The following is a 108,770-nucleotide window of genomic DNA, read 5'->3' on the forward strand; positions in this document are numbered from 1 at the left end:
CAAAAGCTCTTCGAATTTTTCTCTATTTTGTCTCCACTGTTGTTTTACTTCCCACTGGCATGTGGATCACGATTGTAAACAACCAAAATAAAGACAACAAATTAAAGCTCAGTGCCAACTAGCTTGGACCGCTAGTTTGCAAACATGGCTAACGGGTTAGTAAGCGCACTCAGACATTTGTAGCATCGAGTCCTGACTAATAACTGTTGGTGAATTGTAAATGTCTACGTTGTGGATCAGTTTACACTCAGAGGAGTGACAGAGGTTAAATAGAACTGGATGTTGACACTGCGCTAATAAGCAACAATAGCTTCTGCCTTACTGAACTCTTTGTCTCTCTGCCCCCCTCAAAGGTTGACACTGTAATGATGCTTTGTTTGATGGAGCAAAACTCACAGGTCAAAGTTGACCAAAGTTGAATTTAAAAAATCACCGCAAAATTCTGCTACGGTTAATCCTGGTTTGGTCAGCCGTTAAATTTCTAACCCATGCATGAAAGTCGGTTTACGTACTCTTTATTTCAACCCTTTTCTTCCTCTCAGGCTGGGAGTACGCCTTCGACAAGATCAACACTCTGAACCAGAACACCCCCTACGACTACGACTCGGTCATGCAGTACCACAGGTTAGAAATTCCACTTACATCTTTCAGAGTTTCTTTATGTATGTTTGAGTCTTTTTGGCTCCTCCCCTTGATTGTAGAAATGAACCTGATAAATGTATAAAAGAGCGGCAGAGTAAACTGTTATTACAGCAGCAGAATGAGCAAACAGCCAAATCAAAGCCAACTTGGACGTGCCACAAGCTGCAGTTCCTCGAGTGGCCACTAGAGGCTGGCTCCAAAAGCGAGTCAACCCCTATTAGGCCCCATATTAAAATGCTCAACTTTACAGCAGAATTAAACATGTTTACAGGCTGGTACAAAAACAGGTTTGGTTTCTTAAGAAAATTACTGTTGACGGGTTTGATTTATATATAAACTGTTAAAGTTATGCATGATTAGCGGTGTGATTTGCTTCGACTGCTAGTACCTCGAGCTGTCTGCTAGGTGTCACCTTAGCTAATTCAGCCACTGAACTAACCTCTCCGCCGTGTCTGTGTTTTGGACATAAATCTGTCTTGCAGCGACAGACTCTCCAAAAAGTCTGTGCTCATGTTCTTTAGGTGAGGGAGATTCTAGTATAACATAATTAATGTCTGTGACGTCACTCACCATCCCTGTTTACATAGATTTATTTGTGGCACATTAAAAATTATACTGTAGGAAATACGATGGTTAAGTAGCTCATTTACTAGCTAATGAATAAGCCACATGGCATTAGGTTTCTCCGTACTCTAACACACCTGGTTCGAATGTTTTGCTCATTATCAATCACCTGAGAAGCTTCAGATGGTTGATAACGAGCAGATCATTCAAATCAAGTGTGTTGGAGGACGGAGAAACCTAAAACATGCAGGAAGGTAGCGCTCCAGGAGCAGGGTTGGCCACCCCTGGCATAGCTTTCATAACGCTTGTGTGCTTGGTATATTTCCAGGTACGCCTTCTCTGGCAACAATAAGCCCACGATGGAGCCGATCCCCAATGCCAATGTTGAATTCGGCACGGCCACCCAGATGAGCCAGAATGACATCGCCCGACTGAACAGGCTGTACAAATGTTAAACTGTGAGTGTCTGACTCCACGTATGCACACTGCTATCTGCTTGTTGATGTCCTCAACATCCCTGACGACACCTGAAACAAGAACAACCTCCCAACGAGCCACCGACTCACCGAGATTTGATGAAGATTTGACGACTGTACATTTTCTATATCTTAATCCTGATACAGGCGCCCCTACCTACTTTGTTTAGCTTATATTTGATGCTCTGTTGTGTTACTCTATTTTTGTACTGTAATTTTGGAGGCGCCAGAATTAATCAATCTTATCTTCGTTTTGTTGCTTTCAGTGTTTCCTGTTAAATTGTAGTATATGGTTTGGTATAGCACACAGGAGAATATATGCCTTTAATATGTTCCTGTTTCTTTTTACCAACAGGTGATGAAAACAAAGCGGACACCATGGAGCCACGTGAGCCCTGAAGCCTGTTTGACATTCAGATGTTTACTCGCTCTGTAATAAAGGCAAACATATTGTTTTGACAACAAACGTTCAAACGTGCTCATTGAAGCCTCTTTTTTTAAGCACTTGTAGACAGTTTAAAGGTTATGTGATGATTTCATGTAAAAGATGCAGATTTTCTTTTCTATAAATAAGAAATCAGATTACCTCCAATTTCTTCCGGTAAAACTAAATTTCACGCGTGCTTACGTAAGTTAGCGCCAAACAATTTCAACCAATCAATCTGCAACATTTAGCCGCAGAGCACCAAGAACGCTCGGTCAGTTAGCTAGCTACTGCGCTGTGGAGAACGTCTGTCTACGCCCACTTCTCAACGATCAAATCAAATCCCTCTAATGACATGTCCACTGTCCAAGTGGCCGACTGTAACTACCACTGTAGGTGGGCAGACGATCTGGCAAAGAGTGGAAGAAAGGCCGGGGTTTTGAAGCTGCAGGCTTGATTGTAGAAGAAGCGGGTGTGCGGCAAGGAGGAGGAGGTGGAGAGGCTTGACCAGGTAACAAGGAGGCAGGACTGGAGAGTGATGAGCCACGCCTGCCACACAGACAAACACAGACAAACACAGACAGGAACAAGCAGACACGAAGGGAACGGGTTAACACAGAGGAAGCTGAGGTAACAGTTCACTATGTCTCCTTTTAAGGAGAGAACAATAACACCAAAACAAATTCCTTATATTGCCTACTTGGCAATAAGATTCTGATTTTCTGATGCATCTCACTTTGTTAAATACCTTATGTCTCAGGTAGGAGGGATTACTGTGCAAGGAGTGAGGGCGAGGAAAGTAAATATTGATACACAAACTGTAAAATAAAAAGTGTTTCTGTGTATGGAAGAACTGCTGCCCTCCCAAACCTACTTCCCTTTTTCTCCACTAGGGGGCAGCACTTCCCCTGTGCTTAAATACAATGCAGATTTAAGGTGCTTTTCGACAACAGGAACTTTCCCCAGGAACTAGGAACCTTTTGAGGAACAAAATTTAGTTCCAGGGTAGTTGACTTACCCCCTGAAAAGACCCTGTAGTGATGATACGATTGATTATCCAGAACCAGTTATTGAAAGCCAGTTTGACATTTTAACATGAATATTAACAGCAAAATAGTAGAACAATAAACACCAGAAAGACAGGTTGATAATAATAATGCAGTGGACATCAATAGTGCAAGACAACCACAGTTTGTATGAAACCAGTCTGTCAGACATGTACCGGCTAATTACGGTCCTAGATCCTTAGAGCGTAATGAATATATTTAGGCATCAAGACGCTTAAACTACTTCCTGCTCTACTGGTCTTCTGAATGCTGCGAGTACTCGACCAATCAGAGAGGGTTAGAGCTTCAAGGCCCGCCCCTAAAGCCTCTGTACTACGGAACTTTTTCAGGTGTAAAATAAAGTTTCCAGGATGTCTGTGTCGGTTCTCAGTCATTCATGGTCATTTCAAGCTTAATCCAAAAGGCAACTTCAAGAACTAAGTCCAGTTGCCTTTTGGATTAAGCTTAGAAAGTTCCTTGGACTTTGTTTAGAGCCGGTCCCTGTGGTGGAAATGCACTCAGTACCTCCAAAAGTCCCTGGTCCCTGAGGAAAGTTCCTGCAGTGGAAACACAGCAGAAAGCTCGATCTGTAAATCGCTTTGTATGAATCGGCTGGTTGCAGTGCTAACAGGCATTAATGATGATGGTCTGGTTTCCTTGTCTGACACATTATTGTTTAATTAAGACTTTCACAACCATTAAAAACTCCAAACAGTCTTAAAGTATCAGCTAAGTACCTGGTAAACTGAAACATGCTATTGCACATATCTGATCATAAGTGGATCAGATTCTGTCACTTGAGGGACACGCTCAGACTTTTTTCTTCATTAGTTATTCCTCACACACCGCCGCCTCACACAGGAACCACACACAGTCACATGAGGTATGAAACAAGCCTCACATAGATGTCCACAATCCCACCGTTCCCTTTACTTCCCATTGAGCCATTCCCAGCATCAGAGCGGCACCGCTCACTGCCAGACAGCCCGGTGAGGCTGAAGCGAGTCTGGCAGCTTGACAAGAAAGTGTGGAGCGGCTCTGTTGCCCCCTCCCGCACGCAGCAGGACATGAGAAGTCAGTCTGTGCTGCTGCATAAGGAAGTAGTGTTCACTAAAAACCAGTAACCACCTCTCCCTCCTCCTCCTCATCCTCTCTCACCACCTCTCCAGCATCCAAAAACCCTTAAATTATGTAATACATCTACAAAAATATATCTGTGTTCACCGATTCAATGGGCACACTATCAGCGATGCCCGTCTCGGATTTTGAAAGCCTGCTGACAAACACGTCTTTGTCTTCATATAGCCTACAAGGAGACAGAAAACGAGAGGAAACAGAGGTGAAAGGTGTGTTTAAAGTGTAACATTAGACTCATAAGATTGTCTGCAGTCAAATTAGTACAGACACCCATAAAAAGAGTTTGTTAAATAAGTGCACTGTGACCAATTTAGCTCCATACGCAAAAATATGGTTAAAAAAACAGGAACGTTTCCTTCATGAAGTTTCCATGCGAGGAGAGAGAGTCACTAATGATGGATAACGAGGTGAACGGGTTCACTAAGTGTCTCTCTGCGTTACTCTCTCCTGTTTTCTCTCATCCTCTGCGTTCTTCTCACTTTCTCATGGAGCTGAACAGAGATACAAAATGAGAGATGTTCCTTCTTCGGTTCAGCTACAAGGCAGAAAGCTAACATAAGCTAGCAAAATTCAAAGTCAGTAACATAGCGTACGGTTGACGTTAACTACATATAATTTCGCAGTTTTGAAAAACAAGAGCTAGCTAGCTAACCAGCCATGTCACTATCCCAAAATCAACAACAACATCTTCGTGCTCTCTTTCTCCCACAGATTTCCCGAAGATAAAAAAGGTTATCGATATTGTCAGTGGTCAAGCTTTTAACGAGGCGTAACTGTTTCCATTTAACACCTGAGGGTTTGACTAACACCTAAAAAATAATGACCAGCTCATAAGGTTCCTTTGTAAGGGAAAAGTTGTTCACTGCTTCAGGAAATAGAACAGATCTTAGATACGAAATGGGAAAAATCTCTTGAAGAACTCTTCTGTTGAGCTATGAGGTGAAAAGCTAACAGTATGCTAGCAATAACGTAGCTTACGGTTGACTTAAAGTAAATATAATTTTGCAGTTTTATCAAAAACCAGACTAGCTAGCTCTCGTGCTCTTTTTGCCACAGATTTCCCCCCAAAAAAGCGTAGAGATATGGTCAGGAACAGTCAATGGTGAAGAACATGCGTTCTGAAGGTTTTTAACGTGACTGTAACTGTTAGTCTTTAACACCTGAGGCTTTGATTAACACCTTATTACCATGTCGCAAGGTTCCTTTGTAATGGAAAAGTTGTTCACTGCTTCAGGAAATAGAACAGATCTTGGATAAGACTTAGGAGTTATTTTTAGCTATTAGCCAGAAAGCTAACGGTACTGTATGCTAGCAACTTTAAAGTCCCTAACATTAACAACAAGACGAGCTAGCCAACCAGTCATGTCATTAACTGTGTCTCAATCCACGGGGCTGCAGACTTTGAATTCTGTATTTGAAGGTCGGTTGCGTCACAGAAGCATGTCGAAGGCTGTCAAAGGCTCCTTCAGACGCGGCCGACAAATGTGTCCTCCGTTTCCCGGGCTGCAAAGGATCCATCGGGTGCATCCTTGCCTTTTACGCAGCCGAGGAATACACTTTCAAATGTAAAAGTTCTTGGTTTCAGCTCAAACAAATAGCTAGCCTTACAAATGTTTAAGTAAACGTAAAATGGCCCTTACTCGACGTTAGTTATGCTAGCTTGTTAGCCAGCTAGCTTTTGGTGACGCAAGGGTAGACCAGACCATCTTATTTCAGCTTTAACGGTCTACGCAGGCTATGAACGGAGCATCCTCCGTGGACCGCCTCCTTTGAAGGCTGCAGCCCGTAGATTGGGACACAGCTACTGTCTTCAAATCAACATAAAGATTTTAATTTAAAAAAAATTAAAGATGAATACTGAAGGCCACAGCCTGAATAACACACATGCAGCTGAATGGCCCACTGGCACCGGCTGTCTCCTCTCTGCTGCTCTTTATACTCTCTCCTGAGTGCTGCATAGGACCCAGGTGAGCTTAATCACCTGCAGTGAAGGGAGATAAAACACAACACAAAACTACAGCATGTAACAACTATATTCCTCTGCATTACGTCCGGCTATAGTGTTGAATGTATTATACCATTGAGAGTGGAGTCATGCCTGTTGTGTTTTCTGTACCTCAGCATGATGCCTTTATGCTTATGTTCTTGTCAATGTTGCAGAATGTAAATGTTATGGGGGTTAGATGGGTGAATGGGGGGTGAGCTTATGTATGATGCAAATAAAAAAACAGCAATGGAACATGCTGCTGATGAGGAAACTTGCTGCAAAGATCAAAAACGAAACGTCAAATATACACAAACCCAGGCAAGGCTTTGCATCCTGCTCACTGGGAAAACATTCTGCAAAGTTATTCATGTTATTGCAGTTGAGATTGTGACTACGGCATCCTGAAAAACCCACCTGAAGTTTCCTTTAACTACATGAAACATCAGCAGGTCTTTAAGACAATCGCAGAGGTCTGCGCACACACTGTCGGTGCGGCTCCTACATCCACTAACATCCACATTTATATAGTGGGTGAGCCCCCCCACGCCCATAAAGAAGCCATTCACTTCTATGGAGAGGCTGTAAAGAGAAAAATGCAGCCCTCCCACCTGATAGACTGCAAGAGGCTGTGTCAACACACACACACACACACACCCACACACACACACACACACACACACACACACACACACACACACACACACACACACACTGCTGCCTTTCCTTAATGGATAGCAGGAGGAGATGCCCAGCCAGGACTTGTTGAAAGAAGGCCTTATTAGAGGGGAACACACACACACACACGCACGCACACACACACACACACACACACACACACACACACACACACACACACACACACACACACACAGTATGACAAACAGCCTTCATATACGTGAAGAAATCAGGTGTTTTTACATATTAATTTGGTCCTCCCTTTGGTCCTACAACAGCAGCATAATAAGAACATTCTTATTTTAATAACACGCTGATACAGAATAGTTGGCGCCCTCTGCTGGTCAAAGACAGTTTGACAGATTGTGAGATTAAGAGGCCTGTTTGAGTGACAACAAGGTTACAACATGATGAAGTGTTCAGCATCAGCAGGTCTGTGTGTGTGTGTGTGTGTGTGTCTTATATTCAGCCACAGAGGCGTAGAAGTCGAGCAGTTTCATGTCTGTGTATTCTTAAGAGGTGGGTAAATGTACACTACAGTGTATTCTTGCATGGAACAGTGCTCGGACAGTACATTTACCACCTGCAGCCACAGCATGCCAAACTGAGAGCGTCTATTTCAGGCACATTTAAAAATACAGGAAGGAGTTACGTGAGGTGTCATCATTTTCAGGCGTCTACAGCATGTTGTTGTTTCTCTCAGCAGCTGCTGGAGCCGAGGATGGCGCTCATACGGGACCTTTTTAAACGAATAAACTGAGGCTTTATACATTTTCTTGTCTCTCTTTTATCCATCTATCCTTACGACCCCACATTAACGTATCAATCGATTTGTGTGTCTGTCTCACAGCCTGTCTCTCTCTCTGTGCTGATTTACAGCCTGCAGAACTCACAAAATCAGGCCAGACAAGTTTTGGTCTGTGAGCTGTGGAGAAGTTTTATGTCACAAACTCTGATGTACAGACCACTGACGTTTATGAAGTTATATATTCTAATATGGAATATTTGCAATTGCAAATTAGGTGGTTGTGTACAATGTGTGCATTTGTGTGTGTTCATACTCGAGCACGTACTGGCTGTGTGCAGTACACGGGTATACTTATTCATACCAGTAGTTTTTAAATGTGGAGGTATAAATATGATCTTAAAGTCTTCTTTTTTTTCTCCTCCATATTTTTTGGTGCTGCCAAACTGCCTCTAAAAATAACGTGCATATCATAAAAGTAGTTATACACAGTGGTGCTGTTAGCTTAGGGCTAACACATCTTAATGTAGCATGTTAGTGTGCTAACGTTTACAAAGCACACTAGGATAATGGGAATGTCTAGTGTGATGGATAGATGGATGGATTGATAGTTAGATACTTTATTAATCCAGAGGGAAAGTTAGGATATATTGTGTGTATTGGGTTATAGATCACTGTATTGGACAAATGTACGGAAGCCCTAAGCGGACATGCATCCATACATTTTATTTACTCCAGTTGTTTGTTTTTTTCGAGACCTTGACTTATTTATCTCGAGATAACAACAAAGTCCACTTAGGGCTTCCGTACAAATTAAACCTTTGATGCAAGAAGAAAAGTCAACAGTTCACTAAAGTTATCATCCTGTAGGGTACATGAATGTCTGCACCAAATGTTGCATCGATTCATCCACTATTGTTGAACTCTTTTACTTGAATAGACAAAAATGAACCTCATGGTGGCACTTGGGTGGGCAATCATAAGGATTTATCGTTGGCCATCGGCTATGACTTTCTGCACCTAATGTAAAAAAATCATATTTTTATGTAGTAATAAATGTCTGTAAAGTCGAAATATATTGTTTACTTCTCTAAATACATATTGTAATACTGTTTTTCTATTTGCATTAACTGATACACTTTATATTTTCACTTAAATTTGAGTTGTTTTTTGCATTTCTCTAATTTGTACCGTATTTTTGGAGCTATCTGGCTCTATAATTGCCTTCAGGAGTAATAAAGTTCTATCTTATCTTATCTTATTGGTATGACCCAAATTTCCTGCAGGGGTCTTCACAATAAAACCACAACATCCATCATCTACACCGCTTATCCTGTTCAGGGTCGCGGGGGGACTGGAGCCTATCCCCGCTGGGTGAAAGGCGGGGTACACCCTGTACTGAAGCATAGAAACAGACAACCTTTCGCACTCACACTCACACCTACGGGCAATTTAGAGTCACCAATTAACCTTACAAGCATGTCTTTGGACTGTGGGAGGAAGCCAGAGAAGAAGGAGAAAACCCACACATGCACGGGGAGAACACAGAAAGGCCAACTTTGCCTGAACCGGGGTTAGAACCAGTGACATTCTAGCTGTGAGGCAACAGCGCTAACCACTGCACCACCTTGCAGCCCAAAACCACAACATACAATTTGCAAAACTACAGACACAACAAAGATTACAATAATATCTGTATAATTAGGATATACAAAAGTCTCTTAGTATGTCAAAGAAAGAAAGACAGAGGGAGCCTTTTCTCATTCTTAGACAGGAGTGAAAGAACGAAACTAACGGGTGAAAAAATAAATACAAACTTACAATCCTTCATATAGTTAATCATATTTATCAGTCAGAATAAAAATGGTGGACTGACCAGCTTACAGTCACACCAACATTGCCATCCCTTGAAGCGTGCAGCTTGATTAAAAAGCCATAATTTTTATAATTCTAATGTTATCCTGCCTGTTCCAACTGTCAATATATTAATTTAAATTTCAGTGAACAAGCACAGAGAAAATAGTTGTTTTAAGAGTGATTGCTTCTAGCTTATTTGTTGTTTATTTGAGCTCATGCAGGAAGTAGAGTTAACATGGAGGTTCTGTTTTACTCTGCATTTATCAGTAACACTGGGTCTTTCCTCTCTCAGTCCACCAGTTACTTTAGTATAGATTGGTCCTAATAAAATAGTTTTGATTTGTAATGAAGTCGGTTAACTGTACGGAAATCAAGCTTTGATGTATTAAAGTACTTTTGCCATGTTGCTTTAGCTTAGCTTGTTACATTTCTCTAAGGAGTAGGTAGCTTCAATGAAGAGAAACTTTATTTAACATAGATAACTGGTAATATCCTCCCTAACACTGCCAATAATGTGACCTTAGAGAGAAGCAAACTAAGTCAATGACATGAGTGTGTGTGTGTGAACAGAACGTGCAACATCCCGTCAACCAAAACTGACGCCTCAGCATTTTTTCTGAGTTTGAAATGTGTCACCCTCAAGAAAAAGCCTCAGTCGACGCGTCTGCCTGTGTCAGCAATATTCCAGTTTGTTTCCAGCGTGCGGCCGCTCATATTTGGACCATTTGAGACGGAGAAAAAGTGAAAACACAGGCGTCTCTGTGCTGACCTCCCTCGTCCACTCTGAGAGGTCTTTCAGGTGGACTGATGCTTCTGGTTGTTAGTCAGGTCTGCACTCACAGGGACTGTAAATGAGCTGAGATCGGTCACTACAAGAGGCACACAGAAACACTCAAACACAGGAGGAAAGATTTGGGCTGAACATAACTCTTAATTAAAGGTTAACCTTTAAAATTACTTTTTTATATATCAAAAGAGACATTTATGGTCAACCTAGCATGCTATATTGCATAAACAACAATATCACAATCCTTTTCTATGTTTGTAGTTTATCCCAGCAAAATATGGTCAGACACTTTAACTTATGAGTTTAAGATTTATTTAAAATAATAAAACAAAAGAACGAGCTGGTTACAAAACACACAAGACTATAAAAATATGTTAATTCTCATTTAAACTGCCAGTTAGCTGGAGTTAAATAGCAAGTTAATTAAGTTAAAAACGTTTAAAACTCGAACAATATCTAAATATAACTATAACTAACGTTATGCCTCTTCGGGGATTGCAAAGGCATTAAATATTTCACTCCTTGACCGTTAACGTATCCGTTTTTCCTCGCTCACTGACCGTACATTTACGATCGACCGGAAGTATCTTTCTTACAAGAGTTCGTTTCAAAATAAGAGCGTATTTCATCTAAAACAGGAAATAAGAAGACACAGGCTTTAAGGACGTTAAAAAGGCAAAATAAAAGCATCCCAGATAACGGTTTTATTTGGCAATCTCTTCTCTAGAGTTAAAACATAAACTTGATTACTTACAATGTAATGTAGCATCGATTTTAGGATTAAGCTCAACAACACATCCATGCGCACAGTTTCTTTACCACCCAGAACTACCTGTCTGTATGTAGAGAATCATTAGTAAGCTCAACACATAAAGCCTTACTTAACACTTTTAACAACGTCAGGCAAACGTAAGAAACTATAACATGCTGGAGGATTCATTTCTTTAAGCTCTTAAATAGTTTCAGCTTCTTGTTCCGACTCTGCTGGAGTGACAGGATTCATTTGTCACACTTAATCACATATTTCTAAAAAGACCTACAACTGAGTAGCCTATTAAGATATCCATCTAAAGCCAGAGTTAACATTCAGTAACATTTGCTCACACAGATGCAAAGTTTAAAGGCGGGATGTAAAATTCTGGAGGAAGTTTGTTGAATGGACCCCTCGCTTCAGCGCTCCATCAGAGCCTCTGTAAGCGAGGGTTTATCCCCTTCAGATCATGAACTTCTCAAAAACAAAGGTGTAAAAAGCTCCATCTGCTTTTTGGTTTAAAGATGAGGGGAATGTTTATTGTTACTCAAAAAAGCACCAATTGTAAAGTTGGAAACTCTTCATCCTCACCAGCTCGTGTTGAAGTAGCTCAACAGCTCTTCAGTGAAGCTGCTGCCAACCTTAGAAACCTGTGTATGTTCAGGCCTTAAAGCCAGAAATGTGCAGTAAAAAGCTCCAACATAAACCTGTGAATTAAGGTGGCGTGGTATTAAATGATCCATCTGTGCTGCTCTCTCAGATATGTTAACGTGTAGCAGCAGATTGACATGACTGATGGAGGGTAAACCTGATGTTACTTTTCATCTCTCACTGCAGCTGCTTAATAAACATCGAGTCTGCAAATAAGCACCAAATTAGAGCAAATCGTCCGTTAATACGTTTCTCCTTTGAAGATTCAGACGGAGAGTATGCGTCAGTGCGTGCAGCGAGCACACAGCCAGTATTTACACCTCTGAATAGAGTTTGGTGGGAGACGAACGGGAGACACGCCTTTCCTCAACCTCAGGCCAACATTAGCGTGTTTAACTTTTAACTGAATAGACACACATGTGCCAGTGTATGTGCAAACACGTGCTCACACAAGCACTCACACAAACATAACTCGTGCTTTAACGGCGACTCTGCAAACACATCTACATTACACTCCTCCAGATTCTTTGCTTTACATTTTCAGGCATTATTTGCTGTTTTTTGCGCCTGAGTTCTTGGACACAGTTTTGTAAATCCCAGATTTCAAAGGGATGAAGAAGAACATTAAAGATGGAAATGTGCCTGAGCTCTGTACTCTTAAAACGTATAAATCCTGCTCTCAATACAGAGAATGAAACAGCTTCACAAGGACCAAGAATCAATCAATCAAACACAAGTTACCAAGTAAAACAATTAATGTAATATACTTTGTCTTGCGGAACATGTTGTACCATCAGCAAAGAAAATATTGGGTTCTGATTGGCCGGCAGGTGGCTGCACGGTGGGAAGTGCTCAAAGCTAGAAGGTTCCCGGTCTGGACGTAGCGGGTCTTTCTGTGTGGAGTTTGCATGTTCTCCCCGTGCATGCATGGGTTCCCTCCGAGTACTCCGGCTTCCTCCCTCCGTCCAAAGACATGCTCGTTAGGTCCATTGGTGACTCTAAATTGCCCGTAGGTGTGAATATGAGTGAAAGGTTGTCTGTCTCTATGGTGTGACCCCGCCTCTCGCCCAATGATACCTGGGGTCGGCTCCAGTCCCCCATGACCCTGAACAGAAATAGCAATATAGATAATGGATGGGGGCTGCACGGGTGGTGCAGTTGTTAGCACTGTTGCCTCACAGCTAGAAGGTTACTGTGGAGTTTGCATGTTCTCCCCGTGCATGCGTGGGTTCTCTCTGGGGTCTCCGGCTGCTTCCCACAGTCCAAGACATGCTCGTAAGGTTCACTGGTGACTCTAAACTGCCCGTAGGTGTGAGTGTGAGTGCGAAAGGTTGTCTGTCTCTATGTGTCAGCCCTGTGATTGACTGGCGACCAGTCCGAGGCGTACCCCGCCTTTCGCCCAGTGACAGCTGGGATAGGCCCCCCCGCGACCCTGAACAGGGTAAGCGGTATAGATAACGGATGGATGGATGACTGGCAGGTGTTTTTTCTAGTCTTGCGACCACTCAAGGCGCTTTTACACTACATGTCATATTCACACATCCACTGACGGCAGAGGCTGCTCACAGTCACACATAAATGGCAATGCCACCAGTAGCAAGCTAGGGTTCAGTGTCTTGCCCAAGGAGACTGGCCCAAGGAGACTGGACACGTAGACTGAATCGCCAACCTTCGATTGAAAGACGACCGACTCCACCACTGAGCCACAGATGCCCCCATATAAACACAAACATTGTTTGAGACAAAGTTTAACCGTTCTTATTGATCTCAGTGCATTAAATGTGAGACAAGAGAGGGAAACACGACCACAGAGGAGAGCCGTTTATTGAATGTGATGGAAGAACCAACCAACATGACAGATTCAGAGCATCAAGACGTTTCCTATCCAACTGATTTTAGCAAAATAACGTGCATTATGTTCAGCATTTTTTATTTAATTTAATGTTAGAAGGATTTAATCATTAGAGTCAAAATATGAGTGAAGTTCGGTAAGCTTTGCACAGAAACAGGTGAGAGAAACATCCTTCAGAGGGAGCCTGTACTTTACACATTTGACTTCAATAAAGAAGTTTTACTTCTACATCATTTGTGAGCTCTCTTGATGTCAAATATAACCACTTAAATATACTTATACAGATGAATAGATATTTACAATACTTATTATTGAGCTGTACTTGTGTGTCGTCTTTGTTTTTTCCTATAATATCATACACATATATCTCTAACGTACACATCTACACACACATACCTATAGAAGAAATGTTGTGTGTTAAGCAGCATAAGTTCACTCGCTAAGAGTGAGATCGTGTGTGTTAGCCGGGAGCAGCAGGTATCTTTGTTCAGCTAAGATTTATTCTGATTCTGCTTCAGTTTTTTTCTCGGCTGTTTGTATGACCTCACCAACTGGCAGGAGAGGACCACATCTCCCCCTCTCTCTCTCTCTCTCTCCCTCTCTCTCTCCCTCTGTCTTTCCAACGTCTAAATGTGTGCTGGAGTTTGAATAAAGCTTCTTTCTGCTCTCCTACGCAGGCAGGAGCGAGAGGCCCCCGGAGTCGCAGCCACTGGGAGCTTTTGGAGCATCAACGGTACGTTTACGACTCACTTGCGGAGCTTATGAGAAGGAATACTGTGAGAAAGGTTTCAGGGGGAACTTTGAGTCGTCTTCATCCTCTGGTATTTGTTTGAGGTAAAAGCAAAGGTAACTGTTTTAACTCAACATCGGGGAGTTTTGCTCCTTGGAGAGAACTTAAATGTAGTGAGAGCCTTGGTGGTAACTTCAGGTCAGTTTTTGTGCCCCTGGAGTTTGTAGGTTTTGCTGTGTAGACTTTAGACGTGTAAATGAGTTGTTTGTTGGTTTTTTTTGCTGCACTGGATTATTTTGTGTTGCAAATGTGTGAAGTGGCTAAAAATGGGTTAAAAAAAAGCAGGAAAGGGAATCAAGAATATGAAAATTCAGCATATTTACTGATTATTTTGCATCTGAAAGGAGAGAATGAATGAACTTTGTTAGTGCTCGTGTGGCACTCACGTACTTCTCTCTGTTCCTGAATGATTTGTGGTTTACACCTTGAGCATCTTTATTTTTAAATCAGTTTTAAAGGTTAATCAGGTAAAATTGTTCAGTAAAGATGAAAGACTGGAGGAAAATATTAAATTATGTTTTTCCTAATCATCCTACGACTCCTTAGATTTCTACGCAACAACAAGCTAATAATAAAAAAAGCACAGTAAACTGGATCAGCTAAAGATCTCTGTCGCTGAGCAGCACAGGTAGATTGATAAATCACTGTACTTTACTCTTTGTGTATTTCTGCCGACTGTTTTTATATTTTCATAACTATTAATTCTAGTTTTATTTTATTTTTTAATCTTTATTCTAGTTGTATCCTATCTTAGTGGTCTCTACGCAGCTCAGGGAGATGCTTCCCTGTTTCGTTGTCTTGCACTATGACGATAAAGACTTGAGAACATATTGAGGGATTCTGACGTCTCGGTTGGTGCACACAAAATGTATATATTTATATTAAGGTGCATAAAGCAAATTAAAACTTGCATCAGTCTTTAAAAGTTTCATTTGGAGACACGAGAAGGATTTTATTTTCTCTGTTAAAGAACGAGACTTATGACAATTTAGCAAACATGCAGGAGTGACTTCCTGTGACGACATCAGGCTGTGACAGCAAACGTTATGAACTTTAATTTTCAGGAAATTTGTAGGAAATCAAAAATCAACACACAAAGAGCGCCGTCAAAGCAAACGACAGCCAAACTTCATGTGTGTAATGTTTAACGTATTAACTCGTGTGCTGCTTTGATCACAGGCTGCTGAGTATGAAGAGATGAACGAACACACTCATAAGAAACTGTGAATGTGAATGTTTCCACGACACTGTACAAGGATCTGTGTGTGCGTGTGTGTGTGTGTGTGTGTGTGTGTCCTCAAACACAGGCCTTACAGTATGCGCTAATACTGACACATGCACACACACTCCTGAGCGTTTTGAGACGTGATCCCTGAGTGTTAGTCTCTGTGTGTGTGTGTGTGTGTGTGTGTGTGTGTGTGTGTGTGTGTGTGTGTGTGTACTGTATCAATGTCAACTCTGTTCTTCAGCTGAGGGTCTCTTGATTTGGAGGAGTGTGTGTGGAGGTGGTGAGGGAGGTGGGGGCTCCGCTGGATGCCGCCCCGTGTTTACCTTGGCAGGGCTGCACCCCTCCCCAAAGTCCCTGCCCCTGTGCGTCCGTTGTTGGAACAGACCGAGGCCTTATTGCCCTCTACCTCAGCTGGGAGCGGAACATACCACCGCGGCCGAGCAGGGGAGCGGCAGCCGCCCCTCCGACTGAATGGGCACACTGTGGAGAGAGGGGGTCTGGCGTGGCTCGCTCACCAGTGCTAGTGAAGTGGCCACAGTTTAAATGATGCATTTAAAGAGAGATGATCTGCTCTGTGACCGGGGGTAGTAAGGAATAAGGGCTCAAGGCGCTGGTTGTGTGTTTTGCTGGTGTTCTCTGTGTTAATGCTTTGTGAGGCTGTTAGTTCAGTTTATTTGTTTCACACAGGAATATAAAAATACAAAGCACATGCAGAAAATAGTTGTGTGGCTGCAGTAGGAAGCTGTGACCACACAAAAGACATTTGAAAGCATAAAAATGTAGGTATAACTGTGAGAAAGTCGGGGTGAGCCGATGTGTGAACGCAGCAGGTAACAGTCAGGAACTTTCAGCGTGAGCGAGTGGGCGGGGTGAAGATCTTTATATCATATGACCGGTATAAAACCAGAAGAGTGACACACAACAGGATGATTAAAAACATCTGCAGTCGAAGAAGAAGGATCGTTTACAAGACGACAGCAAAGATGAAGAGATTCAAAGTAGGATGTAGTTCTTTCTCATACGTCACCCCGGCCACTGGTGTCCAGAAAAAGCTATTTGCTGCACACAGACAAAAGAGCCTTTGTTTACATGTTCCACTGAAGAGATTCACAGTGAACGATACAGCTCAAACACAGCTGGAGATAATTATCACTAGAGGATACTACTTACGCATGTACAGGAAAGGATCAGCGAAGGGATGACGCGTGCAGTTTTGTCCACAGGGGGCGCCAAACTCGACACAGTTCCTCACAGTTGCTTTAAGTTTGAGAGCAAACCAGAAACATCAGAAAAAGCAGGAAAGGTCAAAAACGTCAGTGGGTAAAGATACCTCATCGCAGAGCTTTAACAGATCTTCATTGACTGAAAATAAAAGAGTAACAGTGTGTGATTATTCCAGGGTGGATTCAGCCGTCCGTCTACAGCTGCTGGTATTTTGTGTTTCCGCCCGAACTGGGCCAACATTCACTCTCACACAGATCTTAGACAGCAGGGCAAATATTAGTCCTACTGTACTGTATGTCCTGGATCTGTGGAACTCTGAGAATGCTAGCAGCCCACACACACACACACACACACACACACACACACACACACACAAAGTTGTCCTGCCTTCTACCACTGTGTTACATACAGCCTGAGTGTGTTTCTAATGCAGAGACACACGCTCTGAGTCTGTGAGCTTCAGGTTTATTATTGGCTGTAAATGTCTCTGTGTGGCTGCTGGGAGTGATCCGTGTGCTTTCGGTAGCCCGTCCTGGGGCTTGTGAACGCAGCACAATGAGGGTTCAGTTGGTACTTGCAACCGTTTTTGAATGTTTGTTTTTGCTGCACGTCACAGCCTCGGAAAGTTGAGAGCAAACAAGCAATGTGGTAATGAGAGTCTGACAGATGAGGGTCTGTGATAGTGACGCTGATGTTGTTGAAATGAAGTTGCCAGTTGCTGATATTAGATTATATTTATGGTCTTTTCCCAGGAGAGGAAAAACCCCTAAAATGAGTCATTTATTGACTGAAGGAGCAAAGTAATTAACCCATTAGTCCACGTGAGCCGATGTGTGAATGCAGCAGGTAATGGTCCGTTCACTGAGAGCGAGTGGGAGGGTTGTACTCTTTACTGCTCGCCTCAGTTACTTGTATGTTTCCACTCTTACATCTGTGTTACGCAAAAGTTCTTAGGCAGTAGTGATATTGACCAAGAAACAGTCACCATTCCTGAAGACTCCTCCTCCTCCTGACCGCTCTACAGGCACACTCGCCAACCTAAACCAAACACACTATTTCCAGTTACTAAATGTGACGGACACACAGACAATATCCCGTTGTGTGCTACTTGTGCAAAAGGGCAAGTCCAGAAAATGTCAGGACTCGACTGTCTGGAAATTGTCCGGAGTTAATGAAAGGGGATTAAGATCCAAGCTGCTGGTGCTAACGTCAGCATCAGGTAGCATCGATAATGCTAACACACTAAGATGTTCCTTAATTACGTGTAACATGTTAGCATTCTAAAGTAAACACAAAGTACAGCTGATGCTAATGTCATAATTTCTGCAGGAATTTGAACATAAACTAAGATGCGCAACAAAAAAGACTTGGATAACCAGAGTTGTGGCAACCCAAAAGTTTATTCAAATGTGCTACTAGTATACTTCTTTTAAACTAAAAATAAGAGAGTATGCTTTTAGTCTATTTTTTATGAACTTATTAGAGATGTACTTAAAAGTATACTTTAGCATATACTGACAAGTATACAGAAAAGTCTAAGTATGTATTTATATTGAGTAAAGTCAGCTTCGGGATGGAATACCTTCCCTTTCAAAAAAGAAGTGTACTTCAAGATAATTTTATTAAGTTAACTTAAATAAAGTGAAAGTATATTTCCCAAGTATATGTTATGTCATAAGTATACTAACATCAATGTACTAGTAGAGTAATTGTAAGTGTACTACTTCAATACTTCTATGGACTAAATTAGCCCACTTTTAAGTATATATAAGTGTGAGAGTAATACACTTTGAGTACACAAGAACTTTTATTTTGTACTGCAACTATACTGTGGACTATACTTTAAGTGAACTTATAGATACTAGTTACATACTTCTAATCCACTTTTTAGTTTATGAAAGTGTACTTTGAAGTATACAGCAAGTAAACTTATATATATACTCTTAGTTTACTAGTTGTGTACTACTAAGTCGACTTTTTAGTTTAAAAAAAAGTGGGCCAAATTAGTCCCAAGAAGTACTGAAGTAGTACACTTACAAGTATACAACTAGTACATTGATGTTAGTATACTTACAACATAAAGCATACTTAATATACTTGAACTTTACTGAAGTTTAAATTAACTTGAAGTATACTTCATTTTTGTGAGGAATTCTGCCTAAGGGGAACTTTTATTTATTTCCATTGCAAACTGCTCTTACTACTCTCAATCTATTCTTTGGCCTTTATTGATAGGACAGTAAAGATTGACAGGAAGAGAGAGTGGGGATGACTTGCACCAAAGAGCCGGGGGTCTGAGACGAGCCTGAGCCTGTGAGGCGAGGACGTTGCCTCTGTATATGGGGCGCCTGCTCTATCACTTGAGCTAAACCGACACCGCTGTTCTCTATTTTTTCATCACATTTCAGTCAAAACCACAAAGGTCAACTTCATGGTAGCAATAGATGAAAGGTCAGGGCATCTCCAAAGTCATTAGAATCCACCATTCGACACTATGGAGATTGGTAACAGATTATTGGTAACAGAAGATATTTCACTTAAACAACCTTGTCAAACAACTTGTCAAGCTCATGGTTGCAATGGAGGAAAAGTACCTGATGACCAAAATGAATTTGCTTCATCTCTTGCCCCATAAATGTCTAATTAAATTGGCAGACAAACCCACTTTTCCATCCCTAGAGACATGCTAAATAAGTGTCTCACATTCATATAAACTTAATTAAAAGCACAAAAAATGTACAATAAGCAGTTTGGGATTTTAGCTTGGCAAAGCAGACACATCTTACACACACAGTATACTGTACATGCACAGTATTGAAACTACAAAGAGGCACGTTGAACGGACAGTGAGTAAGGTGGAAAAAATGCCTCATTGTAATATTATTTTATGCATGAGCTTTCAACAAATGGAAAAGCCTTTGAGATAAATGAATCACACTCCTACGTCTCAGCCTGAACTTATTTCAGGACTAAAGACATTTCCTGTTCCCACAGACAGAGGGGCTTTCATTACTCACCGGGCATGTTTGGTATTTCTAAACGATACTGGAGACTTTTGACGTTCTGTTTCCATTTTAGCTAATGAGGCTGACGTAACAACGAAACACACTGAATACTTTGAATCACACGGAATATGACTGTATGTGTACAGGAGTTAGGAAAAACACAGTGGCACTGAAGAGTAGAGGAAAAGATAATAAACCTTCTTACTCATTCTAACACTTACTTACTGTTCATTCTGTGAGCAATTCTGGTGAAGAGAGGCCAGAAATTCAGGCTATGTCTGCAACATACACACTTTATATTGATATATAGGACTATTCTGATTTCATCAAACTTCTTTATAAGTGTTGTGAGGCTTCAAAAGGCCAATAATCACTATAAATATCACTATTTCAATATCAATACAATATATCACTATTATGTAATAAATAATGGCTTTAAACTAAGCTTGTCCTTTCTCTCATTAATTATCTTCTTCCAACAAATTTAACACCACTGTTTGGTATTTTGGCATGTTTCAGGTAACGATGACCGCCCTGCTTCTGCTTTGTGTGTCCTTGCCCCTCATCTCAGCAACAGTATTGCTTGAAGACCATGACGGTAAGTTTGGTTTTATCAAATAGTTTCTCATCTTTATCAACAATGTTGGAAAATCCAATACCTATCTGTAGGCCCCTTGGAAACCTAACAATAAGGCCACGTTTTTTTGTCTAACCTGGAGAGATTGTTTCCTTTCCTGCCTCATTTCCAAAAATGTCTTTCCAAATCATCGCCAAAGATAAAGCATTCCCCCCAAATAGTGACAAGCAGCATAAAAACATGGTAGTCCCATGTTGGCTTCTGGAAAAATTGATGCACCAATTGTAGTGCAAGTTGTTCATGTATGGTAGGGAGGATTGGCAGATCAATCCCTGGCTCCTCCTGTCAAATTGTCAAAGTGTCCTTAAGTGTCCCATTATTCACTCACCACAGGCTATGCCTCAGCACTTTGGGGTTCAGTATCTAGCTACATGCTAAAGTGGATTGGGCCTGGATCGGACCACCAAACCTTCTGTTTGTAAGGCGATCCACTCTGCCGCTCAACCCCAGCTGTGTAAGCAGAGCACTTACAAAGATTGATAAGCTCTACAGAAGTTCCATTTACTATTTTACATTTTCTACAAGGACTGTGCCAAAGCCCATAGCTCACATAGATGTAAGAAATTTTGATGGAGCATATTTCTCTTCTATGTTGTGCCTTCTTGTACCTGTTTTATCTTCTTTGTTGTACCCTAGTTTACTCTCCCCCCAAAAATGCTTAAAATTAACCTTAACCTATCTTACTCTAGACTTGGATGGCACATTGCGTGTCAGCATTCCAAAGGAGATGCCTCTCCGTCCTCTGCTCGGCAGCCAGGTAGTGGTACCATGCTACTTCCAGGACAACACGGTGAATGACCCCGGAGCCCCAACAATCGCCCCGCTCTCCCACCGTATCAAATGGTCGTACGTCACCAAGGAGAAAGTCACCACCATCCTGGTGGCATCAGAGGGAAAAGTCCAGGTGGAGACTGAGTATTTGGACAGAGTGACGATGATCAACTACCCGCTGGTGCCCACTGATGCCACCCTGGAAATAACAGAGCTCAGGTCCAAAGATTCAGGCACCTACCGCTGCGAGGTGATGCACGGCATTGAGGACAACTACGACACTGTGGACATCCAGGTTCAGGGTATGCTTCTAAAACATTAATTTAATTCAATTACTGTCAAACACAGGGGTAGAAACTTCCATAAATGTTTGTTGAATTATACAACAACATAGCCCTTCAATTCTGTCTCAAAGGTTCTTTCACACTAAAGTTTAGCAGGATGATCATTTACACATCCAGCTGAAGTGTTGCCAAAAAACTTTGTTCTATATTTTCCTGCTCTTGGAGACACATGAGCGACCAAGTATGAATCAAAAGAGATAACACAGTTCTTCTGTCTTTCTATTACTTTCTGTATCTCACAGGTATTGTCTTCCATTACCGAGCCATCTCCACCCGCTACACCCTGACCTTTGAGAAAGCTAAGGCAGCCTGCATCCAGAACAGTGCCACCATTGCCACCCCAGCCCAGCTCCAGGCTGCTTACGATGATGGATACCACCAGTGTGATGCTGGATGGCTCTCTGATCAGACTGTTAGGTAGCAATCACTCATCCATCCAATATTACCTAACTACTCATAGTGATCAAAGTCAATATGGACAGGTACAGGTACATCTACAGGCAAACTTAGAGTTTCAAATTCAGCAAACCGGCGTGTATTTAGACGGTTGGAATACATCAGAGCAAAACCACAGAAAGTACAAGACAACAAGCAGATTCAAATCAAACATCTTATTTGTTGTTGATTGACAGGTCACAACAACCAAGCTATAATGCTGAAGTAGTCAAGCTAGTCAGGACATGTTTTAATGGACCACATTTTACTTGTTATTGGATATTCCTTAAAGAAAGAGACAGGCTCAAACCTTACTTATTTTACACCATTGCAGGAAGATGGCACAATTCTTGTCAGTTGAAAAGTAAATAGTTAGACGGAGCCGATCGTCTCCCAAACACTTTGGCCCATCTACTCACTTTCTTGGCCCATCCAGTCGCGTCAGGGGGCTGTCCACCAATGAGTGTGGTTTCTGCCTGTTGTGAGTCAAGTGTCATTAGATAACTTCATAACATGATTTGGCACTATAGATTGGTCAATGCTGTCCCATTCAGAGGGACTTTACGTTGGTAACATAATGGAACAGTCCAGTATGCGCTAATATAAAACATACAAATGCCTTTAATATCCATTTAATGTCCATCTTCTGACTGACATCTCTCTTGACCTTTCAAGGTACCCAATCCAGGAGCCTCGTGAGCGCTGCTATGGAGACAAGGAGACCTTCCCTGGCGTGAGAACCTATGGCGTGAGAGATGCCAACGAGACTTACGATGTCTACTGTTTTGCTGAGAAGATGTCAGGTACACTCATCTTACAAGGGTAGCAACAAAAGCTACCTGATCAACATGAAACTTGTACAACCGTACACTGTGATGTTCGTTGTTTTTGACACCTCTCCTCTCTCCTCCCAGGCAGAGTCTTCTACTCCATGTCTGTAGAGAAGTTTACCTTCTATGAGGCAGGCGATCAGTGTGCCAAACTTGGTGCCCGTCTGGCTTCCACTGGAGAACTCTACCTCGCCTGGCAGGCTGGAATGGATGTGTGTAACGCTGGCTGGCTAGGAGACAGGAGTGTTCGTTACCCCATCAACATCGCCAGGCCTCAGTGTGGAGGGGGGCTCCTTGGAGTGAGAACCATCTACCTGTTCCCCAACCAGACAGGATACCCCTACCCAGATTCCCGCTATGATGCCATCTGCTTCCAAGGTAAATTGTTCATGGAGACTTCAGTAGCAATCAACTCCAAGAAAGGAGGTGGTTGTGGGTGGTCATCTTCGTCAGGATTCCTGGAATTTAAATCCTTGCTAATTGCCATCAACATTAATCTAGAGTTATTTAACAAGGCTTTAAAACTGTCAATTTCATCAAGCGATTGTGCAATTTTTGTCTCCTCAGCTGGTGAGTATGAAGGTTCTGTGCCTGTGAAGACCACCCCTTTCCCAGACATTATTCCCATGACACCCGCCTCTGGAGTATACCCAGGTCTCATCCCCACTTCTGGTGTTAAAGAGATCAAAAGTGGTGAAGTTGGCACCCTGTCACCTCTGCCTGTCCCACCAAGCGTGACAGACACATACACCAAAGTGACTCCTGTTGTACTTGAGCCTGGACTTGGTCTGACAGACATATATGCTGCCATGGGTCCCACAGGTACGTTGGTTATGAACTTGATCAATAAGAAAACTCAAATGGAAAACTCTGGAGCTTGAAGAGACAAAAACTTTATGACTAACTAATGTCCTAATGTTTTTCGGATCTTCCCTCCCTCTTATTTCCCAGGAGTGGTGTTCCACTACCGACCCATCACCGGTCGCTACACACTGACCTTTCTGGAGGCTGCCAGAGCCTGCCAGAGTATTGGGGCAGCCATTGCCAGCCCTCAGCAGCTGCACGCAGCCTTTGAGAAAGGCCTGCATCAATGTGATGCTGGTTGGCTCCGTGACCAGACAGTCAGGTGAGCTGGAGGCATGGGTAGAATTAGATAAACCAATATAGCAATATCAATTATATAATATATGTCCCACAATGTGCACTTAGTAGATGTTCTTATATGATTCCTTTTAAAGACTTTCAGTATGATCATTAATTCTTCCAACAGCAACTTTGCAGTCCTAACAGACCATTGCAATATATTTTAGCAACATCCCTTTTCATTCCCAGATATCCCATCGTGTCACCCAGAGACAACTGTGCTGGTAATCTGCCCCACCTCCCAGGAGTCAGATCCTATGGCCTGAGGCCAGCTAGCGAACGTTATGATGTATTTTGTTACGTGGAACGCCTGCAAGGTGAGGATCCCACGATTATTGAATTACTCAAATTTACATTTAAAGTCAATTTTAATATCTCTCTACCTATCTACGGAAATCTTCTGAATTTTGTCAAATACTCTCCTCCTAGGTGAGGTCTTCTTTACCAGTGACTACGACAGCTTCTCCTATGAGGAGGCTGTGCAGCATTGTCAGAAACTCAATACCACCCTGGCCAACACTGGGCAGCTCTATGCTGCCTGGAACCAAGGACTTGATAAGTGCCGTCCAGGCTGGTTGATGGACCGCAGTGTACGCTACCCCATCACAACTCCCAGGTCCCACTGTGGAGGTGGTCAAGTTGGGGTCCACATTATCTACGCCTACCCGAACCAGACAGGATTTCCTGATGAACACTCACGCTACGACGCTTATTGTTTTAAAGGTAGGAAAAGGTTAAACGTGTTACATTTGAATTTTAATGGAAAACAATCAATGTACCTAAATATCAAAGGGCCATCATTTGGCAGTCCTTGTAAGAAAGTGATACAAATCAAAGATATACTGTAGCTATACTAAGTTTGATGATAAGCTCTGATAAGAAATGGTTGGAGTAGCTAACTAGCCAAATGTAGTGAATGAGAGGTTGAAATAGTCAACTCAAAGAAATTGATGAATGTTGAATGTGAAAAGTTTAGCTATAGCCTAAGTCATTACAGATTTAAAATAGCAAGCTAAAATTAACAGATAAAGGTTCGAAACATTAGCCAAAAATAATGAATGGTTGTGATCTCTAGCGTAGTACCATTTTTTTTTACCGTACATTTGCTGTCAGATGCTTTTTTTATTTTCAAAGTTAAACGATTCCTTTTAAAAAATGTGTCCGTCTTAAATAATCTGTCTCATTTTGTTTTTTTCAGCTGAAAGTTCTGTTGTACATGTCGACACAGAAACCAGAGTGAATGTGACCACAGTGACGGTGGACGTTATTGACAAGACAACAGTCACAATTGATCTCTTGGCTCCCACAGGTAACAGCGATGCATGAACTCTGTTCTCCTAAATCCTTTATCATTGCTTGGTCTTATATCGCCTCAATTTTGTTTCTTTTGTTTGCTTTTAGTTGAAACAACTGTGCACTACAATGAAACTGTACCTGGTGAAAATATAACTGAAATAGAGGAGTTTATCAACGAGACGACCATCACAATTCACCAAGCTGTCCCTACTGGTAAGACAGCTGGAAGTGTTTTCTACTTTAACGTTTGATGGATTACAGTCATTGAAATGTATTCTGTTATATCATTTCAAAAAAGCTAAACCCAACCTTTCACTTTGCTGAGCAGGATATAATTGCACATCTAATTCTTTCTTCCACCAGCGAAAACAATTTTACCTCCAATCCATGTTGATGTGTCGGGCTCTGGTTCAGCGGACGGTTCAGCGGATGGTTCAGCCAGCGGGGAGATCTCAATAGAGTCCAGTACCTCCAGTGCCAGTGGAGACGCCTCTGGATCAGGAGAGCAAGTCATTTTCAGCGGACGCACTGACATCTTCTCTGGAGATCAGTCTGCTTCTGGAGGGCCACAGGAGGCAGAAGGGGAAGGCTCTGTCATCTTTACATCTGGAGAACAGGGTAGTGCATCTGGATCTGGGGAGTCGCTGGACAGGCAACACTCTGGCTTCAGTGAATCCGGATCCAGTTATACCAGTGGAAGTGGGGACATCAGTAGTAGCAGTGGAGAAACAATGATAATCATGGTGGATGGGAAGACGGTGGATGTTACCAGACCTCACCAAAAATCCATTGAGCAGGAGTTGGGCCAGGGAGGCATTGATTCCAGTGGAGACTTAGAATCAAGCATGTCAGGATCAGTAGATATGTCCGGGACTGGCTCTGGTGGATTTTCTGGCATCTCATTTATAGACCACAGTGCTGTTGACCTGACCGTCCAACCATCTGGTGAACAGGAGGTGTCTGGATATCGCCCCTTCCACAGTGGCTTTCCAAGTGGTTTTCCATCTGGTGTCTCGAGCAGCGGCTCTGCCTCTGGGGACTCTTTCCAGCTGCGGGGTGATGTGATCTACCTAACAGACATTGATATGATGGAAGTGACCGTTCCACCACAGGTGAGCCACCCTCAGGAGGTTAGTGGAGAGGGAAGCGGGTCAGGGATCCATCATGAAATTAGCGGCACTTTGGACCAAAGATTGCATCTGTCAGGAAGTGGAGACCAGGTGACCTACACTGAATACATTCCCAGTGTTGGCCAATCAGGACACAGCCAGGAGAGTCAGGAAGAGCGTGCTGGACCTACAGATTATGTTGTGACCCCCGACTCAGCCTACACCAGCCCAACCACAGCACCGTCGGTGTCATTAGCAACCCCTGCTGTTGTTGAGCAACCTGAAGTAGTGGATGGTACGTCGTTTAGGTGTTTGTATATATTGTACTGTATTAAAAGGTCAAAAAGCTCCCATGTTTGCATGCACAGAAGTATCCACCAAAGCATTTCCAAAAATCTACTTTTGATATGGTAACACTGAACCACATAATTCCTCAGAACGATCAGTGACGTTTCTTTCTCTCTGCTGTAAGCCACTGCAGACCCCTGCGATCCAAACCCTTGCAGATCAGGATCCTGCACTGTGCAGGGAGAACTCGCTGTGTGTCAGTGTCCTGCTGGTTTCACTGGTGAAGACTGCTCCACACGTGAGTCAACCATAACAAACTCGACATTGCACACAGGAGAAGCAAGATGATGTTCAAATATGTTGGGTGTATGTTTGTTTGTTTAGGTGTTCAGGGCTGTGCCGATGGCTGGATGGAGTTTATGGGCAGCTGTTACCTCCACTTTGCAGAGAGAGACACCTGGTCTGAGGCCGAGCAACGCTGTCAGGAGCTTAACTCCCACCTGGTCAGCATTGGCTCTCAGGAGGAGCAGCAGTTTGTCAACTGTAAGTAGCTGTGTGTGTGTGGCAGTGTGCTTCTAAAGTTTATAAGGCTGTAAATGCTTTTTAATGCCAATAAATGTTTTAATAGCCTATAAATGCTAAAATACTCATCAGGTTTTGATTAATTAACAGTTGACAGGTTCATTGATGGGAAGCCAGTGAGGGATCAGACCCGGCAAGAACAGCAAGGGGGTTGGGGGTGTAATAGTGGCCTGGATACTTGGGCATTAGCCTTAATGTAATGTGGACTGCAGTGAAAGGGAACTTGCCTGTACTGCAGTCCACATCTGAAGAGATGACAATTAAATATGAAGGAGGGGAAAATGTAAGTTGTTTTAAAGCTAAAATATCTTCTATTTACAATGCAGCCAATGGTCAAGACTACCAGTGGATTGGACTTAACGACAAAGATGTGCAGAATGAGTTCCGCTGGACAGACGGCAGTCCTCTGGTGAGTTTAGTTTGGACACATTTGAATTCCTGTAATTGTCTTTTTACCTCAATAAATAGGCCAAACACCACTTACAATCCATGCTGATAGGACTTTAACCCATGTTCCAATAGATGGTCACACACAACACCTATTTAGATCTTCTTGTGCTGGCTAACGTTAAATTTGAGAATAAATTGTAACATTTTTGTGCTTACAAAATGGCTAAGCTCCAGAGTACATAGTGGAACTTTAGAATCATCACCCAATGAGCCTGGGGTCTCTGAGGTCTGTCTACTTCTTCTTTTATGTCTTCATTGATCATCTTTTTAACATCCTTAGACATTTGAGAACTGGAGGCCCAACCAGCCTGATAACTACTTCAACTCTGGGGAGGATTGTGTGGTGATGATCTGGCATGAAGGTGGACAGTGGAATGACGTGCCCTGCAACTACCACCTTCCCTTCACCTGCAAGACTGGTCCTGGTAGGCTTATGGGGTTGGAATACGTGCCTGAGCAAGAAATGATTTTGGGAATCCTTTCCTTCCTGGGAAATTTGCATGAGATGTGGAACATACAGTAAATTTGTTCGGAGTTTGATTGACCGTCGTTGAAGATAGTCTTGTCAGAACAGAGGTAGCCCTGTGTAGATCAATGGGTTAACCAAAACTCTGCCAATATTTATAGGACATATTCAAGACACCTTGGATTAAACCTTGAAACAAAACTAAGAATCTTGAGTGGGGTCACGACTACCAACCAATATTTGACATTTAAACATTTAAACAGTTCATCTTTGGTTTTAATTGTTGTCTATCTTCTTTTTCAGTCATGTGCAGAGCACCCCCTGAGGTGGAACATGGCCGTCCGATGGGCAGCACCAGAGAGCGATACCCCGTCGACTCTATAGTCCGCTACCAGTGTGATGCAGGCTACACACAGCGCCACCTGCCTGTCATACGCTGTATGCCAGACGGACAGTGGGAGGAGCCACAAGTAGAGTGTACAGAAGGTGAGTTTGAAGGGAACGATGAAATGTGGATTTCATATTGTGAAAATGTTTTTTTTCTTGAGATAATAATTTTACTAAAACACCCTAAGCCAGAATCTAGGGATGCACAATCTTGGATTTTCTTGATTTTAAATGCCTACACTTTAAAATACATTTTGGCTAATTTCTTATGTCGATACAAGTTTAAGCACTTTTTTTGTTACTCAGAGAAAATACACAGATTATTGACCATATTTACACAGCGGCCATCACCATGCTCTGGTTGGAATAGCTCAAATGCATTTCAAATGTTGTACCGAGCAAAAGTCAGTGAAAAGTGAAAATCCTGAGGAAAATTTGGCCATATTTCAAGTTAAAACCAAACATTTGCTAATCCATTAGCTCAGGTCAGACAATAGCTAATGATAGTATTTACCCACGTACAAGAAAAAAATACTGTTACGCAGAAAGTTAATGTTTTACAGTGTACAATAGAATAGGCACAGATTAGCTTATGGTAAGGTTAGCCAAATGACGGTAATGTTAGCTAGGAACTGATTGAATGCTAACAGCAGCTGAATTAGCTTTCAGTAACTCATGAGTTATTAAAACAACATATCTTTAAACATTAACATTCAACCAATTCATAGCTTACATTATCTTTAGCGAGCTATTAGCATCATTAGCTAGGAATTTGTGCCTTACACTATCACTAACACTATCAAACAGTGATGTTAGCTAGGAAGCAGTTGAAAAGTAATATTAGCTGTTGTCACATAGTAGCTAATGGGTTATCAATAAGTTGTTTTAACCAAAAAATATGGCCCAATGTCCCTCTGGATTTTCACCATCCATTGTCTTTTCACTTGGTCGTTGATAGAGACGTGGTGAAATACTAACAATTGTCAGATACTCTTAATGCGGCTCTAACACACTTCTGATTAAGAACATGACAGCTTTTGAACTGGATCTTTTAGCAGTCAATTCAGGCTACTTTATAAGTCCTTTGGCAACATGATGTCATCAGTATTCTTACCTTTTCTCCCTCAGCCGGCGCCAACAGTAACAGGCTACACAAAAGATCCCTGAGGAGGAGAAGTAAAGGTGTCAGCAGCCAACAGGAACAGAGGAAACTGCTCTGAGCGGGAATGAAAGGACACACAGCAGAGAGCCACAAAGGACCCCTCGTGTTAAGAGGCATGGACACCAATGCAAATGCCCGACCAAAAAGATAACATTCCCTGCCATGTATATACACACACTAAAGCACATTTAGACAGTGGTAGTGTAAATGACTGACATTTTGGATCTTTGAGTGTCACTCTCGACTTCTGAAGGCAGTTATGTATTTATACGTCTAATTTATAGCTGTGACACAGTATTTGGAATATTTTTCAATGCACAAGATGAAATTTACTGCAATGAGTTGCCAGCACTGCAACATAAAAGGTGAGGTAGATAAAATTGCAAAAAAAGGGGTAGGGGGGGTGGGGGAGTACAAGAGGCTCTAGAGTGACACCCAAAATCCAAAACAGCCCAATAAAAGTGTTTTCAAATGCAGCTGGATTCTCTGAAGTAAAACACATTGTTACAAAGACCTTTGCTTTTATTTTAGGGGTTTTTTCTAGATCAGTTTCTTAGTGTTTTTTTAAATCTCTTTTATTTGTTGTTAGACTCTAAGGACGACAGTTGTGTACTTCAGGCTGGTGAAACAAACACATTTTCTTACATTAGAGGCAGTGATTCGCAAGCGTTTTGGTTGTGACCAATGACTGTATATAAAGATGGACGATGGGTCTCTACCTCCTCTTGTTGTACAAAAATGTAGCCAAAAGACCCAGAGTGTGTGCAGTATTGGCCGGTGGAGCCGCAGTATCGACGTCCCGCCCTTTCCTCTACCCGACACACACCTTTACCTTGTGACCTTGGCGTGTTGGAGCCCTCAGGTGGGCTCAGTCTGCAGCAGAACAGCTTCTTGTGTCGGTCTGAAGCAGATATTCACGCTTATGGAAAGTTCAATGACTGTAGTGTTAGTGTTAGTTACGTCTCCTCTCGCCGTTCCTCCTCTACTCTGCTACTCGGGAACAGAACGCTGCAGGAGCCCCATTTGTCAACAGAGCTGTCAATCATGAGGTCACACCCCCTTTTTATAGCATCAATAACTAATTAAAAATAAACTTGTCAGAAAAATAAACACTTGGACATAAATCAGCATGATAAGAACTAACTATAATGACAGAAACCATGTTTGAGAAAAATGTATTTGACGTGTATTTTGATTTTATAGTTTGACTCATGTCCCATCTGTTAACATGGAGGAGGCGGGCTTTATGAGCTATACTGCAGCCAGTCAGCAGGGGGCGATAGAGAGGGTTTGGCTCCACTTTGAGGGAGCTGTCATGCCGTCCATCTTTATATACAGTCTGTGGTTGTGACCCCCATAAAATACAACAGTGAGTGCATGTCTCCCCTCATACCCACAGTATGGAAAAGGTTTTATTTTAGTTATTAAATTAAAGATTAAAAATCTGAGGGGAAAAGATACAAATAGTCTTCACCACAGACTCAGACATAATGAAGTGATTGTGCTCTTCCATTTGATGATGAATCATTGCAACACACCTGGATCTAAATAGTCAGCACTCATGCACTTTTGGGAGCCTTCAGTCACTTCTGTGCTAACCATTTGAATCCAGCGCACCTTATAAAACACACAAAAAAGGACGGTGCGAAACTCCCCCTCATTGTTTTATCTCCTGCAAATGATGCACACCCAGCTTTGCAGGCTGGGGTTAATATTTGTGACTTCTTAAGAGCAATCAGTGACCTCCGTCAGCACCGTCTGATGTGAGAATCATACTTCATAAGACTAGATTTGCTGAATGGATTAGTTTCTCACTGTAAATATTCTCTCTGAACAGCAGGACCTGTCAATAACTTACACAAATAAATTCATCAACCTGTTTATTTGTTAGTTTAAATAACTGGTGCAGTTATGAGTTATTTATCAAGTGGGTGTGATTTAAGAAGACAAAGTGATTTTTCTGGCTGTTTTTCATGTGACAGGGTCTTATAAAGAGAAATGTACTTCTTAAAACTTGAGAAATTATGTAATTGTAGGGAAAAGAAGCTGTGACAGCAGTAGAAATTTATATAAATGATGAGAAAGAGGACGGAGGAGGTGGAAGAGGAGGTTGTAAAATGTCGACCATGACCTTTTTTAAGGTCAAGATTTGCTTCAACTCAGAGCAGATACTCGTGTCCATATCTGACTTACACAGAGCTGTTCACAAACTCTGATACAGGCGAAACGGTGCTCTAACGGACGCACACACACTTTTAACACACTGCAGAGAATGAAAGAAGCTGATGTTAAAGTGGCTCAAAGATTTGCGCAAGTAAAAACAAGTCCGTTTGGGCGCTCTTATTGTGACGGATCTTTAAGACGTCAGGATACAACATGAAAACATTTGAGTGGTAACGTGAAGAAGGATTAAAATTCAGTCTGTATCAGTGTTTGTGACTTCTTGATTCTTCGACAAACTGGCTTAACTTTTGACAAACAAAATCACGTGTAACATCGCACACAGACTCTTGTGTTGTGACTTTGTTTGGATCCTGAAACCTGATGTGAACATACAGTATTCTGTACTGTGCTGTGCCAAATAAAACTTGGAATCATCCGCCTCTGTTAACTTGTTCTTTCCGTGTGTGGAGTCATTGACGTTTTAAGAAACTGTTCTGGCACTTTTTGAGTCGGTTTTTGGAAACATCGTCTTTACCTGGAGCTGTTAGAGTTTGAGGTAAACTCTGCGAGCCGGACGAACAGACCCGGCATTTAGTTTGTTTTTACCTTCCTGTGGAACCCAACCGTGAACAAACACACAGTAAATAGCTCCTTCATCAGCCTGTACAGCGACCGCCTTCATCCCTACAGATCTCCTGTGTGTGTGTGAGCAGCTCTGTATGTATATAAGAACATGTGCAGGTGTAAATAGGACGTGTTGGCCGTGTCATCACTGGGACTTCTGTTCGGACCCGGAAGCAGGAGCTCGGGCGTCGAACTACACGCTCGTCTAAAAGTGCATCGAGCTCAGACAGAGTGACGCTGTTTACCTACAGAGGCTGTTTGTGACGGATCAGTGACCCAACTCACCTCTCCGCCCAGGTATTACTGTTTGAACTGTGGTGGTTAAAGGGATAGTTCAGATTTTCTGAAGTGGGGTTGTATGAGGTGCTTAGTAAGTTTATTACTTGACGGTCAGACCGGTCTCTGTTGGAGAAGCTGGCTGGAGTATCGACACAGAAGCTAAGCTATGTACTGCTTGAAAAGGCTTGAAAAGACTCCCACCTCAAAATAAATACATCAGTTTAAGTGGACACGTTATTATGAAGACGTCAGACGGGGACGTTTCTTTGACACTATGTTTTCTCGAGCACACAAGATCAGCTGTTTGTTGAAAAGCCTGCACCATCTTTGACTTTCAGTTTAAGCCACAACATTGTTTGACTCAAACAAAGATCGTCCCGGTCACCGTTTAGATTTCACCGTGTTCATCTGAGCATAAATGGCCTCAGGCAGATGTGGTTAGCTAAACCCCCATGACATAATCCAACTAGACACATGTTGAAGAGCACTTGGACACTGAACCTTATCTATACCGCTTATCCTGTGAGGGGGCTGGAGCCTATCCCAGCTGTCATTGGGCGAGAGGCAGGGTTACACCTGGGCTGATCACCTGTCAATCACAGGGCAGACAACCAGTCACGCTCACACCTACGGACAATTTTAGAGTCACCAATGAACCTAATGTAGACAATGTAAACATGCAGACTCCACAAAAGAAAGAAACGCCCAGTACGTCTGAACCGGGATTACAACTAGGAAGCGACAGAGCTAACCACTGCACCGATCTGCACTGAGATCTTAATAAGCTAAGTAAAAAGATAAAACAACTTACCGACGACAGGAGTTTCCCCCTGTTATTCCTCTGTGTACGCTTCATTCAAGTATGCTCTTGTCTCCATCATGAATGACATCTGGTTCCTGTCTTAATTTTATGTTTGCTGACCCGAACAGCTGATCTGACAAAGTGCGCTGAATGCGTAGGGAGACAGAACCGTGGAAAAACAGTGCCAAAGGAAAAGGGCTGTTTGACAGCAAGGAGAAGCTGAGAGCACACAAGTGATATCCATTTTGTCAGTGGTTACAGACCCTCCACATCTCCCGACACACTGCTGAACTGTTTCTAATGATCTGCAGGATTTACAGAAAATTATAGGTTTAAATTCTAGCTCTCCCAAATGACACATTAACCTATAAACACGGATTTATAGTAGTTTTTTAATCAATTTGTAGAAAATGGTACAAATGCAAAGACATATAAAGAAAACAAAAAAGGTAAATGTTTGTAGTGAAACATGTTTCTTCTTTTCCACAAAGGATGTAAACAAGTTTAAATATCACAGCGATACACACTCATGACTTCTGTTTTCTCCCTCACAGAGCTCTGCCCTCAATCACCCAGAGAAGTGACAAAGAGTTTAATAATACTTTATAAAGTGGGATAAACAAACATTTCAGTAGACGGACAAAGACTTCAGGACATTTCACAGTATCGGAAAGACAGTGAGTGAGTGAACGATCAGGGACCAGCTGGAAAGATTTGACAGGACATGATAAGAAACAATGTGCCGTTTAACAAGGCACTAAAGTTTGCCGTTGTTGTTTGAAGCTTGAAGCTTGAAGTTTGACTGCTCTGGAGGGCGCTGCTAAAAAGACAACGTAGATGAAGGACTGAGGTACGGATGGAGAGCAATTTAATTGAATATGAAGATGTTTTTTCCGAGTCTGAACACCTTCCTAGAGTTTGCAATGAATCATCTGTGAATCAAGTGAATTAAAGTCGGTGTCTGAATAAAAACAGGAAGAGGAAGGTGTTTTCCACTTCTGCAGGCTGCTGTTGTGTTTGGGATGATGATCTTCGACTGTATAAAAGAAGCGGACGTCAACTATTTGTTGGTGGACAATTTTTAGTACCGTCGCCATCTTGATTATTTGCCATCAGAAGTGACCATATTTGGACAAGAGGGTGGAGCTAGGAAGAACATGCATTGCTGAGCCTGTAACCTGATTGAGAGGTAGCCACACCCTGCAGCATACCCTGCTTTATCTTCTATTCTCCTCTAAACGGGGACATCATTTACAAAATGAACATCATGCTATATTGAAGAAGACTTGAAACCAGTGACTGAGACCATAAACTCATTAATGTTTACTGAAGAGAGAAGTAGATCTCTGAAAGTGGAGTCGCCCCCTGCTGGTCATTGGAAAGAATGCAGGCGCAATCCACTTCTGTATTCTTTTCTAGAAAGCAACGTCCACTTTGTTTACACAGTATATGGACATGAAACACTATGAGGCCAATTGTCAGTCTCTCCAGGATTTCGTGGGCTTTTTCTGTGATTGTTGCGCCTAAAATTCCTGATTTTTAAAAAAGTTGTGATGTTTTTTCAAGCTTTCTTTGTGTGCAACACACGACGCATCCACTATGAGCTCCTAAAGCTCCAATAAAGCATCACTTCCAGTCAATTTCCATGTCAGGATGCCAAATAAAATGTGTAAAAATTGAATGAAACTAAAGGAAATGCTAACCATAACCCCAAAGAAGAATGTACACATTATTTATCACATTTAAGCTGTTCTACTTGTTATTTTAGATGCTACGCTTGTATAAAAACCACCGATAAGAGACGGTGATCACTATCTCACTGCACAAACAGTCTTTGAGCTCAACACTGACTCACATTTGTAACAGAGCTTCTGGTTGTTGGAAAGTTAAAGGCAGCAGGAAGTGGCACAGTGAACGGCGAACAGTTTTCAACATGGATTAATAATCACAAGAAGAATTATGGATTCACTGTATAGAGTCTTATTAAAGAGGCCAGATCAGGTAGCTCATGGAAGAGAGACGAAAAGGATGCAGGGATTGGCGTAACATTTAGTGAATCGCAGCTTCACAACTTTCTGGAGGGACTTAATACCATGTGCCCCCCCGTCCAGATGCTTTCATGTACTTTTATTCCAGGACCCTTAGGTCTCATTAAGAGTAACCTTTATACAACAGCAGAAATTAATGACAATGGTACGCTTTATGGTCTGTTCCTTTTTTAACATCCCTTTGTTCAAATTCAGGTCCACGAACTTGACCTGAACCATCCGACACCCTTAGGATGAACTGGAATACCAACTGTGACCCAGGCCTGAACATTTATAAACATGCTGACTGATGCTGCTGCAACTGAATGAGAGAAAATAACATCTGACGCATTCTAAAAAGCCTTTCCAGAGGAGTCGTTATATCAGCATATTTTGCTCATGGGTTTAAAAAGAGATTCTGAAATATAACACATGGTTGGATGATAATGCGTTCAAATACTTCTAGAGCGTCGCGAAGTGGCTGTACAAAATCTACCAGTTGTTGTCAGTCAACAGTCTTATGACGGTGGAGAGCGACGAACCAGAACAAGCTCAAAATAGCTCAGAAATGAACTAACTGGCTAACTGCTAAATAGCTTCCAGGCTAATGCTAAAGCTAACCTCTCAAGCAGAGCTTTGAACCAGTGAGCTGCTGAAATGGTTTGTGTTTCATCTACCGGTAACAGTAGACGGCAAATTTCAGGTACAGAGGAGGAAACCCAAAACTACGCACCCCTGGTTCTGGTGGGCCACAGTTAGCCCGGGCCTTTGTGATGGGATAACGCACACTCCCATCGGCCAACCAGCCGGCGTCACAGCGGTCCAATCCCATCAGCCTCCAGGCGGTGTACAGCTGACCCACTGTGGCAATCTGACTTCCATCGCTGACACAAGCCCCGACTGCTTCTGAGAAGTTGAGCTTGGTCTGGTTTTTTAAGAAGTACACGGTTCCTGATGGAGGAGAGAATAAAAGAGGCTTGAAAAAGGTCGACTGCATGAAAAATATCAACATTCATAGTCTCATTAAGCAGACACATAAGTCTGGGTGAAAATAAATGTTGAAAACTATTTGAAAACATGGTTTAACACAGCCAATTCTCTTGCTTGGACCACTCTTTAAGACTGTGTGGGCGTGGCAGGGACAGGGTGTTATGCAGCCCTAAACACTTTGTTACTGAATGGTGAGTTCCTTTGATAACCATACCATAATAAGCAGTTAGCATACACATTAAATGTTAGCTTAGCAGCCCCTGTGTGCTCTCAAAGCTATGACTGCATTGCTAAATGGTAGCTCAGTAGCATTAGCGAGTGCTACATTACCAATAAACTAAATTCCCTCCGATGGCATTTCACACAGGCCATTAAAAATAGATTTAACTAAACTCCTGCAGCCAAAAATAGACCATAGAGGTTCACACTCAACTCTGGCAGCCATCGATAATCACTCACAAACAATGCTAACGCTAGCTGGGTATAATCAGCTGATTCGCTGCCATGTGAGTGCGTTTTGTAGTAAATATCCAAGCTGTAGGGCATCCAGTTTAATATCAGAAAGGATTTTCAGACATTTCAATGAAAATGTTCGAATTTAGATTTAAACTAACGTAAATTTCAGTGTACAAGACGCACTTTTAATACTTTTTTTTTCATCTAAAAGATGGCTGCGTCCTGTATACTGGTGCAACCAATATACCAGTATAAAATGCAGAGAGGTTTGCGTTATCCGGTTGTTAAGTGGTGACGTCACATGTCCGCATTAAACTGTTTCCGGGTCCGAGCCGCTACAACGTCTCGTCAAGCGAGCTAACGCTTCGTCACGGACACGTACCATCATGATCGCCATTGCAGTCGCCACCCTCACAACAATTGTAGTTACTGTAGGCTGCCAGCTACTGCTAGCTACAGCACCGGGAGCTAGCAGGGTTGCAAACTCGACGTGGTGAAAACAGGTGGTAGGCTGTAATTTGTGTGTGTTTTGAATGAAATAGTGTTGAAATAACTTGTATACACATTTTGATAATAAATAGCTGTAGAAAACCTTTTCCTCTCTGGGATACCCCCCAAAAACAGCCTGCATCTTATATTCCGGATTTTGTAGTTTGTAATTCTTTGTACGTACATAAGACCCTAAATAACAAAGTTAGAAAGCTATCATGGATTTGGGTTTCCAGTGGATTTTAGGTTTAAAACACACAAACACAAACTGACCTTTGACAGAAGCAGAGAAGCAGAAAGCATCATATTGGTGGACGAGGCGATGTCGTTGTCCGTAGCTGCGAAGACCAGGTGCTAAGTCAACGCCCCCACAGCCGTCACGTGGGACAGTGATTGGATACTGCACTGTGCCGTCAGCCAACCAGCCGGCGTTACACCAGTCTAGCCCCTCCTCCCACGCTGTGAAGAGCTGCTCAAACGTAGCCAGGGTGGCGTCCTGATCCCGGCATGCTTGCTGGGCCCCGAAGAAGTTAAAATGGTAACGTCCTTTCTGAGAGTAGTAGGGGAACACCACACCTGCACAGAGACAGTGTGTATTATAGCAGTTTGTTTTTATGTTTGTATAGTTATACAGTAAATATACTTATAGTAATACTTAATTGTTTACTACTCAGGGAACTGTGTGGATTATTCCAGCTATGTATTTATCTACTTCATCTGATTTATACTTTATATACTTGAGGGAGAAGGTGTTTAGTTAGGAGCCATCTTGAATTGCCCGATGAGTTGGGCGTCACAGATTCCCATTTAATTCCACTGAACATTTGACCCTTATCATTACACTGGACACACTCTTCCTCACCCCGCAGCTCCAGCTCCACCGTCACACTCTCATCCTCCAGGCCGTCGATCACCTCACACCTGTATCTGCCCGTGTCGTTCAGTTGCAGCTCATTGATCACCAGAGACATGTCACCTGGCGCGGAGCGTCGCAGGCGCACGCGGCCCTTAAAGCTGCCATAACTGCGGTGACGGTTTCCCATAGCAACCATGACCTCAGTTTCCTTGGCAGAGGCTAAAGGGGAAACAGGTTCACTGATGGTGTTGGCGGGCAACCAGGACCATTTGACCCGGGTCCTGCGTGGTGTGGCCAGCTCAGGCTCGTAGTGGTAGTGACAGGGAAGGGTGACACTGCTCCCCCTGGTGGCCGACACTGCATGCTCCGGGGATTCCACGTGGAGACGAACGCCGTCAAAATAGACTAGAAAAGACAAAAGCACCAGAACGATACATGTCAAGCAGAGAAATCCTAACTTTGTTCTTTGCAGTTTGTATTCGTGGTTTACTTACAATTACACAACATCAGAGAGGGAGTGTTGTTATACAGAATATCAGCACGGCTGGGATTCAGCCAAAGATAATCACAGCTGTGCTGAAATGTGCTTTTACAACAATTCTACACAGGTAAGACCCTAGGGGGGCTTGAGCCCGTGCCCTTGTGCCCCCAGAGTCGAAAAGTGCACTTAATTAAAAAAAAATATATATATACTTTTTTGAATTCTATCAAATATATAGACGGAAATGTAAAGTAGTACACATATCACTCCAGTTAATGATATCACTCAGTTAGGCACTGTTTTAATTAATAAACAACACTTTTTTTGCTTGAGCCCCTGCGCCAAAAAATGTGCACGGCCCTGATTCTACAAGCTGCATATGGTAATAGACACTCAATATACAGACACATACACTAAACAGACATACTAAACTTAAAAACAGGTAACACAGACACTTAGACACTAAAAAGGAGGACCTACTCTCTCCGTTGCCATTGCCGTTGCTGATGTCCTGGTAGTGAAATCCATTGTTGTAGACGGGGAACCTGCTCTGACCGCCGGGCAGCAGCAGGTACAGGAAGGCGGCCAGCAGGGGGCGCAGTAGACTCAGCATGATGCTGTCCTCTGCGGGAACAAGGGTCAGAATAAATACTGAGCTCTTTATGGTATTCAACTGTCATAAATACCAGCAGGAGGGGAGGGGGCGAGGCGAAATCACAGACTGGAAACTCCATTGTGTGTAAAGAAGGCATGGTTAAATAAAGGCTCGAAATTATTTGACACACTTGCTAAAAATAATAAGAATTCAAAAACATATCCACATAAATCCAGTACAGCTCGATTATGAAGCGATTATAATTAATTTTGCCAATAAAACCTTTAAATTTTATTTAAAAAAATGTTTTGAATCTGCATGGGAGGAAAGGGTTAGTTTTTAACGCAGTTTAGTTATTAGTTTTTATCTTTTTTTCAATCTGCTTACAGTTCTACACACCCCTTCACTTTCGATTAAAATAATTATTCAGTGGCAATATCTATAAAAACCTTTGAAATGCCTGGCTGTAAAATCTACAGTACATCAATGTGAAACAGAGGAAACTTTTCCCACACCTCAATCATCCGAAAAACGTCGACAATCAGCGATTAATATCTTTTCTTAGTAGTTTCCTCTTTCACCACTATCATTTAAACCCTAAATCTCTCAGTGATTTTAAATAATTATCGCGTTTATTTAACGTCTTTCTAACGCGGCTGTGCTATCGTATAGAGTATATTTAAATTAAAGTATCGCCAAAGCTTTCTGTTTATAACATCGCAATAAAATTCAACCACAGCCTGGTTGAAACGTAAAATAATCATGAAACAAGCTAGTTTTGGTCCAAATCAGCTTTATGAGCGTCTAATTTCAGCAAAGGGGGTGAAAAAAGTCTTAAGTCGTTAAAAAGTCACTCACAGAGAAGCAGTTGTCCGCCCGGCGTGTCTTCAGCTCATCCCCTCTTCATCCTCTGCTGCCTCTCCTCTGACCGGACGGTCCCGAAGCTCAGAGGTGCGCGCGCGGTGACGTCACGAGCTCCCTTCGATGTGAACCGAGTGCAGAAGAAGACCTCATCATCATGCAAATATATAATAGACTATAAAGTGTTGGAACGTAATAAAGAACCTTTTGGGGTAGTTACACTTTACCTGAGTATTTTTACCTGTGCTCCACTACATTTAAGTAGCTACATGCCTGACTGTTCTGGCATCTTGCGCACAGATGCAGCCTGAACTCTTTGCGTCATTGTTTAAAAAATAATGGGGGTCAGGTCAGACTGGTTGACCCCTTGTCTGACCTCGTCTCATCCCATTAAAACTGATGTTCTTTTTCGTCAACCTTTAGGCTAATATGGAGAGAAACAGCAAGACAACAGCAGCCACATTTGTGTAGTACATTGTTTAAGCAATCAAAAGATTAAGCATTGTTTTACATAAACAATAACACCCTGGTTATTTTAAGAAGTAAGTCCATTTAACAGCTGGGGGAAATCCTCATTAACAGTTAACAATGCAGGTGTGTTTTACTGCCTTCTCTCTGGGTGAGGCAACACAGAGTGAACTGACTCTGACCCTGATTTTCAAAATATCTGTCAGAAAAACACATTGTAAGCTCTGGATAAAACTACAACATACAGTATTTTATTAATCGGAACAAAATAAAAACAGTTAAAAAAATCCATAAAGTCTGTTTAAGTTAGTAAAATGTTTTGCTGGTGAAGTAATTTGGCAAACTTGACAATTAAAATATCCACTCACAGTATTTTTCTAGCAAGAATGTTAGCATGAAGCAAGCTAAGTTAGCCAACTTGCTGTAGCTAGGCTGCATGTATCTGGCATGATTGCTTCATAACATAATTTGCTTATGGCAAGATAGCCAGTTTACCAGCCAGATAAGCCCTGGGTATCTGGATGAATTGGCTGACGTTATCCACGCAAGAGAGAACAATCAAGAGAGAAAGACAGGCTTCTCTAAAGAACTTTATGTTGGACTTGCTTCTTAACGTTAGCTAGTAAACTATTAACGCTAGCTAGCCTATTTACCTGGCAGATTAGTCCTGGGAGTCTGGATGAATTGGCTTATGTTATCCACTCAAGAAAGACATTATTTTGCTACCTGAGCTATTTATTGGTGATGTAAAACAAGTTAACTTGAGCTAAAAAAGACAAATGAAGGTACCTTCATGAACTGAATGCCGTACGTTTCCCCCTTACGTCTGTCATGTTATGGCTGGATTGGCTTGTCTAAAGAAAACTTTTGTTTTTTGTTGCACTCTGTGTTATGGTGGACAGATCTGACATTGGTTGCTTTGTAACGTTAGCTAATAAAGTAATTTGCCAACAACAAGCTACCCAATTTACTAGCAACATTAACTCTGGGAGTCTGGAAGTTTCCACTCAAGACAGTATTTAGCTAACTTAGCTAGCTTGCCATTCAAAGCAAGCTAACTTTAGCTAACAAAAACAAAGGAAGAAACCTTCATGAACTGAATGCCCATGCAATGTTGAGCCTAGCTTTTCCCAGACATCTCACATTGTAATTTGGTTAGACAGGCTTCACAAGAGGAAGCATTTTATGTTTTCTGTTGGACTGAGAGCGTTTTGGTGGATGCTGGTTGTTGTTTAAATGTTAGCAGACTCTATTTTAAGCTATAATAAGCTAGTTCTGCAGACTGCTGGCTCTAATCACCACATTCTTTTGATTCTCCAGGAAAAACGTCTCTTTTACATAGAGATCAGTACATGTAGGCTGTTATTATCAACTAAGAAAGATGGGGAAGGTCACATTTTTGAAGTAAGGCGACAATTGGTTTTCACATCTATATAACAAAGACATTAAAAGCATACATGTAAATTGCTTTACAATAAGTGTGAAAGCTGTTCAGTCATTTTTCTTCTTTCAACCAAGCATCTTCAAAAGCTGCCAGTTCCTGTCTTCCTGGTATTCTGAGGCTGACAGCATTTTTCATACCCCTCTTTGGACATGGTCTCCGGTACCACAGTAAATATTGTTACATGAACTCATATTTCAGTCATTAGCTGAAATTATAGCAGCCATTGTGGAAAACAAGAGCAATTCCAGTTTTCCACTGGGGCCTGAGAGAATGTGCTGCTCCTGCACCAGCCCGTGTATCTGTCTGAAGTCTAGCTATCATGGTGCAGATGGCAGCTGCCCTCCTGACACTGGCACAACGTGAATCCTAAATCTGACATCCCCCAGAAGACACAAAGCACTTAAGTTCCCCAAACTCAGAGGCTCTCTGAGTCCTGCACGCAATACTTTCCTCTGTGGTTGACCCTTTGCAGCCACTGAAGTTTTTCGTGTAACTTGACTGACACCCAGCCGACATAACAAAAACCCAAGACTTCCACATTTTCAGCAGAATGAGGATGTGCTGGTTGGTTTGGGGATGTTGAAGGAAAAGCTGCCCTAAAAGACCTTGGAAGAAAAAATGCAGGATGTTCAGGCTTCCAATTTTAATCAGTGATGTAAACAATCAGAGCAGGGTGTATTCTGAGTGTACTATTTGTTTGTATTTAGCATTCCCACATTTTTGCAATTAAGCTCTCCATTGTTGAAACAGGAAAAGTACTGCATTAAAATAGAAATCAAATGTCTCCCTCCCAACTGGAAAGTGGCTCTCTGGTAAAGGAATAACAGTTAAATATATTACAAGATATGGAAACCCTTGGTGGATTATATGGAAAACCTCCTATTGAACCAGACTGACTGTGTCACTTTTTAGTCTAACTGTATTGAGTGTATTCAATGTTTTGTTTTGTTCCTGTATTTTGTCGTCTTTGCAGATTTAAATGTCCAATTCTAATTTCTTCTTGTTGTTTTTTTCGTCTGTGACCTAGTTGACGTATTATCATTTATTGTCGTCTTATGTATTGTACTTTTCATTTACAGTTACTGTTATTTATTATGTTTAAACTTAAAAATTTAAAAAGAAAAGTTCTGTTATAGCTCTGTGAGTTGGTGCTAATGACTGTATAAAGATGTATGACGCGTCTCCACCTCCTCTTATTGTACAAAAATGATGCTAAAACCTCCCTGGTGCGGGCGTTGGCATCTTGCACATTTGTATCCAGAGTGTGTGCAGTAGAGATCGACTGGTGGAGCAGCGGTATTGACGTCCCGCCCATCAGTCTGCAGCAGAACAGCTTCTTGTGTCGGTCTGAAGCAGATATTCACGCTTATGAATTTTACGCTGTAGTGTTAGTGTTAGTTACGTCTCCTCTCACCGTGCCTCCTCTACTCTGCTACTTGAGAACAGAACGCTGCAGGAGCCCCATTTGTCAACAGAGCTGTCAATCATGAGGCCACACCCCCTTTTTATAGCATCAAATAACGAATTAAAAGTAAACTGACGTAAATCAGCATGATAAGAACTAACTATAATGACAGAAACCATGTTTGAGAAAAATTTATTTGCCGTATATTTTGATTTTATAGTTTGACTCATGTCCCATCTGTTAACATGGAGGAGGCGGGCTTTATGACCTATACTGCAGCCAGTCAGCAGGGGGCGATAGAGAGGGTTTGGCTTCACTTTTGGGGAGCTGTCATTTCAGCCATCTTTTTATAGTCAACCTCAAAGACATTTTAACTTTTAACAGTTTAACTGCATGTGGCCTTCCTAATGCAACAGTCATGGCAAAACCCAAGCTCCAGACCATCATCCACATCTCAACGGTTCATGCCAGTTCACCCTCAGTATCACTTCTGTTGTTCTCCTCCTCCTCCCTTCTTTTCTTTTCTTTCATCCACAAACCCACAACTACAGTCTGCTTGTCCAACAATGTGAGCTATGAAGATGCAACTCCTCCTCCTACTACTACAAGTATCAATTTTTAGAGTTCCTACTATTAACTTACTGTGTGTGAGAATTCAGACGATGATTCATGTTAAGAGTCAGATGATTGGACATGACATTTGTGACATCAAGAGGTTACGTTTACTCATTTAAACCATCTGTGGTTAAGGTTTGGCTTAAAGATTTTGAATATTTTCATCTCCTCTCATCCTCATTGACAGTAAATAACAGCTTTGTTTCAGTAAGCCCTCCACATTCTCCACAACTCTCACTCCTTCCCTTCATGTCCTGTGACCATCTAAAATATGTGCGTTCAGTGTCTTTGAAGGGTTCAAAACAGCCTTTGCTTCCTTGCCTGGGATTTCCTTTTTAACCACATCGCCATTCCTCTAGGGATGTTAGTGTTGGAGGATCGGTTAACAACTTTGAACCAGACTAAAATATTCCAACAACTATGAAGTGCTAAGATATTGTGTACAGTACTTTATGTTCCCAAGAGGATAAATCGCAGTGACTTTGGGGATCTGTTTAACCCTGACTTTTAACATGTCTATTCTATTTAACGGAAATAAAATTAAATAATCATTCTTGGTTTCAAGAGGATGAATTAAAAACCGTTTTGATATATTTAATTGGGTTTAGCATTCAATTGATCAACAATTTCTGGTTTTGTTTATGGCTGTTGTGTTACCTTTTTGATTAAAAGATCAAAATATATTTCTTAAAGGTAGCTCCGTGGAAATTACCACTAATTCTGTTCCCCTGCTGTCTGCAATTATTGATTGATTTGATCCGTTTTCTACCTCTCAAAATGCTTAAATGATTATCTTGACTAATTAAACATTTGTTGAATCAGTCTGACATGAATTCACCTTTAAGGACATGCTGTGGCCTCGACTAAATTTTAGGTTAAATCAAGTCAGGTGTTGGCCTAATAACATACTTTCTCATATAGCATAAATCATAACAAAATTTGTCTCATGACACTTTACATGAGGAGCAGGTCTAGACTGTACTGCTGTTATATTCATTTAAGTGACCCATCTGTAATTTTTCTTAGCGAACTTTATAAATCAGGACCCGAGTTCCTTCCATTAATCTGGCTACTCTCATGCAAGACACATATTGTGAGCGTGCTAGCGTGCTGGCTAACATTTAACTCACTTCAAAGTTAATAAAAAATTTGTGCTAGTTTATCAATAATGTATTTAAGATTCTTTTGGTAGTATTTATTTAAAAGCGTCTCTCAAGACACAAATGAATACACCAATATTTATCGATTTAAATAAGAAAGGGTGGTTATAACATTTAAAGAGGCAGCAAGATTATCCATCAACAGCCCCTAAAACCTCCCGTCAGTGTGTGTTACCGGCTGCAGCCCCCGCTCTCAGCCACTGTGACAGCCGCTTCCCCTCCCTCTGTGTCTCTAAGCCATTATCTGTCTGTGTTTAAAGAGACCAGACCGGTGCTCTTCCCAAAGCCCCCAGATGAAAGGTTTTGGCCTGGGGCCCCAAATACCAGCAGCCCCTGTGAACTGCTGGGTGGCTGCAGCGTTGGAGGGGTGTAATTTCTGCAAGAGAGCGGCATTCAGGCGACCAGAGCTCGGACCTGGATCCCAGAGACACGACATGAAAGACGAAGTGATGACTGTGTGTGTTTATGTTTGTGCGGTTTGACTGAAGAGCCGAGCGGTTGATTGGGTCATTGTGTGCAGTCACACGCTCTCATTATCCTCGTAGAGATGATGGTGGGTCACAAAAGGTGTGTGAAGTGGATGACCTTTTCCAACTTCATTAAAAATAAGAGTAAAATAAGCTCTAAAAACAAACAAAAACTACTATTTCCCATATTTTTTTACTAATGAAAGCTGCTTCTTTAGCACCAACTAAACATACTACATAATAAATAAGGGCTACAGTTATCATCAGCAGCATGTTAAGGCCCCTCATCACCTCTCAAACCAACAGTTTCAGACACTTTATAGCAGAAATAACAGAGGATTTCCCCTCTTCTACATGACGTCCCTTGAGAGGTTTTCCTGTGTTGATGCATACCCGATCTGAAATAGCAGTTGTTTTCCAAGAGTGGATCCTTCCTGTATGAACCCGCTGCAGTGCCTCCAGTTTCCTGCCTCCTTTGGCTCGACACCTCCGTCCGTCCCCAGCCAGATGTCATACCAGGAAACCAAACGGGGAGAACACGCGGCTCAGAGCTGACGGAGGGGCAGTCAGTCGGATTAAATTATACACAGGCAGTTTACATAAGAAATGGATTTGATTGGATAACTGTCACAGCTTATTGATTGATGAAATCTGGCATTTCTTACCTTATTTATAGGCATAATTTCCATTTATGGGTCTTTCAGCACAATTTTCCTTGTCCATAATCTTTATTTCTCATACAGAATCTTCATGAATTAAAAAATCTTGGATGTCATGTTTTTTGTAAAACTGGAAAAGATGAGGGAGGAACTGAGGGGTAACTCAAAGAGGTCAGTTCGGGAGGTGGAGGGCGGTTGAAACCATTTTAAAAATCAATGGGAAGTATTGGAATACCATTCTTCCTATAGTCTGTTGAACCAACCATTTATATAACAAATGTCAAGAACAGGGCTACAGTATGTAAATATACGGTGAATGTATGATAGACCTGCACTCACTTTCACTGAAAAAATCACAAGCGGCGCCCAGTTAGTGACGCGTGTTCCATCAGCCAGCAGTGGTTGCTCTGCCAGAGAGGGTAGGCGGAGCTAAGTGGCTGCTTTTCCGCTCTCTGCAAGTGTTGCGAGTAAACAGTAATCTACTATGGCTGAACAAACAAAGAAAAGATGACTACAGATACAACTTCAACAAGAAGTGAAAATCCAAAGAAAAAGGAACAAACTCGACGCTCAGATGAAGCAAACAGTCTGAAAAGGAAAGCGACCGATTGTGACAACCAGTAGAGAATAAACGTTTACGGTCTTATTTTAGGAATACAGTTTAAAATCTATGATGTTTATTCTGCAAATTGCTCCCAAATCCTAACAAAATGTTGCTACACACAGGAAGACCTCAGAATTTCTAAAGGCAATAATGACATAATGAGGCTTGAACTGGCACACAATGGGAGTCCAAACATTAAATGCAAAATACAACCTGGGGAAGAAAAGATGGAGGTTTGGAGGGGACACAGAGGAGAAAGCTGTCATTAGTCCCTCAACACTTTGACTGCCAGTGACTCCTGAGGGAAAACAGCTGGTGTGCCGGGGAGGTAACAACATGAGATCATCCGACAACTGTTGTCTTACATGATAATTACCCCGTCTTTACTAATGGAAAACAAAAAGTGACGTAATCTAGTCGTACAGCAGCCTTCTTTCCTCACATACAGCCGCTGTGCTGGAACACAAACGCACAGAAAGAGGTTCATTCATTATCTAAGCTGCACAGTGTCACAGTTTTTCCTTATGATTGTGTGGTTCAAACCTTACAGAGGCATTTCCCCACATCAGTGTGACCTTCACTGTAATGAGACGGGGAAGGGGACATGCCGTCCTCGGGTGAAGGTACTTCAGGAAGATTGTATAAAGAGAGATTAGGCCCCCCTGGGTGTTTGAATGCTAAATAGGCAAAACGACCCTCAGTGCTTCTGGTCTTTTGATCTTCCACCTTTTTAAATGGAAAACAGCTCCAATTAATTCAGCCAAGTGATTATTAATATAACCTAAATATTCCATGCAGGGTTATACATGAAGCACAAAGCATTTGTGTTTTTAAAGCCAGTTAGAGTCTGTTAAAAATGTCTGTTTTAAGTCTTTATTTATTCTTCATTTAAAGATACAAAGGCCAAACATAAAGGAATCCTCTTAGAAACACAACACTGGAAAACAAAATCAAATCCAGTCAAAAGTCTATGAGGTCAACAGTCAATATAGCAACAAATTAACTCATATAATACAATAAAAACCTTTTTTTAAACAATGATAGAAAACCTGAACAGTGGGGAAACAAGGTTTCTACATTACTGTGAATGTTGATGAACATCAAGGAAAAATGAAACTACATCACCAATAAATTTAAATCGGTCCAAGTGAAACTGAGAAACACTATTCAATAAAACGCATGCAGACGTGGAAAACAAGGTAACTGCTCGTGGGATCGTCTGCAACAATAATAAATATTGTACAGTGTTTGACACCGACATCCATCCTCGACCTCTCAGTGGCACCGCGATCCCCTCATGCATTTTTTAAAGGGTCTTGAATTAATATTCATTGTTATCAAAACTAACACAGTATAATATTGCACAAGCCCATAATACATAATTCATGGGGGTGGAAAGGTTTAGAATACTGTGATGGGGGAGGCAGAGCAGAGATGATATGACGGTTTGTGTCCACTGGAAGCGTAAAATTCAGATTTAATGTGGTTTCTCTCTTACAGTCTTATCAGTGGGGCCTCAGCTTTGAACTGGAGGCATTATGTTGGACTTTAAATAGATGTTCTGCAGGAAACATAACATCTACTGATACAGACAGGTCTCAGTACAGAGGTGCTGTATTTACGTGTGTCTCTTATTAACACCAAACAACCAAAACATTTTGTTCAGACTGCCAGAGCTCAGCTGAATCCAACAAAGAAACCAAGCGAGTATATTTTCCTTCTTCTCACTTTTATGTTGTTCTTCAACTCACAATACATTTTTTTACCTTTTTAATTTAATTTCAAATATCAAAACACAAACATCAAAGTGCCATAAAAAACTGTGTGAACACAACTAGAAGCGCAGCGGAGTGAGTCAGTAGCATTTTCTGTACAGTAGAGCAGATCTGCTTTGACCTGAGACGACAACATCCATCCTAAACTTTAACCTTGTGGCCTCTACAGATCTGTTAGTCTCTTAGGTTACGATGCGGATAAACTACAAACACAATCCTTGGACTATTTTTGATATAATACTATTGTTGTAGTCCAAGGATTTGATTTAAAGTGGAAGTAGCCCAATCTGAATCATAGCCGGCACATTCCACTTCAAACAGTCTGTTAGAGACGAAACTAATTAACTATAAACTCACTATGAACATGACTTTTTTCAATAAACCAAGTCATGGCATATTATATGCATCTATTGTAGCAGCCAATAACATACAAATACTGCAGAACTGTCGTGTGGGAAGCAAAAATGCAATTAAGCGACTAAAAATGAATGAATAACGTAGGTTTTTTTTGGCTGAACATGTCGCATGCAGCGTCTGTAAATCTCATTTAAAGGCTTTTATTCCTTTTTTCAAAAGCAATAAAGCCTCTTTTCTTTCAGCGATGATCTCACACTCTTTGTCTTGTGTTAATAACATCCTGTCTGTCACTGAGGGTGTCTCCCCCCGCATTGAGATCACATCTGTTTGGCTGGAGTGTGGCGGTTCGTTGACAGATCATTTCACACAATAAAAGAGATTTAATGTATTTGATGAATGTTTTGTTCGGTGTGTTGGTGGACCATTTTACTATTTTTTTTTTTTTAATGAACCCACAGACATAAAAATCTGAGGCACTTTGGCACATGCTGACTTCACTGATTCAGCCTTTAAATGAGCCTCACACACACATAGAAAAGGCTTAATGGGGATATTTGCTCTTCTGTTATTGGCTGCAACATATATATGTTTAACTAGGTTTACACATTGGATGTTAAGCATCTAAAGCAGGTCAAACAAATGTACTGCAGAGAACTTGAACGGATGATTTTGCTGCAAGAAAAACTAGGAATACTGAAGCGCACACACTGAGATTTTGAGTCCCTTATTTTGCCAAAAAGTGGAACAAATGTTCTTGTAAACTACCTTGTTTTTACTTTTCCCACTAAAGAGCAAGAAGCAGGTTTCTTATCAGATTTAAAGGCTACTTTCCAATATATATAACAGACATATGAATGCACAGATTCATTTTTTGGATATGGAAAATAATCAACTTTAAGTGTCAATATATTCCCTTAAGACAATATATATTCTGTGTCTAGAGGGGAGGTGTTCAATGATGGGACGTGTGCAAGCTGTTAAGTGGAGCTTATATACATCACCAGCCGTGGGTCTTGAAGGTTAAATGATTCAGGTAGATCTAGGATCGGAGTCCAGGCAGCACCAGCTGAGCAGCAGCAGTCCTATTTCCCCTGACCTCTGACACTGGGAGGGAGGAGTCACCACCTTTGATGTGGTCGCTAGGTGGGATAAACATCTGACCCCAGCTCAACTCAGGTAAAAAGAGGATGTACAGTCCTTTCTTGATCACAGATTTGGTTCAGGTGGAGGAGACGAGTGATCCACTCAGGAAACAAACAAAAAGGAGACACTGTGAGCTGAATTTAATCAGGGTCCTGGTAACAGTGGTTAAAGGTAACATCCTCCACCTCCAAGCAGCCGGAGTAAGGGTGGTGTCGTGCTACTCTGGTGTTTGCTGCCCCCTAGGGCTGAGAGCAAGGCAGTGCAGGTGTGGCTCAGGAGGGAAAAGGGAGGGAGGGAAGGCGGGAAGAGGAGGAGGTAGAGAAAGAAGGACAAGGAGGAAGAGGAGGAGCGGGAGAGGCAGGTTCAGGGTGGTGCTACTCGTCGCAGCCTAGGAGCTCAATCCGCAGGGTGATGCGCTCGTGCCACTCCCAGGGCAGGATGCGGACGTATCGGCCGTAGAATGGCGGCTCGAAGATGTTCTTTTTGTGGACGTTGTTGTCGCTGTTTCCCGGGAAAATCTGAGTGGAGAACAGCAGACGATCAATACAACGCTGATAAAAGAGCCCCGACAACCCAGATAACAAAAGACTACTTCTAACGTACCAACGGAAACATTTTGGTTTCTTTCAGTTAAAATCATTTCTCTTTCGGAGGCCTGCTTGTTAACATTTCCTCCATCATTTTGTCGTCCATTTTGTTTTCAATCAGATTTTCTCCAACATGTTTTCATGATTAAAGCACACTTGAATGGCTCAGAATCAAAAGCTTTTCCAGCTAAATTCAGACAATTATAAATGTTTCTTTGACTCAGGCAGGGGTAACTGTCCTCCTCCCACGTCCTCCATTTAATGATTTAATTTGGCTGTGTCTTGGGGAAAAATTGGCAGGTGAGTCGATGATTGGATGCATTATGATTTAGTGCACACAGAACACTAATTGAACCCAGTTCCATGATAATCTCTTCCACATGTGTAGACCAGTACGCTACAGGGATTACTCCTTTTTTAGAGAGTCCTTTTAAAGCACAAAAGTAAATATCCCTGTAGGCTTCACTTCATTTAGTTTGTTTAATTTTGTCATTATTTTCATAAAGTTTACATTCTATTTAATCTTATACTGTGTCTTTATTACAACATAGATTAATTCCGTTTTATATTTAACCTATATTTGTGCTCATGTTTCCGGGCACAGCTGGACTGACCCTGTCTGTCTTTGTGGTCTCGTCCTTCACGATGGTCCAGGACTTCCCGTCATCACTGTGAGCCACTTTGAAGGCTGTGACAAAATGGATGGAGCCAAAGTCTTTGGCCCCCTGAGTGATGATTCCTGTGATCTTCTTGGGAGACTCCAGGTCCACCTGAAGTGACAAAAACAGCTTCACTGTACAAACATAGCAATGGGAAAACTCTACAATGTGCAGCTCTGTCATGTCCTTCTGTCCCACCTGCAGCCACTCAGATCGGTTGTTGGAGGCGGCGGTCCAGGCGTTGGTCTTGCCCTGTTTGTCCAGCCGGGCGTAGTGAGGGTGCCATGTGAAGGCCTCGATGCCCCAGGTGCGGAAGGTGCTGGAGGCCGTGATCTGGCGGTTCGACACCAACCGGGACTTCATGCCCATCGGCTCTGAACAACCTGCAGTGTTTGAATACACTGTAGAGGTGAGATCAGGCGGGGAGAAGGAGGAAGAGACAGAAGAGGAATGGAGAGAGAGAAAGTATGATAGACAGGGGGACTGACAGGAAGCGGCCCAGGCCAGCCAGTGATGTGAAGCAGCAAACAGACACCAAGACATGATGAGGAGGAGGGCGAGAGCAGCAGGTGCAGTGGACACAGATAGGTGAAACTATAAATGAGCCGCTTCAGGCTTTGCTGCGCTCACATGGTGGAATCCAATTGTGCCTTCAACTTTCTGTTTTTACCATCTGTGGTTCATGATGATTACAAACAGTATGAAGTCATCGTTATCCTCCACAAGTTTGCAGCATCCTCTCTCTTCCTGTATAATATTTAATTGATCAGGAAGTCAATATTAAAGTAGAAACAAACTTTCCTACTGAGTCCGTAACAAACTTTTTTAATGCGTGTGGCTGAGTGAAGCAGTTGGCCATGCAGGGCAGACGAACAAAGGGTAAAAATCCCCAAACTTCAGCTTCACAGTTGCAGTCCAGCATCATGTAGCTCCTTATGCAACATCCGTTTTTCATAACAGCATTTTACACGTCAGTTCATTCACCCGATGAAGTGGAATCGAATGAAACACGGGCCGATAAGCTTTAGGAAACAAACCGTGTTCACGGTGATTATAACGAGTATCTTGCCTCAAAGCCAATGTTCTTTTAGCATTGAAAGTTTGTTTCTCTGTGTTTAAAAACAGGCCAAAACGCATTAATGCAGGCTGTGATCTATTGCAACACAAGACAGGTGACCCAAAAACAAACATGCACAAACTGGGAGGCACAGCTGATGGTAGAAGAACAGATAGTGATCTGATAGACAAGATGACCATCAACAGAAAGGAACATCCGACAGTGAAATGAGGCCAGTGAAGAACCAGGCTGGCTTTACATAAAAGAGACAAAATGAGCAGAAACTGATTGCAACACAGATGACTGGAAATAATTACGTCCTACATTTGCCTGCTGGGGTGACAATTTGTAGATGACGAGTATGATGAGTAAGTGTTCTCTGCAGTCTCAAAATCTCTGAATCATTACCACTAATGTGCAGCGTGCTTGCCAGTATGACCAAAGTAAATTATAATCATGTGGTTTTCATAAATGTGCATGTGTTCAAAGTTGCTACATAGTACAGTCGTCTGAGTAACCTCCTTTGAAACGTGATCAGACACTGAGTGACGGGCTGAAAACAATTAGTGAGAAAAGAAAGTCATTTCATGTTGGTTCAAAAAAGAGACTTTGGTTGAAAAATACTCCCACCTGGAGTTTGAAGGTGAACTAAACTAAATGTGATGTGTGTGATATGTGAGCAGCTTGTTCAGTCACTAAAACATCCTGTGTGTGTATATGTTTACCATTGAGCTCGCAGCCCACGAGCTCCATGCGCAGCGTGCAGGCCTTACGACACACCACAGGGATGATGCGGATGTACTGAGCGATGATGGGAGGGTCGAACAGGTTGGTCTTGGTGCTGTCGTTGTCCACGTTTCCAACAAACACCTGCAGAGACAGGAAGAGTAAGCATTCTGTCAAGTATTCTTTTGAGTTGTTATAGCAATTTACTGCATCTAAAATAGGATGTATAGCACACTTCTGTAAGTAAAGTGTGAAAATAACACAAAGAGTACTGCTGTCTCTGTTTCACTGATGGTGCAGAAAGTCTCAAAGTAAAGTAGTAAAATGCTACCATTCTCATTTTGTGTGTACTTTATGATTTGTGATTTTAGAAACATTGACATGTGTGGTGTGTTTTGATGTTGATGCATCTTGACTGGCATATCCTTTAAAATGGCCAAGGGGAATCAAAAACTTAACGGACATAAGTAATATAGTTGATTGGTCAGTGTTGTGTGTCCTTACACGGTCCTTCATCTCTCCCTCTGTTCTGTACAGAGTGTACGTCCTTCCATCCAGGCTGGAGGCCACCTTGAAGGCCTTGATGAACTCGGCTGTTCCGATGCGACTGGCACCCTGCGTCACGATACCCGTGAAGCGCATCTTTCTTTGCATGTTGATCTGAAATTGTGAAAGGAGAGCGACACAAAATAAAGCCAGGCGACGTAGGGAAGTTTGCAAAACAACAAAAAAATACACGTTGTTCGTACCCGTCTTTAGTTTATCAATATAGCACGTTATAGTCATGTTTAACATATCATTTCTATCAGTTTACGACAGCAAAAGTATTTTTAGCCTGGTTCATACAAAATGTAACTTCTCGATTAAGAATACATCCAACCATTTCCTGTCTATACACTATATATGTGCATTATCTGTCTACATATTCATCTACATGTCTTTGGAGTATCATATCCCTCATCTCACCTGTATCCATGGGTTCCGGTCATGTGCAGCAGGGCTCCAGGCATTAACCAGTCCCTTGTTGTTGAGGCGGGAGAGCTCAGGTCCCCAGCGCTGCAGGCCCAGCATGCTGTAACGGACTGATGAGGCTGAGATCTGGGACTCCGCGATGCCCCCTCCCTCCATGCCAAGCAGAGAAATACAGCCTGTAGAGAAGAGAAACGGGGGACTGATGTTATCATAAGATTTCCCAATGTGGGTTTAATGAAAAGTTGGCGCACAATAAGCCTGGAAAAAACCTAAATAAGAATTAATTGCGCTATGTACTCGCATTTCTAGCTTGGTTACATCATTATTTTAACCACAACATGAAACTGTGGTAACTCTGGATGTAGAGGAGAATGGTGGGCACGCGATGGGAGGGACAGATACTCAAGAAAGAGAAAAGTCTGGGCCTCTGGGCAAATACTAGGAGAGGTATTCTGAGAGTCTGGTACAAATTCAGCTGTGACTCATGTGTGCTATACTTAAACCTAGCTGCTAATGTAGGAAGTGATTAGGGATGTAGAGCTTTGAATCAAATTAACTGAATGAAGTATTGCTTCTCCTTCGGCAGGCTCTCTGTATGCTGCATATTGATCATCGTAAACTGCAGCAGCTTGGCCAACTTCCCAATCCTTTCATCTTTAATGTCCTTCTTTGATTGTATTTCTTTCTGCACATATATTTTTATAGCACCAGCAACAGTTCAGCATTACATTTGGATTCAGTGGGCAAAGAATGTGAACTTTTTTTATAATAACAAGGTAAAGAGAGCAATTAAGGTGACAGTAATTTCTGACATCACTTTCATTCATTAGTGAAGTCCAGGTAAACGCAGCAGGTGATTGTCCGGGCCATCCCTTCATACATACAAGTATCTAGGAACAGTGTTAGACTCTCAACTGAAGTTTGGTGAAAACACAGAGTCAATTGTAAAACGTGGACAACAAAGACTTAATCTGATGTGGAAGCTGAGCTCTTTTGGTGTCTCTGAGAACATTTTATGCAGCTTTTATCATTTTTTATTGAAAGTCTTTAACCTTCAAGAACAGTCTGCGATACATTGTTAAAGTTTGCTGTAAGATTGCTGGAGTCCAGCTAAATGACTTGAGCTCCCTCTGGAAGAAACATTTGGTCCAGAAAGCCAAAAGCACCAGAAGTCAATCGGACCACATACTCTCTCCTGAAGTCTCTTTAATGCCCTCAGGGCGGCGCTGTTTTGCCCCTCCTAGGAGAACAAACAGCTACTCCAACTCTTTTATTCCTTCTGCGATCAGGCTGCTAAATGCTGACAGCAGTAATTGGGGTTTTGAATGTTCCCATAAACTTGTGCTGTGTTTTAAACTGTTCTTATGACCTGCGGGACCTGTGAGTCTGCAGCCATGCTCTGGTTCACAATCCTTGACCTGCTGTCACTGACATGTTGCTGTTTATGTTGCTTATTTCTGAATGATGCTGAATGATGCTGAGATGTGTCTGTTTTGTTCTTGTTTTCTATGTGACTCAGTAGGCTGTAAAACTGAATTGCCCTCTGGGATAAATAAAGTCTCAAACTTAAACTCCCCAAAATGAGATGAATTTCCAGAAGTTGGGACGAGTCTCACACAGACAATCTCTCGCCGTGTGGGACGTGTGAGAGCGAAGTCTGAAAAATGTCAGCACCTGCATTTCTGTAAATTGTCCGGAGTTCATGTGTGATACAAGCTCCAGAGTGTTGACAGGTCACACTTACGCAGCTGGCAGTGTTTGCCCACATAAGGGGACGGGCAGTGGCATTTGAAATCTCCCTCCAGGTCCCTGCAGGTGCCCCCGTTCTCGCACGGCTGGGCAGCACAGTCATTCACATCTACGGAGAGAAAAAACACAGTCACATCAGTGTGGTCAAACACATGAAGCAACTCACTGGTCAACTGTTATCAGCCGGTCAGACAGCAGATCACATGTAGTTAGAAATGTGAGTGACGATCACATGTCATGCTTAACGGACAGGCTTGGATATTCCTTCAGCTGCTTCACTCTGAGGTTAGTGGAAGCCATGCCAAAGACATCTGGAGCTGGAGAGGAGAGGATGATAGAGAGAGGAGCCTAGATTATAATATCTGGCATCAAAGAACCAGCTGTACCAGGAGCTCATGCGGTCAGGATGTGGTGTATATAATGGATTATATGCGTTAGGCTAAATGAGTGTGACCATAAGCTTTACAAAAGTCCCAAACCTCACGATCTACGCTACTTTAAAAGAACTGTGGAGTATCACTTAAGGCCATTTCAGGTCAACGTATGTTTAACTGCCTTGTAATTCTCCACTCTACCTCTTGACGGCGCCCCCGCAAACACTATCCTACAAGCTGAAAGTCTGTTGGATGAGTCAGGGAGAGGAAAACGAATCAGCAACATTAAATGGGAATAAACTCAAACTGCTTTTCATCTCTCACCCACAAGAGCTGTCAGTGTGACTAAACAGGCTTTGCACACGCTCTGTAATGACCACATACACAAGGAAGAGGGAACAAATCTGGCTGGTTGTATAGATGACTGCAAACCAAAAGGAGGATTTCAGCGAGTCCCTGAAGCTTTAATCTTCAGTGGTTGTTATTATGGAAGAAAATGCACGCAAACAACCCGGGCACACTAATGTTAAGTTTCTATCCGACAGGCGCACACATGGCAGCATCTCCCTACCCACATGCTCGCTCCATAAATAGCTCTGTGTCCAAACATTCATTTTCACACGGTCACAGGAGGGATACAGTCATTTTGAAATGTGCATCCACAAACTCTGGATAACGAGGTCTACAGTCGTGACACTTCTGGTTCTGGTGGTTCTCACTAAATCATATTAAATCAGATTATCTGTACGAACATTAAGCTCTCTACACTTTGCAAATAAGCTATCTGACCAATCTACTGTCTTAGGATAATTCAAAACGTAGCAGCTACCTGTGTGTGTATCTACATATCCTGATATATTCATAATATTAAAGTATCTTTGAGTAGAATTTATGAAGCTTTTTCTAACGCCAGAACCAAAGTTTCAAAGTGTTTAAGTATTATAAATTAAGATACTAAGACTAACAGTAAAATGAAGCACAGTTACAAACCAAATCAGTCATTCCTCGACTTAAAACTGCAGCGGCCCACTTTAAAATCTAAGAATATTTTTGGGAACCTTCTAAGCCTCTAATCATGTAACTGATCAACACTAAAGACACTCATATGAAAGTGAGTATATATATATATATATATATATTTCTATTTCTAGTGTTAGTGTATATAACTACTGTGTATTTATTTATTTTTCAATCACTTTTTTATATTAAATGTGCTATATTTTTTGTTTTGGTAACCTGCTGGTTATCAAGTCTGGAATCAATAAAGTGCATCTATCCAACCATCTATAATCATACAGTACTTATTGTAGTGACCTCTTGCAGCCCACTTGCAGTAACATAAAGGTCCACTAGGGGGCCACGGCCCACACTTTGGGAATCAGAACTATTCCAAATGTAGAATGTGTAGCATCTATTTAGTGTGGTTATGTTTGAAATAAGGCTTGTCGCTAATACCCAAACACAGTAGGTCAGTTAGCAACATCAACTTGCTGAGCGTTAAAAGGTAACTCTTGTAAACATCATTTTTAAGCTCCAATAAAATCAGAGCTAAGCCATGAAGATGGATAGATAGGTTCATCATAAATGTGCTTCACAGGGCACAAATAGAAGAAGAAATATATTTGAGAAGGTTTATAAAGCGTTCCTAACAAAGTGTTGACGTGCTCCATGATGTCAGCACATAAACAACCAAACATGTGCTGTCCTACATCCTGTGGCACACAAACAAAGATCTCACACACCTTCCACAACCCAGAGACCTACAACAGAAGCTAATTACACACTGAGGGAAACTCTGGGCCTGACGTGCGTCAGCTGGTGGCTCTCCTGTAAGAGGATTGGGCACCAGGAGAACCACACAGTCTAGTCAGCTCCTGAATCTAATCTTTATCTCACAACCAGAGTGTCTGTCAGCTGACACAGGTAAAGAAACGGGCATGTGTATTATGACTGTAAAGGTTTGTTTATTACCAGAGCTATGCACACTCAAAGTGTGTGTACACTCTGAACAACTCTGATTAAATGTAACACTAAAATGACTTTTAAAGATGCTTCAAGAAAACGACTTTGCAACACTGACATGCCAGCTAATAAAAACAAGACTGACATCTGATCAGCTGGTACATATTTAGCAGTATCTGCTGTCAGCACACTGTTTGCATATATAAATAGATTTTGGGGGGCAGAGGATGTGCTCTACAGAACATCTCTATAGCCTGTATCCAACAGACCCTATAGCTTGTAACAGAAACAGCACACTGCCACAATATTTAAAGCGTCAATATCTGTCCCAGCATGAAGCGAAAACCAATAAAAACCTCATGCGGCTCGTTTGAAACCTGACCCAGATCGATGCAAAGCCAAGGTCAGCTGGCAGTGCATGTGGTGAGCAGAAAAGCTACCTACTGAACATGCAGGATCTGTGCTGCAGCCAGCAGAATCTGGGCCTTAAAGGTGTGAGTCTGCATCTGAAGGCCAAAACATGCTATTGTGTTTCTGTGCGAGAGGAGTTGATGCTGTACCACAAGTTATGTTCTCTACAGCTCACAGCGTGAAGCCTCAGCCCACAAGGTGCTCAAACTGAGTTTTGAATTAAACCATCTGTGATGTTTATGGTTGGGTGGCAACACTTCCCTACAAAGTCAAAGAGCAGAAACTGTGTGAGGAGTAAAACTAAATAAGAATCTTTTGTCCCAGAAATGCAGCGTCCAAGAGGATAAACTTGGTTCTAAAGTTTTGGAATATTGTTTATGAACATCAACTGTAAAAACAACTTTCACAATTGATATAACTGTTGAATAACAGTTGGTCCTTTCTTCTAACAAAGACAACATGAAGCTAGGAAATTACATATATCTTGTTTACGCTCTCACTGTTGCCATGGTAAAGCAATCAAGGGGGTTGATCTAAAGGCATTATGGTCAGCAGATAAAACCATAATAGCATTATTGAATAAAATAGCAGAAAGTTTCCAGGTGTATAATTTGCAGAGTACTCCTTAGAGCGCTGCAGTACACCAGGGAACACCAGGAATAGCTTTGAATCTGATCTCTGCCGGGATGCAGAGCTCTGAGATTAACCTTCTGATGTCTGAAAGCATATTTAAAGAGTATTTTATTTAAAGCTTTCTCTGAATAGATAAAGGGAAGCTGACGTCATATGCTGTGCACTATTAAATAAAAGTTGTGCCGCCATATCTGCAGCATTTTCACAAATGTATCTATACTATGCATTTGTGGAGTTTGAATGGCACATGTATTCTCATTTACACCTTAACTCAGAGATGTACTTGCAACAGGAAGTATGGATTCCCTACATGTCTGCTATGCTTCTTTCCTTTATAACAAATATTCAGAGGGAACTTCTTCGGACAAACATCTCAGTCATAGAAATAAATCGTCATCAAGCTGACCGAGTCATGACTCTCTCTCCTTGTGGCTTCAATATAAAAACAAGTGAGTTTTTAAAGCGCAAGAGGATGGATTCCCCCGGCTAAATGTGGAGTGATTCAACACCGCATTATGGTGACACTTATAAACAAGTGTGGTTGTTCGTGTTTCGCAAGGATCTCAAGCAAGGCACTCAACCCTTTAACTGCTCAGTGGTCAACAGAAGTGGAGTGAAAGATATAAATGCTGTTGGAAAGAGTTTAATTTCTCTGCAAACCTCAGTTGGAAAAAAAAACATTAATCATTGGCTCATTTAGCACATTTGGATATTCACAGAACTATAAATCTGTGCTTTCTATAGTAGGATTCTCAGGGCCCAGCAAATGAAGCCCAAGGGAAATTGTGCTTTAAAATGCATAATATAAAAGCAATAGCACCAAAACAGACCATCAACCGCTCACACTGAACTCCTGCAGAATCACACAATCAAGTAAGTGATGTATATCAAAGCTTCACTTTGCCCAATTCAATGCCAATATCAGGAACGTTTACAGAGAGGATATTGTGGTTTTGGGTTTTCAGTGGCTTTAACTGTAAATCACCCATATACTTTCAGTTCCGTCCTCTCAGCTGTCTTTGTTGAATTTTTACGAGCGCACCCTGTGAGCTTAATTGTTTTCAGCCCTTATGTGTCTGTTGTTGTTCACATGTTGGTGTTTACCTGTGAAGGTTCAACCTCAGCAGCTTAAACACCAAACAGCTGCTTCTGTTTCTCATAAGCATGTTTTTATTCCACGCAGGCAGCTTTGAGGATCAAATAAGGAAAACCTAGCTTTCCTAATGCAGAAAAAAGTGAACCAGGAAATGCACGACTAGATCAGCCTGATCCATGACAACTCTAACAAACACACATATATATTATATATTCACAAACCCTGTACTCCACAGGGGGCATGGTGCCCAGTTTGCCCACACAACCACATCCTGGGAGGAGCTGAAACTCTCCCAAAACAAATGAAAAAGCAGCACACGCATACACATCCCTTTAAGCTACTTCTAAGAAGCAAATGTCTGCCTTAATCTGTGATGAAAAGCTGGGATTCAGTCTGTGGGCTGAAAAAGACTCCCTCTTCCTCCCTTCCATCCATCTGCTTTGGCCCAAAGAGAAGAGACATCTCTTTCTCTTTGTCTCTATACTTGAGTTTTCCTTCACACACTCCTTCTCTGCAACCCATAAAAGCTTTCAGGCCAATTTGACAGGACAGTCAGAGGTGCTGCAGTCAGACCTGAGTAGCGAGTGTGACATTGTCAGGAGGGCAGACTTAATTCACCGCTCCGCCTCCACGTTCACTTTTTCGCCCGGCAACAGTAGCAGCGCTGACGCTGCGAGCGTGGACCGCCACTTTCTGTTGGCTAGACTGCAAACGAGGGATGAACTGTGTGTATGCTAAACAGTCTGTATATGAGATCATGAGCTGTGTGTGGTTGTTTATGTGGGATGAGCCGCACAGAAGATATTTTCCTGCTGCCTTGATCTGTTTCTCAGAGGATTTTAGTCCTTTCAAAATAAATGTATTCAGCAATGAAAGACAGTGTAACTACATATTGTTTCTTATGTCCTGAAACTGCCTTGAGGAGAGGATGCTGCTACTCCTAATCTATTCACAAGTAGTCCATCCTCCACTTCTTTACTGTTACCTTTCTATTTATAGTTTTCTAGATGCAGTGGTTCATATGAGAACAGCAAACTGTTAGATCTGACTCCAGTTTACCAACACCTACATGTCGTACTGTGTTGAGCTGGTGTTCAGAAAACAGTTCATCCTCCAAATGCAGGCTTCCATACATCCTCACAGTGACCACTGAAATGATACTGATTACATTTCTAAACTTGAGTTAACTGTCCTCCTAAATTGACTGTCTTAACGTGCATTTTCAAATGTTAACTGAGTGTGAGGATGCTAGTAAAATGTTTAACTAGATTACGCCTCCCTGCGTTGACCACACTCGCTGGTTTTCTACAGCCTGTCTCCTTCTGTTTCACACGAACCGTAGGAGCTGGCTGCCATGAGCCTCTCTCCTTGCCCACACACACACACACACACAAATTAGAGAGCACTTAAACTGTCACAACACAGTCATCAGTAGTTGTGAATGGAGGGGCGCCTCCCTGACAGAGCAGCACTCAGAGGGGTTCTCAAAAACCAACAAGGTCAAATAAATTCCCCTCATCATTATCCCTGAAGTATTATCTAATTAGTGTAAATGCCTGCTCTGCAGAGGGCTCTTATTCTGGCAGCGGGGCTTAAAGTGCCTGCCAAAGGGAGCTGTAATGTATGGATTTTGATGAGCTGTGATTTGTGGTTCTCAGGGGTCAACGAAAACACAAACAAATAACTAACTTGGCTGTTTTCTTTAGAGTCAAATAAGCAAAAATATGAGCTGGGGAGTTTTAGATTAAAATAGATGGTAACCTGGAAACAACAAGAGAGAATATGAAGAGCTTCAGTGAGGTTAAAGGCATGAACAACACATCTTTTAGTGTGAAAGGTCATCTTCCTGTCAGGTAAGGTGAACTGATAAAACAAGAAGGCATATGTAGAGTTTCACTGAAGTTTGAGGCATGAGGGAAACAACACATCTTTTAAATATGAAAGGACATCTTCCTGCCAGGGTGGGAGAGCTGATAAAAGAGGGTGTATCTCACAGCCTTGACTCAGAAGGAGAGATATTGCTTAACTCAGCATGTCTCTGTATGTGTGTGTATGCGTGCGTGTGCTGTTGTATTCCTCAGCCTCCGCATGCAGCCTTGAGAACAGAGAGCACCTGGATTCAAGAAGGAAAAGAGACCACAGAGCCAAACACAAACACACAGACGTCTCTCTGATCAAAGTCCCACTGTTACCTTTGCTTGAACTTAAATCTGCGCCTTGGACACCTAGGATAAGAAGGCAAACATGATCAATCACAAATTAAAAATAGGCTTCTCCTAAGAGTCCCACATGATTTCTCCTAAGCTGCTTCTTTGTGCACACTTGGCCATGGTTTTTCTGCCGCCTTCTCTCACAAACAGTAGCCATCTGTCTGTGTGTGCAGGGCTGCAGGCAGTTGGAGGAGCAGCACATGTTTGCAGCGTTGCGTCCCTGTCTTAGGCTGACCCTGATTGAACCGACCTGGTCTGAGTGACGAGTGAATGAAGCTCCCATACGGGCGACAGCTGTCTGTCTGGTGTCAACGCTCACAGCAGCTGTCTCCTTGTTAGTGTGTCAGGTTAGACAGATTAGCATAGACCTCATTAAACTTGCCATTTAATGTATAGAAATGCAATCTTAATCTCGGTAAGATAAGAATACTAGAATACCAGCACCACTGAGACTTTTAATTTAGTGTGCTGATGTAAGAAAAGAATTACATACAAACATTGTACTTTTCCTTAAATAATCAGGACAAATGATTGTGATTATTAAGTGTTTTCAATACCTTGATAAACAAACTTGATTAGACTTTTAGTGAGAAAAAAATAATATATATATATATGCTTTATTTGTTTAAGATTGCACCTAAGATTTACCCACTGATGATCCTTGAAATACTCATTCCTACTCTTCCTTTCCATGTATTTATTACACTAAAGTGGAGCCTTATGAGCTGGAAAATGTTCTCCCAAAATGTGAATAGACTAATATTGAGATCCAAAATAGCATCAAAACAAGACTATTTTCCCCAGTTTCAAACTCTACAGGAAACACCTTTAGTTTTTAAATTGCTATAGATACAACAGAGTGCACAAAGACTTACTGTTCTGGCAGTGGACTCCATCGAAGCCTGGCTGGCACTTGCAGACGTACTCGCTGAAGACGTCACCTCGACGGGAGTGACCCCTCACCTCGCAGATGCCATCATTCTTGCACGGGTTGGGATTGCAGGGCCCTTTTGGACGAGAAGAAAGACACAGAAGAAGAAGAATGAGAAGAGAGTCAGGTTTAATAGAGGTTGAGCAGTGAAAAGTATGTTTTTTCCAATCTACTCTCATTTAAAAGTACTTCAGAGCTCCAACAAGTAACAGGTTTTCTAAAGAGATCATATTGAACACCTATAATGATTAATTTGTCATGAGCTGTGTCCCAATCCAGGGGCTGCATCCTGGTGGACTCATGCGTGGCCGAGGAATACACTTTAAATGTAAAACTCACTCGAATAGCTAGCTTTACACATGTTAAAGAAACGGAAGGGCCCTTGAAACAAATGTTGTTTAAAATAATTGTTTAAGTTATGTAATGTTAGTTATGCTAGTTAGCTCGCTAGCTACCTGTTGCTAGGGGGCAGGAGCAGCGTTTGGTGACGCAAAGGTAATGGCAGGAACAGCTGGTGACGCAAAGAGGAAATCCTCTGTAGACCAGGGTCCCAATTCAGTTCAGCTTTAGCGTCTACACAGGCTACAAATGACTCATTCTCCGTAGACTGCATCCAACAAAGGCTGCAGCCCCTGAATTGAGACACAGCTATTGTCTAATGAGCAAAATGGAATATAAAATACACAATTCGACCTCAGAGGAAAAGCTTACCAGTCTCAGTTTCATTGCAAGTTTCTCCAGTGAAGCCATCAGGGCAGATACAGATGAATGGAGCTCCTGCGCCGGTCACGCAGGTTCCTCCATTACTGCACACGTTCACCTCACAGTAATCACCTGCAGAGAAAGAGGAGGATGACACAGTGACTACTACAGTACAAGAAGAAGACGTTACAAGAATCTGGTGGAAAACAATTAAAGTACAAACGAGGATGGAGACACAGTAACGCTACACGTTACGTTCTGTGGGATTCATGAAGTTCAGTGAATTAAAAACAAGTGTAGTGTAGTATGGCAAACAAAATACCACAAAATAAAAATACTGCAAAAGAAAAGCAAACTATAAAGCTGGATGTGGATCCTGTGGTATGAATCCTTCATTTCACATTCATAAGTGACTGAAAGCTTGGCATTTCCTGTCAAAACTCTGGTATTTCCAGGCCCATATTCCAGGGCAGGAAGAGAACAGATACTTGAGCTTTTGTGACTTGAGTTGTTTTTGTATTATGCATCTCCGTATCAAACTTAATCCATTTATTTTCCCTCTACAGTTTTAAGGATATATATCAGTTTATATGCTAGTAAGAGTAAAACAAGTTCTGTGTCTTTGTGTTTTCTTCAGTTATTAAATCTTCCACTTCTTTCCCTTGTTGTGCAGCTGAATGAAGAGTAAACAGCCTGCCGCAGGTTGGATGTGATGGCCTGAACAGCTGAGTAAGCTGTCACTACAGTGTAAACACAACACAAACACTGGATGCTTCTAGCAGCATCACTGCTGTCTGGGTGGAACCTGACAGTCTGGCAGCTCTCTGGGCACGAGGGAAATAATTCAGTCAATCATGTCATCTCGTGGTTGGTGTGGAAAAAAAATGATTCAAGAGGCGTGTAGTGGTTTCTCAGAAACTAAATGAGCTACAGTCAAATAATTTTAGTTTTTATTTCTGTCCTTTTATTTCCTTCTTTCTGTCTGGAAACTATGACAACTATTCTTACAAGAAATGAGGGCAAAAATTGGAATGTCAGTATGACACATGAGTGACGCAGCCTTGACAGAAATGTAGCATCTAGTATATACAACATATTCAACAATGAACCAGTAATTACATTTTTCTCAGTATAGACACAGCACATAGCATTTTGGAAGGGAATTACACCCTGTTTTGACACTTATGTATGGAGGGAGTAAATAATTGGGAGCCTGTTTACAACCGTGAAGACAGGGGGGACATTTCCAAGTTAACACTTATCATTTGGATAATTGTTAAGGAAAGTGAGGTTGAACCCCAAGTGTGAAATTGGTGCCTTAAGTACCACAGTGTCTGGCTTACAGGCTAAAAAAGGAGCTCTGACCCCATTTTTTAAGTTTCAGCGGGGTACCTCTCACCACCTCCAACAAAGCAGACTCGTGGGAGTAGATAAATAATTTTTTTTAGACTTCCTCGGAAGAAAGTGGCTTTTTAGTCAGGCTTAGGGTATAATTCACAGAGGCCCCAAGGCCATGGCTGAAAATGGCATTTTGAAGAGACTTCTAACTTCCTGTGCAAAACTGTATCCTCTCTATCTGTCTAACTCCACAATACACACACATCTTTTCTTGTTATCAAAACACTCAAGGAAGAGAGGTTCCTGACCCTGACTCTCACCAAAACTGTACAAAATATAGATTTATTTTCCATTAGCTGAAAGAAGGGACACAGGGAGAAAGAGATTTACTTTGTCAACATCCTGTTGTGCTGTTTTTCATCTGAACTGCACTTCCTTTATGGATGCCCTATCTTATCAGTGCTGTATCCAGTGTCATGGCCTTCAAATGCTTTCACATCTCATGAGACTGTTAGGCAACAGGCCTGACTGGCACCGCGAACATGTCCTCGTCCAAAAGTTGCGGCCTGTTTATCTCTGGGAAGGAACACAACCTCCCTTGCTTCATTGGCAGGCAGCTCCCCTCAGGAAGCTCTCTTACTCCTTATAAATAACAATGTTGAATGAATGATAGTCCTAAAATATTTTATTTTAATATTTATATTTATTGCTACACAAATAAAGTTAATCTTAATGGAACAATCAGGCTGATAAACTCGAAATAAAAACAGAGATAGGCCTGTCCTGACTGAGGGGAAACTTAGTCAGGAGCTTGCCGGCTAGTTTTATGAGGGAAATGAAATTTGTCATGTATTAGTCAAAGTGGTCGGCCAAGAGACAGTGGTCAAACCACCAGAGACTCCATGAAAATCCCAGAAGTGAAGCCACCGTCTGTAAAAACCACGTCTTTCACGGGAATGGAGAAATGAAAGGGTTTCATTTTTTTCCGTCTATTCATAAAGTATCTTTGAAATACGATGTGATTTGGTTTGGGATCTGGTCAGACATACACTCAAAATGAAAACAAACGTTGTATTCAACTGATTAAAGAACATATGCAGTTATCCGTTATGTGGTTTCCAACCTAACTTTACTGTAAGCTTGTATCAGAGGAGACCAGACACCTGTTCTTCCCCATTATCTTCATGAACAGCTGACAAACAGGTGGAGTTTCAGATAAGCATGAGTTTCAATTACAAGGGAAATCTGTGGCTGTAGTTTCAGTTAAGTCTATTGGGAACCCAGAAAAACAGGCTCTGATCGCAACAATTCAAACTGACAGACAACTGTTTAGAGTTTCAGTTTGCTTATACACAACAAAAAGTGATTTGAAACAGATCTAACTGACAATTTGAGTCGCTGCGTCATTGTTTTATCTCAATTTGTATCAAAATCTGTTCATGCACTTTACCATTACAGGTGCATTTTTTATTCTTCAGTTAATCAGATATCGTGATGTGTCATTATATGATTGTCTTACAATATCGAATATCGCAGAATGACTGTATCGTGATATTATCGTTATCCTGGGCCACGTATCGCGTATCGTATTGTATCATGAGTTACCCTGCGATTCCAAACCCTACTAGTGATATACAGATAGTCTTTGCTTTATTTGTTTGTATGGCCCCGCGCATTGAACAAGACTAGGTCAAAACCTAGCATGTGGCTGACCGCATCAGGTCAGTGTACGCATTTGTGGGCAATGTGTTACAAGGACTGTCCTTATGAGGCCAATAACAACGTGTTTGAAAGCAGGTGCACATTTTCATATCAGCAGAATGTCTTGCTTCACATAACCGTCTCTGATATGCTGAAAACTGCTAAAAGGAGCAGAAATGTTGGTGTTAAAGCTTTGAAATGCAGCTTCTAATGCTTGTAGCGCCGCCAACAAAACTTTATTCTTCTCATTGGTGTTCCAGATGCAGTAGAAATCTCAGGGATGTTTAACTATAAGAAAACTGCAGATCTGCATTGGCGGATATTACAAGATTGAGTGTGAAATACTTCTTCTCCATTTGGGTAAACCCAACTCTTAATGCTGCTGCAGCTGACTATATAAGGAAAATTCATCAAACTAATCAGCTATCCAAAAATACACCAAGCATGGGCACTGAAGGTATACTGCTGTTTTTCCACAGGTCTCAATGACTCCTGTCGTAACCTTTCTCAGGCTGCAAGTGCTTGAAGAAGGCTGTTTCTTTAGTATTGAAACCTTCTTTATCTATTACAAGATCAACAGTTAAAACATGCCTAAACATGTTGCCTTGATGTTTCAGTTAATGTGGGCGCGAACCTGTAACAGCCGGCTGGATTCCAAAATAAATATATCAGTTGTTTTATTCTGTGAACACACTCATGTTCGCCTTAATAAATTGAAAAAACTACTTACAACAGCTATGATTCATCTGCGGGCGCACCCACAAACATCCAATTCGCAGCTTTTAACAATGCAGTAGAACACATTTATTATCCTTGTCAAAAATGATACCAGTGTAAAGTACCCAACATAGTGCCCCACTTTGTGCTTGCCACAATAACAGATTAGGGAGGTATGTGGAGTTTACGTTTGGCAGGACGAGCTATTTCCACAGCACATTGTGCTTTTTCTCTCTCCTTATGAGTCATGGTCTGGGCCTTTCCCATCATGCCTCAGCCCAAGAATGAGGTTCAAATACCAGACCAAAAACACAGAACAGTGAGAGCCAGAGTCATAGAATAACTCTCCACCACCAACAACAAGAAAGTGTAAGAGGTTCTGCAAAAGCTTGATCCTTACACATAATGAGACAGCTGGGTTTGTCAGTGCATGTTGCGATGCAAACAAATAAAAAAATAAAGTCAGTCATCATACTAAATATCAATAAAGCAAGGTTATTTGAATATATTTTGCCTCTGTATATAAGTCTTATTACTTGCAATGTGACTCAGAAAGCTTTCAGAAAATCAGCCACATATCTTTGCAGGATTGCAGCAACTGTTTTTTCCCTGAAGGGGTCTGGCTTTGGCATGAGTGACCATGATGAATCTTGCGTTTACTTCTTAGAAAAAGGAACAGCAGAAAAACACACGGCACATGTTTTCCGTAGCAGAGGAAAAAGTCTCTATGAGTTAATTAGCTCCTACTGCTAAAGGAGTGTCCACAAGCATCCTTAGTCAACATATCTGCCCTCTGACCATGTAAGACGGGAATATATCACACTTTTATATGGCTTAAGATACGAAAAAATAAGAGTAAACCCCCTCAAGGTAAAACCTGCTGTGATTTAAGGGCTCTGCACCATGACTTGAGGACAAATACAGGGCCCATTTCCGGACATAAAAGAAGGGGTGGTTGATGCTTTAAGGACATTCACTGCAACCCAAACAGCGACTGGTTACGGAGATACAGCACTTTGGATAAAAATTGCCTTGACCAAAGTGAGCAGGCGAGCCATAATCAGTTTGATGTGAAACAAAATCATTTCCGGGGGCTGCAGTGTTGTAGAAAGGTTCCACTGATGCAGCATGCCGCATTAAGAAAATACATACAGAGCACTGCCACAGGCAAGAATCTCTTTCATCTGAATTATTCCTGAGTTATCAAAGATGACGTGGAATAAATCGGTGGTATGCAAAAAATGATTCGCTTTGACAGTTTAAGAGGTCTTTGAAGGAAGTGGCTTCTTAAGGGGAACAGGAAAGTTTGTTTGAAGCATGCAGTTAAGCACTCACCAATATCCTGCACATCTGTTTGGTTTTTAATCACACCTGTTGTACATATGTTGTGTCATACGTATTGCTTTTTATACTTTTATTCTCATTGCCTATTTTTTATCTTATTCTATTTAAGTCTTTTACTTATTTTTATTATAGTTCTGCACCAAAATCACCAAAACAAATTCCCCGTATGTGTAAACCTTCTTGGCAATAAACCCCGATTCTGATTAAGGTTGTATTGAGTCCATAAATCTGGTGGTTGTGTAAGGGCTAATAAATACATATGCATGTGAATGAACATGTGATTAAATACTGCATGTGTGTGTATTGTTACATCAGGGCTCATTTCTACTGTGTCCTGAGGCCTGAAAACTGTAAACCCTCTGCTCTGTCACGCACTAACTGGCATGCCGGAGTGTATAGGCTGTGTGGGAACTCAGTGTTCCAGAAAACCAAGGCGAGACGCCTGCATTGTGCACACACACAAACACACAAATGTCCAGCCCTTGTTAAAACTGTTAAGGATGTGCTGAGGCGTAATAAGACGGCTTTAGACCCGTAGAGGGCTCATCTAGACTGATGCCCTGACACTGCCAAACTGCTCCTCTATAGTAAAAGAGACATCAGGAGAACGTGAACAGTGCTTCTCTAACAGGAAGTGGATTTCGCACAGCCAGGTCTACTTGACTGAGTCCTTAAATGACCCAAGTCCTTTCAAAACTAAAATCAGCAGGACTCCAGCTGCAGGTGAGGTCTCTGTTATCTGGGCTACTCCAGAGCAATACAGACATCTGCTGCTGCTGCTGCTCCAAAAAAATAAAAAAACAAGGGCCAGCATCTAAAAATACACACACGTGTCACGCACCGTCAACAAAGCAACAAGCTCGTCTCTGAGGTAATGTAACTGAAATACAGCCTAGAATAGTAACAACTGAATGGAGTTATACTATACATCGCTCCTGTCACTAAATTGTCATATTTATTTATAAGCTAAACATTCCTCTTGGATCCATGCACGTCTCATTGTGTCCTCAGCTCAATATTTCAGCTCACATGACGGCAGCGTGTAAAATATTAAACGTGGCAGATTGGAAAGTGGGCCAGCACACACTAATAAAGTGTCCCGAATTAGATGATACTCCATATTGCAATGAAACATTGATTAAGGAAGCTATTCAAAATTCAAATAGAGGAAAAAGTGGCCCGTCCTGTCCTGAGGGATTTGGTGAGAAAAGTAAAAATAAAGTCATCAATGTTGCAGATGACAGCAGCCTGAAGGGAAAGAGCCTGTACGGGCAGATGGCAAGAGCTAGATTTGACAATGGAACACACTCACATTTCTCTCACACACATTCACAAAACTAAGTGACACATGACCTCAGGGTATAAGGCTAATCATTCAATTCATTATCTAGTAATCTGCTGATTATTGTCCTGATTAATCGATTAATTATTTGGTCGATTAAATGTCAGGAAACAATGAAAAATAAACGACAGCCAAACTTACAATTCAAATAAGGACGGGATGACTTATGATTTTATCATGGATCAGGATCAGTTGATCGTGGTGAATTTACATAATCCGAATAATTGGGGTGATTTAATTTGACACGAGGGAAATATTAAGGAGCTCGCTAACGTACAATCCTTTATTAAAAAATTAATTTATCCTTAATAAATGAAGGGTGACCTCATGAGTCATGATTTCCCTTAAAAAAAATTGATTAATTACCTACTCTAATCGACTCTTCTGTTCGGATGTCATGATATTTGATGTCTGATACTGATTATGATGTCCTATGTACAAAAATAGCATCCGATTCCAAAAAATATTGAGCCAGTATTCCATATAATATAATTTTAGCATTTACAATGAAAAAATGTGATGTATTCAGCGAGCAACAAAACCTGTTCAGTACTAATGGAAAGCTTAGCAATAAAAAGAAATACTGTATGCCTAAGAATTAAGAAAGAGATTAATTTCTCCATCACATGAACCTTAATAAAACCCTAGATAAAAGTCACTGTATTATTTGACAATTTCTCTGCGGGGGAAGAACATCCATCACATTAGCAGGAAATTAACGTCCTAGTTAAGAAAGTCCATTAACTGCCTGATATATTGCCAATTAAACCCTTTCTTTCATCCACAAGTAAATCTGCACCGATTCCAACTGAAAAGTATTAATACTGCACCTGCCCACATGCACAAATTATACACATCCACACACTCCTGCCACGCCATTGGCCCAGCATCTGGCTATATTTAGCGCTGGTTCACTCAGTTGCCCTAAGTGGTGTTGTTGTGAGAAAAGAATGCCTCAGCCCTGACACAGAACACCATTTTCTACTTCTTTCCCCTCAGCAGCAAACAGATAGCACAAGTGAGCTACAACCTGCTGAATTGAACCTAATCATGGAAAACCCAGGGGTAAAAAACCTCTCCCTTCAGCTCCTATTCTGCCCTGTTAACATTTTGCATGACACAGCAGCAACAAGTCCCGTCCCCCCCAACCCCCCTGTGTAGAGAGGTCTTAGCGAGTACGGTTGTGGGTGGACGTTCGCTGGCAGCATGTCGTCTGTGTTGGCGGCTGCATCCGGAAATGTGACTCAACGTTGTGGTCAGTGCAACCACACCTATTCTCCGAGGCTGTCCCGTCCCTGAGCATTAGGGAAAAAACATGATGGGACTCGTGCTTCTCTTCTGCAATCTTTCAATTCAAATACAGCAGGTAAAAAAATGTGTATCAAACATTTATGCAAGTGATGAAGCGGGGAAAATCTGGCAGTCTCCATCACGCAAGTATAAATAACGACATGACAGGAAATACAGAGAAAGTTTCAGGCTAAAATAAAATCTTTGTTTCTGTTTCGAGTTATTTTAATCTGACGTCAGGACTAATTAAATCACTTCTGTAACATAACTGTCACAGAATGGTCAATACATCAGACCTGATAGTGAGCATTGATCCCTGAGGCAAGAAATATCAGAGGTTGAATTGTGTGTAAACACAATAGTCCAAATGTCTAATCTGACAAGATATGCACAACTCACTCTTGCACAAAGCTCCAACCCAATTCACGAATTCTGACCTTTAATGTACCAAAAGAGCTCAGTGGAACACGAAGATTTTTACATTTGGAAAAAACACCATTATACCACGGAAAACATTGTGTGACATGTGATGCCTTCTCCTGGGTCTGTGCAGAGGAAAAAGAAGGCAGAAGAATGAGTCTATTTTACCCTTTGTTGACTGGCCTACATGTGTTTGATCCATGTAAATACAAACAAAGACTACTGCCAATGGCATGAGGTGAACACTGGACGAGTATAATAGCTAGCCAGTATGTGTCACGCTCCTTAAAAGGGGCACTCTGCACAAAAATTCCCCTCAGGCATTATTTCTTCAGCCAGCAGTCTGACTTGAGTGAATGCCCTACAAAACATTAAGATATTCTTTTAACAATATTGATTTCTTACGTTTTGTAATGTCTCACGACATAGAACTTTCTAATCTTGTTGTTTCACAGCCGATGCAGCAGTGAAAGCAGACAGGCATTTTGAGTTGAACAGTCCAAATAAAATTTATCATTGAACTCAACAGACATTCGACTCAATTTCAGACAGTACAATGACTGAGTAGGTATAAGATGTTCATTTTGGATCACCTTGCAAAGGAAAGGCAGAATTGATTCCACACTGAGGCTGGATATTCACTTACCAAGAAAAAATATATTTGTATACTTCCTCTAGACAACTTAGAGATGTCTGAGGTTTATTTGTGCAGATTGATGGCTCCATAAGCGACTAACTAATGTTACATTTTTAGATTTACTACAATTGTGTCATGATATGGAATGAAAAATCTGAAATTTAACACACTACATCTACTATGACCTAAAAAAAAATTTAATGAAGATTGGAGTTTAAATTATCAAGTTTTGGATGTAGGTGTTTACAGTTAAACATTTTGATACACTGTGGGCTCAATTCTTGATAAATCAAATATCTTTCTTTGTTTTGAGGGGGACAGTGAGGATTACGTGCAGCAAGTTTGGTGTCTATTGAGCAAAACACGTTGGAGGAAAGAGGTATAATAATGTTAACAGTTTTAGAAATAAACCGTGTTGGACTTCTTAATACCTGCCAATTCGAAGCATGTGCATATTTCTGCTCAATTGGATGTACATTTTGGTATAAATCAGGAAATTGTAGGAGTGATTTTTGTCAATAATTTTTGGATTTGGTTGATATAGCGCCACCATTAGGGCTTTAAGCTGGCAAAGCGAGTGAAAGAAGTTTGAAGGGGGACTGGACAAATGTACAAAGTTTAGATTATTCTCTTGCAAGGGCAGGAAGTTTTCCCTGGATGAAGAAGAAGAATATTCGGAAAAACAAGAGGGACTGGCAGCTGAGCAATGTCTCTGTTATTACATTCCCACACGTCCTGTCCACTTATTCAAGGATCGCTTGAACTTGTGCCCCTACAAATGCCCACTGCTCGGTTACTTTGGTGATGAATTGACGCTGCCACTAGTGCCAGGCTGAGATTAAATCATCACATACCATGCTGCTCACTTCAGCAAGGGAGTGTGAAAGAATTAAAAACTACACTACCACTGAGTAAAAACTAAAAAGGACACAAAAAGGCGCGAAGAGATAGCAACTTTAACGTATATTTTGGCTGACACTATAGCCTACTACAGTAACGGTCGTAGTCGCGAGGACGTTAACGGCTGCGGCTTGAACTGTAAACAAACACAAAGAAGCAACTTACCGTTCACCCCAAACACCAGACAAGCAGTAAAAAGTTGAAGACAAACGAAAAAAGTTTTGTTCCCCTTCATGGCTGCTGGATTTTGTAAGTCGTTGATAAGTTGTGAGCTATTTCGCGTTTAGTTAAAGGGACGACAGGGCTGTTGAGGACAGCGGTTCTTCGGACGTTGGTGCCTCTCTGGCTCGAGCTTGTTGTGCGGCTCTAAACTCCCAGGCAGCAGGCGTAGAGGAGAAGCACGTGCGTCCAGCTCTCAGCCAATCGCAGCCCTGGCTTGTAATTGTAACTCCGCCCCCTTCTTCCCGCTGTTTGTGAGGAAAAAAACAGTCAATAAATTACCCTGGAAACAAACAAAGAAACGTTGATGTGCTACATTTAATAAAATGTCTTGATTAAGATCTTTATTTTAAATTGGTAATAATTGCTGCCCATTTTTCTCAACTGCAGTCACATTTACTTACTATTGTATTTAAGTAGCTAAAGATATGAGGTACTTTAATTACCCTGAGTATTTATTTGTTGGGGAAGTCTTATCCTCAAATCCACTACACTACATGGGAAATATTGCATTAATTGCACCAATACACCTGAGCACTGGAATGAGGCATATCAATTTCATGACCTTTAACCTTTCTTACATATAAGACTATGTCCAAAGACTATATTTAGTAAGATAAGGGAAAAGTGCCAAGACATATGTTCTGGTCATTCTTATGGCTTGAAAGTTGGCATGGACATGCTTTTGACAAGTATCTAACTGTAAAGATGTAACAGTTAGTTAGATCTATTTAAAAATCGGACTTTTATTGATTCTCAAAGCATTTTTATGAGAAAAACACTACATTTGTTTTTATTTGGATTAAATACTGAACATATTTTTTACTGCATATCCCTGATATTCAACCTGTTTGGAGTTCAGACCTACAAAATACATGATCGTGCTTCTCCTCTTCTCGCATTAGTTTTAGTAGCTTTCAATGTATTCTCCTAAAACATGTCTGTTTGCTTCTATTAAAGCATAAACCATATTGGAGCATGGCTCTTAAAGTGAGTGATTTCACCTGCTGTAGGACTTATAATAATAGTTCTGTGAAACTTTAATTTATATGGAATATATAGCTCAAGGACGCTTTACATGTGTCCTAATGCGTATTCAAGGGTGTTTAATACTATTTAAAAAACTGTATGTCTCACGTGCCCAAAGGCTCAATAATATGCAATTAAAAAATCTTACTCTCAGCCAAAAGATTTGTGCTGGCATCCAGCTGACAGTGAGTAAGTACCATTGTACCGCCATCTTTTTAACAAAACAGACAAGTTTATAAGATAAGATATTAGATAATAGATTAACATAACATATTCAACATGATGTACTTGCTATGTGCCCCACCTCCAGCTGTAACATTATAAGACTTCTTATGTTTAAAATAATCTATAATAGTATTCCAATAAGATTATGATCATTTTTATCATCATATTTTTACAATTTTGTTGCTACTTTTACTTCAGTAATGTCTTCCTGTGTTGTTTCCCTATTCTTAAACAGTTCTGGGAAAATTCCCATGAAGGCACCATGCATGAAATCCTCCTCTGAAATGCAGATTAAGGGCAGTGTTTTATTGTGGAAAGCCGAGAGGTTCATCTGTGGGCGTTTCTTCAGCCAAGCTCCAGCAGCGGGTCAGAGTTGATTTCTCTGCTTTGAGAGGGAGTGGGTGTGAGGTAAAGAATTGTTTTTAATGGGCGTGAATTTGACAGGGTTGTCCATTTCAATGTTTTCATCTTTCACCTCATTCCTCTTGTATGGATGAAATATGGTTTGGCATGACTTTACATCCTGTTTTAAATGTAGGAAACAAAAGCAGACTAAATAATAACAATCAAAGGATATGAAACTTGCCTAAAGCCCTTGGAAGTATCTCTCTGGCTTACATCTTTGCCTTATTTAAAAAAAAATGTGACACATTCTGCTATAGCAGCAACAATACTACCAGATGAACTCTATACACTTTGACTGACAGGACAAAATTTCCTTCTGTAGCCTAGTAACAAGCCAAAGTGATTTAAATGCAGCTTAAAGTGGTCTCACGCTGTAATAGAGAAGTGAAAGGCTGGTGTGCTTTCATGACCTGTTCTTGTTCCTGCTTGGTTTGTCTCTCGTGCACCTTTAGATCAAACACAGTTGAAAATGACGGGTCAGTCTTGAAGCTATGCTGTGTGAAACCTACAGCCCTTGTTCTCACATGCTGCAGAGAAAAAAAAATCCTTCCCCTGATGACCTTCTTACATCAAAGCTCAATCTCAAGCTACAGTATATGAAGCAGTACCAAGCTCCTCTTATATTCCCACTCATTAGTTTGATGAGCTGCAAGTCAAACACAGGGTGGATATACTGTAACATGGGAATTGAAGGACATGACTTCAACTCCTACTTTAAATGAAAACATAATCAAAGAGCAGGTTTCTCTTTAGGAGATCAAAAAGTCTGTTCCTCTCTGTTCTTTAAATTATATATAAATTGTAATGTAAAAGGTTATTTGAGGTATTTTACTACAAAGCAAACCAAGGAATTGTTAATTGTTCTGCACCAAAATCACCAGAGCAAATTGTATGTGCAAACCTACCCCGATTCTGATTCCGATTCATATCATGTAATATCGTATCGTATCGTATTATATTGTATCGTATTGTATCATATCGTATTATATTGTATCGTATTGTATCATATCATATTATATTGTATCGTATTGTATTGTATTTTATCATTTTGTATCATATCATAGAATTTTGTATCAGTATCAGTATCAAAGACAAATTTCCCTACAGGGACAAAACAAATGTATCGCATGGTGTTGTATCGTATCGTATCGTATCGTATCGCATCGTACCGTTTCCTATCATATCCTATTGTATCATATTGTATCATATGGTTTTGTATTATATTGTATCGTTTCCTGTCCTATCCTATTCTCTCCTATCACTTCCTATCGCATGAAGATGATGGTTCAGTCCTCTCCTATCCTTTATCTATCGCATCATATTGGGTTGCATGTTACTGTGTCATATCGTATAGTATCATTCCAAACTCTGGCTTCAGAGAGAAAAATGTTATCATTAGCCCAACAGCAGGTAACAGCCACCATAAACCTCATAAATGCCCGACAGTGCTTTAGAAAATGTAAAAAGTTGCAAATGCAGGGATGCGGTGACGTTTTGCTGTCTAAAATGTTAGTGCTTTTATCATTTTTTGAAGTGTGTTTCTGCAAAGATATTTTTAGTTTTGTTTTTTTTTGCCTCAGATTTAGAGTGTCAGTAAAATCCCATAACTGCTAAATTCAACAGGCAGAGAGACTTAAGCTGCTTCATCCGTACAGTCATGAAGCCATAAGAACAGATGAAACAGTCATGTGCACTGTGGACTGGTTGACGTATAGCAGCCGTCAAATGTGGTGAGACCCCGTCCTGGAAACAGCTTCTGATGTTCCTCTCTTATCACACAAAGCTTCTTCTCATGACTGACCCTCACTGAATCTCAGCCAGACGACGTGGTTAATGATGGTTAGATGGAACTTCAATGTGACAGAAGCCTGTTTGATCCTAATCCTCAATGTGGAGCGCTGCATAATCCTGTAAACTTGAACCTTGTGAAAATGTGATTTAGAGAAATGGTACTCAACAGATGTGTCATAAATCTACAACTGGTGTAGTGTCAGTGAATTTTCGCTTCTCCCACAGAATAAAAACCCCATCAAGCCTTTATTTCACTTCTGTATTTGTTTTTTTTTTGTCAACCACATAGATATAGAAATGAAAAAATGACTAAACTACTAAAACCGGCAGTTGTTTTTCCTCCTAAAGCTCATTTGAAATGTGTCAAACTAAGTGTGGGGAATGACAGAAGCTTGCTCTGTAGTTTATTTAGGAAAAAGGATACAAAGTTTGTTCAGAAGCAACACTGAATGTATTTGATGCCTGTCCTCTTCAGAGACTCAATACTGCCTTTTCTAATTCAATTCAATTAAAATGGGATTTATTGAAAAATTGACATTAACATCACCAAATTAGTATGGGATTACAACAACAATACAAGAACAATAAAAGCCAAAAAAAGGTCCATGAACAGAGGAATTGTGAATGAATAACTAAAAATAACTTATATAAATAGAAAATGTAGACTTGCTTGTAGACTATTTCATAAAAAAATCATAACATTAAAATGAAAAATACTACATATATATAAAATAAACTACACGTACAGTATATCAGCTAAGAAATACCAAACCAGCATTAAGTGACTAGAATTAAATACTTAGTCAATATACTGTATGTCTCATAAGTGGATGGCGCCCTCCAGTGGTTAAAATACTCAATGAAAAAGGGTTTGGTGGATTAAATGAAATTGTAATTGTAATGTTGTAACATTGTACTGGAAAGTGAAGTGGCATCAATCAACTGTATAATTTCAATGAATATGAATGAAACCCGCTTTAAATAACATACACACCCAATCTGGTAGTGTCGTTGTCATTTGCCATTAAAAAGGCCTCCTTCATATATTTTTATTTGTTGTGTTATTGTTGTGTTTTATATAATTTAATTATCTAATTTAAAATAAGCTGTTAATGTCAACACAGTTGGCAATAAAATACCCACTGTTGGCTATTATTGTCGGAGATTAACCAAATATTTTCTATATTTATTTAAAATTATATTTATGTGGCATTTGTGTGTCCTTATAAATTGCAGTCCAACGATAGGATGACGAATAAAAACCACAGCATGTTCTTACTGTAAATTAGTCTCTCTAAAGTAGGAAGTAAGCTACACCGCTGTTTGTCATGCTGCCTTCCTGGATTGTCGGATATCCTGATATTTCAAACTCGACGATGACGGAAGAAGACTCAAAAGGATTTAATTCAATTTATATATAAGTCATAATAAGTGGTATATGTTTTTTATGTATGTGATGACGATTATAGCGCTACAGTTGTGTAAATAAATTGCTAAATGTGCTATTTTTATTGTTGGTTATACGTGCGACTAGAAGCTCTAAAAATCATAGCTTTGTAGGAGTACCTCAATGCATCCTCAGCTCGCTGCTGGTCAGTTAGCTCCGCTGTTGTAAACAGACGGTGTCCAGAGACGGGAACTAAACTCCGGATGAATCCGACCAGAACCCGGACAGAATCCAAAAAAAGCACCATGGTAAGACCGGAAATGTTTCCTCTATACTTTCAAACGATAATATGTACTTTATGTGATGTTTTTGCGGTGTTTGTGTCAGTGTAGAAACCTTCAACTTCACCTCGACTCACTTTAGGAACAGTTTTACCTGAGTGACAAAACAAAAGAGGCAAAGAAACTGAGACCAAACTTGTGAGTCACATTTAAGCTAACTGAAACACAGCTGGCTGTTTGTTCTAGTCTATTCTATCATATTATAGTTTGTAATGTTCCGGTTTTGTTGTCCACAGTTCACACATTACAATTAGGCGAGACTGGGTACTGTTGCAACACTTTTCTCCCAGTCTCTCAGAGACTATTTGGACTACAGCAACCACACTTATATTTATATGAAAGTTGCGTCAGTCTACAAATTATCCATACAACATAAATAACACACTTTTTGGGGTTTTTTCCCCCTCAGAAAAGCATAGTTCTCTATAAATATGTATTTTAATTCAATTAATACATTTACTCCTGAGAGCCATGACTGAACATCATGTGCTAGCTACATACACTGACTGTGACACATGCTAGCCATGTCAAGAAAAGTAGAAAGAAAACAAGGATTAGAACTAAGTATGTTCTGATTAATTCATATAAAGGTTTAGGACAGTTTTCTTTTTCAATATAAGAAGAAGTGATTGTTCAGTGTGTGTTTTGACTTACTGGAAGATGAAAGGTCTAACTGAGCATGTGCAGTATGACTACCACCTCTCTGGCATGTTTCTGATTGGAGATATTTGACTTGTTCTAACCGCCCCCAGTCTCCCCTACATGTAAACTGGAATTCCAAGTACTTTTTCTGAAAGAAAGAGAAAAACATATTTACCTTTTAACCTCCTTTCTTTTGTTTGCTTTGTTTTTACCCGAGGCTCTGAATCCAGGACGTTTTAACAAATATCCTGAACTGTGTGTTTTCTAGCACTGAGTGAACATCAGAAGACTTTCAGGCTCATTAAAGAGGGACCACAACAACTGTATTTTCTTCAGAGTCAGACAACAAGGTGGGTGAAAACTGTTTCAATGTATAGATTGTTTTTTAAGTTGTTAAATCTATCATGCAAAGTGTCTTTACTTTTAAATTGAAGCATCCTATAACTCAGATTTTTTCCTAGTAGCCAAAGTTTGTGTTGTTTTTCCTTAAGGACTTAAAGAGATTAAAGAAGATGCTACTAGTCGAGGATGTTTATTCCTTTCTATGCCTGTTTTTTATTTTTATTTTGCACACTAAGACTGTTTTCTGTAGACTTTGTCAGGTAGGGATCTACAAAATAACAGAAGTGGATAACTTATATTATTGGCTGACAAAATATGGACAGTAAACCATAGTATATATTGGTTTAATTCTATTTCTATTAGTATTTTGTCAATCTCAGGTCATCTAGTTGTCTAAATAACATCCACCTCCTGTAAGCTCTGAATAAGTCATGTAAGTTAAGTCCTTTCCCACCCCTGCTTTGCTCAGGTCCTCTCCGGTATCCACAATGACCACCCTCGAGGACGCTGACATGCACACCTTCGGCCCTGAACTGCCTGCTATGTTTGACGGCGTGAAGTTGGCAGCGGTGGCGACTGTCCTCTACATCATCGTCCGCTGTCTGAACCTGAAGAGTCCAACAGCCCCGCCAGAGATCACTTACCAGGACACGCCGCTCAGCCGCTACCTGCTCAAGTCCTGCCCAATGTTGACCAAAGAGTGAGTGTTTGTTGATATCGAGACTTGGAATATTTGGCAGCTTCTGCAGTGGTAATTTGGGACTTATTAACCTGAGATACAGTGTCACATTGTTCCAGCTTTACCCATATACAAATATACAAATGTTCCTTTATCTTGCAAGCACTGACATTTGCCTGGAGTCAGAAAGATAGATGACTCCATGTTGTGACCATAGACTGTATAAAAAGGTGGCCGACATGACAGCTCACTAAAAGTGAAGCCAAACCCTCTCTATCGCCCCCTGCTGACTGGTTACAGTATAGGTCATAAAGCCCGCCTCCTCCATGTTAACAGATGGGACATGGGTCAAACTATAAAATCAATTTTAAAGGTGCTACATACATTTTTTTTAAAGGTACTATATAAATAAAGTTATTATTATTATAAAATACACATCAAATACATTTTTCTCAAATGTGGTTTCTGTCATTATAGTTAGTTCTTATCATGCTGATTTATGCCAAAGTGTTCATTTTTCTGACTTTAAAGTTTACTTTTAATTAGTTATTTGATGCTATAAAAAGGGGGTGTGACTTCATGATTGACAGCTCTGTTGACAAATGGGGCTCCTGCAGCGTTCTGTTCCCGAGTAGCAAAGCAGAGGAGGAACGGCGAGAGGAGACGTCACTAACACTAACACTACAGTCATTGAACTTTCCATAAGCGTGAATAGATCGAACAGACCGACACAAGAAGCTGTTCTGCTGCAGACTGAGCCCACCTGAGGGCTCCAACACGGCAAAGTTATATGTGTGTTTTTGGTAGAGGAAGGGGCGGGACTTCTCAAGACTGCTTTAACAGGAATGATAGAAGATCTGACAGAATAATTGAGAAAAATGTAGAATTGACTTGACTAAGGTTGGGCGATGTCTACTTAGTTGGCTCATAAAATGTGTCAGTGAAACATCCTGATGACTGAGGAAACTGTTGTTGTTGTTTTTAGCTGCATAGTTTTTCAGAGTAATGCAGGAACACCAGAATGTCAGGCTGTCAACTTTGAAAGCAAAAATGTTTATTCTGAAAGTCTTTTACTGTTTTCTGAGAGATGTGGAGATCTATGTGGAGGTCACAGAGCGTAGAACTCAAGCTTAAAATATTTGCTTTATACCTTGGCTGTTCATAGCTCACACGTACAAATCTCTATCTTGGTAGATTACAAAAAGAGGAGTGTGTCTGACTTCTGGAGCGTAAGAATTATTTGTTGTTTTTTGCCCAGCCTAGACAGTTAATTTAAAATATGTATCACAGCCAAAGGAGTCACGGTAATCTCAACATAGCAGAGACGTTAACTGCAACCATTTCCGAGAAACTTGAGGTAATTAATCAGATTTGCTTTGCTCTCTTTGGAGCCACAAAACACTTTAGAAGTCATTTGTCTAACTGTTTGAAGTTGCACTTCCCGAGACCTTTAAACAGAATTTTATGTGGAATTTATGTGGAGTTCCCTTTCATGTTTTGAGAACATTCTGTTGACTACTTAGCCTCAAGTTAATGCTACTGCTGGTGCTAATGCCCAGTGAGTTTGTCTGTATGCCAAACAAACCACTGCTGCTTGTGTTTCAACATCAATTAATTGCTCATGCAGTTAATCCTCTGAACTTAGGACTCACTTGCTTAAGACAGTAAATCATTTTAAAGTTATGCTATTGAGTTCCTGCTGACTTGCCCACTTTTTCTAACGCCTTCACACATACATTAGAATAAGGTGTCTAGAGTTACATGACATTTGGTGATATGAATATTTAAACCACAATTAAGCACCTCTAATAGTTGGTGCGACATGAGTGCCTGTCCAGTGAAAAGATCTTTGCTCAGACGGTGTCCAAACATCTTCAGGGTCGAGGTTTCAGCTGTAACGTAACACGCAGCTCGTCTGTCTCTTCAGATACATTCCTCCCTTGCTGTGGGGTAAGAGCGGTCACCTCCAGACGGCTCTGTACGGAAAGATGGGACGTGTCAACACCCCGACGCCCTGCGGGGTCCGCAAGTTCCTCCCAATGCAGGACGGGGCCACAGCGACCTTTGACCTCTTTGAAGCACTTGGAGACCACAGCACAGGAGGTGAGACCCAAATCCTAAATATGTGTTTACGATTTGATCACACAACGACTGATCCTCTGTCAGGATCTGAAAGATTCTTCTTCTCTCCCTACTCCTCCTCCTTCTTCTCTCCCTACTCCTCCTTCTTCTTCTCTCCCTACTCCTCCTTCTTCTTCACTCCCTACTCCTCCTTCTTCTTCTCTCCCTACTCCTCCTTCTTCTTCCTCTCTCCCTACCCCTTCTCCTTCTTCTCCTCTCCCTCCTCCTCCTCCTCCTTCGTAGTCTTCATGTTCTTCTCCTCTTCCTTCTTCATCTTTTTCTTCTTGTTCTCCTCCTCCTCCATCTTCTTGTTCTTCTACTCCTCCTCCTCACCCTTCTCCTTCTTCCTTCTCCTCGTTCTCCTCGTTCTTCTTCTTCTTTTCTTTTTTCTTCTTCCTTCTTCCTCTTTCTCCTTGTCCTCTTCCTCCTCCTTGTTCTTCTTATTCTCCTCTTACTTTTTCTCCTCCTCCTCCTCCTCCTCGTTCAAGTTCAAAACAAATCAATCTCAGGACTAAAAGTTTTTACCATCATTTATGTCCAGTTGAGCAGAAATATCAAATAGACACCAAAGTTTAAGATGTTTGTTCTCCTGAGTTTTACCTGATGGTTTGGACTGTAAGTACTCATACTACAGTATGCACAAAACTACTAATGAACTCCCTAGAGTGAAAAGGCTTTACAACCAATTAAACACACGGACACACACACACGCACACACACACACTCACTCATGACCCCCATTTTTACGCCAACACATGACTGCTCTTTGTTTGTTTCAGCATGTGTCTCCTCTTGTGTGTGTCTGTGTGTGTATGTTCAGATGACATCACCATGGTAATCTGCCCTGGGATCGGTAACCACAGCGAGAAGAACTACATCCGGACCTTTGTGGATCACTCCCAGCGGCAGGGTTACCGCTGCGCCGTCCTCAACCACCTGGGAGCCCTGCCCAACATGGAGCTCACCTCGCCTCGCATGTTCACCTATGGTAACGAGAGAAATATCACGTATTAATGAAGTCTACACCACAGGGAGGAAGTTCACTTTGATTTCTTTTTTCATGTTGTTTTCTTTAACGAAGGAGAGCTAAAATGATGGGGGTGAAATTACGCAGAGAAAGAAGCAACATAACAGGAAGTTGCAACATAAGCCTGTTTCACACAAGCACTTCTGACAATTTCAAGACAATTTCAAGACAGTCTGCCACTGAAGTTGCCTTTTCACACGTGTCCCTCACAGAGGGAGATTTTCCCTGTCAGACGATTTGCTCATGAGGCAGGACATGACCTAAAAAGTATGCAACGTTTCTGCAAATGACGAACAGTTTCGGCTTTGGCCCTCACAGCCAGAAGCTGCTGAAGCTCTTCATCTCTCCAGTCATCTTTGCTGTCGTCTTGTAAACGATCCTTCTTCTTCAACGTCGGATGTTTTTAATCAACCTGTTATGTGTCGCTCTTCTAGTTTTGCACCAGTCACATGATATAAATGTCATCACCCCGCCCTCTTGCTCACAGTGAATGTTCCTGACTACTACCTGCTACGTTCACACATCGACTCACCTCGACTTCTTGCACCACATTTTATTTGGAGGCTGGCAGGAAAAAGTCTGCATAAAGTCGGGGTGAAAAATTCGGCAGTTTGCGTTCACACATGCAGCCCAGCCGGACGATGTCGTGAAATTGTACAGAGTGCAGTGCATGTGTGGGGCTGTTCTGTCATGTTTAAAGACGCGTCTCAAGAAAATAAATTAGAAGACTTTAACTGGAAGGTGTGGCAGTATCAGTGCATTTTAATCAATGTTGCACTGCGTCTTTAAATCCTGCATCAACCTGTCGAGTTTTACATGCAATCTGCCGAATCTGCTCACTCTACATTATCTGGCTTTTTACACTACTAACTACTACTAACTAAGACTTCAACAATTTGACAAAAAACACATGACTTGGAAATTATTCCTTACCCTATCAGGATTGTTTTACTGTGACACAGTTGTTTAAGTGTCTCTCTCTTATTCAGGGTGTACCTGGGAGTATGCAGCCATGGTGGGCAACATCAAACGAGCTTTTCCCCAGACGCTGCTGGTGGTCGTGGGCTTCAGTCTTGGTGGAAACATCGTCTGTAAGTTCCTGGGTGAGAACCGATCCAACCAGGAACGAGTCATCTGCTGTGTCAGCGTCTGTCAGGGATACAATGCCCTCAGGTCGGTAGAACCAAGGCCAAACGGATATGAAGAACCAGAACTGCATATAATAACAGAACGTTTGCATGTTTGTTGCATGAACTTTTTCCTGCAGTAGTTTGAGCATGAATTTGTGTTTGTGTGTCCGTAGGGCCCAGGAAACATTCCTTCAGTGGGATCAGTGCCGGAGACTTTACAACTTTGTGTTGGCGGGCAACATGAAGAAGCTCATCATGTCACACAGGTGTGGAAACAGATTACACATGAACAGTTACAGAAGTGTTAATATCTTCAAGTTAAGGACCATTACCAATAAATGACAGCGTTACTTTTTCCTGCTGTGATTGTTTTAAAGTTTTAAAAGCAAAAAGATAAAATGTTTATTCAGCTTTATTTCAGATCTTGTTCCTGTTGATGAATTGTTGCTGTCGGTTCCTGCAACAGTTGGTCTAGAAAAGAAATGAAATCATTGTTAGATGTGACCCAAATGGTTAAAATTTTGACTAATCAGACGTACTTGTTGATACCCGGAGACATATCGGAGACATTTTCGGATCCTGGTATCAGTACTGGAACAACTCGATTTTCTTTAGATTAATAACAATTATGTGAAAGAATATCTGCTATTGAAATTATCCTACATAATAGCTTGCTAGCTAACAATACTGAAGTGTTTCCACGTGTCGCTATGTTAGCTTTGTAGCTAACGAGCATAGCAGGCTGTATGTAAAAGAATCTCAGAACGCTCAGGCGATCCTCTGACGACAATGTAGCATTTGGGGCAACTTTTTGGGTCTTTCAGTGTAGCCAATGATTAGAGATAAAAGACTTCCTGCTAAGACTTCCTGGTCTGTGCACTGTATTGTTTACAGTCCGACTAGCAGCTAGAGAAGCCAGAATCGAGATACGACGTCTTAGAGCGGATTGTTAGATGAACTTGTATGCAGATGTCTGATAGAGAAACATGTCCTCCTGCCCTGGTTTTTTTTTTCTAAATACCTGAACTGTTCGGTTCAACAGGAGCAGTCTGCTGGCATTGAACTCCAGCAACATCGGCGATGCAGACCTGGGTCGGCTGTTTGCAGCCACGTCTCTGATGCAGATCGATGACAGCATTATGAGGTAAAGTTATGGTGCTAATATCTTCTAGCCATACTCTACAACTCTTAACTTTGTCACTGATGTTCTCACGTGATTTAACCTGCAGAAAATTTCACGGCTACAACTCTTTGAAGGAGTACTACGAGCAGGAGAGCTGCGTGCATCACATCCACAAGGTGAGTGAGAACTGTGTAGATGTAAGCGACGATCCTCGGCTACTTTTGTGCCACAAAAACAACTTTTCTAGTATCATAACTATCTTATATCACTTGCTACTCCTGTAAATGCTTCTGCTTCTACTATTACTACAACTTCTACTTCTTAACTGTGTTACTTTTAGGACTATAAATCTATTACATCCTGTGTCTTTACCAGGCCCAGGTTTTCTCTGATAACTCACCTGGTGAAAGTTACAGGAATAGTTAGAAATTTTGGTAAATTGTGGTTGAAGTTAATGAGTTAAAGATTCATACCCTTCACATTAGCAAAGGAGAAAGAACCTGGAGGTTATTAGCTTAGCTTAGCTTAGCAAAGACTTGAAGCAAGGGGCAAAGCCTGGCTCTCTAATACTCAGTTGACACATTGTGGTTTCACAGGAAGAGAAACTGTTTTTTTGAACCGTGTTTTGTATACACTCTCTCTGTTGGTTGTCTGGCAACGTAGCCACCACTGCAATTCCCCAAAACCCACAAACAGTCATTTTGAAGCAGAGACATGAGTCAATCCTCTCAGAGGAAAGTAAAGGAGCACAGATCAAAACGTGTCAAACTATTCCTTTTATGAGCGAGTGACTTAAATACAACAAATACTGCTTTATTGTTACTGTTAAACTTTTTTGTCCTGCTACTACAACTACTGTTCCTAGTCTTTTTGACACTGCGGTTCTGTCTCAATGCTGTTACGGAGCTCCGTCCTCATGCCACGTTTGTCATTCTTCATTGGACCATGCAACTTCGGCTGCACCAGGGCCTGATCAGGCAGAGCCTTAATAATAGTAGAAAAAAAAGGTGCACCGCACGGCCTTTTTTGTTGAAGCCTACGATTTAAAAAAGAGCAGCTCGCTGCGCCTTTTTTTTCTACTGTTAAGGCATCCACCGAATCATAGCTGCCATTAACCTAACCGTTATATTGTAAACTGTCAGAAGTCCACCTCTCCTTTCATCCGATTGGACAATCAGAACAAACGCCCATGACGTCGGGCGCTTTCCTGCTTTGAGTTGAAGTTTTTTCAACTCAAGGTGCTCTGCAACCAAAAGCAGCATGCAAAAAGCTCTCATTGAAAACAATGACAAAAAAGCCTCCAGCTGCTTAAACATGTTCAGTCTCATCGGGCCCTTACTACCTCCAGTGCCCCACCTTTCCATCTCCGTACGCTCTAATTAAAATAATTATAATAATCCCGCCTTGAACTGGCAGTGTAAAAGAGGCTACTGATGCTACTACTCGTAGTACTGTTCCTTCTACAACAACAGCACTTTGCTAACCCACTACTATAACATCTTAAAACTACCACTGTTAGTTCTCTCAGAAGTTTGTAGTCATTCAGAAAATAATCTGTTGTTTCCTCTCCAGGTGACTGTGCCTCTCCTCCTGGTTAACTCCTCAGACGACCCGCTTGTTCATCAGTCTCTGCTGGCTATTCCACGCACACTCGCAGGTTTGTTGAAAACAGTAATTAATCAGTGGTAGAATTTAGGGTTCAGTGTCTTACACAAGGACACCTGGACATGTAGCAGTCAGGAATCAAACCCCCAACCTTCCAATTGAGAGACGACCGACTCTCCCACTGAGCCACATCCGCTCATAGTAAACCTTCAGTAACCCTATCTTGAGGCAGAAGAAAACTCCTGTGATGACACAACTTAATGTTTAATAATCCACCCTTTAAAGTGCTAATCTCGAATATCTCAGTTTTGTTTTGGCGGCACCTATGGAGATAAACGGTAATTGCGGGAGCACACTTCCCAGATATCCAGACGGCTGACGGTCGCTTTCCTTTTCAGACTGTTTGCTTCATCTGAGCGTCGAGTTTGTTTCTTCTTCTTTGGATTTTCACTTCTTGTTGAAGTTGTATCTGTAGTCATCCATCTTTTCTTTGTTTGTTCAGCCATAGTAGATTACTGTTTACTCACAACACTTGCAGAGAGCGGAAAAGCAGCCGCTTAGCTCCGCCTACCCTCTCTAGCAGACCAACCACTGCTGGCTGATGGAAAACGCGTCACTAACTGGGCGCCGCTTGTGATTTTTTTTCCCACCAGACACCCGGTCAGTAATACTGCAAATGCAAGGGCTTTCATCAGTGGGCCATAGGCTCAATCACCATTGTATCTTAACGGATATTTATTTACATGAACATTTTCTAGATTATTACTTCAAGTAGCAGGAATATACTAAGCCGTTGATAAACAGAAACTTGGTCTAAAGTCTATGGCACAATATTTTCCTGATATTTAAAGGGCAGGTTGTTGAGAGGTCTGGTCATAGTAAGGTTCACAACACATTTCTACTTGCTACACACACAGGAATGCACAGCAGTGCTCATTGTCCTCAGTTATAACAAACAGATTATGGTGGGTTGATTCATGATGCACCTCAAACACACCTAAAACAAATCAAGAGTCATAACACAACCACCTTTGGACCTGGTGCCTTACTTAGCCCACAGATTCTGCAACATTTATCAAGCAAAAGGAGGGTTGGAAACGTCCTACACTTTAGACAATGCGCTACATATTTTTTAAATGAGGACCAAAATAATTCGTAGTACATAAAAACTGATATATTTTGGACGAAAAGCCTTCATCGGGAGGTGAAGCAACATTCAAATCTGCCCTTGTTGACTGATCAGAAAATAGGTCGCACACAATAAAGCAACGTGTAATTAAACATCCCACGGAAGTATGCATGTATGACCTCCTCCTCCGCATGTCTAATCATGCAGCTAAGTGACGACGGATCAAAGCGGGCCAAAGCGGCTCCTGTGTTTCTTATGAATATTTTTGCGTGTTTCCTACAGAAGTAAAACATTGTTCTCTTAATGATAGAAACTCATGTGAAGCAAACAAACTGTCTGTCCTTCCTCCTGAACCGGAGTCTTAAGAGTTGATAAAGTCTTGTCCAAGCTTTCTGCTCAACACCGCCCGGCACAGACGGTCTTGTTGAATTTTTCAGGGCCATGTGATACGCCTCGGCTGTTGGATTATATATATAGAGCAGTGTGTGTGTGTGTGTGTGTGTGTGCCTGCTGCCTGGTCTCGCCTCAGTAGGTCACATGCAAGGTCCCTGCGTGTAAATCAGTGTGTAATGACTTGGACCATGACAAGGGAAATTCTAAACATGTCCTCTACTTCAAGGAGACATGAATACACAGAAGTATAGTTTTTTCAGAGTCAGATTCAAGTTTTTTACACAAATTGTCCAAACTTTCTGAGTCATGTTTTGTTGCTGATCTCTAGTTTTGATGATTTTACCTCATCGGAGGAGGTTTTGTTTTCTGCAGTTTGTTCGTCGGTCATCAGACTAACGGAACAACTTGTTGGAAGGCTTTTGCATTTGCCAAACAAGCATCCATTAAATTTTGGAGAGTATCAAACTCAAGAGCAAGAAATAACTGCAGATTATTTGCCGAGGAGGAGGTCGGCGCTCTCCTCCTGCCCTTCTGGTTTAAACTGAATTCTGTGTTTACTTCCTGCACACAGGAAAACCCACTTAAACCGCACTGACTAAAGAAATATTGCCACAGAATTTCTTAGTTTGTCATTTTTTTTGCTTTCAATAAAACAGATTGAGGTTAAAAATAAAGACACAGGGCCTGTTCTTGTGCCTCACCCCTTATATCTACTTAAATTTGAGGCCACCAACGTGTATATTTACCTACCAAATCACTTTTCAGTACACACATAAACAGGAGAGAGTGTACAGGTGGTGTAGAGTAACAGAAAGGGAAAGAGGATTGCGTTTTTCTGTCACAGAGACCTTTTAATGAAACCTCCCTAAAGCAGGAGAGCTTAATTATTTACCGTCACACTGACAAGATCGGGGAGCTTTCAGTTACAAAGTGGCTGGAGGTGCTGACACAGAAAGCACAATGAAGTAACAAAACATTAAACCATTTCTATTTGTTTTATGTGATAGTGCCAAATAATCTGAGATGGGATGTAACTGTACTTCAGTAGAGTTTTAAGTTATCTGTACTTGACTGGACTATTTATTGTTCTGTCTACTTTTACCCCCACATTTTAACACAAATATATCAGCACTTTCTCTCCTTACATTTCAATAAGCAGTTATTTTAGTTCTAATACATTCTAGGGGGATTGTCATAAATCTTATTTTGCGTCATTGTGTGTTTTCTTCTCCGCATCCAGGCCGATTTCAACCAAAATACATGGAACAATAACGCATATTTGATGTTTGTAACTGACCGAGAGAACAAAGTGAAGCAGCCAACATGGCCGCCAACGTCAGAGCAGATTCAGAACAGAAAAACATCCCCTATCCGACAGATGCAATGTTAAATATTTCCTGTAATGTACAGTAGAAATGTCCTTCAGTGGGCTCCTGTTTTCTTTAATACTGTGAGCACATTTCCAGGACTGTACGTTTTCACTTCCTTCCAGTAAAGAGGTTAAATTAGCACTTTTACCAGAGGCCTATTTACACACGTACCTGTACTTCGACTTAAGTAAAGAACGTGTACATTTGCCATCTCTGCAAAATGTGCTCCAAAAAATATTGTTTCACCTCGCCGTAGATGTTTCAAATTCACAGTCTGGTGCAGAATTTTGGGGCCCTGTTTGCTGCTAAAATCAGGGACTTTACCTTTGCCACAGTTCTTTAATCATCACTACTTATATAACCATTTTGGCTTAAACATTGACACAAGTCATCGTGTTATAAAATCCTGTTAACTATTAAAACCTCACTCCACTACTTTTAGGTTCTTGTTTGGGCTCAGTGGCTGCACACACTTGGATTTACCCTTTTACATAAAGAACACTTTCTTCCCTCAATATGTCAAACGTTGGCAGCTGTTTCCAAAACAACACACTCAGATAAGCAAAGTTTGAAGCAACCAAACCAGACTAACAAGACAGGCAAATATTTGAGTTATGTTTGTCAGGTGACATGAAGTACAGCTCCAACTTAATGCTCATGTTGTCTGCTGGATGTGTTAACAGGCAGTTGTTTGCTAACTGGTAAGACAGAGGTTAGTACACTTGAAAAGTTAATAGCACCGTATGTCAGGGTTGTTGTTTCTGTACATCCTCATCATATGTTTCCATTTTGCTACATCTTTCTTTTTCTTCTACCTCTAGAAAAGATGCCCAATGTGATGTTCGCCCTGACCCAACATGGAGGCCACCTGGGCTTCTTTGAGGGCGCCGTGCTGTTCCCTCAGCCGCTCACCTGGATGGACAAGGTCATCGTCGAGTACACGGATGCCATCTGCCAGTGGGAGAAGAAGCGTCCGGCCTGCCAGAGGAGCAGCCACCCGGGCAACGACTCCCGCCTGCAGAGCACAGGGGTGACACCCAGTGGGTAGCATACAAAGATATCAGGAGAGAAAACAATCGACCAAAACACATACTCAGCCTTCTTTTAATCTGCTTCAGTTCAAAAGGCCTTACAGTTTAGTAAGTGTCAAGGCAGGGAATCCCTAAAGGGGTTCAAAAAGGAGGCTGAATAGAAGTGGGTACATGAAGTTGTATAATGAAAGTTGCATAAGATAATAATACTGGAAAATGTAACATGACCCCAAGTTGAATTGTTCCTTCCTCTTGTTATCGGCTTAACTCCAGCGTAACACGAGTTCACCCTCTGCTGGTTTTTTTGGCAGCTGCTGCTTCTTGAGTCCGAATAGGAGGGTTGTATAATTAGTCACGCCTCAAACATGTGACCTTTGACCCTGCCTGTAGAAAGAAAAGTGTATTAACTTCCCCTAAAAACTATACACTCAAATATTTATTATTCTGCTTGCATACAAGTCAGACAATAAGTATAAATACAATCATTCTGAAGATTTTCTCAGTGAAGTATGAAGAACAAACAGTCTGAAGCCTTAAAGCTTAACCATAACATGCTTAAAAATACACCTGATGACTCACAGCAGTTATTTTTTGATGCATATCATTTATATCTCATTTTAAAAAGTGCCTTAATGTAAACGTTAATCCTGAACAGATTTGCTTTCTGGCTTCTAGTGTATCATTGGGCTACCTCTGATGAATGAGCAGTGTGACGTTTACCACATTCACATAATGGCCATTTTGCTCTCATGAAACGTTCAGGGTGGAAACCTCAAATGCTGTTAAAAAGTCGTACAGCTGTGTTCTTGGTAAGCAGTTCGTACAAAGTTAAAGAATCTGACAAGTTATTATAATTTTGCTGCTCCTTATTTGATCAAAACTCAAAATAAAGGGGAAATATATCAAAAATAATATATCGAAACGCAACATATTTGAGAACCCATTAGCTACCGTTTGACAACAGCTAATGGTTGAATTCAACCACTTCTTGGCTAACACAGTTTAATATTGATACAAAAGGAAAGGCATAAATTCCTAGCTAACATTTCCATTGCCTGCTGCAAAATTAGCGCATCAGCGTGCTAAAAAGGTGGAATATTTTAACAGCTATTTGATATTTAGCTAATTATTTGTGATGAAGTTAGCTAGCTAACATTACTGTTAGCTCCTGTCTTATTATGAAACACTCTTAAGTGTTGTGTTACCTAGGAAGTGGTTGAATGCTTACATTAGCTGTTGTCTAATGGTGGCTTATTAGCTTTCTAAAAAGGTAGAATACTTTTGGGCTTAATGTTGTGATGTAATGTTAGCTCGCTACTGTTGACGAACCTTACCACTAGCTAGCTTACATTACTGTTAGCATTAAACCACCTCCTTGCTAACATTACCATTTGAAAGTGTTACATAATAAGATAGGAAAGCTAACATTAGCTGTTGTCTAATGGTAGCTAATTAGCTCTCCATTTTAATAATTAAGCTTCCCAAATAGTTAGATAATAGGAATAGATGATGATAATGATTAAAAGATAATTATTTGTCCGATTATATTATTTGCAAACTTTAAACAAAGCAGTAGGACATTATAGTTCAGCGTTTGATCTTCCCACCCTCACAGGAAATGGCCACAGTGTAAATAAAGTTAAAGATTTAAGGTTTACGGTGATAATTTCCAGCTGTTTTTAAGGCTCAACAGAACATCGGTTGTGTTTTTCTAATTTCCTTAATGTCATACTAAAAGATGTTGTTTGCTTAAAGAGTTCATCACAAGAAAAGGTGTTTATTTATATGTATTAAGGCATTCTTTTTGCTAACTCCATTTTTTTATACTTAACATTTTTGTTCTTTGCGGTGGACCAACAGCCTTTATTGCTGCTGCTGACCTTTAAAATAAAAGAATCAGGGTGTTGGGTTTTTTAAAAGGTTTAAGAGTTATAAAAACGCACACAGACAGAAAAATAATCTTTTCTGTGTTTTTGAATGGAAATATGGGCACTTGTTCATAATGTTCTGCTCCATGTTAGCGTGTCCCATTCATAACCTCAGTTACTACTATTACCTGCCGTGGCATGAGAACAATCAGACCGTTTTATTTCCTAAATGCTGCTCTTATTATTACCACCTTTAGAGTTTAACAATCAGGACAGAATATGCTGGAAACTTGAGCTGTTCAGGACAAAACTGGGTGAAACTGTTTACAAACTGGAGACGAAAAGTAATCATATTAAATAAGAAATCCAATTATGGACTCTTAGTTAATGCAATTACCTGAAAAAAGGACCAAAGCACTCTTAATTTTTCAGCTCAACTTTGTGCTTTTCAATGACGCTGCTGCAGCTTTGGCTTACATACAATGGAGGTCTCATATTAGATATTTCTTCGAACAAGGACTAATTGAAAGGTTTCACAAGTGACCAAGATTTTTTTAGGGTTTGTTTTAAGCTGCTTATGGCCACATATCAGAAGGGCTACGTAACACAAATGAATTAATACAGTTAAAGGAGGAGAAAAGACACTGAAACCGTTCGCTACGTTAAAGAAATGGACACCAAAGCACAAAATATATCTGTGTGCTTCATCTCATAACATTTATTTCCATGAGTTAATCGTCGCTTAAGATCTTTAAACAAAATAAGAGGTGAAGTTTTCTGTGGTTTCTTCTTTGGTCTTTTTCAGTTCTACCCTCTGTGGTGATGTTTGATATGAGTCACTGATTCATATGAGCAACATCCTGTCTGAAACTCCACCCAAGTCCATACTTGTCCAATGAATCATCGGATTTAACTTTAACTCTCTCTCTGCCCTTTAAAATCTACAACAGCACCATAGCTGTGTCTGTATGTGCAATATGTCCTGACTCTTTGATAAATGGACAGCTTAGCCTGCACTTTACTCTCTTTGTATAGCACTATAGATTGTGTCGGCCTAATGATGTTAACATTTATAATCATATGTTTTGTTCTGGTGTGGTGCAAAACAAAGATATTTTAACTCGCCCGTTAATAAAGATTTTTCGCAGACTTTCTTGTCTTTTCATTGTAACCTATTCTTAATTTTTCTTTTGTAGCCATGTTATTAGCATAGTAATGTTTATTGGTCTATCACTTTGAAGCATGCACAGACATTCAGGGCCCCAGAGGTTGAATTTATTATTTAGCCAATGTTAGCATGCTAACACGCTAAATTAAAAATGGTAAACATGGTAAAGATCATACACTGTAGATCAGCATGTTAGCATTGCATTTCAGAAAGCTTACAGTAGCTGCATTTCCTCTGCAGGAATTTAGGGGGGACTTTAGGGGTACTTACTGATTATTTTAACCCCAAAAGTTCCCTGCTAGAGGGGTAGCACTTTCTAAAAGAACAGGGACTTTGGGGGTGGGAATTACAGCAATGAACTTACAATGTTACAGTTTCATTTAGCAGATGCTTATGTCGAAAGCGACGTACATCCGATCCAACTTTTCTGATTGGTCAAGTTTTGCAGCATCCTGAAGACTCTTTCACATGTCAGCAGACTACATGTAAAGTGCCTAATCTTTTCAGGTCTTTAGTCCTAGCTGGAAACGCAGTCATCAGTAGGCTGGAGGAACCTACATGTGATTTAAGACGCAGCTGCTGGAACTAGAAGTCCTGGGTACTTTTGGTGGAAACGCAGAGATTAACATTTCATTTTATTGCAGCAGCAGAACATAGCTTGTGTTTGGCATCGAGGCACTGGCCTTATCACTCCTCACAGATTTATTTTACATGCAGAAATCTGAGGAATGTTGAGATAATATCTTAAACCCCCTTAGCTGGAGAATGCAGGTGGATGTGGGGCTGAAAGTAAGAGCACAGCACTGGTGCAGGGCAGCGGTGGCAACGACAGAGCAGAGGGAGAGAATCATGCAGCTTCAATAGACCGGAGGAAGTGTTTGTCAGGTGATTGTGGAGAATGACCTATGTCAAGTGTGAAAGTGCAGCTCCAGTAGCTCGCAGGCGTCACTCCGTTTAGCTCAAAGCACAGCTGTACATAAGTTCAGCCTCACAGAGCTGCGAGCACAGGTGTTGGGTCTTTTTCGCGATATGGAGATTGATGCAAAGCACAACAACTCATATTTATATACAGTTTATTGTACATTTATTGACATCTTATTGGTGCACCAGGTAGCACAGTGGGTTAAACTTCATCATATTCATACTGAAGAACAATCTAAAAAACACACGAGAGACAGGCACTTGTTGGAATATCAGCCTCGACATTTGGGAGAGTGGAGGGGGGCAGAGAGCGGAAACTTTGAAAGCTGGGGCCTGCCAGTGTTTCAACAAGCTGTGTGGGTGAACTGCTCCAAACAAAACACAAATACACAGAGAAGAGACAGAAAATCTCAGAGCATCAAAGTCAGGTGATATTGTAAGCTCGCTGTCTTGTCAAATAAGGGACACTGAAAAGAATATTATGTAGGTTATATACGGAGAGCTGTTTTCTAGTGAACTCGACACCAACAAGGAAGAGTAGAAGCAGCACCTGCCCAAACTGCTTCACTTTATGAAAATAGGCGGTCTTAAGAGGATGACTTTCATACTTTACTGGTGTAAAATACATCCAAAGGTGAACTGAAAGGTAGAAAATCAGTCTTAAGATCTTAACACCCATGCTTTGGAATAAATCAGCAACTGTGTAAAGTATACACAAACTTCAAAACCTGCCAGTGCCTCTGTTCTGTTTTTGGTCGCGCTAAAATGTAAACCACATGAGTTGCAGAGAATACAGTAGAGAGGAATAATGACAGGAAGTGAGACCGTCTCGTTCTGTGTGACTGTGCTTTGTCAGGACCTCTGGAAAACAATTTTTCATTCACTTTCATTCATTACATCGTTTTCCTACAACCACACAGCTAGATTGGGCTTCGAGTCTCCACACTCTGTGGGGTCTGTCATATTTATAACGGTATGTATATCACGGCTCTCCGCCTGGTTGGCGCGAATGGGAGGAGGTTTAGTCGAACAGCTTGGCTGCTGTGGCCTTGCCGTCGTAGTTGGAACCTTTTCCATCAAACTCAGAGGGAAGGATGTCGGCGTCAAACTCCTTGTAGTAGCTCTCCAGCTCGTCTCCGTGGACAAACACCTAGAGCGGGGACAGCAGCTGTTAGAGGCTTTTGGGACTGTGGTGGGTTTTATAAACATGGAAGTAAGAGGACTTTTAATTTAAGTGGATGTGTGAAATGTCTTTATAAACACAAGAGTTTAATCAGGAAAACTGATGAAACATAAAGGTCTGCATTAAGTGAATTGTAACATGGCCTTTTGGGGTATTATGGTATCAATATTATCGGGTTTCATTGGAATCAGCAGCAAGAAGAAACCAGTCTGCAGTGAGCTCCACTAACAAAGGCTGAAACCAAACCACTTAATTTAATTCAAAACATTCATGTTTTAATCAAGTTAAAAACATAAATCTTCTAATTAGATGTGTGCATGAAATCTGAATTGAATAGCAAAACAAAGAAGCTAACAATCGTGTACTTTTACTTCTGGTGTAATTTCATAACCTGGTTGTGTTGTATCATGTTAGAACAGTTTTACATGCAATTTATCTGCACTTAGACCTGCACAAGATTTGATTCAACAAATGTAACTTATAGTCTGAAGAGAGCAGGAAGGAGCAGATATATTGCAGTCAGAGTCACAGATGGGAAGTAATTAAGTAGAAATACTAAATCCCTGGTTCTCAACTGGTGGGTCTGGACCCAAAAGTGGGTCGCGGAGCTGTTTTCAGTGGGTCGTGGAAGTGTGGTTGAAAAAAAAAAAAGTTGTGGCCCAAAGTCTATGCTGCGCTTTTATTTTGAAGAACATGGGTTTCCTATGATGTGCAGTCTAGTTTATTCACACTCCATGTATCCAGTGATCGGGTAATCCCTGCTTCAGTTACATTTACATTCTTGAAACTTGATGAGCCCGACAGTTGTTGGACTTCTGTTGCATTTTTTTAGTTTAGTTCTGTTGAAAAAAGGCTGCTAACTGAATGAATTGTAGAGGGAATATGTTCTTCTTATGCACTGCTCCCTGCTGGTCATTTTGCTTGACTATTATACTGCTGCGATCTGTCTCAGGTCCAAACTGCACTGATTTTAATTAAATACATTTGAGTGGTTAAAACATTTGGATCACGAGTCATCATTAAGGAGGTGGTGGCTCCTGAGGCTAGACCAGTTGAGAACCACTGCCCTACATTATATAACAAACATCTGTTCTTTTTTTCACAGGGTCTCTACTTTAGCTTAATGCACTTGAGTGAAGTTGTGCTGCCTGTTATTATAACTTAGAATCATTTAAGTTAATAGTTGCCGAAATCTGAAGCGAGGATCAGTTAGCTTTGCACACAAACATCCGGAAGAAATATCCTTCAGAGGGTTACTTCTTCTTTTACACACTTTATACGTTTACTTATTCTTCATTCTTGTTTTTATGTAAGTATCTGTACTTCCTCATTATTATAATATCACATTTGTGGAACTCACCCTCTCTAGCAGCTTGCTCTTCATGAGAGGTTTGACCACATTGTAGGTGGTGGTGAAGTACCAGGGCTGGTGGATGAAGTGCACAGCTTTGAAACGGGCTGGGAACGAATCCTGGAGGAGAAGAAAAAGATGAGAGACAAGATGGTTTTATTATATAATTCACAATAAATCCTGCACTAAAGAGAGAGTCCTGAAGGAAGAAGGAAAAAAGAACATTTTCACACCCAGCCGAACCAGTCCCTGTTCTTAGTTTAGATTGTCCCACCTGCAGCATGTCCACCATCTTCTTGAGCTCGGTGGGTTTGATCCCCGACGCCTGCTGCATGGTGAAGCCCTTGAAGTTCTCAATGATACAGAACCCGTTGATCTGAGTCTCCTCGTTCTCCAGCAGCTTCTCCAGGATCACACAGTAGGCACGCAGGATCTGAACACACATATTTATTGGCTTTTTATTCATTTAAATCTTAAATTTGTGATAACATTTTCTGTTGTGAAGGTAAAAATGCTTTTCCACGAGCATTGTGGGAAATGTGGTCACGGAGAATGACTCGTTCACCTCATCGAAGGTGATCTCCTCGTAGTCCCAGTTCTCAATGTTGAAGAGCAGGACGACGCGGCCGTATTTGTCTCTGCTGGGCAGGATGCCGGGGTAGCCGGCCTCGATGGTGCTGCGTACGGCCTCTGGGGTCAGGTTCTCAAACAGCTCGGGGTAGTCCTTCCTGAAACGCACGTAACCTGGAGCGGAAACACAGGAACAGACTGTTACCTACATTGAACATCAAGTATTGACTGGTCAGGTCATTTATTAAAAACATGAAAGAGGTCAACTGCTTCTCTCAACTTTGGAATCATTGTCCTTATTTGAATTGTGCATTTAATTTGAAATTTTTGTCATAATGCTAAAGCCATGCTTTATGTGTTTCACATATTAATGACTAATATTAAATCTTGTTCTCAGCCTCCTCGGTAAAAAAAAATGTGGTGGAAACATTAAATCAGTGTTTTTTTGTCATGAAATGATCAGCTGTAAAATTTGAGAAATTATTTTGTCAGTGAAATAAATATATTAATGTATAAGCCTCCAGAAAACATTGAAAGATGTCTCTTTTTTTGGGCTGTAAAACACCTGTGGAGCTGTGTGGATATACTGTATCTGTCCACTACATTCAGATGATAGTTCCTGTTGGTGCCTTCCTTTATGCTGGATTTAGGTGATATCATTAGGAGTATGAGATTGTCTGAATTATGCTGTCAGTAATTTCATGTCTGCCACTTCATACTGGTCCCTCTCCAGACTCACCCCTCATAAGGTCGTAGGCTCTGTGCACGTCGTACTTCCTGGCGCGGATGAAGCGCACCAGTGTGATGTCTGGTTTCTCCCCAAACGTGTCCTGCACACTTTTGGACAGGTCTTCACCTCCATCGGCCCTCTCCTTCATGATCCCTCGCAGCTCCTTCACTGCAGCCGCCCGCTTCTCATCTGTCTCGTTCAGCTCGTCCTTGGCCTGTAGGGGGAGCCAGAGCAGACCGTTAGCTCGCAGCTTGGATAGCTTTGGTTTTATGAAGTTTAGTGAAATAACATCAAAAAGTAAAGTAAAAGTTATGCTCAAGTTAGAACTACCTTGTTAAATTTTCTCACTTGACTTTACTAAGGGGGGTTTCATAGCACTTCTAGGGGGAGCAGTAACTGGGATGATAACTAACTAGGTTAGCTTGCATGCAATGCTAGCTAACCAGGCTAGCCAGCCACTTTTCACTCTTTTCAGGGGCTGGTACACCTAACACTATTAATAAATGCACCTTTAACTATTTATTTCAGCACCTACAACTTTTTATTGATGCACCTAATACTAATGATTGATAACTATGTATTAATGCAAATATGCCCCTGAACTATTAATCTATGCACCTAAAACTATTTATTTATACATTGTATATTATTTATTTAGGGACCTAAAACTATTAACTATTCTTTATGCTCCTAAAACTATGTATTTATGCAACTGGAATGAAAAACCAAAACTAAGTATTTCTCTACTTAAAACTACTATTCGTGCACCTATAACTATTTTGCTCATCTCTCTCTTAGGAAATATGTGATCGTGAACTTGGCTTTATTTCTGTATTTATATTATAGTTAAATGTAATTGAATTAGATTAGATAAAACTTTATTGTCACTGCAAAGAGTACAAGGAATGAGACAAGTAAAGGCCATTTAGCCTCTTACCAGAAGTGCAGAGTAGTCTAATGTGCATATACATATACTGGAATAGATATGAATATGCTAAGATATAAATACAATGTTGACATTGTCCTGAATATTCTAACTAGCTAACGTGGTCTACCTTCTGCTTGGTGTGGTCTGGCAGGCTGGCGCAGGGTCCAAACACTGGGCCGTGGTCCTTGACGGTGAGACGCTCCAGCTTGGCCCTGAGAGCCTGCTCCTCCTCCGACACCATACGGTAAGTTCCAGTCTGAAAACAGACACATGTGTTTTATCATATTATATTATTTACATCCTTTAGTTATGTTTGATAAGCCTGTCATGAGTCTTTTTACAGAAGCATCTTCTCAGGTGTAAACAAAGCATTACACTGTGTGATATTAAGCTAAATGCACAGTGCCATCTAGTGGACATTTACTTGTATTGTATGAAAGTTTTTTAAGGCAGTACAGGCATTCATTTTACATGTATCTTTCCGAAACTCAGATTTGATTAAGCCAAGTTAATAAAGTTAAACAAATGTCTGAAATGCATTCAGATACATTGATTACCTTGCAGATAACACTACTTTTCCAGAGGGGTGGCATGGGCCCCAAAGAAATCTGATTGGCCACCCCAGGTGCTACCTTTAAATCCTAAACTATGATTGACTATTTGCAAGACTCATGTTCAAACCAACTTTTTAGGCTGTGTTTGAACCACAGACTATAAAAACATGGCCGACATGACAGCTCCCTAAAAATGAAACCAAACCCTCTCTAATGCCCCCTGCTGACTGGCTGCAGTATAGCTCATAAAGGCCTCCTCCTCCATGTTAACAGATGGGACATGAGTCAAACTACAAAATCAAAACCCAGGTCAAATACATTTTTCTCAAACATGGTTTCAGTCATTATAGTTAGTTCTTATCATGCTGATTTAAGTCCAAGTGTTTATTTTTCTGGCAAGTTAATTTTTAATTAGTTATTTGATGCTATAAAAAGGGGGTGTGACCTCATGATTGACAGCTCTGTTGACAAATGGGGCTCCTGCAGCGTTCTGTTCCCGTGTAGCAGAGGAACGGCGAGAGGAGACGTAACTAACACTAACACTACAGTCATTGAACTTTCCATAAGCGTGAATATCTGCTTCAGACCGACACAAGAAGCTGTTCTGCTGCAGACTGAGCCCGCCTGAGGGCTCCAACATGCCAAGGACACAAGGTAAAGGTGTGTTTTGGGTAGAGGAAGGGGCGGGACATCAATACTGCGGCTCCACCATCCGATCTCTACTGTACACACTCTGGATGCAGGAAGATGGCAGTGCCCGCTCCAGGGAAAATTTGGCTTCATTTTTGTACACTGGGAGGAGGTGGTTTTGTGGATGCTCTTTCTTGAGTGACTTGAATGAAAGATTCACCGGTTTCCTTCCTGCAGTGACGCTGTTTACTTGTAACACACATATTCTTCCTCTACAGAGTCAGACTTGTGCTCCTTCCTGCTTCCTGCTTGTAAATCTGATCTAAAGTATTTTCCCCTCTTGCATGTTGCTTGGATAAATGCCTCACTGTGTCAATTTAATTCCCTCACAAGACTCGGTTTTGATGTGTGAGGTTTAAAACGCCGTCTTATCCGCGTGAGACAGAATGCGTGTTCCTCAGTGCTGCAGGAGCGTAATCAATAGGCCTCAGTGTTTGATTAATCTGCCTCACATGAGTCCAGCAAAGCCTGTAAATACACCGTTAGGACTGCTAGTGGACCTGGGATCAGAGATTAGGCTAAAGCTAAGGCTACTGTAGCTGTTGACAGCATCCATGACAAAGAGCTTTAGTGTTGGGAAATGTTGAGCTGCAGCTGAGTGCATGTAACAGGAAGGTGAATTGTCTTGAGTATTACACAAACAGGCCTTTTTCTCCTCACATAAAATAACATTGCTTAATTCTCTTTGTACAAAACCAAACAAACAGTGTGAAGAAAGTTTAAGTACTTACAACCACAGCCATCTCTTCTGCTCTTTATCTCAGCTTCAAACTGTCTGCAGGGACATGAATCACATGAAAAAGCTGTGAAAGTAAACAATTGACACACTGTACTCGACGTTAATCCCTCTCCATCCCACCCGCTCTGCAATCACAGGGTACCTTGATTCTGCTATATTTAGCGCTCGCTCTTTCCTGAATGATTTATCAGGTCAAAGTCTCTTTGTTTCATAATCAACAGGCCGGGTTCAAACTCTTTAGTGTCACGTCGATTACATTTTATGCTCAGAAAATTCAGCTTGTATATTTTGCAGAAGCTTGACCCTTAATGTCCCCTTTAGTAGGATTAAAGTCAGGTTTTCTTATCATTTGACAATCAATTAATCATAATTATCAATCAGTCTAGCTTCTCATTTGTCAGAAAATATGTGACAAAATTGCAGAACTCTATATCTGACAATTTTGCAAACAAGACAAGAAGACACCACCTCAGTGTTTATGAGATTGTGATGGATTTTGAATATTTTCACCACAATAAACACGCATTCACAGCCCAGAATAATCGATCAAGGAAATAGCATGCTGATTAATCGATAAAACAAACATAACTTATAATAATATCACACTTACACTCCAACAAAAGCTGACATTTGGACGAGATAACTCAAATGTCTTGTGGACCTACATCTCCCTGTTGTCTTTGGGTTTGATTTGCAGAGAAGCACTTGTGAATACTTTGAATACATTTTCACTCCATTTATTTATACAGAAAGTTTCACACTTGATTTCTGCATGCAGAGGTTTGCAGAGACTGAAGATGTTACACCTGCTATGCTGAGCTTCTTTAGCATATTTATGAAGACCATTGCATCACGTTTACATCTTTGGGTTTTAACACAATAAATGCCAGTAAGTAGACACTTGAATCCAAAGCTGCAGGACGATGAGCTCTTGCATTTTTGGGATTTTTGTGCACAGTAGGAAGGAGAGCTGAACCTTGAGTCTTATGATGCACCTACTGAGAAAGATCTAGCTCTAAACTACAGGTCAATACCTCAAATTACAAGAAGAGTAAAAGGCAGCCAAATATTCACAATTTCTGGGTTTAAGGCTAATTTAAAAGAGAATATCAAACCACAGCAGGACCCAGAAGAAGAAAAACAACATCCAAGGGAAAAAAGAGCATGAAGTAGCACACCATAGAGGAGTCTTACCTGATGCAGGTGTGAAGTCTCTGGCAGGCAGTCACAGGGGTCTGTGTGGAGCGAGCAGGACGGGACCTATGATTTGTACTGTTGGGATTAGTGGCGTCACACCAGATTACATCCCACAGATTTCTTTTTTTCTTCCCAATCAGCATAAAAGTGGCAGAGGGTGTGAGGAACGGGGGGAGGTCGGCCAATGGTTGGACGTGCTCGCATGATGAGCGGCAGTGTGGGCCAGTGCACATTTGGGATGATGTAATGTTGATTAAACACTTTAGGTAAGAGGTGGACGGAGGAGTCGCAGGGATTGGGTTGCATTCCTCAGAGACTTGGACGGATTGAAAAGTGACCATTGTGACGACTCGTTCCCGGTTTGGTTTGTGCAACGTGATCACGCTCGGGTGAGAGGAGAGGGGGAGGCTGTTCAAGTGTTCACATGTTGAGAGGCACGATGCAGGAAAGGAGTCTGCTCTGTTTCTTGTAACAGGACAAGAAATATTGTCTCAATGGACATTTAACTCTCTGAAATAGGTCTTATTCAAAGTGAAGTTAATGTCCTTATTCTGCAAACAAACGGCCTTATAAGAGGAATTAAAATACAGTGCCTGTCCCCAAAATCAATATTCATCACTCAGATCCTGACAAGTTGCAAAATCGAATTAATTATTTCAACCAATTCCATGGAAATGTGCACGTTTTTGAGATAGCGGGGGAAAATGCTGCATCAAAAAGACAATATATTCATGTGACGAGCTGTGCTCGAACTCTATCAGCTGATGTGGTTCAAAGGGTTAAGTAAGGAGGCCTTAGAGTGAATCATTTAAGCCATAAAAAGCAGCTTTTAATTGATTCAGCAACCGGTCGAATAATCGATAAATAGATTGCCAGAAAATTGATCTGCACTTGTTCGGTAATCATTGATAAATCATTGATAATCAAAAAATGTGTTTATTGTTTGTCTTTTGTCTTTTATAATACTATTTAAATGTTTTATATTATTTATCACATTGATGTGAATTATCTTTGGGTTTTGGACTTTTCAACGGACATAATAAGCAATGTGAAAACATCAAATTAGACATTTTGTTTTCACTGTTTTTGCGTTTCACTAGATTAAAGTTTGAAATAAGCAAAATAATGAGTCGATCAAATGATAAATATGGTTGCATCCTGATGCTTTCACAAAGGAAATATACTTAAAAGCAATAAAAACACAACAGTAGGAGAAAAGCAAAGAGATAAATGAGAAAAAAAACAGCAATTTGTTCAGCAAATTTGCCATCTGCTATAAAAAAAAAACAAACATGAGAAATCCATCATTTAACTGAGCTCCAAAAAGTACTTTTAACACCTTTTGTGTTTTCATAAACCATAAATATCTCCACATGCACACACAGGATTTGGATTTAGACTTAAGTGCATTCATATCAGTTAACACGGACCCTTAACGATACACAACACCTTGTGATCAGATTAGTTCTCACGTTCACGTTATATCTCAACATAATGACACCGTGCACATGCCGCTCACCTTGATTATTTGTGCTGTGGACTTTGTAAGCATTACGAGCTGAGCGTAAAGGTTTTTATAATGTGAGCACTTCATCTAATGGGACACACATGTGCTCAGTCTTCATGTTTAATCTCCACAGGTTGAGTAAAAAACCTCTAGAGTGTGAAAAACAAATTAACAAAGAGCCACAGGGATGTAAATATAGCAAGAAAGTGTGATTTTACCTGTAAAACAATAGCATGAGCTTAAATCAGAGGTATGGCGCATGTGTTGGAGGTGACGTGACGAGGGATGTTTACTTCCTGTTTGCTTTTGGTACAGACATCAGGGTTTAATCATGCAATGTTCAAACACACTTCAGTGCATCAGTCTACTGAGTAATCCTCCAACATAACCTGTGTCCCAATAATGGTGTTCATGAGCCACTGATCACGTGAAGATATTCTCGTCAGTAGTATTAAGAAACATATATAATGTATATAGAAAGGACAATTTTGTTTTAGTTCGAGCAAGAAAGTTAGCCTATTAAAGTCTTCCAGATTGGCTGAGATGAAACATCAGTGGCTGAGTAATATCCGGACAAAACAACACATTTGATAACCCATTAGCCTAGGTACAGACAGCTAAGTAACAACCGCTAACGTTAGCATTCAACCAATTCCTGTCTAACATTACAGTTAGCTAGCTAAAGGTTAAGTTTACTTGTGAGTAGTACACCTAGAGAGCTAGCATTACTGATAAAAAGCTAACATTACCGTCAGCTAGCAAAAGGATATGTTAACTAGCTATGTAAGCTAGATTACATTACGGGTTAACTAGCTAACATTACCGCTAGCTCGCTAACGTACAGTTAACCGTATATACTCACTAGCATTACCCCTAGAGAGCTAGAATTACCGTTAGAGAGCTAACATTACTGTTAGCTCACTAAATGATATGTTAACTAGCTATGTAAGTTAGCTAACATTACAGTTAACCATAGATATACACATGCGTAGAATTCTATGACAGTTAACTAGCTAACATTACCGCTAGGAATTTATGCCTCTCTGTGTAACACTATCAGAGGGTTATGTTCATAGATATGAACATGTTTTTATATCTATGGTTATGTTAACTAGGAAGTGCTTGAATGCTAACATTAGCTGTTGTCTAACAGTAGCTAATGGGTTGTCAAATATGTTGCAAAATATGGTTAAAATACCCTCCAGATTTTCACAATGCATCTTATTTTCTGTTACTAAACAATAGGGGAGATGTGGAATTTCCTACAATGATACTATTTGCATCATGAAACACACAGTACAATATCATAACAGCATTTGAAGCTCAAACGTACTCATATGGTGAATGTGGACACAACTGGTCGGTCAATATCAACTGAAAGCATGGCAGGGGACACCATAAGCCAGCATCCCTAACACCACGGCAACCAGAACTGCTCTGATAAAAAGAATTTAAAAAGTTTACATCCAATTTAAGCCGTATTGTAAGCCTTCGTCCTGTTGATGTTTTCCTGTTTGATAAATATGAAGTCTCTGCTGCCAGTTTGTCTTTCGTGTGGTCACTATTTGGAAGTTTTCCCTCTCTGACCCTTGCAGCGCTAATGTCACCAACACACGTTTTCCTCCTGATGCAATGATGAAGGAGCAGGCAGTCGACTTGTAAGCTGCTAAATCAGGCCTGATCTGCTCAATAAAGCGATTTAAGGGAACAAAAATAGATGGATTGGGCTAACAATGCTACTCTGTTCTCCTCGCTCCCTATAGCCTGAGCTGTGGGGCCAACTTCGGGCTTTAGATGTGTGTGTGCGTGTGTGCGTGTGTGTGTGTTCAGGGGTTTGAGTGGGAAAGAAAGGGGACAAAGCCTTTTACAGACGCAGGCATCATAAAATATGCAGCTCCATCTGCAGCTCATCATGATAAATTGATGTAAGTGACGAACACAAAACAACATCAAACTGTGCAGCACTGAAGCTAAAAGTCTTTAAGTAACCAACATATTTTAGATATATTTTTCTTGTTCATAATAAAAAAACCCCGGTTATTTCTGGTTATACACCGGTGTATTTAATAACCTCGTGGCATTATATGATTTCACCTTCTTATCCAGTGTTTGTGACAGACTCTGTCAAGCCGACCTGGATGATCCTGAAAGCGTTTCCCAACACTTATAAAGAATTTCATCCGTCTTCATCCGTTAATGCTGCTGCTAACAATGTGGCTGTTAATGCTGACCTGGCAGGGGCTCAAGTAGGACGAACATGACGACATAGTTGGAGTTTTTCCTCTGCGATAACTGGACCCAATGATCCAAGCCAAAAAGAGTAATTAAATTACACACAGCTGAATTAATTACACAAATAGCTTCCACATTTAAAAGGATCACTGTGAAAATGTTTGTTTAAAAATGTTACTGAACTTCTAATCTGTTAATTATTTTGATGCAAACTTAGTTTATCAATTTATAAACAATCAATAGCAGCAAACACACACAATAACATATCATATGGCAAAGTTGTGACATTATTTATTAACAGATCCAGCTGTTTTTGAGCAAAGCTATCATTCACTGGAAGTTATGTTTGTGTACACCAAAGGAATGCAAAGTGTACTTTCCTTTTTGTTTTGTTTTCGGTCTCCACCAACTCCGGAGGGAAATAGCTTCCTCATTAGCTGCTAAATGCTCCACTGTGCTCACTAGCTGGTTGCTAATTTTATCTGTCTGCTGCCCATCAAGTTTCTTCAGCTTATCCGGGGTCAGGTTGCGGTGGCAGCAGGCTAAGCAAGGTAGCCCAGGCCTCCCTTTCCTCAGCAACATTTTTCAGCTCCTCCTGGGGGATTCCGAGGTGTTCCCATGCCAGGTGGGATATATAAACCCTCCAGTGAGCTCTGGGTCTGCTCCGGGGTCTCCTCCCAGTTGGACGTGCCCGGAAAACCTCCAAAGGCAGGCGCGCAGGAGGCATCCTAATCGGATGCCCGAACCACCTCAACTGGCTCCTTTTGATGCGAAGGAGTACCTGCTCTACTTTGAGCCTCCTCCGGATGCCTGAACTCCTTACCCTATCTATGTATAAGGCTGGGCCCAGACACCCTTTAAGAGCAGGGGTGGGCAATCCTGCTCCTGGAGAGCTACCTTCCTGCATGTTTTAGGCTTCTCCTC

At 41.1% G+C, this 108,770-nt stretch overlaps 6 protein-coding genes across 7 annotated transcripts in view; 3 read left to right on the top strand and 3 right to left on the bottom strand.

Annotated features, from left to right (window-relative positions):
• Nucleotides 1–1,661, top strand: part of LOC138612425 (hatching enzyme 1.2-like) — a 4,473-nt gene extending 2,812 nt beyond the window's left edge. Inside the window, exons 6-7 of the mRNA XM_069685664.1 lie at nucleotides 543–624; nucleotides 1,535–1,661. Coding sequence (XP_069541765.1) covers nucleotides 543–624; nucleotides 1,535–1,661 — 209 coding nt within the window. The remainder of the gene's footprint in view (nucleotides 1–542; nucleotides 625–1,534) is intronic.
• A 12,613-nt stretch (nucleotides 1,662–14,274) lies between these two features.
• On the top strand, nucleotides 14,275–32,338 carry LOC138613214 (aggrecan core protein-like). Its single transcript, XM_069686834.1, has 19 exons — nucleotides 14,275–14,327; nucleotides 20,361–20,439; nucleotides 21,168–21,551; nucleotides 21,836–22,010; nucleotides 22,704–22,831; nucleotides 22,943–23,236; nucleotides 23,426–23,680; nucleotides 23,810–23,984; nucleotides 24,191–24,318; nucleotides 24,431–24,724; nucleotides 25,200–25,310; nucleotides 25,403–25,510; nucleotides 25,661–26,701; nucleotides 26,879–26,992; nucleotides 27,079–27,237; nucleotides 27,603–27,685; nucleotides 28,007–28,151; nucleotides 28,496–28,678; nucleotides 29,708–32,338. The coding sequence occupies exons 2-19, from the start codon at nucleotides 20,367–20,369 to the stop codon at nucleotides 29,797–29,799; spliced, it is 3,942 nt and encodes a 1,313-aa protein (XP_069542935.1). The 5' UTR covers nucleotides 14,275–14,327; nucleotides 20,361–20,366; the 3' UTR covers nucleotides 29,800–32,338.
• Nucleotides 32,339–36,309: 3,971 nt separating this feature from the next.
• Nucleotides 36,310–40,405, bottom strand: hapln3 (hyaluronan and proteoglycan link protein 3). The gene is made up of 5 exons (XM_069686820.1): nucleotides 40,362–40,405; nucleotides 39,389–39,532; nucleotides 38,434–38,832; nucleotides 37,845–38,147; nucleotides 36,310–36,587 (listed from the first exon to the last, which is right to left on the bottom strand). The coding sequence occupies exons 2-5, from the start codon at nucleotides 39,519–39,521 to the stop codon at nucleotides 36,310–36,312; spliced, it is 1,113 nt and encodes a 370-aa protein (XP_069542921.1). The 5' UTR covers nucleotides 39,522–39,532; nucleotides 40,362–40,405.
• Nucleotides 40,406–48,045: 7,640 nt separating this feature from the next.
• On the bottom strand, nucleotides 48,046–74,552 carry mfge8b (milk fat globule EGF and factor V/VIII domain containing b). 2 transcript variants are annotated; one of them, XM_069686962.1, is made up of 11 exons: nucleotides 74,385–74,552; nucleotides 64,540–64,662; nucleotides 63,773–63,904; nucleotides 62,880–62,912; nucleotides 56,207–56,320; nucleotides 54,457–54,638; nucleotides 53,995–54,150; nucleotides 53,490–53,634; nucleotides 51,906–52,090; nucleotides 51,663–51,818; nucleotides 48,046–50,979 (listed from the first exon to the last, which is right to left on the bottom strand). In XM_069686962.1, the coding sequence occupies exons 1-11, from the start codon at nucleotides 74,452–74,454 to the stop codon at nucleotides 50,836–50,838; spliced, it is 1,440 nt and encodes a 479-aa protein (XP_069543063.1). In that variant the 5' UTR covers nucleotides 74,455–74,552; the 3' UTR covers nucleotides 48,046–50,835. The 2 variants fall into 2 exon arrangements, with proteins under 2 accessions (XP_069543063.1, XP_069543064.1); XM_069686963.1 differs by lacking the exon at nucleotides 62,880–62,912.
• Nucleotides 74,553–79,240: 4,688 nt separating this feature from the next.
• On the top strand, nucleotides 79,241–95,219 carry LOC138613346 (monoacylglycerol lipase ABHD2-like). The gene is made up of 11 exons (XM_069687008.1): nucleotides 79,241–79,583; nucleotides 80,527–80,608; nucleotides 81,070–81,300; nucleotides 83,207–83,382; nucleotides 84,221–84,388; nucleotides 85,417–85,600; nucleotides 85,731–85,823; nucleotides 86,600–86,701; nucleotides 86,787–86,856; nucleotides 88,253–88,337; nucleotides 91,999–95,219. The coding sequence occupies exons 3-11, from the start codon at nucleotides 81,089–81,091 to the stop codon at nucleotides 92,223–92,225; spliced, it is 1,317 nt and encodes a 438-aa protein (XP_069543109.1). The 5' UTR covers nucleotides 79,241–79,583; nucleotides 80,527–80,608; nucleotides 81,070–81,088; the 3' UTR covers nucleotides 92,226–95,219.
• A 1,967-nt stretch (nucleotides 95,220–97,186) lies between these two features.
• rlbp1b (retinaldehyde binding protein 1b) lies at nucleotides 97,187–102,914 on the bottom strand. The gene is made up of 7 exons (XM_069687155.1): nucleotides 102,903–102,914; nucleotides 101,055–101,183; nucleotides 100,009–100,213; nucleotides 99,265–99,443; nucleotides 98,974–99,132; nucleotides 98,709–98,819; nucleotides 97,187–97,315 (listed from the first exon to the last, which is right to left on the bottom strand). Exons 1-7 carry the CDS (start codon nucleotides 102,912–102,914, stop codon nucleotides 97,187–97,189), a joined length of 924 nt encoding a protein of 307 aa, XP_069543256.1.
• Between the last annotated feature and the right edge of the window lie 5,856 nt (nucleotides 102,915–108,770).

This window comes from Semicossyphus pulcher, unplaced genomic scaffold (assembly GCF_022749685.1).
Source record: "Semicossyphus pulcher isolate SPU_LCO1_2020_fin unplaced genomic scaffold, fSemPul1.0.p SCAF_8, whole genome shotgun sequence".
Lineage (NCBI taxonomy): Eukaryota > Metazoa > Chordata > Actinopteri > Labriformes > Labridae > Semicossyphus > Semicossyphus pulcher.

Coding starts and splice junctions, on each gene's coding strand:
- LOC138613214 (XM_069686834.1), top strand. CDS start 20,367: ATGACCGCCCTGCTTCTGCTTTGTGTGTCCTTGCCCCTCATCTCAGCA. Junction 23,681..23,809: donor TGCTGCCATGGGTCCCACAG/GTACGTTGGTTA, acceptor CTTATTTCCCAG/GAGTGGTGTTCCACTACCGA. Junction 24,725..25,199: donor CGACGCTTATTGTTTTAAAG/GTAGGAAAAGGT, acceptor TGTTTTTTTCAG/CTGAAAGTTCTGTTGTACAT.
- hapln3 (XM_069686820.1), bottom strand. CDS start 39,521: ATGCTGAGTCTACTGCGCCCCCTGCTGGCCGCCTTCCTGTACCTGCTG. Junction 38,148..38,433: donor GGTGGAGCTGGAGCTGCGGG/GTGAGGAAGAGT, acceptor GTCTCTGTGCAG/GTGTGGTGTTCCCCTACTAC. Junction 36,588..37,844: donor CTTCTCTGCTTCTGTCAAAG/GTCAGTTTGTGT, acceptor CTCCTCCATCAG/GAACCGTGTACTTCTTAAAA.
- mfge8b (XM_069686962.1), bottom strand. CDS start 74,454: ATGAAGGGGAACAAAACTTTTTTCGTTTGTCTTCAACTTTTTACTGCT. Junction 56,321..62,879: donor AGATTTAAGTTCAAGCAAAG/GTAACAGTGGGA, acceptor TTCTCTCCGTAG/ATGTGAATGACTGTGCTGCC. Junction 54,151..54,456: donor ACCGGAACCCATGGATACAG/GTGAGATGAGGG, acceptor TCACAATTTCAG/ATCAACATGCAAAGAAAGAT.
- LOC138613346 (XM_069687008.1), top strand. CDS start 81,089: ATGACCACCCTCGAGGACGCTGACATGCACACCTTCGGCCCTGAACTG. Junction 85,601..85,730: donor CAGGGATACAATGCCCTCAG/GTCGGTAGAACC, acceptor GTGTGTCCGTAG/GGCCCAGGAAACATTCCTTC. Junction 85,824..86,599: donor AAGCTCATCATGTCACACAG/GTGTGGAAACAG, acceptor TCGGTTCAACAG/GAGCAGTCTGCTGGCATTGA.
- rlbp1b (XM_069687155.1), bottom strand. Junction 100,214..101,054: donor CAGACCACACCAAGCAGAAG/GTAGACCACGTT, acceptor CTCCCCCTACAG/GCCAAGGACGAGCTGAACGA. Junction 99,444..100,008: donor AGCCTACGACCTTATGAGGG/GTGAGTCTGGAG, acceptor TTTCCGCTCCAG/GTTACGTGCGTTTCAGGAAG.